The 143,427-nt window shown below is 44.9% G+C and overlaps 2 protein-coding genes across 10 annotated transcripts in view; one reads left to right on the plus strand and one right to left on the minus strand.

Moving 5' to 3' along the window:
• Positions 1–38,292: 38,292 nt before the first annotated feature.
• JADE1 (jade family PHD finger 1) lies at positions 38,293–116,408 on the plus strand. Of its 8 annotated transcripts, XM_074274164.1 has the most exons (12): positions 39,259–39,532; positions 62,507–62,584; positions 77,640–77,725; positions 77,866–77,940; positions 81,089–81,246; positions 85,641–85,828; positions 88,950–89,161; positions 93,787–93,954; positions 95,337–95,453; positions 100,820–101,329; positions 106,817–106,934; positions 112,528–116,408. In XM_074274164.1, exons 1-12 carry the CDS (start codon positions 39,505–39,507, stop codon positions 113,418–113,420), a joined length of 2,631 nt encoding a protein of 876 aa, XP_074130265.1. In that variant the 5' UTR covers positions 39,259–39,504; the 3' UTR covers positions 113,421–116,408. The 8 variants fall into 8 exon arrangements, with proteins under 8 accessions (XP_074130260.1, XP_074130259.1, XP_074130261.1 ...); XM_074274159.1 differs by lacking the exons at positions 39,259–39,532; positions 77,866–77,940 and adding an exon at positions 38,293–38,610; XM_074274158.1 differs by lacking the exons at positions 39,259–39,532; positions 77,866–77,940 and adding an exon at positions 38,728–38,850.
• Positions 116,409–122,555: 6,147 nt separating this feature from the next.
• The window catches only part of SCLT1 (sodium channel and clathrin linker 1), a 183,161-nt gene continuing 162,289 nt past the window's right edge, over positions 122,556–143,427 (minus strand). For both annotated transcript variants that reach the window (XM_074274165.1, XM_074274166.1), the window contains exons 19-21: positions 135,534–135,612; positions 133,671–133,766; positions 122,556–130,136 (exon numbers count right to left, since the gene is read on the minus strand). In XM_074274165.1, coding sequence (XP_074130266.1) covers positions 130,074–130,136; positions 133,671–133,766; positions 135,534–135,612 — 238 coding nt within the window. In that variant the 3' untranslated portion in view covers positions 122,556–130,073. The remainder of the gene's footprint in view (positions 130,137–133,670; positions 133,767–135,533; positions 135,613–143,427) is intronic.

The raw sequence follows: 143,427 nt of genomic DNA on the forward strand, positions 1-143,427 counted from the left end.
GCAGCCCTCCTGTTGTGATGCCAGGGAAACTGAGGCAAGGCAGAGATTAGTTCTTGTAATCTTTTCGATGTGGAGAGTTTAGGCTTGCGGTCAAATGGAACTCATGTTCAAAAATCATTCGACCCTGGGCGACTGAAGCAGGGAACTTGTATAGCTGACTAGGGTTTGCAAAGAGCCTATAGGGGAAACAAAGGCAGATAAGGGCGGCGAGGACACTGGGCGAGTGGACAAGACATAATTCCAGGAAAGGATCCTAACTTAGTCCTGACGGGACAAGGGTCAAGATAAGAAGGGCAGGAGACAGCGAGAGGCAATACACTGAAGTGGAGGGGGAATTATGCTAGCAAAGATCAAGATAACGCACCAGAATTTTATAATATAATGGAATATAAAGTGGCCAGAGCTTCAAGGATTTTCCTGATTCAGTTCTCCCAGTCCGAATGACAAGGAAAAAGGTGAGGCAGGCCATAATAATTTTATTCAGGGTATAGCAATTCAGGGCTTAACACTGTGACTGTTTATTAACCAATCAATCAGTCATCAAGAAACATTTATTAAGAACTTCCCATGTGCCAGGAACTGAGGGGTAAAAGGCATTGAGGCTAAAAAGAAGGCTCTAATGGTGGAAGATGACATAGAAGTTAAAAGGGGGAGGAAAGAGGGCACTGGATGGGCCCTGAGGAAGGAGTCAGGGTGAATCTAGGAGGATAGCCAAGTAGAAAATGATGAAAAGGCTGCCTTGGGCCCCCCCTTCAAGGAGATGTTCTGGGAGGAGTTCTCCACTGTCCACCTCCCTCCGTGAGGGAGGGAGGGGCTCTAGGAACAGGAAGCTCTGAGGGGATGGGAGTTTCAATGCGATTTTGCAGGATAAAGAGATTCTGATGAAGCCCAAGAGTGCAGGTGGGTGGGAATTGCTGAGAAATATTCATTAAAGCGCACACCTGCCATTGTCCTAGGGACTGAAGATGTCATACAAAGAATGACATGTTGCCTACAATAGGACACTGGACTGTAATCCAGGAAGACCTTTACTAGCTGTGTGACAAATGACTTAACTTCTCTGTTCCTCAGTATCCTCATTTCTAAAATGAGGGACTTGGACAAATAAAGATCTTTGACCCCAGGATCTGTCCAAACTACCAGGGGCTGGCCTCCAGCTTGATCTGGCCTGGGTGCCAGGGGAACCACCTGACTTCCTGTCTCTTTATGTGAGCATCTTGTTTCCTGGTAAAAACATCATTTCTTTCATATGTTTCCAACTCATGAGCATCATGCCCTTTTGCTTTGCCTTTCTGGTGATTCTCAACTTCGGTTTATTAGAGACTGGGATATTCTACAAGTCAGAAAAGAGCCCACATTCCTTCTCCTGCTCTAGTCCAGGTCTAACTGAAGCCAGTTTTTTAAATCGTATCTAAGGATGATTGCTATAGGTTTTCCACCCAACTGCATCACAGAATCTGGGCAGAGACAGTGTTCACTCTCTCAGTTTTTTCCCTGTGGATAGGTAGGACATATTCTTCTGAATGACAACCTCAATTAGGAGGCTCTGAAATATTCTGGATCTTAACAAATGTTGTATTTTCCTTCGAGCATTGTAGTGAGTGTATGATAACTTATTCTATATCAGGGCTTCTTAAACTTTCTGCCCTCGAAATCCAGGTATATAAGTATATAAATGGGCATACAAACAATTGTGAGAAATGGATGGGCATTTATTTGGTTTCCACAGTTATGAAAATTAAGTTGGAGAACTGAAACTTAAATTAGAAAATTGGAACCCATGAGGATATCAAGGAATAATCAAGAGGGGAAGTTAATTATCTTCCCCCAAAAGAATGCAAGCTCCTCGTAGGGCAGAGACTGACTTTGATAATCAGGGATGGTGACCTGAGAGTTGAAAGGAACCTTTTATTCTTTGCCCTTAACCCTCCTCACTCACCTTCCCCCTTCTAGAATGGAAGCTCCTTTGGGGCAGGGACTGGCTATGTAATGAGGGGTGGAGATTCATGTCTTGTAACTTTTGTAACATCCAATTAATGGGAATGGAGAGAGGGACTTATGCTTCAGGATAGGACATAAAATGCTTTCCTTTGAAGTTTCAAAGGTGTGTCTACTCACCTAGGCACCCATTCTTGCAAGAATATAAAAGAAATCTTTCCTGTATTCATCAGTGAGTTAGTAGAGTTCTTAGTAAAGTCTTTTGTTTCTTACAAAATATTTACTGATAATAAGTCATAAAGAAATTTCTTTTAAACCAATTCTTCAGTGTGCATATATATAATTTTACTATTTATTAAAGATGAAAGAAAATGTACATACTAATGAGATGAATATAGTTGCTCATTTTTATATAAAGAATTAAATCTTTCACTGTTGCCAAATTTTCCTTGACCTCCATATTTAATTGTGGGACCCTATATCGGGTTATGGCCCATAGTTTAAGAAGCTTTACTCTATATGATGTGTGTGTGTATGTATGTATGTATAATATGAATGCATCCTATTTCTGAAATGTTCTCAAGCAGCAAGGTGCAGTGAAGACTCCTGACTTAAAAATCAGAATCTGTCCATTAATACCTTTGTAACCTTCTCTGGACCTCAGTTTCCTCCTCTGTAAAATGAGGATTCTGGAGCAGATGGCCCGTAAGGTCCCTGCCAGCTTGAAATTTCCGATCCTAAGGTGGATAAAGTACTTCCCTCACCACAGCCTTGGTTCAAAATTCCTGCTATTTGAATTATGATTATGATTAATCACGAGACTTTCTCATTTTTTGAGAGTTTAGGTTTGCATAGTACAAAGGATGCTGGATTTGGAGTCAGGAGGATCTTAAGTTCAAACCTGACGGTAGATAAATGACTTAATTTACCTCATCTGTATAGGGGGTTGATACCTACCACACAATGTAGTTGTGAGGAACGGATGATATAATTAGTGTTAAAAGCTCTGCAAAACTGGAAGCTCTCTGTAAATGTCAGCTCTGATTATTAATGTCATTATCATTCAAATGGCTGCGTTTCTTGTTGTTCATGAATCATTCTGTTTCATAAATTGTTCCAACTTGGGAAAATGCTGAGTAGCCTTTGACTTGCAACATCGCCTTCCCATCTTTTGGCAGATGGCATTTACCCTTTGTTAGTACTTAACTGGATGTTTCAAAGTCTCCGGGATTGAAACTTTTTTCCTGGCGAGTGGAGGAGGCACTGGATCTGTAATTTTGTTGTTGAGGGAAAGGCGATAAGGAAAATCTTTCTGCGGACGCAGATACAGGCCTTTGCCACTGGGAGCTTGGGCCGGACGCTCAGAGGATAGATGACTTGGCCGGGGTCTCTTAGCCAGATGCATCAGAGAAAAGATCAAGTCCAGGTTTCCCTAACTCCCAACCCAGCTGTCTGGTCACCCCATCATTCCGCCTTTGACTAGGCAATGGGGACCTCCTTCCTGGCAAGGTAGCCTTGGTTTCAGTATCATCTTGGGCCCAGAACATGTCTGTTAGGAATGGTTAATGTTTTCCTCCCGGGTAACCTTGAAGCCGGTGAATATTAGCCTTTTTGTGTATGTTTACTTTTTATTAGCTGTAGAACCTTGCCAATTTTCTCTTGCTAATCTCTCAGTCCTATAATTATTACCAAAAAGTACTCTAGCAAATGAACCCCACTTCTCAATGAAGATTTAATAGGAAAGAGAGCTATTTGGAAGGCTCCAGGGATTGTTAGAACAGCTTTGCAAAACACACTGCAGAACACTGACAAATATGCTCTGTCAGAGTCAAAACAACTGCTATTGAAGTCATTAAGGATGGAAATCCCCTTCTCTCCATCAGTCCCTCCCTCCCGGAGCATCACCCATTCACTTCATAATTCCGCTCATACTTTGCCGTAGTGGCTGGCTGTGGGACTGTACCAGTGCTGGGAGTAAGAGATGCAGAGGGGCGAGCCCACCGGGGCTCTGGATTTAACCAGAGGCCCCCAGCTTGACTTCTGGCTCGGCTTCTCTCTCCAGCACCCCAGGGTGGTTCCCTCAGCTGTGGAGAGGAGGAGGAAGAGGGACTTAGGGGCACCGATGCCCTTTGCAGACCTACACCCCAGAGCCTCCCTGTCTCAGAAGTGCCCTCCTCACTCTGAGAAAGCCCTGCTCCTCTCCTGTCCAGCAGGGAGCAGAGACCTTAGCCACCGACTCATCCACCCTCTTTTGTCAGATGGCCCAGCCAGGTGGAATGGGTTACCCAGCATCCCCCGGGCAGAAGCAGCGAAGCCAGAGTCTGAACTTTGTTCTGACTTGCAATCCAGGGCTTTCCCCGGCGTCCCGCCCTCTCTCCACAACTTGGCTGTCTCTGGGGCTCCCTCTAACAGAGAGTCCCTGTATCAGAAGCAATTGATAATTGGGTAGTAGGTTCTGAGAGGCCCGCCGCTCTACTTCTAACAAGGTAGAATCAAAAGGCACTTTTCAAATATTTTGATCACAGAAGCTGGAATAATGGAGGAAACTGTGAAAGCTTATTTCTAAAAATAAGTGCTGCAATATCAATGAAAAGAGAGAATCAGGAAAGAAAAAAAAAATTTAAGGGCCAACTTCCCCAATCTCACAAGCAAAATGATTAACGTGCCTTAATCTGTGGCTTGACATGAGATGGCCATCACAACACAAGGCCTCACACCCTTCAGCTGGATCTGTGGCTACCTCTTTGATCTCTGGGATGTTCTGCCTTAGTTCTCAAGAGAAAGTTACACTGAAATTCTATTAGTGGGGCAGCTAGGTGGTGCAGTGGACAGAGCACCAGCCCTGAATTCAGGAGGACCCGAGTTCAAATCTGGTCTCAGACACTTAACACTTCTAGCTGTGTGACCCTGGGCAAGTCTCTTAACCCTAGCCTCAGAAAAAAAATTCTGTTAGTGTCCTAAGGGTAACTGTTGAAGGACAAAGCACTGTCTTATTTACCACATTAGCTCTTGAAATAAACCCAGTATCTCAGAATAATGATCCAAGTATCTCTTAAATATAACCATTTACCTAGCATAAAGCGAAAGAAATAATAGTAGCCTTATAAGCACTCACCTACAAAAGTAAATGCAGGAATACATTACAAAGCACTCATAAACATGGGTCACCTTCCCACCCAAAATATTCAGATCTGGGGGGGAAAGTGGGCACATACACACATACATACACACATACACACACCCTTAGAGAGACCTGGCAGCGAAACTATGAGGGAGGAAACCCCATGTGCTCAGGGTAGTTCATAACTCTACAACTACCAACTGGCCTAGAGAATAGAGCAGTAGATTTAAAGTAAGGAGACCTGCTTTAGACACTGGCCAGCTGTGTGACCCTGTGAAAATTATTTCATCTCTCTTTACCTTGATTTCCTCATCTGTAAAATGAGAGAGTTGTACTAGATGAACTCTAAAGTCCCTTCTGGCTCCAACACTAAGTTAGTATAATTCAGAGTCCTCTTTTTATCTGAGAAACTGTCCACAAAAGATCCTTGATGAATATAGATTCTATGTTCAATAGGTGCTTGCACTGCTAAGCTTAGTTGATTCATGCTGGGCTTTATCAACATTTCACTAGAAACATCATCTTAACCACACTAGTGGATTTACTGAGTGACCTTTTCAATTCTCTCCTTCAAAACTTTTATTCAGCTCTGCTGTGTCCCTATGAACATGCATTCTCAACGGCAACTGTAAAATCCATCCTTTCTAGCTTTAAGCTTCCTTGATACAGTTTTGAATGGTTGTTTTTTGTTTTTTTTACTGCTCTCTTCTCTTATTTTTCTAGGTTTAGATTCTGTATGCTCTTTGCAAAATGATCTCAGCTTTGTTTACGGTGACAGAACAAATTCTCATCTTCTATCTGTAATCATATAAATCACATTTGTTCAACAATCATTAAGCAGTCTTGATTTTCCTATCACTTCAGCATATGACAACTTGTCACATTCAAAATGAGCAAGAACTATAGCAGAACTCTGATTCAGAGAAATGAGCAGACTTATGCCCTCTTAAAAGTGAATCGTGGTCCTTAAAGGGCTGGTTTCTTACACTGAAAAAGCCACCATTCCAACAACATAGATTGAGAATTGCAAAAGACATTAGAGATCACCTATGCCAAGTTGAAGAATCTAAGATCCAAATAGGTTGAGAGCCACACAAGAAAGAAGTAGATTTGAACTCACCATTAAATAATAGGATCTTAGGCTGAGAGCTATAAGGGACTTGAGAGGCCACCTAGTGCTTTATGGGTGAGGAAACTTGCCCAAGATCATGAAGATGGTAAGTATCAGAGGCAGGATTTGAACCCGGCTCTCTATTCGCCTTGTATTCTGCTCACGCTAAATCTGGGACACTTTATCCTGTGCCAGGCTAGCTCTTAATTTCAGGTCCTGAGCTTTGGGATCAGGGGAGGAGAAAGAGTAACAAACAAATATCATTTGTCCGTGCTTTATAAGTGATTCCTTCGTTCCATTCTTAATGCAACTTGTGGCTGTACTTTTACTATAGAGCTCCAGATCAAGCTCTTGTAGATGAATTGTGGACCAGCACCTTTAAAATAGAAACTCCCTCTCAAGCACATTAGCGGGAACTGGAAGGACTCTTTGTGTAGCATGAGTGTCTCGTGAGATCAACCCTAAAAAGAGACCGAGATAAGGAGAGTTGAGCATTAGGAGCCTCTTTTAACTCCCCCTCAGAAGTTGGCTGGCTTTGCACTTGTATCTGGTGATTCATACCAAAGAGATAGTTCACTTCTTGTCAGATGGATGAAACTGAAAGCTTCCCTGCAGGGTCTGCTTCCTCTCTGAGAGCTTCAAAAACAACTCTCCAGCTCCAGGAGCCTTCTCTTGGACACCGATGCTGAAGAGGAGGGAAATAAGAAAGTGGCAGCCGAGGGTACACTTATTTCTGACCGACTCGGGCCCTGCAAGTCATCTCAAAGAGCAATTAAAGAGCAAGAGATGCCTCCACTCAGCCATAGCCTGGATGGCTTTAAAAGCTCTCTGTTTTCATTGCTGTCAGCTAGGCCATCTTGGACTCTCTGGGAAAGGGACAACTTTGGTTTGCCTTTTTTAGGAGACTTGAGAACGTGAGAGGCAGTGGTAATGGAGGGCTGACCTCAGAATTCAAAAGAACTGGGTTCAAGTTCTGCCTACTTGGATAATCTTGCAGTTGACAGTTAACTTTTCGGTGTCCCCAGACAATCAAGATCATTCAGTTACAAGGAGTGAGACAGAAGAGTTGGGAGCTCCACAAAGTGCTGAAATTACAAGTCTAAACCCCGAATTTGGGCGTTGAGCTAGAGTGCTACAAGAACTCTTCAGTTGATCTCCCTCAGAAAAATAATGTATCTGTAAGTTGAGAAAGATGGAATAGGAATAGACCAAAAGGATCTAGCTCGTTTAAAGCCTTTCACAATCTGGCTCCAACTTAATCTTTCCAGACATTTCACCTCAGTCTCCTTCATGCTCTATACTTTCTAGCCAAACTGGCTTACTTGTTTCCCAAATACGACATCAGTTTCTTGTCTCTATGCTTCTACGGATCTGAGATCCTCACCTCTGCCTCTTCGAGTATTTTGCTTGCTTTAGGGTTCGCCTCAGATTCAGCCTCCTCCTGGAAGGCTTCTCTGAGCCCCTTCTCAACAATTGTCTTGACTTTATGACCCTGTTTATGTATCATAATTCTTTAGGAGATCATAAGCTCCTTGAGGTAGGGGCTATTTATTATCCTTGTCTTCGTATCTCTAGCATCTAGCTCAGTGCCTTGTACATGGTGAGCATTTCGTAAAGACTTGCTGGGTTAAATTGAAATTAATTCAAAAGGATTCCTAGAAGTGAGGTCATCACCGATTGACTCACCCAATAAGAGATGCTATGGATAGGAAGACACATGTGGGCTCAAATCCCCTTCCGCCATTTACTGAGCATCTTACCTTGACCTCTTCTCTTGACCTTAGTTTCGTTGTTAAATATAGAGGTTGGACAAAATGATCATCACAGCTCCTTTCAGCTATAATTATATACCTAGGATAAGAAAACAAACTATCTGTGAATTACTTGCTGTTAAACATATTTTATATTTTTATATCATTTCATACTTTTCCAAGAATTGTCACAAACATGAAAGGACTAAGTATCACTGTTCCGAGTGTACCAAGTTACTATCAAACCTTTCAATCAATCCACAAGGATTTATTATCTGCCTGCTCTGTGCAAGGCTGTTAGTCATTCAAAAAACTTTATTACGTGTTTGCTATGTGCCCGACACCTCGGATACAAAGAAAATCTAAGCAGCCCCTGCCCTCAGGAAGCTTACATTCTAAAGTGACAAAAAATTAAAGTTCAGTCTCTTTCTTCAAGGATCTTACAACCAAGCTGCAGAATCAAACATGGATGCACTACATAACAACGGTAAGCGATATTTCAGTAGTACTATACATCTCTAATCTCATTTTAGCTTCAGAACAACCTTTTGTGGTAAAGTGTTACTTCTCAGTCCCATTTTATAAATGAAGAAATGGAGCTCACTCAGTTTTTCATCAGTAAAATGAGGATAACACTTGCACCATCTGCCTCACAGGGTTGTTAAGAAGAAATTATTTTGTAAACTTTATATCACTATAGAAATAGGTATTAGTATTAAAATTGAAGAAATACTCAAAAAAAACTTGTTTTCAATAAATTAATAAAAACATATCTTCAAAAATGTCATAGTTGAAATGAATTAAATCTCCTTAAGGTTTGCAAAATCACTTTACATCTTATTTAATTACAATCCTTTCTCTCCAGCTCCTGGTGCCTTCTCCTCTAAGGTTACTTTGTATCTGTTTGTGTATATTTTGTATGTGGGTATCTGGGCATCCATCTGTGCATCCGTGCATCCATGTGTTTATGTGTGTATCTGTGCATCCATGTGTGCATCTCTGTGTTTATGTGTGTATCCATGCATCTGTGTGTATATCCGTGCATCCATGTGTGTATCCATGTATCTGTGTGCATCTGTGTGCATCTGTGTGTGCATCCGTGTGTGCATCCGTGCATCCGTTTGTATATCTGTGCATCCGTTTGTGTATCCATGTGTGCATCTGTGCATCCATGTATGTATCCATGCATCCATGTGTGTATCCATGCATCCGTGTGTGCATCCGTGCATCTGTGTGTGCATTCGTGCATCCATTTGTGTATCTGTGCATCCGTTTGTGTATCCATGCATCCGTGTGTGTATCTGTGCATCCGTGTGTGCATCCATGTGTGCATCTGTGTATCCATGTGTGTGTCCGTGCATCTGTGTGTATCCGTGCATCTGCGTGTGCATCTGTGCATCCGTGTGTGCATCCGTGCATCTGTGTGTGCATTCGTGCATCCATTTGTGTATCTGTGCATCCGTGTGTATATCTGTGCATCCGTGTGTGCATCCGTGCATCCGTGTGTGTATCCGTGCATCTGTGTGTGTATGTGTTTGTGTTGTCTCCCCATCAGGGTAATGCATTCCTCTCTCCCTCAGAGTTTTTGTCCCACAGACTCACCACTTAGCAATAACTCCTGCTTGTTGATTAAAGTAGGCATTATTATTATCCCCATTTTACAAATAAGAGAACTGAGACTTTGAGCGGTAAAAAGACTTCCTAAAAGTCGTACAGACAATAAATAACTACAGGCAGTATTTCAAACTTCTTGATGTCAAGTCCATCGTAGCCAGTACATTACACGGCCTCTAAGTGCCAAATGAACAGGTTTTAATGAGCATATTAATACTGATTTATCATGAAATTAAAGAAGAATGAGTGAACACTTATTATTTGGGGAGATTACAGTTCTGAATTCTAAGAAAAATGATTTCAGAAGAGTTTATTATATATGTATATCTTTATACACACATATATGACATTTTTGGAAAATGTTTTTAGGACAACTTCCTTGATACTTAGACATGAATCAAATCTATCCCAGAGTGCCAGAGAATAAAGCCATCTCCATGCTGTCTGTTTCTGATCCAGGTAATGACTATCCTCAGGGTGTCTAAAAAAGTGTTTGGTCTTAACAGCAAAAAATGAGATAAAGGTCCCTAGTGTGTCCAAAGTACCCCCTGGGGTATTTCATCCATAGGAGCATCATTTTACAAATTGCTTTAAAAACTCACAGGCTGATATTGTCTCTACTCTGACAAAACACTCTCTTAGAATAGCAATCTCTAGAGATCTGTGAGAGTGCAGGGAGGGATTAAACCTTTTCTGGAATAAGATATGTAGAAATATAATCTCTTAAAGATGCTTCCTGAAAGATTGGCTCAACCTCCAGAGCAGAGATAAGCTCTAAAATTGCAACGAGTCTGACAGGTTTGGGTATTTTGTTTTTAGTAAGGTTTTACTGAAGCATTTTTAGGGGAAAAAAATCACAGACATGACTTGAAAGAAAATAAGCTTGTGAGTGAATTCTGAAAGCCAAAGGCTTTATCTAAACAATCCCAAATACTGTATGAATGGGCCCCATAGCTGAATTTTCTGGGCTTTATTATGTGTACACACACTGTAAAATAGAATAAGAGAGCCACAAAATGGTTTGTGCCGGTGTATCAGTTTATTCGTCTGTACGATGGGGGTAATAATAGCAGCTCTATGGGCTCTGACACGGTTGTTGTAGGGGGGATGTGTGTAAAGCTTGTTGGAAGGCATGGAGGTCTCTACAGGTATCATCCTGTGCTTTTGTTGTTGCCAGTCTTAGTGTTAGCGTGGCTGGCAGTTCTGTGATGTTTGGCAGACTCTTCTGGAGCATACCTATTCAGTCCTCCAGGCAGCCAGGGAGTTAGTTCCAGGGTTTTTCCCTCTTTGGACTTCCCAAGGAGTCCCTCAAGAATCTTTTAAAAACCCATCTTAAATGATCCTTTTGAGAAATGCCATTGTCCCCAAACCATGTCTGATATACAGGGTGTCCCAAAATTTTTATTTTTTATTATATATATATATATATATATTTTATAATATTATCCCTTGTATTCATTTTTCCAATTTACCCCCCCTCCCTCTATTCCCTCCCCCCGACGACAGGCAATACCATACATTTTACATGTGTTACAATATAGTCTAGGTACAATACAGTGTGCGAATATCACTTTCTTGTTGCACAATAAACATTAGAATCCGAAGGTACATGCAACCTGGGCAGACAGATATTAGTGCTAACAATTTTCATTCCCCTCCCAGTGTTTCTTCTCTGGGTGCAGCTACCTCTGTCCATCATTGATCAACTGGAAGTGAGTTGGATCTTCTTTATGTTGAAGATTTCCACTTCCATCAGAATACATCCTCATACAGCATTGTTGTTGAAGTGTACAGTGATCTTCTGGTTCTGCTCATTTCACTCAGCATCAGTTGATTTAAGTCTCTCCAGGCCTCTCTATATTCCTCCTGCTGGTCATTTCTTACCGAGCAATAATATTCCATAACCTTCATATATCTTGGTGCAGTTTTAAGTAACTAAAGTTCTTCTGGGGAGGGGAGGGGAAAGCAGGCCCAATGAGGAACAGATTGTGGCAGATGTGACCTCCTCTGAGCCACGGAAGTGACTGTTTTACCTTCGCAGAGTCCGAGGAGAGGTATCCATCCGGAAGTGCTTGAGAAGAGACTCAGATGAAAATGGAGGGGGGGGGGGGGGACAGTAGCACCAGGAAGTGGGTTTTAACCTGCGAGGATAACCAGATGAGGACTCCTTAGTGACTGGCTGATGTCAGTGAGAGACAGCAAGGTGGTGCAGTGGTTAGCAGTCTGGAGCGAGGAAGGCCTGAACTCAATCAGGCCTCAGACACTTACTAGCTGGGGGATTTTGGACAAGTCACTTAATATCTGCCTGCCTGTAATAATGTTATTATTATAATAACATTTCGCCCAGGGCTGCTGTGAGGATCAAATAGTATTTGTAAAACCCTTAGTGTAACACATATAGTAGGCACTTAATACATGCCTGTTTCCTTCCTTTAGGAGAGCTTTCCAGGGATCTGTGGCTGTCTTTGATCGAGTGTTACTTAACATTTTAATCTGGGACTTGAACAAAGGCATCATAGGGGGGAGAGGGGGCTTAAAACATCTGAAGTCACAAAACTCGAGTTTTGTTATTGGACGTCAGACTCCAGATCCAAAAAGGTTCTGATCTTCTTCCTTTCTTTTTTTTCCTTCTGCAAGGCAATGGGGGTTAAGCGACCCGCCCAGGGTCATACAGCTAGGAAGGCTTAAGTATCCAGGGCTGCATTTGAATTCAGACCCTCTTGACTCCAGTCTGACCCATCTAGCTGCCCCGATTTTGACTGAGCTTAACAATGGGCCAACTATCACAAAATGAAATTTTATGAATAAAATATTACATTTGGATTCAAAGATATTTATTGCACATTTATGACAGAAGTGCAGCTAGAGATCAGTGGTGTGAGGGTCTGAGTTTAGTGGTCTTTGAGCACAATATGTGCTAGGACTTTGACTTAACTAAGAAGTTACATGTGACCCATTATTAATGGCTAGCGTTCAGATAACTCCTACTGTGTGCCGGGTGAACCGTGCTAAGCACTGTATAAGTTGTGATTTGATCTTCGCCGCTATCCTGGGAGATCGCCACTCTTATTGCCCCATTTTACAGATGAGGAAACTGTCCAAGGACCTGCAGATTTAACCTCATTTCCCTGACTGCAGGACTCTCTCCCCTCCACCACCCAGCTAACCAGCAGTGACATCAGGGAGCCAGGGGCAGCTTTTTGTGGTTGAATGAAAAAGGCCCAGAACGTAGGGAGCCACTCGGGATGCCATTGTTGGTGCCCTCAGCCAACGTCCGGGCTCACGTCTAGCTGCAGGAGCTACATTGTAGTCAGAACAATGGTGGTCTAGGTGAAGGGTCTTCAGAGGAACGTGCCCTGGGATGGCCTCCACCCAAGGCTGTGCCGTAGGAACATTTTGGAAGGAACTGAGAGGCCTGTTGTCAGAAAAGCCCTCTTTATGGATGAAATACAAACGCACCTCCTGCAACTCCTTCCCACTGATCTTATTCCTGACCTTTTGCGGTAACTTGGACGAAGTCAATTCTCTAACTCTTCAGCACAGCAGCTCTTCAAAGACTGGGAAACCCTGACCAATAACGATGCTCCGGCAAGAGCTCCAAGTTTGAGTCCAAGAGGCTTGTGTTCAAATCCTAGCTCTTCCGTGAATCTGTCCTGCGATGCTGCATGAGTGACAATCTCTGCGGGCCTCAGTGTCCCGATTTGTGAGAAATGAGGGGATCGGCTACATGGCCTCGCTTTCTGTAGTCAGATAAACGATCTCATCTCCAGGATAAACATTCCGAATTCCCTTAATTATTCTCCAGGCCTGCCTCCCAGGACCCTAAGTCCATCACTCTGCCCATCCCCTGACTTGCCAATCCCCCAGCGCCCCAAATTGAGCACAGTGCCCCAGGGATGGCCTGAGAAGCACAGAATGAAACTGGAACACTGCTTCCCATGATCTGGGCGGCCCTCACACCCGCTGCTGCAGCTGCAGATTACCCTGGCTCTCCCCTTGCTGTGATCCTGTGGTGAGCTAGGTCTGGGTCCTGGGGCCAGCAGCCACGCAGCCCTCCCCTAAGGAGGGGGAGATCCAGCCAGTGCAGTGGGACAGGGCCCGGTGAGATCCAGGACATCACTGCTGCCTTCTCCCAAGGGCCCGGCCCGGGTGAGATTCTTCAGACACTCCCGTTTGCGGCGACATTGTGCTGATCACACCACGCCTGAGAAACCGAGGCGCGCTCCTCAGTGAGACCCACAGCCACAGGAGAGGTCAGTCTGGCGATCCTCAGAGGGAGACCCACGGCACGGAGGGCGCGCGCCACCCAGAACCCCGCGTGCAGCTGGGCCCAGAACAAACAGGAGAGCAGCTCGGCTTCCATGAAGGACATTTCTCTGCCATCCAGGCTGCTGACTTCAAAATACATCTTTAAAAAAGAACAAAACCACAATAACAGTGCGACACAGCTGCGAGTCTTGGTACATCAAACTGCATCAGGATTACTGATGGCCAAAGGGCGACGGGCAGCTGTTTGGTAGGTGCGTGGTATGCTACCAGTGATGAATTGTGGAAAGAAACAGAATAAAGATACATTGTCAAGAAAACGTATGACTTGAAAAAGAAGTGGGTTGGTCATCTCGTAAATGTAAAGACGTGGAGGCTGCTAGACGGTCTACCCATCAAATGCTGAAAGACTGGCAGGAAGAACTCCCATGTAAGGTCGGTGATGCAAGGAGAGTGCTACAGGTTAACTAGGTTGGAGTGCTTGCTGTCTTGGGAAGGGGAAAGAGAGGAGGAGAGGAAGAAGAACTTGGGGCATAAGACGTAGCAAAGGTGAATGTTGAAAACTATCTTTGCATACGTTTGGAAAATAAAGGAGAGGAAGAAAAAGGAGAAGGAGAAGAAGAAGGAGGAGGAGGAGGAAAAAGAAAGAGGAGGAGGAGAAGGAGAAGAAGGAAAAAGGAGGAGGAGAAGAAGAAGGAGGAGGAGGAGAAGGAGAAGTTAAGGAAAAAGGAGAAGGAGAAGAAGGAGGAGGAGGAGGAGGAGGAGGAAAAAGAAAGAGGAGGAGGAGAAGGAGAAGTTAAGGAAAAAGGAGAAGGAGGAAGAGGAGGACGAAGAAGAAAAAGAGGAGGAGGGGGGAGAAAAGAGGAAGAGGAGGAGGAAGAAGAAGAGAAGAAAAGAAGAATAACAACAACAAAAGAAGAAAAGAACAGTGCTAGGCCTAGAATCAGAGTAGACTGAGTTCAAATGTGATCTCAAATACTTACTACTTATGTGATCTTGAAAAAAACCCACGTAACCTCTCTCTGCCTCCGTTTCTTTGACTGTAAAATGGAAGTAAGAATATCACCTACCAACCAGGGCCGTTGTGAGGATCAAATGAGCTATTTGTAAAATTCCTGGCAAGTAGCATGAACGTTTGTTTCCTCCTTCCTTATGCCGACTACACTACTTCTCACCTGTGTTATTTGGGGGAAGCTGATTAAGCTCTGTGACCCTTAATTTCCTCACCTGTGAAATGAGGGAACTGCTACAAGTCTCTCACCACCGTTTTTGGTGTAATTATAAACATGACGCCTGGGGTTCGGGGGAGATGGTCCTCGGCTCTCAGGGAGCAGCGGTGGAGTCCTGGCTCTGGCGGGTATTGGCAAGCTGCGGAGACTTTGAGTCTGGAGCCCTGGAGGAGATGCCGGGCCCTTTTCCAAGGTCCAGCCTGGTCCCGGTCAGAGAGAGGTTCATCCAGTTGGTGGAGACTGATGGATCATTGCGGCCGCCACAGCTCTTAAAGACCAGCAGCTAAATAGTGGCAGAGTTGCGGTCTGCAGAGCCATGCCTAGGGCGTAAGGTAAAGAATGCTATTTTCCTAGGATGATGCCATTTGGGGGAGGAAGGCTGTGCTCCTGGAGTTGCCTTTCCTTCCTCTATCACCTGCTGCCCCCATATTTCTCACTTCTCTGCTGGTCCATAACCAGCCCAACTGTTTTTGCCTCTGGCGAAAATAAAATAAAATAAATAGATAAAGTCTTTATACTTGTGATGCTGTGTGACAGCAGACAGGGACCCATGCGGAGGAATCACAGGCCATTGAAGCCTTGGAACAAAAATCTTGCTTAGAAAAAAGTAAAAGCTAATCAATACTTGCGATATTTTCATAATAAAAATTCTTTTCTTTTCTTTCTTTTCTTTTTCTTTTTTTCTTTTTTTTGAAGAAAAAGCCCGGGTTAATGGATCATATTATTTGCCTGTTTTTTTTTTTTTCTCAATTCAATACCACAAGTGTTATTTCAACTCCCACTCTGAGAACAGTGTGGGGGCAGAGAGAGAAGGAAAGAGAGCAAGACGAATAAGACACAGTCCTTGCTCTCCAGAAGCTTACAAGTTTAGGGAGGATGAAGCAAGTGGCCAGTAGCTCAGACCTGACCGGAGCAGAACGTGTCAGAGAGAAATGAAATGTGATGGGCACTCGGGGACAGGAGAGAAAGCTGAAGAAGGAGCCATCTGGACCGGTTCTGGAAGAATAGTCGGCCCATTCTGGGCAAGAGGAGCCCGCTGACTCAAAGGTGGACAAATGCAGCTGGCTCGGAGAGCCCCGAGTCGCTGAGCTTAGCTGGGTGTAAGGTCCGCCTGCGGAGGGGAGGAAGATTAGGGTTAAGGACGCGAGGCCTCCGAAGATGAGGCCCAAGAGACGGATGACGAGGAGTCACTGGCAGACATGAGCACAGGGAGCAGAGATGTGATTTGAGAAGATTAAGCTGGCCGGAGCTCGTAGGCGGGTGGAAGGGTGAAGAGACTGGGGGAGGAGGAATCGGTTGGGGTTGGGTAATTCTCCGAGGGAAAGGTGATAAGGCACTGAGGCAGGGTGGTGTGACCCAATGAAGTCAGAAAGCCTACTTCCTGGCTATGGGCGTCCGCCCCAGGACAATGGAATCTTCCCCCTCCGTAAAATCTGCTACCCCTCCCGCTCGCTGTTGAGGAATTAGTTCAGGAAATAGGTGCTGAATACCTCCATGGCCCCCAACTTACCGACGGGAGTGGGATCTGCCTCCTAAGAGCTTTTTAGTTACCTGTATCTCGTTCCAAAAGAGTCAGAATCTTTGTTCCTTCCAAGGTGACCGCTAGCTCGCTGGAGAAAGGAGTCCTTGGTGTTACATTACTGGTAAGACTGAGATTATCAGAGCTTTAGCCCTTACCTTCCCGGTCATATTTTTTAATGAGACAATGTCCCTCCCTCTGCTGTTTAATTCTAAAGACCGACTCTTATGGGAGCTTTCATAGTGCCGCAGAAACATGCAAGATTTGGAGCTGGAAGATGTGGATTTGACTTCCAGCTCTTCCACCTTAGGATCTCGATGACCTTTGTCAAGTTATTTAACTATTGGGGGCCGCTGGGGGGCGCAGTGGATAGAGCACCAGCCCTGAATTCAGGAGGACCCGAGTTCAAATCTGATCTCACACACTGAACACTTCCTAGCTGTGAGACCCTGGGCAAGTCACTGAACCCCAGCCTCAGGGGGAAAAAAAAAGTTATTTAACTATGGGAAGCCTCAGTTCCTTCTTCTGTAAAAACAGACCAGATGCCCTCTAGGATCTTTTCCAGCCGGAGTTTTTTTGGGGGAAAAAGCATGTTAACATGCTGGATAGGCGGGGAAGAATGAGGGGAGACAACCTGGTCCCTGAAACTTCAGTTAAATCCCATCCAATGGGACCCAGAGCACTCCGAGCAGCCCCCAGACTCCCGCCTCTCTTGGCTACGAGAGGCTTTGCACCGGTCTCAAGGGCGGGGAGAGATGGCAAGCCATGGGTCGGGCAGCATGGCTCCCTCCCACTCATACCAGAGTGCCCTCTGGGTGCTATAACCCTATCAGTGCTACACCTGGTCTTAATCCCATTTCACAGCAGGAGCTTTAAGCTTCCCTAAGAAGCTTAACATGACCAGGACCAGGTTTTCCTGATTAACTTGCTCTTTGATTTTTTTCCTAGAGACTTTTTGACTTAGCTTTTGGACTAATTGTGGCTCTATTTCAGTAACACAAGAAAGTACAACCGAAGTTCCCGGGCATAATATTGACCCATTGGACACTTGAAAAAGTTTGAAGTGCTGAGTAGCACTGCATTTCCCGTTTTGCCAGACTGGGGGAATTGAGAGGCAATGGCGGACGGGAAGGGGTCCCGACTTGGAAGTTATAGGGGCTAAGGCAGAGCCCTGAGAGACCCTCTAGTCCAACTCCTCTCATTTGGTTGACAAGTCATGACAAACCAGCCTCATGGGTCGATAAACTATGAGAGAATTCCCAGAGTTAACTTATAATGACCTTTAAAATCTCCCCTTGACTTGAGGGTGTTTCTGTAGCACAAACGGTCCTGAATGTGGCTTGATGAGGGTCTGTAGGGCTCCCCCTCCAGTCTCCACCTGTGAATGATTGATGTGATTCTGCGGCAGTGCCGATGGGAAAGGCAGCAAATCACGCGCTTTGGGGTCTGTTTTTATCATTTTTTATTTAGATTACCGTCGGATTCACTCAGCAGTGCTACGCAGAATGAGACGGTGGTTAAGGCCTGGAACATTGAACTGAGCGTCATTTACATTCAGAGAGGGGAAATGAGCATCCCAGACATAACCTTTCTTAGATGGGAGCGAGGGGCGAGCCTTTAACCTTTGTCTACATGTCTGTGGCCCTTTGGGCCTACCTCTTAGGGCCGTTGGGAGACTTGCAATGTAGACCTTGGTGGAATAAAAGCTCTTTGAGGGTAGTAAGACATTTTCATTTTTGTCTTTGCGGATCTACAGCCTCGTAAAATGAGTGGGATACAGTAGGTACTCCATAAATGCTTGTTGAATTGAACTAGAGTTGGTGGTTAAAGACAGATTGGATTCCAGGTTTTAATGCTTTCTGGCCTTAGGACCCTGGGAAAGCCTCAGTCTCCCGTCTATAAAAGGGGCTGTTCCTCTTTCTGAATTAGCTACTTGAAGGTGCTTTGTTAACACCGTTTTCCATCGATGGCCAGGCCCTTACTTGCAGTGACCTCAAGGAGTTTAGAGTTTAGGAGGCAGGTGCTCAGGGGCACCAGGGTCTCTTTCCTACTTTAAAAGCCTGTTTTACTGTGCTCCCCCCTAGAAGGAGCTGTGGTCTCCCGTTGTGAGCCTCCTTCCCCAGGACAGACTTTGCCACCGTCTCCACTTGGGCTGACCAGTCTCCCCTCAGCCAGCTGGGCCCTGAGCCTGTGGGGCACGCCCGCCCACACCCACGGGCAGGAGGCAAGGGTGGGCCCAGATCCAAAGCTCCTCCCCCAAAGGGCACTCCAAGCCCTGCCCATTCACCAAAAGAGCCTTTAAGAGCCCAGACTCACTTCCCGGCCAGGGAGACGGTGAAAGTCTTAAAAAGGGAGAACCTCAAGCTCAGAATGGAGAGCTGGGAGGGGCTGAAATCCTGCCGGATACTTACTAGTTATGTGACCTTGGGCAAGTCATTTGTAAATGGGAGGCCTTGTTTTTAAATTTATGATCCTATGAACTCCATTCAACTTGGTTCAAACTTTAATTAAAATTGGTGATTGTTTCCTTTTTAAAAAAGTTATTCTTGCAGCACACTGTTAGAAATTAATTTTAAAGATCAACAAATACAATAGAAGAGGAAATTAAGGTTCAGGGAGGAGAGATCACTCACCTAAAATCAGAACTAGACTCGGGAGCTCCCACAGTCCAATGCAGCGATTTTTCCATCGCGTCACCGTGCTGTCCTTTTTCTTGTTTATATGTATGCAGATGGCATTCGGCAATGCCTGAAATGTTGGCTTCTCCTAAAGACTCATTAATGCCTTTAGGATTCTTTTGAATGGGACCATCTCCTGCACAAGGCTGGATACTGGGTAATGATGTTGATTTTTGACCTAAAGAGAGATGATATTACCCACCCGGGGATCTAACGTAAAAGGAAGCCGGCTTACAGACAAAGCGCTGGCAACAGCGACTCCCATAGCCACTAACCGCATCCGTCCCCATGCCCAGGCCCTTCCTATCTCTGGGACCTGTTTCTCCACCTGGGGATCCAAGAGCCCCCCCCTCACAGGGTCACTATGGAATGTAAAGCACTTTGCAAGCTTTAGGGCATTATATGAATGCTAGCTATTATTGATATTGTTGACCTGAACTGACCTGAAGCCCAAATGTGATAAGTACCTGGAGCAATCTGTAAACTTTAGCAAAATGCACCTACTACAGTTGTTGTTGTTGTTGTTGTTATCAGCATTATTTTGTCAGTTTGTCAGGAAGACCTTAGCCCATTCTCCCAAAGAGCCATAAGAAAAGATAGAATTCTTATTGGGGCAGTTTAGGCAATCAGTTCATTAGTCTGGGAGGCTTCCTTCCCCTCTCCAACGGTCGGCCCACTTGAGCCTGGTGGATAAGCCTGGGGAGGGGCCTGAGTCTCAGCCTTCAGGTCCTAGGTGGCCTTAGAAACCCAGCCTTCCTGACTCCAATCTCAGAACTGTGTGCACTTGGCCATGATGCAGAATCAATGTACGGCAAAGAAAAAATGCTCTGAAACCGCATCTAATACCTAGCAGACCACTTGGATTGCAGAATTCTCCCTCGTGCAGAGCTTTTCATATAACGTCATTCGTATTCTTGGCTTTGACTGCCAATTAAAGCTCTCCAGTCCCAAATTGCTTTGTTTGCTTTTAAAGAAATCTGCCCACCTTACAGACCAAGAAGTTAACTAACCTGTGTTTTTGTTCCCAAAGGGCTTCATTCTGTCGAGTTCCTGCCCGCTCTTACCTTTAAATTGAAATAGTCTGAATGTGTGTTTTCAGTTCCTGTGCTTCTAAAACTGAGAATTCATTACTTCTGCCTTTGTGCCAACAGTGTCCCTCTTGTGTTTTTAAAACGAAGACAAATGCTCAGAGCTAGAGCTAGCAATTTTGGCACCTAGGGCAAGCAGCATGCAACAGTATCCTCAGTCAATTTTGGTAGACCCACTCAGGGAGAGGGAAGATGGAGCTCAGAACATAGGGCCCCATGGGAAGAGCCTGGGGGATCTCAAGGTCATTGGTGGAAAGGTCACCTGGGAGAGGGGTTGGGGAGTGAGGTGGGATGGGGTCGGAGGCGAGTTCAGTGGTGCCGACAGAGTTTGTAGAGGAGAGAAAAGTGTGCCAGCTGGTATCTTCCTATTTTATCTGATTATTCTTGCTAACTAGGGGCTAAACTCAGTTGCTTCTATGCTAATGAGGGAATATAAGTGCCATAAACACTTTTTAAACTTTGGTGCCTTAAGGAAAAGTCCTGGTTATTTTATTGAAAAGTCCTGGTTATTTTATCCTCATTATGACTGACTGAATGCTGCAGGGTGAGCTAAAAGATCTGACTCATAATTAAAATCAATAAATCAATCAGCACTTATTAAGTGCTACTGTACCCCAGCACTGGACTACATGCCCAAACAAAAACCATGAAGCTTCCCTTCTACCAGAGAGGAGTCCGAGAATGTCTGCAGCCCCCCCATGGTGGACAGAGGGCCAGGCCTCCTGATCTCCCTCTGGCCGCCGGACCCTGCTCTGGAGGGAAAGTGAGGCAGGGGCCTGGCACAGCCCCCCTCCCTTAGGCCCACTTCACTACCCCTTAAAGTCATAGGAGTCTTCCAAAAAGAACCAAAATAACGCGGTAGACATCCAGGAAGCCCAGGACGTGCTGGCCCAGCAGAGCCCTGGGTCCCCGCGGCATATCTCTTGAGTGAGTCACATTAAACTGACTGAAGGCCTTGGTCAGCCGGCCCAATGGCCGGAGATGGGGCTCTATGGCCCGTAGCTGTCCTTCAAAGCCCCCCTCCCCCATGGACTTCCCAGCCTGGCCAGACCTGCCTTTTGGCCTGTCACTGTCCCTCGGGAGGGCCTTCCCTCTCCACCAGGTCTCACTTCTTGGGATCCCTCACCTTCTGAAAGTGTGAATGCTGCTTAATGAGGACTCCTGTGGAAGGCCCTTCCTCCTCCCTCCCCATCCATGACCTTGAATTTATTTGGATATATTTGTGCTTTCCTTGGCTCCTCTAATAGAAAATAAGTTTCTGGAGGGCAGAAGCAGTTTCATTTTTCTTTCTGTATCCTAAGGGTCTTTTATAGTATATATAAAATATATGTGTGTGTATAAATCTATTAGATATATATTTATTTATAAAAGTATTCGGATTTTTAACCTGTTGTGAGAGATTTCAGAAACTTTTGGCATCCCTCTGGCAATGTGATTAAAATGCTGTTACCATTACAGTATTTAACTCAGTGAAGCTGCTAGTCCCCCAGAACGGGTGATGCTGGCAGTTTAAAACAAAAACAGAGCTGCCCTCCTCGGAAGGACAGAGCGGGTCCCGAGCAGGTTTTGACCCAAGAGGCAAAGCTTTCATTCTGCTGACGAGTCACTTTCCAGTCTCATATCCAGACTTGATAGAAACACTATTCAAAGCTGGGTTAGAAAATGGAAAAACTTTTGACCAGGACAAGGGCTGAATTTAATAGCGAAAGGGAGACAGAGAATCGAAGGTTATTTCCTTATAACTTGTGTCAGAGTTAAGATGAAAGAGTATAAGACTCTTTAAAAATAGAAAAGAAAATAATACGTTCTATTGAATTAGGATATAGACAAAACTGAGTGACTAGGATTAGAAGTACCAGGAAAAGGAAGCTTCCCCAAGAGAAGTATTTATTGTTCCTTCTGCCTACTGGTTACTACCATTAACAAAAATTACTGTTGTAGGCACCGCCCCCCCCCCATAGGCCAATGTAAGAAAAAACATCAGACAGGTAGTCAAAGGAGCTCAGTTTGAACTCCAGCTCAGTTGTTCACTACCTGAGTGATCTTGGATACATTACTTCCTTTCTGCAGATCTCAGCTTTCTCATCTGTGAAATGGGTTGCAATTTAACAAACATTTATTGACCACCTAGTTATGTGCCCAGCACTGTGCAAAAGATAGAGGCCAAATAAACAAAATGGTTTCTCAAAGGTCATACATTCAACAAGGATGTATTAGATGGACACAGATATATAAAGAAAATGGTTAATTTGAAGGAAAAAGGTGCTAGCTCCTAGGGAAATCAGAAAAGGCTACACAAAGAAAGAGGTATTTCAACTCAATTTTAAAGAAAGATAAGAATTGCAGACACTAGGGACAGCGTGTGTGAAGGCAGGGAAGGAGACAGAATTTTGAATTTGGGGTAGTTCCAGTTAGATAGAAGAGTGAATGAATGGGAATATTACAAAATAATGCTGGAAAGGTAGGCCAGAGCCAGATTGTAGGAAGCTTAAAATTGCCAGACTGAGGAATTATTATTTAATCACAGAAGTAATAGGGAGTCACTAAAGATTTTTGAGCAGGAGAGTGACATGCGCAAACCTTAGCTAGTGAACATTATTTTGACAGCTGTGTAGACAATAGATTGGAGAGGAAGAAGGCCAGGAGCTGGGAGACCAATTAGGAAAAACTCAAAATAGTCCAAATGTGGGATGAAAGTTTGAACTGGGGTATTAGCGTGGGAATGGGGAGAAGGGGATAGATGCAAAGAAACATTGTGTGTGTTGGATCAATGAGATTTGGCAAGTAATTTGATAGGGTGGGATTGAGAGCAAGGAGAGAGTCATGGGTAACTGTAAGGCTGGGAAATTGGGAAACTCAGAGCATGGTTTGGTGAGATCAAAAGAACTAGGAAAATTTGGAAGAACAGAGTTAATTTTTTTTGAGGGGGGTAGGAATAATTAGATCCATTTTGGGCTTGTAGAATTAGAGCTGCCTGTAGGACAAATGGGTTGAGATGTCCAGCTGTTGATGTCGTACTGATCTTCAAGAGAGAGATTAAGGTGGACATAAAAATTTTTTGAAATCATCTGCATAAAGATAATTGAACCCATGAGAACTGAAGAAATTAGCAGGAAAAGAAACATAGAGAGAGGAGGGGCCAAGAAAGAGTCTTGGGGGACACCATGCTAAGGGGGTTAAAAACAAATCATTATACAAGAAAGCAAATCCAGAAGGAGCAATCTTAATCTAAGACCGAAGGAGAAAGAATAGAGGAAAACGAGGAGGAAGTAGAACGGAGGAGAAAGAGAACCAAGAGAGAGGCAGTGTCATGGAAACCAAAGGAAGATAGATTAATCAAGAGAAAAGGGTGGGTTAGCATCAAAAACTGGAGAGAAAATATGAGGAGAATGAGGATAAAGAAAGAAAAACAAGACCTTTTTCATATCTGTGGTAATCAATCAGAATAACTTCCTTCATTGTATTTATGTGTGTGTGTGTGTGTATTTTAAAACCTCATTCTGCCACTTAAGTCAGGAGGTGGGTGGTATGCTTCCTCACTGTAATCATGGCTAGTCATTGTGTTCATCTGAAGTTTTTTTTTTTTTTAAATTCAGCAAAGCACTTAGCAAATTTTATTTTTATATATTTTATTTTCCCCTCAATTACATATTAAAACAATTTTAAACTTTTTTTAAAAAAAGTTTTGAGTTTTAAATTCTATCTTTCCTTTCTTCCCCCCTTTCTCTCTCCCTGAGATGTTAAGAAACATGTGCAGTCATATAAAACATTTCCTTATTAGTCATTTATACAAGACCTGAATAAAAAAAGAATGAAAGAGAGAAAGAAAATCAAAAACAACAAGCTTCAGAATGCATTCAGACAGTGTGAGTTCTTTCTCTGGAAACAGGGAGCACACTTCATCATGAGTCCTTTGGATCGTCTCCGATCATTGTATTGATGAGAATAGCTAAGTCATTCACAATTCTTCATTGTACAAGACTGCTATTACTGTGTACAATCGTCTCCTGGTTCTGCTCACTTCATTTGCATCAGTTCATGTCTTTCCAGGTTTTTCTGGAATCATTCTGCTTGTCACTACTTATACTACAATAATATTCCATCAGGACCATATATTACAGCTTGTTTAGCCATTCCTCAATCAATGGACATCCTCTTAATTTCCAATTCTTTACCGCCACAAAAATGGCTGCTATAAATATTTTTGTGCGAATAATGTTGTTTTCCCTTATTCTGATGTTTTTGGGATATCGACCTAGCAATGGTATCGCTGGATCAAAGGATACGCACAATTTTATAGCCCTTGGATACGGTTCCAAATTACTCTCCAAAATGATTGAATAAACTCACAATTCCACCAACAATGCATTAGTTGATCAGAATTCTTCAAGATTTCAAATTGTTTTTACATTGTTATTGTTTTCTGGCTTCTCACTTCACTCTGCATCAGTTTGTCAGTCTTCCTAACTTTTTCTGAAATTGATTAATCACCCCTTTAGTTTTCACTTCTTTACTCCTATGAAAAGAGCTACTATAAACAAACAAACAAACAAATAAATAAGTGTGTGTGTGTGTGTGTGTGTGTGTGTGTGTGTGTGTATTTTACGTAGGGGTTCTTTTTTTTATTTGTATTCTTTGTTGTATAAAGCTATAAATATATATATATATAATATTTATTTATTCTATTTATATATAACATATAATAGAAAACATATTTTTATATATAAATTGTATAAAGTGGTATAAACTACTATTAAATGGTTTTGCTAAGTCAAAATCCATGTGCAATATAGTAATGGTTGGACCATAGCTCCAAATTGCTTTTGAGATGGCTAGACTAATTCACCTCTACTATTAATATATTATTGAGCCTATTTTCTAACATGTGTCAACTTTACCAATAATATTTATGTGAAATAGAACCTCAAAGTTGCTTTGATGTGTATATCTCTAATTATTCATAATATGTTTTCACATGGCTTTGGAAAGCTGAGATTTCTTCTTTAGAAAATAGTCTGTTCATATTCTTTGTCTAATTATCAATTGAAGGAATATAGATTAGAATCAGTTCTTTATATTCCTTTGATATGGGATCTTTATTAGCGAAATTCGATACAAAGTCAGGTTTTCTCCCTCTGTCACTAGTTTCCTTTATAATTTTAGCTGTCTTGATATTATTTGAACAAAAACTTTTTAATGTGATGTAATCAAAATTGTCCATTTTACTTTCTGTGATCCTCTTTATCCTTTGCTTGATAATGAACTATTCCCCCTGTAGAAAGTTAATTTCTTCCACGTTCCTTTGTTTATAATGCTATCCCTAACATCTCAGTTATATATCTATTTGGAGTTTATCTTGGTATATGATGTGAGATGTTGGTTTGTACATACGTAGTTTCTGCCAGACTATTTTTCAATTTACTCAGTAATTTTTGTTGAAACTAAGTTCTTGCCTTCAGGTGGCTTAGTCTTTGTATTTATCAGACAGTAGGCTACTATGTTCATTTGCTTCTGTATGTTGTAAAGCTACTCTGTCCCACAAACAGACCTTCATAATTCTTAGCTAAAATCAAATTATTTTGGTGATTTTTTTGTAGAATAGTTTAAAATCTGGTATTGCTAGGCCTTCATTTCCCCATTTTTTTTTTCACATTTTCTCTTGAGATTCTTGACCTTTTATTTCTTCAGATGAATTTCCTTGTTGTTTTTTCTAGCTCTATAAAGTAATCCTTTGGCAGTTTGATTGGTATGGAATTGAATAAGTAAATTAAAGGCCATCCGATTTAGCAGTAACCTTTAAAAGAGCAATTTCAGTGAAGTGGTGGAGTTAGAATTCAGACTACAAAGGAATGTGTCCTTAAGAACTAGAAGCAATGAGTAAAGAAAAGTCTTTCTAGGAGGTTAGCAGTGAAAAGGGAAAGATATGAAATAATAATTTGAAACAATACCAGGGTAAAAAAAAAAAAAAAAAAAAAGGTGTTTTAAGGCTGGGTGGAATTGTATATATGTGTGGACATTTCCAAAGAAAAATTAAAAGACTGTTGAAAGTAGTAATGAGAAAGAAGGGATGTATCAAGGGCACAATGAAGCAATTTAGCCATAGCAAGGAATTTTATGAGAGAATTGGTTGAAATTATGATCTCTTCAGTTTCTTCTGTTTTGAAATGATATGTGAATATTTCATTCATATATGGAAGTTTGTTCATTCTGCAAGTGGGGGCCTCTTTGAAAGATAATTAAGGTTTTCTGACTTGATGGCAAGCTGTTGGTGGAAAAGTGAGTGTATCAACATCTTTTTTCCCCCTGCTAACTCCTTTCTTCTTCCCAAAAGAAAAAAATCACACACACACACACACACACACACACACACACACACACACACACACACACACATGTATATATCATATTATTCCCCCATTTTCCCTATGTTTTATGGATTCCAGCTCAGCTCATTTAGCTGTTCTTCAGTCTCTTTCTCACACTCACAAATACCTTCTTCAATTGTGCAGGAGACTGCTGATAAAAAGACAGATCATAACCGGATGTCAAAATTTGTATTTCTTTGCAAGGATATTCAGACTCATCCCTAAAATGTCATTGCAGATTATCATTTCTTCTTACAGACGAGGAAAACTAAATCTAAAGTGATTTGCCAAGATTATACCGTATAAGTAGCAGAGTCAGGACTAGAGTTCTGGTGTCTAAGTGACAAGGTTCATGACTTTCACGCTGCACTATTTTTTTTCCCCCCAAGAAAATCCCAGAGCTTCTGTTTGCTACTTCAGGAGCACGCGGTGGTGGTCCCTGTTACCTTTGTGGTCTGCTAATGGGCAGTGTCTTCTCTTATCTGGCTGTGAGTTGGCAGTCAAAAGAATTAATGTGATCTAAGGCTGCGGAATGAGAGACAAAGCGTCCGGGACCAAGTAGGTGACATAACCTCTGCACTCTGCCCTTTGCTCAGGCTACACGAGAGAATAATGTTCATTTTGGGCACCACTTTTTAGGAAGGACATTGATAAGCTGGAGAGTCACCAGAATAGGGAGCTATCCCTAGCTCCTGCCATCCAGAGATTGGTTCAAGGAACTGGGGATATTTGTCAGGAAAAGAGAGGTCTTGGGGAGAAAGAGGGATGGAGATGGGGCAGATTAGCTAGAAGTTTGAAAAGCTGTCATGTTCAAAAGGGATTTTTATTTTTCTGCTTGAATCCAGAGGATGGAACAAGGAGCAGTAAGAACACACAAAGAGGCGAATTGGGGTTCGAAGTAAGGAAATATGTTATAACTCTCCACAGCTAAATAGAGAAGCCTTAGTAGGTTCCCCACCCCTAGAGGCCATTTAGCAAAAATTGGATCACTATTTGTTGGGTGTGTTTTAAAGGAGGTTCTTGTATAGATTTAGTTGGACTAAATGTCCTCTAGGGTCCACTCTGATGCTGAGTTTCTGTGACTTAAATGAAGGCAACAGCATTATTAGTAAACAAAGTAGGTTAAGTTGCCAGGGCTAGGGGAGAAGTGTAACTTTTAGTTCCCTCTTGTCTTTAGAGAGGGAACTTCCCTTCATGTCCAGCTCACCAAGAATGACTGGCAGAGGTTCAAAAATGAAAACAGCATTACATTTTCCCACACTTTGCTCCTTAAGGCCTGCCATTCTCACTTTCTTGGAGATTTATTTCTAGAAATATGATTTCCAAATTCTCATGAAGTCTAGTTCTATCTTTTGTTTGTTAATCACACTTTTCATCTCTCAGAGAGGCAGTGTTCTCCTCCAAATCATGTCTCTACAAGGCTTAAATAATATACGTAGAATTTAGCATCTTTTCTGACCAACAGGATTTTATTGTATTTAAATGGATATCTGAATGGAAAGCAACAAAGAAAAAAATAGCTGCCCACCCAGATAACAGCTAATAAACATTTATTAACTTCTAGTTAGTCAATAAACATTTATTGTTTGCTCTGTGTTAGATACTGTACTAAATACTAGGGTTATAAAGAAAGACAGAAGATAACTCCTGCTCTTGGAGCTAACAGTCTAATGGGGACTAAATGTGGATCATAACATAGTATTTTCACCTTTTGTTGTTGTTATTGTTTGCTTGCTTGTGTTTTTTCTCTCGTGTTTTTCCCTTTTTGATCTGATTTTTCTTGTGCAGCATGATAAATGTGGAAATACATTTAGAAGAATTGCACATGTTTAACTAAATTGGATTACATGCAGTCTAGGGGAGGGAGGGAGAAAAATAAGGAATACAAGTTTTTTAAGAGTAAATGTTGAAAATTATATTTGCCTGTATTTTGAAAAATAAAAAGCTATTATTAAGAAAAACTCAAATATGAGGTGCAAGGCAGAAAGCACATATGAAGAATTCACAAGGGCTTTTCTCTCTGCCAAAAGGGATATTTATTTAAGAAAAGAGGTTACAGACAAAATGAAGAGGTAAAATTAGATTGTAGCTGAAACTTGAAGGGAGCCCGGAAATGGAGGAGAAGAGAGAGACCCTTTCCAACTTGGGGGATGGTCAGGGACACGCTCCCAGTCCTGGAGTTTTTGTTTGAGGAACAGAGAGGAGGCTGGGGTCCCTGGGTCACAAAGTACATGGGGAGGGGTAGGCTAAGGTGTAAGAAGACAAGCTGACAAGATACTATGAATGCAAGTAGAGGAGTTTATATCTGATCCAGGAATGGGGGGAGGGAGAGTGTACAGTGGGGTCCGACCTGCATTTAGGAAGATCCCTTTGACAGACTTGGGGCGGGGAGCCCAGCAGCAGGGTAGCCAGCGGGAAGGGAAGGGACGATGGGTGCTTGTCCTGGACAGTGTCGGAGGAGTAGGGATCGGACACTAGAGAAGGTCCTAAGGTAACGCTGACGGGCCTTACAATAGATTGGATAAAGGGGATGAGAGAAAGTGAGAAGTCAGGCCTGATTTTAGGCCTGCATGTCTGGGAGGATGGGGGTACTGGGAACAGCAACGCAGGGAGGCAGTCGGGCCCAGTTTCAAGGTAGGTTATCACCCCAATCTCACAACATATTATTTGCTTCCATGCTTGGCTCTTCAGACCCCTCTTAAATTTTTTTTTCTACTCCCAAAATAAGGTGGGGCAAGCTAGAGGCAAGGTTGATCCCTCCCTCAACATTTTCTTAGGCCACGTGCCTCCCCAGAGCCATAAAAGTGTGTTTGGCTGCCAAACCACCGCGTGGTTCTTGACTGGCAAAAATATAGCACAAGGGGCCGAGTGGCCCCTCAAAACCTAAAGAAACGACCACCGTACCGACGGACAGTGATCCTCTCAGAATGGTGTTCCCAGCCCACATCCGTCAGCGGCTAGCACAGCCACAGCAGAGCACGGGCATCCCCTGAGATTGTGCCCTAACTTACAACGCAGAACATGTTACAGGCACACCCATCTAGAGCACAACCATAGATCGTAACGCCACAACCGTCAGTGAGCTCTAAAAAAGGGACCATGGTTAGCCCATGTTCACGCCCAGCGTCGTCCAGGAATAAGTCACCGACAGGCAAGTGTTGGAACAGCTTTAGCACAGCCTAACACGAGACTGCAGCCGCGCAGGGCACGAGTGGGTGCGTGGGTGATTGCGCCCGGAACGTTTGGATCAGTCTTGCCCTGGTCATCACCCTGCAGCATTTCCATGCTTTCATTTCATGGTTTTCATCCAACCTCAGTTTGAGCTGGACACCATCGGGGGAGGTTTAATTCTGTGCCCGACTGATTGATCTGTCCCTGGACATGAACATGGTATGGACTTAGCGTAATTCACATGCTGTATTCCTAAAATGACGTGTGAAAAGTCCAGGGGGTCTAGGACTCTTCTGAGACCCCCCCAAGTGTCTCTTTACCCCAAGGTCCCAATGCTAAGATTCTAGGCAGACAAGCCGCCGCATTTGCCATTCCCCTTGCTGGAAGTGGGCCTTGGCAAGGCTGTTGGGTTAGAATGTGCACTGTCTTCTCCCCTGGAAATGTCACTCTCTGAGTCAGTGTCTGGTTTAGACAGTCTTTGTACAAGCAGTGGGTTGTCTCTTATACTTAGATGCCAGTCACAGATCTCCACCTGCTCACCGGAGGCCCGCCGACAGACTCTCTTACGGTCAATAAGTGGTGATGGTGAGTTATTGGGTCACTGAGGGTGTTCTAGCGTTGCTCAGGCTGTTTAGTTAGGTGTGAAGTAGTTTTCCCCAGATCTGCTTACTTGTGTTTCCCTTGAATAGAAACGTTTCTTAGCAGACTGATGATGGCATTTTGTTGAAGGTCTTGAAAATGAACTTAGACATCATACTCTTGATTCTAGCAGAGCCCTTCTGAGCTTCTCTCTCTCTCTCTCTCTCTCTCTCTCTCTCTCTCTCTCTCTCTCTCTCTCTCTCTCTCTCTTCTCTCTCTCTCTCTCTCTCTCTCTCTCTCTCTCTCTCTCTCTCTCTCTCTCTCCTCTCTATATATATATATATATATATATATATATATATATATATATTTTTTTTTTTTTTTTTCCCCCAGCCTTTCTTGGGCAAGACACACACAGGTTTGGAAGAATTTGTCTCTTTCCCATTCTCTGAGGCTCCAAAATCATTAGGTAGGCCTACGTAGTTCTGTACCTTCTGTAACATCCAGAAATTTGATGTAAGGTTCATAGCTTCATTCCTGATGGACTGTTACACTTACAGTAGAAAATGTTGTTGACTCCACCAAGATTTTTATTTCAGTCTCACATGCAACAGGCGGTGGATTTCCTTGGGTCCGTCGGTCAAGTAGCCTTTATTAAACACTAAGTGCCAAATATTGGGCTGAGCTCTGGGAATACAGATATAAGTAGAGAGACAAAGTCAGCTCTCAAGGAGCTTCTTGAAATATAGCTCTGAAAAACCAGGCTTTGTTAAAGCCCATTGTGATTCAAATGGAGCTACTTGACCATGCCTTTAAATCCAAATCACTCTGGCTTCCACTGATTGGCCAGTAACAGGTTCCAGCCCAAGTCTCCTTGTTCTTTGTTTGGGTTTTGAGGGCTCTGAGTGAGTGTAAATAGCAATTGTTTCTGTTCTGGACGGAAACTGAGGGTCTTCCCTTCCCAGACTGATTTTTTCATGAAAGGAAACTAGGCCATCTTTTGCCCCAATTCTTACCTGGCCTTCCTTTACTTAAGAGGCATTGCCTTTTGCCTCAGACAGATCGAGAACGGGAAAAGACTTAGTTTTAAAAAGTTAAGGTCTTCCACTGCATCTGGGGCCTTCTTTAATCTCCTAGACCTGTGTCCTGCTTTGAGTCTGATAACCTTGCACTGCTCTGCCTTACTCAAATCCAGTTCACTTGTAACAGCTCAAGATATCACCCTCCTGAGGTCATAGGTCCTCTGGAAGAACAACATGCTAATGGGGGATAAGAAGTATGGTTCTAAACCTCCAGAATGCCGCTCAAAGCCATCAGGTCCTTAAGTAGCTTGCTCTCCAGTCTCTCCCTTCTTAGCAGGTAATCCATGTGCTTCGGAATACTCCTACCATACCAGTTTAGCAACCATGGATGTTTTCTTGGTTCCTGCTCTGGCAAGCATGTCCTACATTGGGAAATGGCCAGTTACCACAGTAGATGACTGGAGATCCTGAAATCTCCTTCCAGAGAGAAAACGCCAATCAGAAACCTGTCAGACATTTCCTAGGGCTTCTCTTCTCCAATATGCTGAGGGTTAAACACACTGAAATCAAGGCATAGGTAGTGAGTCTCTACTGATGTCATCTGGGATGGGGGTTTGTCCCCAGAAGCTGGGGTTCGGCCATGAGGAGAAGTCACAATGGCCGTTCTCTGGCAAAAGGTAGATTTATTTAGGGGAAGAGTCACAGGCAAAAGGAAGGGATATATAGGCACCGGGAAGGTAAATATGAAATAGAGTGGGAGAGCATAGGAAAGACAAGTTCTCAGGGGAACTCCCAGTTACCCAGTAGAAAGGGAGCCCCCCCCATGAGGTTGGGCGTGTCCTTAGTTGTTGGGCTAAATCCTGAAAGGGCTGAGCACCCCAAAAGTTTAGTCAGCTGTAAGGAGGAGAAGTGGGGTTGGGAAGCACAGGGGGTTAGGGGAGAGATCACATTGGCAAGGGAAGGGGAAGGGCACCAGGAGGCAGAGCGCCAGGGAAGCCAGCAGCCAAGGGATGGCCCACTAGTAGCTGGTATAAGGAAAATTTAACCTGGGGACATGCCCGGGAATTCTTCAGAGGAGGGTCTCAGGAGTTTGACATGTGTGGTACGGCAATGGTGAGGGGTCACCATTTAATAAAGAAGCTGGAGAGAGCTCTAGAGTAAAGCAAAGTTTAATGTACCTTCTTGCTACCTTGGAGCAGACAGTCGAAGAGAGGAAGCGCCTCCTGTGGGCAGGACAGCGCGAACACCCCCTCCCCCCACTGACCCTCCTCCTCATTGGCTGAGAGTCTTACATTCTAAACTCAGATCTACCCACGAAATTGAACTTGACCAATAAGTACAGAGTTGCCCATATTTGACTGAAATTGGGAGGAGATTGTGTCATGGGAGGAGAGCAGGAAGGGGACTCAAGTATGCCCTTGAATCAATGCTCAAAGTCCTTCAGGCCTACTCCAACTCTGAAGCAGATGAAGCCTTACTCGATTTTCACCACTGTCTTGAAAGATCTCACCTCATCTCATTCAGACATAAGTTGGGTTTCAGACTGGACCACATCCCCGAAGGGCAGGACCATGGGGCCAAAGGGCCTTCTGCCTGCTTGCCTCAGGATCAGTTCTTCAGTTTCTCCCGGTCCAAAACACCATTCAGGACCTGGTCTTCTCCTGTGTACCAAGCAATGGGACAGGCCCTCAGCATACAGAGTGATGGAATAGTTCCTGCCCTCACGAGCTTCCTTCTACCAGGGAGCCCCCACATACCCGTATCCCTGTACACATGTCTGCTTTGTAACATCTGTTGCTGTCTTCAGCCAGGAAACTCGGTTCCTTATTAGCTGCAGGCTGTTCTGGCACTGCTAGACAGAGAGTGCTGAAGTATTTGAGGTTCAGCCCCGGTAATGAGACTCTCCTCAGAGAGCAGTTGGCACTAAATGCTGGGGTTCACTCCGCGAGAATTCAGTGGCTTCTCTCTTTGGAAAAGTAGAAATTTGTTGACTGACCTATTGATTGATTAATAAGTGCTTGTTGATTGGAATTGGCCCATCTCCAGAATGCTAGAAGACTTGGTGGTTCTCTGCGGGACACAAAATCCCAGAGGGCTTTGTTTAATTTTATTCTTCATCTGCCATTTATGAGAAGGGGAACAAAATGAAGAGGTGCAGTAGGCACCAGGAGTGGTAATGGTAAAATAGATTTGGGAGAGCATAGAGTTAGCAAGGAAAGGGGTTTAACAGTTAACAATGGAAAAGACAAGTTCCCTGGTGGAACTTACAGTTCACCAGAAGAGAGGTAGGCGTGTACACCATTGACTGCAAGGCTAAATACTAAAAAGGATTTAGCACCCTAAAAGGGTTAGTTAGATACCTTGAGGCAGGGTGGGGGATGAGAAGAAAGAGCCATGAGTTATGGGGGAGGGAGGAGGAGAAAGACACCACAAGCAGGACAGCTTGGCCAGCGGGCCCCAAAGCAGTGATGGACCAGGGGCAGATTTGTAGGGGAAATGCAACCTCCGGGTTTGACATCTGAGTGGGTAATAAGGAGGGGTTACCCAGGACCCCACAGGCGTGGGCCTGGAAGGCTGAGCTGATCCCATCCCTGCCCTCTCCTGCTGGCCCCAAGCAGTGATCTTATCAGTACCACAGGCTCTCTCTGCCAACCAGGACCAGGACTGGGACCAGGACCTCCTCAGGACAACAGGGTTAATTAAGACCTGTATTACAATGACTGAAAAAGTCATTTAGTTATTCTGAGCCTAAATTATCTGTAAAATGTGGATGCTGTTAGGCAGATTTCTCTGAAACTCTTATTTTGTCATCTCTAACAGCATATTGACTATAGCTAAATGGCTTAGAGGATAAAATTCCAAGATCAGAGTCAGAAAGACTGAACTTTCTGGTTTCAAATCAGGTCTCCCTGCTGTGTGACCCTGGACAAGTCACTGTTTACCTCAGTTTCCTCCTCTGTAAAAATTAAGCTAGAAAATTAGGTCTTTGTCAAGAAAACCCCATATGGGGTTATAAAGCCAGGACTGAACAATCAGAACCTTTTGGAATTGACAAATTTGCTTTCTATGCCATATTTCTGGATAGTCTTTGTTACATGATTGACCAAATATTTCTTTTCCAAAGGCAAGCTTCGAAAGAAAAAAATAAAACAACTAAAGAACTGTTATAGCTAGTCATTCAGTGACTGTCTATCTCTTTTTAGGGCACTATCTATTCTCAGTTTCAAGACACTCCTCTGTTATTATTTTTTTTTTGTCACCCTCCATTTCTTTGAATTATAGCCATTAGTAAGGTTTCTTTGGGCATTGAAATCCTGCATCATCTCAATCCTCATTGCCTACCACAGGATTTAGTACTTAGTAGGTGGTTTAAGAGAAAGCATGAGAATGATGTCTAATTAATGAGTTATTATTTGTCCCACAAATGATTTCCATCACTTATCCAGTTTGTTAAAATACTTAGCACACTGGCTCAACTCTACCTTTGTAGCTTCATTATATTATTCTCCACACACACTCCAATCAAATCAAATTGGCTTTCTTACTGATCCACATATATCACAATACTATTTCTTTGCTGTCTTCCATGGCTGAAATGTGCCCTTTCCTCACTTCACTCTCTTACAAATCTCTCATTTCATTCAAAACTCAACTCTTTATATGAGCCCCTTGATGATTTCTCCTAAATAATTGCATCCTCCTTATACTGAAATTACTTTGCATATATTCTATATTCACTACAGGTATACATACTGTCTCTCCCAATAGAATAGAAGTTCTTGGAGGGCAGGGAATATTTCATTTTTATTTTTCTATCTCCTGTGCCCATCATAGTTCCCAGTATTTAGGAGCATATATTTGTTGACTGCCCTATTGATTGATTAATAAATGTTCATTGAATTGAATTGACCCATCCCCAGAAGGCTAGAACACGTTCCTATTTATCCATAGGACACAGAATCCAGATGAATGTGAGGGCTTTGTTTGATTTTATTCTTCATCTGCCATCTGTCAAACAGGAATAATGCTGTTTACTTTTCCAGGCTGATTGTAGAATTAATGGTCATTTGTTCTTTGCTTTTTTTCTTTCTTTGGAGTGTTTGTGTGGGTATGGGAACAGGTAGAGGGGGGAGGTGTAAAGGTAGAAAGGAAAGTTGCTCAGTGATAAAAGAGGAATTTTAGGAAAAATTGAGCCCAAAGGAGTTTTCTTCTGGAATCAGATAAGGGATGGCCCCACATATCCTACACTTGTACTTGGTTCTGCCAAAGCAGGAGACTTCCAGATTTCAGATTTATCGGGGACAAGAAGGGAACTAGAGATAATTAACTTGACCGCCCAGGGAGCAGTGGAAAGAGAATCACAGTCTCTGGTTTGAATTTAGCCACTGCTGTTTTAGGATGGTAGATCTGTAACTGAAAAAGACCTTAGATCATTCAATGTGATCTCCTCATTTTAAAGCCTAAGCTGAAAGAAAGAGAAGAAGCAAGTGATAGAATTAGGCAGTGAATTTAGGTCCTCTGACTTCAATCCAGCATCTTTCTGTTGCATTCCACTAACTCTGGGTAGATCACTTCTATGCTTTAGGCCTCATTTTCTCATCTGTAAAATGGACTAGATATCTTCTGAGGTCCCTTGCAGGTCTAGATGCTAAGGGAGTATCTATGTAGGATTAAAAATGAAAAGGGGACCAGATGTTGGAATAAGTGAATGGTAAACTCAAGGAAGGCTAGGAGTGAATGAGCTATTTATTTATCATCACATTTATTTACATATTATCTATATTAATGTAAACAGCAAAGCACTTTTCTGACTATAACTGAGAATTTTAGTGAGGAAACTTTTTATTCTTTTTTATTGAAAATTTCATTAAATTTGAGATTTTGCATCCCTGTATGTTTTTAGTTTGTCACAAATAAGAAAACAGTTTTTGAACGTCAACAGGTGAGTCAACTTGCTTCCAAGCTATATTTTGTGTCTTTAAATTCCATACATTCAGAACAATCCCTTCCTCTCACAAAAGTCTGCTTTGGTGCACAACAGTACAATAATTCTTCACTGCAATGACTTCTATAAGTTCTTATTCTGCTGGCTTGGCTTTTCATTCCACCAGTGCACTCACAGAAAGTCCCCTCGGGACCCAAGACTGTCATGAACTCTCCTAACGCTTCCGGTTTAAATCCCGTGTCCCTGTGTAGACAGAATACTGGTTAAGAAGTTTTGAGGGACAGTCTTTTTTGTTTCTATGACCATGAGGGAACTTCTGAGCCTCAGTGGCCTCATCTATAAAACAGGGATAATAATACTTATTAGGCTTTTACTCATGGGATTGTTGAGAAGCAAGAACCATATATATGTATTTTATTATTTATTATAAAAAATCTAGATTCATTATACTTAAAAGTCATATTTTGATATAGTTAATTGCTAAAATGCAACTTTAACAAGAAGCCCAAGATCCCAACTCAACTAAAAATAAGAATCATCAACTTACATCTATTAATATATATAAAAATAATTGAAAAAAAATTGAACAGACATTTATAATTATTTAATAATGAGAACTCCTTGAGGGACAAGACCATGATTTTGCCTTTGCATAAGTACCAATTAACACAGTATGTGGTACACAGTAGGTACTTAATAAATGCTTGTTGATTAATTGGTAACAGCTGGTAAGCTCACAGACTTCTTAGAATTGGGCTGGCTCTATATGCATTTTTTGCCCTTTAAATGTCCCGGATTAAAAAGTGAGCTCCCCGAGGAGTCTCTGCTGCTCTGGATCCCTGTGGGTCCGGGGCTCTGCCCTTCCCAGTGCGCTGCGGCCCGTGGGCACCCTCCATCTTGGCCGTGCCGGGGAAGCTCCCGGGACGGGGGCCGATGGCATGGTGTCTGGGGGGAGCAGTGCCCGGTCTGTGGGATGGCATGCTTTCTTTCATTAAATGCCTTTGACTTGGGTTGGAGCTGACGCAGACCCCCAGAGTACCTGGCCGGAGTTGTCTGCTTTGAGGAGTTGGGTGTATGGACTTCCCCATCCCATCACTCCCATACCTGAGCCACGGCTGTACCCGCCGCCATTTGAGAGAAGAGACCGCGTGCTGGGCTTAGAAGAGTGACATAGCCAGGGTCTCAGAGCTAGAACATTCCAGCCCAAGTCTTCGGCTCCCCCTTCCGCTGCTCACAGAGCGGGCTTTCAGGGGGTAATGAGGTGGCCTGCTGGGATACCTCATATGTAGGGCTGGAGGGGCGCTTTCAGTCTTTTCATTTTTTCGGAGGAGGAAACTGAGGCTCTGAGGACTCAAACCCACGTCCTCTAACTTCGACCCGTCGTCTCCTTGCTCCTGTATCATTCTGACTTGCACCCAAAAGCAGCACGTGCCAGGCTGTAACTGTCAACGTCTGGTGGCAAGTGGATCTGTGGGTCGCGCCTTGCGCCTAGTAGGGACTTGTGGGATGGAACTGAGCGAGTTAGAAAAGGACGGAGAGCCGATCCCGGATAAAAGTCCCACAGGGCAGTGTGACCTTGGAGGTCTCCCCGTCCGAAAGGCGTCCTCGCCAGCGCCAAATCTGGGGTCCTGTGCAACACCCAGAACCCGACCTCCCGCGGGGCTCCCGCCTTCCCGCATCTCCCGCCCTAGCTCAGCGCCGTGCGCACAGTAGGCGCTTCCCGATGCCGCCGACTGCCCCTCTCCGGAAGGCGCGCTCCAGCCGGAGGTCCGGCCCCTGTGCAGCCAGGACGCGCAAGGGTTAAAGGAGACAGACAGCTCTGAGTGCGTCTCTCTCTCCCTCGCTTTCCTCTCCTTCCCCACCCTCCTAGTTTTGGCAAGGGATTAAAGTGCTCCCCCCTGTGGCAGCAGTGACCCAGAAATGAGTTTGATTCACGGAGTCCTTCCTCCATAACAAGTAAAACGTCAGTCAGAGAGTGCCTCCGTGTGCGAGTGTGAGAGTGCGTGTGTGTGTGTGTGTTGTGTGTGTGTGTGCGCGCGCCGTGCGAATGTTGTGTATGTGAGTGTGTGTGTGCATGGGTGCAAGTGCAGGAGCCGCTCCCGGCTCGCCTCCCCACCCCGCGGCACCCTGAACTCATGAGGCGCCGGCAGCCGCGCTCGCTCGCCGCGAAACTCCGAGCCCACTGGCGAGCAGCACCATTGCAGCAGCAGCAGGTACCGGGCGTGTGTGTGCGTGTGCGTGTGTGTGTGTGAGAGAGGGTGCGTGTGAGCGCGCGGGGGGAGGGGGCGCGGCGTGTGGGGAGGTGAGCGCGCGGGTGTGTGTGTGCTGCGTGTGGGTCCGGAGCCCGCGGCGGCGTTGGCGGCGGCTGCAGGACGAGCCCGGCCAGGGCCAGCCCAGCCCGGCAGAGCAGAGCAGAGCAGAGCCGAGCAGAGCTGCACAGCCATATTTGATGGGTCTGTTGCTTTGCTCGGGAGTTCTCGGGAGTAATTTAATGCCGAAGGTCGCTGCCTAGTGGAAATAATCTAGTACGTCATTAATATGGCGCCAAAAGATTGGGTTCTGGATATGTAACCAGGAGGGAGGGAGGCAGGCAGCCAGGCGGGCGGGCGGGCGGGTGAGCAGGCAGCAGGCAGGCGGGCGGGCGGGCGGGCAGCGGCTCGCGCTCCTATCCCACCACTAACTTGGCCATTCATGGCGGGGGCCCCGGGGAGCCCGGGAGAAGCCAGCAGCACTGTGTGGGGAGCTTGAGAAATGGTCTAGGGGGATCAGTAAGTTTTTAATTTAAAAAAATGTAAAGACAAATTTTGGAGGGGGAGGGCTGCTGCGGACTTTAAGAAATCCCCCCCCCCTTTTTTTTTTTTTTTTGCATTGGCGAAGACCATGCTGGGTTCAGGTGAATCCTCAGTTAACCGTTCCAAGCCCCCTTGAGGTAGTTGGCCCTCGGGTGGAGGGTTTCCAAACCCGTGTGCATTGGGCTGCCTGGGAACAGAAAAAAGCATAGTAACAACTTGGTAGACAGATGGCAATGGCAGAAGAGCACAGGTCCTTGGCTTTAGGAGTATCCAGTCTGCTCGCGGCAGGGCGATGGGAACGTTCTCCATACGGCCATGTGTACGTCTGTGTCCGTGTGCATAGGTACATCTCGGTGAGGGGGAGCCACGAGCCAGCTCTGACACTAGCCGTCCAAATACTCATTGCATCAATTCCCGAGTACTGGGAAAAAAATTGGGGGAGGGGGAGATTCTTCGAATTGGGGCTCTCTCTAGCGAAGCTTGTTACTTTTCCAGGGATGAGCGGAAAGTACGAACCCCTCATTCTAAGGTGGAATTCGGAAGGAGTCGCTACGGCGTCCCGAGAGGGAGGGAAAGTACCGATTAATCACCAACTTCAGTGAATTGCAAATTGCAACCTTTGGCACCATTTGCAAATTGTGGAGGTGGGGCCATTGACCGTCTGGATCTAGAAATCGGGTGTGTAGCGTACCCCCCCGGGCTGCAAGTTGCCGAGACCGTAGATGCACGTGCTGTGTGTGTGGCGTTTCGGAGTGGGGGTGCAATGGGGCTGTTCCCTCCCCATCAACGTGCTCTTCGGAGCAGTTTTTCCCAGTGGGTTGTTGGGTGCTTGCTTTGCAAATGCAGGGAATAGATGGAATTTGGAATGTTGACCTGGGATTCGAATCCTGTCGGAACGGTCCCATTTGCTGGAGAAATTCGATCCCCGCCACCTCCTTCCCGCCCCCCCCCCATCTCCCCGCCCGCCTTCGGGGTGGGGGGTGGCGGAGAAGAGGCGGGGCCGCCTCAGGCTCTGCTGCAACTGAAAGTGGTGGCGAGAGTAGCAGCAGCAGTAAAAGGCAGGTGCACTAGCTCCATCCTCGGAGGTCTTCCTCAACTTCCCTAGCTGTTTGTCTCAGCAGCCTCCCCCGGCCGTGGGGTTACCTGGGAGGAAGGGAAGCGGGCTGGGGGTGGAGTGGGGATGGAGAGAAATGGATGCTGCTCTCCAGCGGCACGTGGGCAGGTGCAATGTGGCGGAGAGAGGGTGTAACTTTTGCGAGCAGCCTCTTTCCTGCCAGAGGGAGCCGGGGGAGAAGCGGCGTCGGGGGAGGGGGCCCGACTCACCTAACCTGACTGCGGGGTCCATGAACAGGCCGAGTCCCCCGGACCTAGCAGCCTGGTTCTGCCCTTTAGGAACTGGAGCACCGGGTTGGTGCCCTACGCTCCCCCCTCGGCCTCAGTTTCCTTATGTGTAAATGGGGAGCGCTGTGGAGACTGTCAGCCGGGGTCCCCTTCGGCTCCCTGATCTCGGAGGGGGGGATGGAGGGGCTGCCTGGAGTGACGAGCGCGAGGGCCCATGCCCGGGTCACTTGGCCTGGCTAAAACGAAAGAAAGCCCCCGGGGCGTGCACCGTGGCGGCCGCCGCCTCGGGAGTCTGGTCCCGGGAGAGCCGGCGGATCCCCTCGGATCCCCGGCCCCGATCTGGGCGCGGCGGCTGGAGCTCGGGAGAGCAGGGCGGAGGAGAGGCAGAGAGGCCGGCGTTTGTTTATTTGTTTTGCGCCGCCTTTTTGCTAGATGGTTTCCTGTGACAGAGGTGATACACAGTTTCCAGAACTGTCTGGGGAGGTGGGAGGGGAGGCTGGAGAGACGGGAGGTGAAGCTCTTCCTCGCCGCCACCGCCGCAACGGCGCCCCCCCCCCCAAACCGCTCCTCGCGGCGCCCCCCCCCCCGCATGAATGTGCACGCTGCTTCACCCGGTGCGAGCGAATCCGGGAAAGCTGGGGCGCCTCGCCGGGAGGTGGGGGTGGGGGCCGAGTTTGATTTGCTGCCGGGCCCGAGCGGATTGGCGAAGAGGGCCCGGGGGAGCGGGGAGGGCGGAGCCGCGGGCCTGTGGGTGGGGGCTCGAGGCCGCTGGTCACTTTGCAAATGCAGCAGGGCGGCGGCGGCGGCACCAGCTGGGGACGTTTCCTTGAGTGAAGGTGGCATCCCCGCGGGAAGGGCTTCCTGGGGCGGCTGGGCCGCGAGTTACTTTCCGTCGCCCCTCCTCCCCTCCCTCCTCCCCAGCCTCGTTGTTATTTCTGCCCTTTCCGGAAGGGGGGTGGGGATGGGAAGCGGCGGGCACCCTGGCAGCCTCTGCGCGCTGCATTGGCTCGCACTCCTTGCAGATGCAGGCTCCGAACTCGCTCCGCGAGGGGGTGTGTGTGCCCCCGGGCGGCAGCTGGCGAGCCTGGAAGCGCGCCTGCACTTCCCGCTGCCGCAGAGGAGCCGCGCATCCCCGCTCAGCCGGCCCCGCCGCGCCCTTCCTGCCGGAGCCGCCGAGGAGGGCGCCGGGGGCATGCCCGCCGCGGCTCGGGCCTCGGAGCGCGTCCAGCCCGCCGGGGCGGCTGCTCCCGGACTCCCGCACCCCGTTAGAGCCCTGCCGTCCCCCCGGAGGCCCGCAGCCCTAATCGGGAGGGAGGTGCCCGGCCCCGGCGGGAGGGAGACTCGCAGCCCTCAGCCACGCGGGCGAAGCCGGCTTCCTTTAATTATCTCCTGCGATTGTGGCGGCGGCTGTTAGTGCGGGGAGAAGCTGCCTTCCGGGGGGGAGCAGAGAAACTTCCTCCTGCAGGGATGGAATGCACCGGGGGCTTGCTCCTCAGGTGGCAGAGGAAAGCCGGGCAGCTTGCTGGCTGCACGCCGCAGGGCCGGGGTCAGACACCCAGTGACCACTTCTCAGTGTGCCAGGGACTCCCTGCGGGAGCACCACCCTCCAGGTCATGAGAGAAGTAGACTCCCCAACTTGAGGTTTGTTCGCCCTCCTCCATCCAGCTTAGGCCAAGACACCAGACGGTTTCCTCTTGGATCCTAATGGAAAAAAAAAAAAAAAAAGCACAGATTTGGAGGCAGGGACCAGACTTGCCCCTCAATACCGATGTTGCTCCCCAGCTCCACGTGTGGCTTTGATAAGCTGCTGCTTCCTTCCGGGCCTCTGCTCCTTCTGGGAAGTGAAAGGATGGGGCCAGCTGAGCCTCCTCCCACCCACCCCCAGCTCCCAACCCTTTGGTTCATGGTGTACTCGGAAGGTCAAGGCTGCTTTTTTCTGAGGATGGGTGGGCAGAAGGTGAGACTGAGGCACTCTGGGTGGGAAACCTCCTTCCTTCCAGCAGTCCTAGTTCAGCCAGCCACGTAGTTACTCAGTATTCCCAGATAATCTCCAATCTCATCAGGGTCCCTCCTGGGGGGGGCCGGTGCAGTTTGGGGCAGTCCTTTCCTCAGGAAATGAGCCCCAAAGTTTCCTGGGAGAGGCCCAGGATCCCACAGCTGGGGACTGTAGCTTAGAGCTGGACAGATTTCACAGACTATTCTAGAATATCCCCTTATTTTAGAGATGAAGACACCCACAGCCGGAGAAGGTCAGTAACTTAAGTTCATAAGGCAGTCCCAACTGCCTCATGTCCCAACTGAATTGGAATCCAGCCACTCCCAACTCTCACTCTCTCCACCACTTATTCTGTCTGTAAACCATCCTTATTGTCTCTCCTAAACAGGGATTCCAGCCTTCTGAAAAATTCCCTGGGAGGGCAGATCAATCCGATCACTCCCTAGAGGATTCATAAGAAAACATCTCAGAATCTGTCTTTGAGCACATTCTAAGAATATCTACTTTAGTCCGATAACTGATTTTCTGGAAGGAAGCCCAATTAGGAGGCATCTTCCTTCCGCATCTTAATGTGGTCCTTCTAGAGGCTTGTCCAAAAAAAGCCGGGGGTGTGCCGGGCAGGGAGGGGCCGGCAGGGAGGCCTGGGGGTCCGCCTGGGGTGTAGAAGGTTTTGTATGGGGGACCAGAGTCCTGGCCTGGGGGTCAAAGGAGCCGGAGTGGCCCCCGGGAGCCGGGCCTCTGTCCTCGGCCGTCCACTGGAAGGCTTCGGGCTAGACTGTCTCTAGTCCCTTTCAGTCATGTACGTTCTAGAGGCAGTTATCTAGAGGCTTTAAAGTGTCTCCTGGTCAGGGGATCCATTCTACATCCTTCCTCTGATACGGGAGGTCGCTGTTGCTGAATGTGGAGGGGAGAGGGGCAGAGAGACGGGAGCAGGACCCACAGAAAGAGGGAGGGGAGGGGGATTTAGCCTCAGAATTAGGCAGAGATGGCTCCAAGTTGCATCTCTGATACACACCAGCCCTGTGATGTTGGGTAAGTCCTTGAAGCTCTTCCTGCGCTAAGAAGTTCTTTAAGACTCAAATAAAGGGACTTGGCTGCTCCCTTCTCCTTTGTAAGGAGTTTACTCTGCAGGGTGTTCCCAAAGACAGTGAAATCACAGGTCTCCGTCCTATCTCTATTTAAACATTTAAAAGCCTTCCTGCTTCCATTACCTGGTGATTTATTTGCATAAAATTCGAGTTTTCATTCAGATCTCCTTTAAATGGATGCTGTGGAGCCTTGAGTTTGGAGTCAGAGGACACAGTCTGGACTCTGGTTTTGCCATCTTCTGAGCGATGTTGGGCGAATCACTTAACCTAGAAGTCTCCTTCAATAGTAATAATGCCTTCCTTAATTTCCAAGATTGTTTCTTTTCTCTGGCTCCCCCTGCCCGCTTCTCTCCCCGTCTCTGTCTGTTTTGAGCAGGGACTGTCCTTCGTCTTTCTTTGAATCCCTAGTGCTTAGCAGAGTTCCTGGCACATAGTAGGTGGTTAAAAAATAGCAGTTGGCTAACTGACTAGCAAATGTGAGAGCTGCGTTAGGTGTCCTCCCAGGTGGCACTTTGGGCATGGTAACCATAGCTGGCACTTCACATCGTGCTTTATCTGTGTGACTTCACTTGATTCTCCCCACAACCTTGTGAGCTGCGACTGCCCGGGAGAGCTCAGGACCCGGTCTCAGGATCACTTTTGTGTACGTATTTGAGGAGGGATTGTTCTGTCCACCTCCCCTAGCCGCCTGCCTCACCCTACCTGCCTTGTCATTGAGGTCACCTCTCAGGTCACTTTAAACTTTCTGATGCTGGGCTCCAGTGAAAAGACTTCACTGAGGTTGAATCACTTAAAACAAGCCAATTCTGCAGAAAGGGGAAAGCCATAGATTAACAGGACCCTTTGTAATTCTGATAGGAAAAGTTTTATTTTAACCATATGCTTGAATCCATGTGACATAGATTTTAGTGCTTTAGAGGAGTTAGTGGGTTTCCTCCAGGAAATCTTTTTTCCCTCCCATTAGTAATGAACTCCCTCAAATGTCACGTGACTTTTTTTTTCTCTTAAAAACAAAGTAACTAATCATACTATTTTATATTTTTCTGTATAATGATCAAGTGTTGGATAAACTTTGTACACTCAGTGTCTAGCACATTCCTGGGGTAATAGGTCCTTCCTATGTGATTGGTGTCTCAATTTTGGAGTAGAAATGACTTACTAGAGTGAATTCTTGCACCTAGTAGATGCCCAGGAAATGTCAGCCTGATTTCTAAAAATATGTTTTATTGCTGCCTTCTGTCTTTGATGATTATTTCTCACCTTCAACACTGAACCTCTTATGAAAAAATCAACCTCCTGATACTATCTGACCAAATTTTCTTTTGAATGAATCCTGAAATTGGCTTTAACAGAAAACCTAACTGGGGGAAAGGATCTGCAAAAATAAAATTCCACTTGGGTAAAATGAGAGAACATTACTTTCCCCATTACATAAAAACACACAAACTCAGCATACTCACATTAAAAAAAAATACCATTTTAATGTAACTTCACCTTTTTGAGTTTGGAGAGCATGTGTTTATTTTTTTATATAAATTCAAGAAATTGCTTTCCTAATAGACTTACTTGTTGGAAAAGGAACTACCAGATGATCTCTTTGTAATGCTAAAGTTTTGGTGCATTGGACTGTTCAAATTCAGTCTTGTTACTTTGTGCCTTTAATCAATCCTCAATTTCTTCATCTATCAAGTGAGGGAGTTTAGATTAGATCAGGAGTTCCAAAACTTTTGTGTCGTGGATCCCTTTGGCATTCTAGAGAAGCCTGTGGACCCTATAGAAGAATGTTTATTGTCACCTTTCTTGATTGAAGGAAGTACTAAGTTTCACATAGAAATTAGTGAAAATAAAGATGTATCTTTTTCCCCTTCCAAGTTCACGGAGACATTGAAATATCTCTATAGGCCACAGGTTAAGAATCCTTGGAGAAATTGTTAAGGTTTCTAACAACTCAAAGTTTGTAATCCTGTTGAGGTATTTTCCCCATATTTATTATTATTCCATACTATATTATTATTAGGTTATCTTACCCATTTCTTTCCTATTTATCCAGTCCTTTTTTATGATTACCCCAGATGGAGTGAGCTGCTTCCTCCAAGGGAAGAAATGGATTCTTCCTTACTCAAGGTCTTCAGGAAAATCCAAATGCTCACTTGTGGAAAATGTATTAAATTTTCTTCCAACACTGATAATTTTATAATTCTTAGCTTTGATGGTTTCTAGAAGCCTTTTACAGCTTGAGAGGAATTAGGAGGAATATGTAGACATTATAAAGAGGCAAATTAGGTTTGATGTTAGGAACTTTTCTAACAGCTATCCAAAAGAGGAATGGGCAGCTTTGGGACAAGGTAGCTTCCTTTTCATTGGAAGCCTTCAAGCATGGCCTGGTCGGATCACTCATGTCAGTAATATAAGTAGCTGACATATCTATTTGCCAGTCTCAGTTTTGCATAAGTTGCTGAAGGAGTTCCTGTAAGCTAGGAGACCCCTGAGCTAACTGTGACTTAAGATTCCAGGAGTCTCCAGGAGTCTACCTCTAAAGCCTGGAAGGGGAGCCTGGAGGCCAGGAATGGCTAGACATTGAATTAGAGGCAAAGAGAGTTGATATAAAGGGGAGAAAATCAGCATGTTGAAAGCTTTAAGTGGAATGCCTGCCTTGAGAGGGAGTAAGTTCCTTCTCTTTGGAAGCTTTGAACAAAGGCTTTGTGACCCACTTAGGAGGATGTTGGAGAGGGAGTCGCTTGGGAGTCAGACTGAATGGCCTGTGAGGTCCCTTTGGCTCTGCAAGTTGTCATCCCATGTCCTGGCTTCTGGGAAAGCACTCCCCTAAACCAAAACGAGTGTTTGGTGCTCCTTGAAGTTGGGTCAGGATGCAAGGCAACTGGGAAGATGAGGGGATTTGTGCCTCAGCTGGAATTCTATTCCTTTCTCTTATTATCTCTGTAGGTGCTCAGGGGTCTTTAATATTACAGTGGCCCCTGTTGACAAGCATTATAGTTAATGGTCCATCAGAGTTTGCATTAAAAGCCCCAGAGCTGATAGAGTTGCTTTGTGATTGGTGGAGGGAGTGACATTAGGAAAACCTGACTGTGTGCCTCTTGCTCTTTAGGCGGCTTCCTCCTTGAGAGCCAACGCGGAGCACTGACAGGGGCTTTGATCTGGACACCGGGGCCCTGGGCTCTGTCTGCTCTGATAGGGAACTTGTTACTGTGCGGGGGTGGTGAAGACAGATAAATAGGTAACCGTTTCTCCTGATTTTTTAGGAATTTGCATTCTTTGGGGAGAGACCTTCTCTGTACATAAGCCTATAGGGAATAAATGCAAAATATAAATGTAATGTTAGGGAGAGAGGTTGAAGGGATCAGGAAAGACTGCCCTTAGATTATAGGTGTCATATGTGCAAGCCTGCAACAGAATCCCCCTGGAGCCAGATTAAAATGTAATTTGGAAACATTTAACAAAATGAATAAAAATCCAGTAGAACAGAGGTCACGCTAATATGTGATTTTCAAGGTCGCCATATGGCCAAAGCAATCGATATGTACAGTTTAGTGGCCTTTGCATTTGAGTTTGATGCTAAAGCATCTTGAAGGAAGACTAGCTGAGGGACCATGGGCAAGGCTACTCTGTGTGACTGATGGCTCCCATAGGGTTGTGAATCTGGGCGAAATGCAGGAACTGTTCCTTCTGAGTGGTGAGATCATGGACTTAGATCTGGGAAGCGACCCCAGGGAAGGAAGGAAAATGGACGAGACACATTTCACGGAAGAAGGAACCCGAACCCAAGAGAGGCAAAAATGACCAGTCCAAGCTCCTACAAGGATTTGGATAGATCTTTTGAGTCCAGATTCAGTTGCACCATGCTGCTGTATTTGGCAGGAAGAAATCATTATGACATCAAGTTAAGTCTGATTTTAAAGTTAGAATCACTTTCAAACCTTGCTGGCTAGCCTGTCCATTGTGGGTCATATTAATTATAAGAGATTCAACAGTTTCAGCTTTTTAAAGAACCTGTTTCCACAGGAGGGAACCTCGCTAAAATTCCAGCAGACTATCATTCTTTACTTGACCTGTCAGGAATTCCATTTCTGTTTGCCCATTTGAAATACTGTTCTCCTTTTTCAAGCTTGCCTCCCTAGTTAAGGCCTAGAGTGTTCAAAGGAAAGACATGAAAAATCTAAAAGTCTTTTTTTACAGTTAGTAGATCAGTTGATACAATGGCTGTTCCTCGTAGCTTTTAGAGTATTTAGAAAATACTGTCTTGAAGAAAACAGCTCAGATTTAACTGAGCAAGCCATTGCCCGATTGCCTGCTGGTGCTGACTTGAGCTAAGTAAGAGGTAGCTATGGACCTTCGGTCTCTAGGGTATTTTTGGAGTTTTTTTTTTTTTTTTTTTACAGTGTTGGTGACCCAGGAGGCAGCTATTGTGTAGTAAAAAGAGTGCTGGACCTGAAGGGAGAATCAAATCCAGCTTTGTGGCTTCCTGCTGTTGTGTTGTGGGGCAGGCTCTGGGCCCCTCTGTAAGGGATTTGGACTCAGTGGTCTTTGGGTTAGGGACCAGGCCAAAATCCTGTGCAGCAGTGATGCACTGTTGCAAAAGAGGGCATAAGTTAAGACTCTGTGGCTGGGATCCCTTCCCTTGGCTTCTTTACCAGCCAGAGGCACTCTGTGATATCTGAGAGTTGAGCAGAATTGTCATCTCTGACTCAACCTGTCACCAACTAATGCTTTGGAGCCACAACTCCCTGCCCCCTTCCTCCAAAAAGAAATAAACCAGACCATATAATCAAGCCCGGCTTGAAAATAGGGTTTAAGTCCGTGGGGAGAAGGGGTGTAGGTAGCCTCTGAGATGATAAATGTCTTGCAGGCAACAGGATTTTGAGTTTGAAAGAAGCCACCCTCTTCCTTTTCCTCATGTAGAAACTGAGGCCCCAAGAGTCTTATAGTCTTTTATTAAGCCTCATTAATTCTCTGTGCTTGGCAACTTTCAAATGACCTCCAGATTATCCTCAAAACCTGTTGGGTCTGGCCAAATCCCAAGGAAGCCACAGTTGTAGTTTTAACTCGCAGTGCCGTCTTTAAAAGGGTTATGGAATCCATTCTAGGTCAAAGCATCTTTCTTTGAAATACCACCAGTATTTGTCTTTTAAACGTGGTTCATGTGGAATATGAATAGAGGGAGTGCTGTTCAGTCGAGAATTCCTAAAAAAGTTCCAAATTTTTGCAGCAAGATTATATTTATCTGAGTTTGTGGTTCCACGATCCCTGCCAGAGAATTAGGAAAGTGCAATATTGCCCTTCACTTAGAGTTCTGTTAACTATTGGGTGGAGAGGAGGCCAGGACTGAGGCTGTTTTCATGCTGAGCTTTGGGGAACACTAAATCTCAGCTATCCAGAATACTCTAGGAATGAGTTGGTTTGAATAGGAGACAGTGGAAAGAAAGGGCACTGGATTTGAGAGATAGGAGATGAATTTTAAATCGTGCTTTTGGCATTGATTAGCTGGATTACCTCTTTTGAGGTCGTTTCCACATCTATAAAACAGGGATGAGGTGGTCAGTATCTTGAGGATCCCTTCAAACTCCCCAAACCCACTCAGTTTACAAGGGAGTTACCCCTTTAGGGCGCTAAATTCAAAAAATGTATTTTCATTGGGCCTTTTTGTGCCTTCTTACAGAGCATATTTGGGGGTAGTTTAACTTTGTCGATTTAACAGTGACTGGCTGTTCAGTTCTTCCTGATGTTTGTTTCCTTTCCTCTATCCTCCCAACTTCTAATTTGTTGTGTCTTTGATTAGAAACCAGATGATCCAATCTTTTAGAATTCTATTGTGAATTAAGAATAAATAGGCTCCTAGTGAGGATTTTAGGGGAGAAAAACACATGAACTTTGTTACAATTCTTATGGTCCCTCTCTTCTTTTTGTTCATTTAAGATGATTCAGATAGCTGAGTTCCAGATAGGCGTATTGTTATTCTACCTTGGAGGGTTCCTCTAAGATGAGGATCTACGCTTCAGGTTTAGCAATTTTATAATCATAGGAAGCAGTAAGTTCAATGTAGCATTTTAAGGTTTGCAAAATACTCATTTATGAGTCCTATTAACACTCACAATAACCCTACAATGTAGGTCATTTAAAATTTCCATTTTGCAGATGAGGAAATTGAGATTGAAATAGTTAAGTTATTGACCCAGGGTAACACAGGTAATGTGTGCCCAAGGTGGGATTTGAAGTCATGTCATCTATGTACTGTCCCTTCTAGCTGTCTTTGTGTTGTTATCAGTTCATTTAGAATGGATAAAAGTCAAGTTATTTTCCCATTAGCCAAACTAATGGGAGACTGATTTGAGAATCAGAATATTGATTTATTAATTTATGGCGAGCAATAAAATTGCAAGTTAGACTGAATATTTGTAACTGTTGATCAGTGCATTTTCTGTCATACAGGGAACTGTACTTGAGAAACAGAAATAAGGTCAGAATGCTGCTTGGTAAATATGGAAACATGTGAAGGGGAATTGGATGAGCTTAAGGGAAATTCACATTAATACATGCTGTAGTAGCTTGTTTGGGGTAGGAAGGAAGGCGACTGACCTCGCCTTATGGTGTAGAAACTAGATTTGGATTGAGTAGACCTGGCCTCCGGTTTTGGCTCTTCCAATTTTCTAGAAGTGTGACCTTGAGGAAGTTATTTAACTCAGGATCTGAGTTTTTCCATCTGTAAAATGATTACATTGAAACGGATGTCCTCTCAAGACATTTCTAGGTATATAGACCTGGGATGCTATAATCCTCCATTATAGGGATGCAATATCTTCAAAATGGGTTGGACATTGATTTATAATCCCAGAATCCCCACAGATCAAGAAGGCCGGGCCATAACTCAGCATGAATCCTCTCTATGACGCTAAAATTGCTGTATGTCCTAGCTACTTCTGGAGTTTTTTGTGGTGTCAAGCCTAAATTTCTTTCCTTGGAGCCGGGGAAGGGAGAGAAGAAGGCACCAAACCAAACTAAACACGGCTAGCCAGTCTCTTCAAAGCAGCCGCCCTGCAAGCGCTTGAATCCAGGCGGCCCGGCTCCCTCTGCCCTCCCCAGCCCAGCTTTCCCTTCTCTGGCGCTGGCCCCTGCCCTGTACCCTGGACAGCGACCCTTCTAGGTTTTCGGCTTGAGACTTGGTACTTTTTCACTTGTCCCTGATGCACTGCTCCTAGGTTACAGTTTCCAAGTTCACATGTTATTTTTCATTGATTGCATTTAGCTATCTCCTGAGGAACATAGGGATAAAAAGCACCTTGATCTGTTTAGTTGCATTCTCTAAATCACCTTGGAGGGTGATTAGTTTCTGGGAAGGCTTCTTTTGGATAATCTCGTTAGCTTTAATCTCAGAGGGTGACTCCTCATGACCCAGGATCTGGGGTTCATTAACTGTGGCCATCTATTCACTCACTGTGATGCAGTGAACTAGGTGGAAAGTACTGAATTTGGAACCAGAGGAGCTGGGTTCACATTGTGATTTAGCCCTGTCCTATTGCTCTGGCCTAAAGTTTTCTGCTCTGTACAATGAAAGAATTGGATTAAGACCATTTTTTTTACCTGATAGTTGCTTAAACAGATGTAAAAAGTTCTTTTCATAATAGCTGAATATAGAATTGCTCGACAGGTATTTATTAAGTGCTTATTAGTTGCTAGGAACTGTGGTAAGTACTAGTTATAGGAAGACAAAAGCCAAAGAGTCTCTGCCCACCAAGAGCTTACTCTGGTCTAAGGAGAGAGTCAATTTGTATATTGCCAGATTCATAGCTATGGAGTAGCCACGTTGTAAGTTTAGAGGAGATGGCATTGGGAAAACCCAAAGAAAGTGGCTTGACCTGAGAAAGAACTCAGGAATTCCAAGGAGTTGAGGTGAGGAGGGAGAATATTCAGACCTGGGAGACATCACCAAGTCAGGGAGACAGATGACAGAATGTGACAGATGGGACTATGCAGTGCATGGAATGAATGGGTAAGATACTTGGTAAAGACCTTTGAAAACAAAAGTATTTGTTTTTGGTCTTAAAGATAAAGGCGAGCCGCTGGAGTTTGTTGAAGATTTTTTATCTATTCAGATTTCAGTTTTGTCATTTTTAAAATGAAGGATTAAGATGATGTCTGAGGTCTCTTCCAACTCCTAATCGGGGTCCCTTCCGCCTCTCAATCGGCCACCATCCCCCTTCCTACCTGTTATTAGTTTGGGTTCCCTTTGAGGCAGAATGCTTGTCTGTGTAATACTGGAGCCTGGACTCGGGCCCTGAGTGGTTTGGGGCATGTCCTTTCTCTCTGGGCCTCGGCGTCTTGCCGTGCACAATCACAGTGGTGGGGTTGATTTCTGAGGCCCTTTGGAGTTCTGGATCCCTGTACCTAGTGGTGCTTCAGGCCAGGAATTACCTGTAAGTACCCATGTCTTCCAGAGGACATGAGATGTGAAGTGGTCACCATTTAGGACTGAACATGTGTTTGCTGGCTGGCTGGTCATTGTCCTGAGGCAGCAGGGAGCCGGTCTCTGCTTCCTTCACCCCATCTGAACCCAGATGCTTGCACTTAACCAATTGAGTTGCCTGATAGTGGGAAGCAGTTGTGGGACCCTTCAAATTCGGTGAAAGGACCGGCTTTGAACTTCACCTCCGACGCTCACAAGTTGTGTGACACATGATAGCATCTCAGAACTTTGCTGAATAACGAGAGGAAACTTGAGTTCCAAGACTTGGACACAGGGAGCGAGTGGTTAGACTTGGTTTTGAATCCAGGGCCCCTCACTTCACATGGAGCCTATTTCTGGGGGAACTAGATTCAATTGGACATAACCCTTGTATTTCTGCTTCATTTGAAGTTAGATTTTAAAAAAAAAAAAAAAAAAAAAAAAGGAATTTAGATAAAGCTCTAGTTTCAAAATACATTTCATTAGATTGGAGAACTGATGTCAAGGTGAATTTTTACCAGAAGTGAATCAAGTTAAAACCAAGAACTTCACCTCTGTCCCATCTGTAAAAATGCCCTGTCTTTCAGCATTCTTGTGCTTTGCAAACCTTGGAGTGCTCATTTTAATAATAATAATAATGTCCATTATTATTATTACTTAGATTTTTATAGAATCACAAAATGTGAAAGTTGGAAAGGGCCTCGGAGGCCATCTCCTACACGATCTCACTAGCACATGCTTCTCTGGTGGTCATCCTGCCTCCATTGAAAACTTCCCAGAAGGGGGAAACCCCCTCCCCGCACAAAGCATTCCTCTTCTGCGGAGCTCAGTGAAGAAGCTTTTCCTGTTGTCAAGCCTGACTTTGCCCCTTTACAACTTCTACCCATTGCTCCTAGCTCTCCCCTCCAGGGCTTCAGAAAACAAATCTAATTAATCTCTTCAGCACATGGCAGCCAGCCCTTCAGATACTTGGAGACATCTATCCCATTCCCCGCTAATCATTTCTTCTCCAGCTAAATATGCCTCCTTCCTTCAGCGGATCCTCGTATGTCTACATGTTATTACTACCACTAATTAGGTTATATAAATGACAGCTGGACAATAATAAATACTTATTAAGCATCTACTGTGTACTGGACATAGTCGCTGTTTTTGTTATGATTATAATGAAGAAGTTTGAATACAAGAGGCATTTATTATGTGCCTACTGTGTGCCAGGTGTAGTTATCGTACCTGAAATATTATATAAATGCCACCTATCTTATTTAACTCATTTTGCAAAACACTTTCATGGGTTTTTTTTTGGGGGGGAGAGGGAGTTCCCCCATCTTTCAGCAGTTATTCTTTTTATATATCATTTCTCTCTGGGTCTTTCCACATTTGTAAAATGAGAAGATTTGGATGTTTTAAGATTTCACCCTTAAAAAAGAGTGAGTTGGCTTGGCTCATTGTTCTCTCCCCTTTCTTCTGGGTCAAAGGCTGTACAGGGATGGTGAAGAACTTTAATGTATTAGCATCAGTGTAATTATGTAGTGCTTGTTCCTTTTACCCATGGCCATACCACTGACCTTGGTTTTTATGGTTTAGCCAACTAAAAGTGAATTCATTTGTCCTCAGAGAGCTTATGTTCAATAGAGAAAACATATAGACCTATAAGTATAGAAGAAATTTATTATTGAATATATGATGAATGTAATGAATGTAAGAAATATATCAAAATATGTGCAAGACTAGTAGCTGAGGGAATCAGAAAATGTCTTAGGCCCTTTGATCTATCTTAGTTTGGAGAAAATGAGGAATTTCAGCAGTCGTGCTCCTGGAAAGCCAGGGCAAAAAAGCTTAGAGGTTTGAGGAGAGCCAGCTGACCTACCTACAATAAGGAAGAACTCAACTCCATCTTCCTGAGTTTAAATCTGGAAGCCACTTGGCTCTGTTTGCCTCAGTTTCCCTATCTATAAAATGAGCTGGAGTAGGAAAAGGCAAACACTAGTTTGCTACAGTAGTATCTGTGCCAAGAGAAGCTTAAATGGGGACACGATGAGCCTTTACACAACTGAAATATGACTAAATGACAACAGCAACAAATCTTGTGAAGTCCAGTTAGGCTGGATTGGGTAGAGTAGAAAGGTAGGTTGTCATCAAGGTGTGTGGGGCTTTAGTGCTTTAGGCTTCGAGCTTTGGGTTGTTTGTACCAGAGCAGCCTGGGTGATTGCGAGCTGACCACGGACAACCACACTGACCGAAGCCCTTTGTAGACTTCAGAACAGAAAGGAAATTTAAAGACTGTCTCATGGACCTGGTGCCTTGAGCTGGGCTGCATGCAAGTAGGTTGGGAGATAGGACCTTTCTGTATCCCAAGGTGGTAGAGATTCAGGTGTCTTGCTCTTAATTGAAATTTGACAACTGGATCAGGTTTTTGGATTGAAACAAATGAGCTTTGAAAAGAAGACATTTAGACCACATGAGTTCATTTCCTCGGGGCATATTTTGATAAGATCCCTGGCAGGGGGAGAGATCATGAAGATATTGAGTGCCCTGAATGGATGAATTGGGCGCGTCTGTATGAGTTAACTGGAGAGAGAATAGTGCTTTGGAAAGAAAGCTAGATGGAACTGACTTGGCTACTAATTTTCTTTGTGACTAGAGGCTGTACTTTCCATGACTTTTTTGGACCTCAGTTTATTCATCTGTAAAATGAGGAATTTGGACAAAGTGACCTTGAAGAACTCTTCTAGTTCTAGATCCAAATTATGGTTATATTCAAATAAAACCAATAAATATGTAGTGAGTTTTTTAAACAGTTAAAAAAAATAATCCTTAAGCTGAAGTAACAGCCATTCTAAAGGTAACAGATCAAAAATCCTGCTGATTAAAAAAAAAAAAAAAAAAAAAAAGCAAATCTATTCTTCACTGAATTGTTTTTGACCTCTTGGTTTCTGGATTTAAGAGATGAGTTTTTAATTAACTTCCTTGTCTAAATCCCTGAATCAAGTTTTTCTTTGTGTGGGAGTGGCTCTGTTTATGCACTTGGGTTGTAGGTAGATACTGATCTTTCAGCATTCCTTGTTATCTCTTCTTTTGCTCTGTCTGTAGCTGAAATAATCACTTTTCCTTTTTATCTGGGAAGCTTTCCTTTTGCCCTTTTTCAGAAGTGAATACTTTAGGAAAATCAGTGGAAAATTTCCTTCGGCCATTTTTCTGATGGACAGTAAGAACAAAATGCTTGTTTTATTTTTGTTTTTATGTCTATTTTCTTGCTTTTATAAACTGCTGACAAGAGATTGAAGTACTGAACATTGGAAGGCATTTTGGAGATAATTTCATTTAGTTTTTCCTCATTGTGAAAGAACATGGTTAAAGGTATGCACTTGGTATCAGTAAGGCAGTTAGGTGGCCAGAGTGCTGGACCTGTAGTCAGACTCTTCCTGAGTTCAAATCTGACCTCAGACACCTAGCCGGGCGACCCTGGCCAAGTCACTTTAACTTGTTTGTTAACCTCAGTTTAGTCATCTGTAAAATGAGTTGGATAGAAATGGCTCACCCATCCTGGCCAAGAAAACCCAGGTGAGGTCGCAAAGAGTCCGCCATGACTGAGAAACGGTGGCACAAACCTGGCCTCCTTGTGTTCCTCTTCTGCCCGAGACCCATTGTCAGGTCTTGGGACAAATGTGTCAGTTTCCTTATCTGTAAAATGAGCTGGAGAAGGAAAAAGCAAACGCTCAGTTTGCCTCACCTAGTTGTTGTAAGACTCCAGTGAAGTCATAGGCTGAGAGCTAGAAGGAATTGCAGGGGTCAGCTACAACCTAAAGAGATTAACTTGAGTCTTTGGGACTCAGTTTCCCCTTCTGTAGAATGAAGCAGGGTCAGTGACACTAAATAACTGCTTTTGACTGAAGCTGAATTCCTGCCGATGGAATTTCTTTTGTGGAGAGACAAGCCGTCAGTGCAGAGATAGTGCTGGGTGTGGATCAGGAAGACCTGAATTCAGCTCTCACGCTTACTAGCTCTGTGACTCTGTTTGCTTCAGTTTTTTCAACTTTAAAATGGGGTTGCTAAGAGCAGGGGTGCTGTAAAGATCAGATGCGTCCAGATTAAAGCACTGCATAGATGGGCGCCGTTACCGTGTTAGGGTGCCCAGTCAACGGACACTTAGCGCCTTGCTGTCCTGAAGCCCTATCCCAGCATCAGTTTTTATTGTTATTTTCCTAATGTGGAAATTAAACGTTTCAGATACAAGACAGCAGGGGAGAGACCCCTTTGGTCAGGGGAAGCCTCATGGGATGGCGGCTTGGGGAGAACTTGGATTTGGACGCTGTCCTTGAGTGGGACTCCCCCCAGGGGACTGTCGCTTCTCCCCGGAGCTGTTTTCTCTCACTTACAGTGAGGAGTTAGAACTAGATGACCTTGAAGATGACATCTGGCTCCAATCCCTGACTTTATAAATTAAGAAAGGTAGTCTTTTGAAACAGCCCTTGGAATAAGCCTTTGAAAACACTGCTCGGAAGTGGAAGGAGCACGCAGAGCATGGCTGCAGCCCTTCAGAACCTTCCTGGTTCTTGTCCGTGCCCTGCTCCGAAGCGGAGTGCGGTCTCGTGTATATTAGGGAGGTCATTCACCACGGGGTAAGGGGTTTAGGCCCAAAAGTGCTGTGACAGGCCACCTGCCTGGTCCAGAAGGGTCCCAAATTCAAGCACCTGAGAGACGTGTCCAAGGCCGCCCAGGGAGTGAATCAGGAGGTGGAAATGGAACCTCTGTCCCCATCCCCGTGGTTCCTCCCTGGGCATTCTGCACTAGGGCTGCTGTCTGTGAGTAAGATTGTAGGCAAACCAATGGACAACAGGGAAAGGGACAGAACAAGAGGAACGGTGAACTGCTGGAGCTCTTGCCAATAAAGGTCAAGCAGAACTAATAGAAAGGAGAAAGTGTCGAACAGGACCGTGATTCTTGGGTTTGGACCCAGAGGCAGAGGGGTGGGTACTCCAGTGTGCGTTCCCTCAGTGGAGGATGGCCATGGGCAGAGGAGAGAGTGCTCATTGGAGGCCTTCCAGGGGAGGCTCTTGTTCACTACTTGGCTCCCAGAATTCCTTCCTTTCATTTGTAGAAAATCAGTCTTGAGTACTAAGTACTATGCTAAGTAGCCTATCGTGATAGCACATCTAGAAGGGACCTTATACATCGTCTAACTCCATCCCCTTATTTTATGGAGGGGGAAACTGGAAAAGGGAGTGACTCCAGCAGTGGGGCATCTCTTGAGTGCTTTACCCGGTCCCTGAGGAGGGTCAGGGAGCCGAGATGGGAGACTGAGGTGCAGGGTCCAGGTAAGGTCAAACAGAGGCTAGAGATTGTCCCTGAAGTGAGAGGATTTTAAATTAAGTGGCTTAGGGAGCTTTGAGACCATGTAGTCCAAGTCCCACATTTTACAGATGAGTAAACTGAATTTAAGAGAGGCAAATTGACTTGCCCAGACACGTGAGGAGTAAGTGTGATCGATGGAGAATCGGGCCTCAGGAAGACTCATTTAAATCTGGCCTCAGACAGTTTGACTAGCTGTGTAACACTGGGCAAATCACTTTACCTGTCTCAGAGACCATTTCCACTGGATAACAGCCTAGTAACAGTTTTTCCTGCAGCCTCAGTTTCTTCATTTGTAAATGGGGTCACAACAGCACCTTCTGCACACAGCTGTGGTAACGCTCAAATGAGATGATTTTTGGGAAGCACTTCCATGCGGCTTGGTGCAGAGCGGACACTACATAAATGCATATTCCCTTTCCTTCCCTGCTAGACGGAGCTGGGATTTGAATGCAGGACATTCTGGTCCCAAATCCAGCCTTTCCCACTCCCTTCTGCATCCCACATCACCCTTCTGAGTCCACAGGGATGGGTTCAAGGGACTGCGAGTCAGGAGATCCTGGGCCTGGGCTAGGCTGGACCAGGTGAAGGATGCTAAGGGCCCTTTCAGCTCCTTTTTTTCCTATATTTTGTGGACTGACTGAGAAAGGGGGAGAGGTTTGAAGTTGGGGTGCCGGCTTGAGGAGCTTGGACCCTCTCTTGTTGGCCCTAGGAATTCCCTTCACTTTGTTTTCTTTCATTTGTTTAGTAAGTGAATGTCTCCTTTGTGCTAGGTACTGAGGATGCCCTAAAGTAACTCATTCAATTCTACTACTACAAGGGGAATAGGGAGTTATTAAAGGCTTTTGAAGGGAGGAGTAACTTAGATGAAGTGTTTTAGAACTCTCGATTTGGGAAAGGAATTAGAAGAAAGAGATTGTATTTCTGGAGATAAGTTAGTTGGGCTGTTACTAGATAGTCAGGCAGTAGGATTAGAAAATAAGTGATTTTCAGTCAGCCTTCCAACAAATTAGGTAAACATTTATTAAGTGCCTGCTGTATGCAAGGCAGAGGAAGTTGGGGTGGATGACAAATAGACAAAAAAGGTTCCTGCCCTAAATCAGGTTATCATTCTACTGAAGGAATCCTTTCTCAGTTCTTCTTAGTTCTAGTGTTTTCCCTCTTTAAATTATTTCTTCTTTATCCTGCCTTATATGTGTGCATGTGTATCTGCATATACATGTGTACCTGTAGATGCACATCTAGATATATATATACATGTATGTGTATATGTACATGTCTGTACACACATGTACATGTTTAAAGTGCTTTAATAAACTTTAAAGCTCTAGAGAAGAATTAGCTACTTGTTATTATTAGTCCCATTTTATGGATGAGGAGCTCAGAGAGAGTATTCCAGATGGGGAGTCAGTGTTGGAGGCAGGATCCAGAGCCTTCCTTTCCTAAGTTTGTTCGGTACTACTTACATTGCATAATTGAACAGTCAGAATTCCCAAGCGAGCTTGCATAAGCCGGACAGAGGAACATTGTAGGAGAGAGCCCTAACTTTTCAGATCTTCTGACTCCAGTAAGGTACACTGGGTGACTCCCTCTCCACCCAGGGCCCAGCTCCCAAGGACCTCTGCCTTCTGTGGGACCCTTATTGGCGACAATCCCTTAAGCTCTTACGTGGCAGAGGATGGTTACTTAGCTCTTGAACTGAAGTAATTAGGAGGGAGAATTGGACTACAATTTCTCACTAGCTCCTAATGGCCAGATGTTGAGAGCCTGAAACCCTAGGACTATCCATCTGGGAGGCAGTAACATCCGATCTGATTCCTTGATATAGTAAAGAAACTTTGAGGGAGATAAATCAGCCTTTTGTCAAGGCTTAAGTACATCAGAGCTGCGGAGGGGGAAATTCAGTACTGTACAACCCCCATTACAGCCCTGGGGTCCCTGGAGAAATCTTCTCAACCTTCATTACTCGTGAGCTTTCAGTGTGGCTAAAAATGGAATTCATTAGAAGGGGGAAAACTATTTTCATCTCCTTTCACTTGCATAATTTTGCTTAAGAGAGTATTCGAATGCTTTCTGGAGCGTCCTGCTGTGTTGGCCACCATTTGCATTTTCTTTTCCAGTCTATGCATTCTCTTCAGCCTGGAGCTTGTTGGAAAGCTAGGAGGGCAATTTGCTTTATGAGGAATTGGACCAGTCTGGAGCAGTGAAGATGCAGTAATTGGGTTTCCCTGTTGCTAGACCTGTATGCGGCACATAGTAGGTGCTTAATATAAGCTTATGGGATTGGGTTGTGGGATGATGGCAGCTTGACCTTGACAGATTTAGGAGAGGATACTCTGATTCCATGGGGTGAGGCAAACAAGACGGTTTCTGAGGGAATCTTTTCCCATAGAAGGTTGTGTCACGCTGTCACTAGTGGAAAGAAGGCTGGGTTTGGGGGTCAGAGGACCTGGGTACGCCTCCCTTTGTGCTTGTCTCCGCTGGCCTCGCTTTCCTTATTTCTAAAGTAAAGCAGTCGGAATAATTGACCTCGAGGGTCCTTTCTAAGTCTGTCGTGTCCTAGGATTGTCACCTTTCTTTCTGCATTGTCCTACATATATTTTTGAAAAAAGTGCATTGTCTTAGACATTCTGCAGCACCAGAGATAGCGATATTGAAACCTCTGTGAGGATGGATGGTGGGTGGTATTTCCCCTTTTGCAAAAAATAGGCCGTTCTCCTCCTTCCACTGTAGTCGCAGTCTGTCCCCTTTTCTGAGTAGAGAGGTGAGTTGTTCTGCCCTTCCCTTCTCACCTTTTCTCAGCCAATCAGTCAATAAGCAGGTATTAACAATTTCTATTTATGTGCCAGGTACTTAGTGATTAGGCCAGAAGCAGACTGCCCCCCAAAAAGAGCAGGATTTGGCGGAAAGAACGCCCGATTGGGTACCAGAATCTGCTCCAACTCTTGTGACCTTTGAGGGTTAATTCCCCTTGTGCCTCGGTTTCCTCATGTGTTCAGTGAGCGAGTTGGTTCAGAACAAGGGTTCTTGACCCGTTCTTGTCCCATGGATCCCTTTGGCAGTCGTGGTGAAGCCCCTGCGGAGCCCTCTCAGTGTTTTTAAATACAGGATTTAAAAGGAAACCAATTATAACATAGGGTTGTTGGCATATATGTTTTGTAAAATGTTCATGGGTTCCAAGTGAGGTCCCTTCCAGTTCTAAGTCCTGCCATGTCCTGCTTGTTTGTCACATCCCAAGACAAAGCTATGGTGGGAGACCCCCAGGGATGTCTCGGCGAGCATAAGCCCCCTGTGGCCTGTGTGAGAGTGGGCCTGAGAGGGGCCTTTAAGTGGGCACGGAGTTCTGGGGGCGAGGGGTAGAGGCTGTGAGGGAGACACACCTGCAGGACTTTGAAGTGTCTGGATAAGTACAATCGATTGGGGGAGAAGGGGCCCCTCTTTGGGTGATGGACGGTGCCCCTTTGTCCTGTTGGTCTGGAGGCTGGAGCTGTGGGGCCCTCCTAGGCCCTGCTCCTAGTCCTGGTACCTTAAGGGGCTGTTTTTCTACAAGAGCTCCATGCAGCCAAGAAGTCAGATATGTGTGAATGCCTATTTTATAGGGGGTGTGAACTTGAGGTTTAGGGGGGCCGGGATTCAAATCAGGTCTCTGCCTTGTCCCCAGGACAGCCTCCTCTGTGTGTTTCACTGGGAAGAATGAAGTCTGTTGGCCTTAACCATTCAGCAAGAATTTACTTCTAATAAGTAATAAAATAAGGAAAGAGCAGCGGGAGAGGGAAATGGGAAGTATACCAAGTCGTCCAGAAAGGTCTGATCTAGCTCTGGATCCACGCTCTCTCTGCTTTTCTGCTGCCTCATTTGTCTGTGTCTGTTTAACAGTATCAGTTTCTAAAGAACAGGAACCGGTTCCTTTGACACTGTGGCTGTGCCATTAGTAGGGCTTGGGAGCACAGGCCTTGTACATAGTAGGTGTGCCTGATTGGATGGAAAGCTCTTGTGTTTAATAAATAGTAGCTGTTGATGGCTGACATTGGGTACCTCTTTCCTCAGCATCTGCTGATGTACAGGAGCGGTTCTTGCCAGCTCCTGAGGACCAGCTGTTACATTTTCACCATTAGCACTTAGCCCTCAGAAATCAGCAAACGCTACAAATCAGAACTTATCTTTTGTTCTGTGGATTGCCTGTTAATAAAACGGGGTCAGCTCTGACAGTGGGACTCGTATAGGGGGGTTTGGGGAAAGCCACCCGGGAGCATTTTTTGCTTGTCCCTATGTGGACAGTGAGGGGCCGGCTCTGATTGTGGCCTTCCTTCAGTGAGAAGCTGGGATAGGGCAGTGGGATGCCCACTGGGCTTGAAGAGCTGGGCTGGGCTCCCCGAAGCTCTCGCCGCCTCAGGGCTCCATCTGTAAGGTGAGTCGCAAAGGGCTCTCCCAGCTCTAGTGCGATGATTTAGGGGCTCCTGGCCTTGAATCCCAGGCTTCTTGAGGGAGGAAATGATTCCCTGATAAGGAAGGCTGGGCCCACCATTCTGCTTCTGCCTGCCGGTTGGGGATTGGGGGAAGGGGCTCCCCACACTGGCTCTCACCCTCAGGATAATGCTGCTGTCCCCCCGATGTGCCCTTCCCAGGACAAGGATGCTGTTGCTCTGGGCAGCTGAGGGTGTGGAGGTGGCAAGGGCAGAGATTTGCATCCCTGTTGCCCAGGCCGTGCTTTTCCTGACATCCCAGTGGTGGGTGGGGGCCCTTGGGCCACCCGAGCAGGATGCTTTCCAGAGCACAGAATTTGCCTAAAGAGCTTCCTTGTCTCTCCTCTGTATACCCAGACCTGCTGGGAGCAGTGTCAGCATGCACAGGCCTTCCTTACTCAGGCGCGGGGGAGTCTGAATGGGCCTGTAGGTATCACGCTGGCCTTGCTCACCTGGTCTCTGAACGGCTTTCCACACAGGCCCGGGAGCCCCCCGGAGTGTCCGGAGCCGGGCAGGGCCCTCCCGGGGCCCCTCCTGGCAGCTGTGCGTGTGTGTGGGTCTGCCCGCAGTCCTCCGGGCTGTGTCATTACCCAGGGTGAAGGGCTGTCTCCTTGCCTTGCAGGCCGCTCGCTGTTTCCCGGGGAGATCATGAAACGAGGCCGGCTCCCTAGCAGCAGCGAAGACTCTGATGACAACGGCAGTAAGTGGGGTTTGGTGGTGCTCGGGTTGGTGTGAAAATGTGCTTCTAACAGGACCTGGCGGGCGGTCCTGGGGGGCATCTGAGGGCTTGGGGGAGTTCTTCCGGGGCCTTCTGAGGGCTTGGTGGGCAGCTCTGGGGGCTCTTTGGGGCCTGGCAGGTGGCTTGGGAGCGTCCTCCCGGGGCCCTCTGAGGGCTTGGCGGGCAGCTCTGGGGGGGTGTCCTCCCGGGGCCCTCTGAGGGCTTGGTAGGCAGCTCTGGGGGGGGGTGTCCTCCTGGGGGCTCTCTGAGGGCCTGGTGGGTGGCTCCAGGGTGTCTTCCCAGGGCTTTCTGAGGGCTTGGCGGGCAGCTCTGGGGGGGGGGGTGTCCTGTCGGGGCCCTCTGAGGGCTTGGCGGGCAGCTCTGGGGGGGGGGTGTCCTCCCGGGGCCCTCTGAGGGCTTGGCGGGCAGCTCTGGGGGGGGGGGGGGTGTCCTCCCGGGGCCCTCTGAGGGCTTGGCGGGCAGCTCTGGGGGGGGGGTGTCCTCCCGGGGCCCTCTGAGGGCTTGGCGGGCAGCTCTGGGGGGGGGTGTCCTCCCGGGGCCCTCTGAGGGCTTGGCGGGCAGCTCTTGGGGGGGGTGTCCTCCCGGGGCCCTCTGAGGGCTTGGCGGGCAGCTCTGGGGGGGGGTGTCCTCCCGGGGCCCTCTGAGGGCTTGGCGGGCAGCTCTGGGGGGGTGTCCTGTCGGGGCCCTCTGAGGGCCTGGTGGGTGGCTCCAGGGTGTCTTCCCAGGGCTTTCTGAGGGCCTGGTGGGCAGCTGTGGGGGGGAGAGGTCCTCCCAGGATCCTCTTGATGGGCTTGGTGGGCAGCCCTGGGGAGCTCTCTGAGGGCCTGTTAGGTGGCTGGCAGAGGGTCCTCCAGGGGCCTTCTGAGGATCCTCTTGATGGGCTTGGTGGACAGCTCTGGGGACCGAGGCACAATGTCCCACAGAGAGTATGGCCCAGTTAGGCGATAAGGCCCGGGCACGTGGGAAAGGCCAGGTGGGAGAGTGGGGAGGTCGGGCTGTGCACTTTCAGTCAGTGACGGCCTGTGTTAGCTCGGTGCCGTGTTGGACTGGGAGCGAGGAGGCGCTCTGCCCTGATCTGTTCTCTGATTCTGAACAAGTGAGCGAACCTCCGTTTCCCTCTAACCTCTAACCATCCTGCTGCGGGCCCCAGAGCCGTGGGCCCGGTTTCTGAGCCCTCTCGTTCTCTGAGAACCTTGTGTGCGTGCTCCTGTGGTCGTCCCAGTAGCAGCGCTCACTCCCCTCTGCAGGACCTTCCTTTGTAACCACCCTTTGGGTGCTGGGAAGGGCCCCCCCCGCCGGTCATCATCGGCGGGACTGTTTTCCCCTGACTTCAGCACGGTCACGTCCCAGCTCTTTGGGAGGCAGCCAAGGGCCAGGAGCCAGCGAGGTCTGGGGCGGAGGCGTGCTGGTCTCCAGAGCCTGGAGCTTCTTGCAGGCAAACCCCAGATTCCCTCTCAGAAGCTACTTACTTTTACTTTACAAACAGTTCTAAAGACTCCATTTGTAGAGCATGAAGTCAATGTGTTTTCCATCCTTTTAGTGGGATTTCAGGCTCTTGGAAAATAGGCAGCAGCAGCTTAAATGGGGGGGAGGTGGCAGAAGGTTGGAATTGCTACGGGCAGGCACATTGATGGCCATTGAGAAGTAAAGCTGGCTCGGCCCACCTTCAAGGAAGGAGATAAGAAAAGTATAAAAAGCAGACACAGAAATTTAAAGAAAATGAAAGCAAAACAAAACAGCATTCCCGGCCATTGAATGAATGTAGGGGGAAACACCTCTGGGCCCCTCTAGGGCAGTAGCGGCCTCTGAGTCGGTAATGGCTGACACTCCCCGTGGCACGTTGAAGCTTACAAAATGTGTGTTATTTTGGAGGAGCCTCCCAGGAAGTGAAGTAGGTGGTGCCGGTGTCCCTGGAATTTGAAGTCAAACCACATTCACATGCATCTTCTGAAATTTTCACTGGCTCCCAAATCCTCAAGTTCGAACCCGTCTGCCAGACGTGGCCAGCCATCGCCTCTCATTGCTCCCTAGCAGACCCCTCTGTCTGTGTCTCCTCTGGGAATTTTCTGTCCTCTCTCCACTGACGCTCAGACCCGCCCGCCCTGCAGGCCTGAGCTTCTGAAGTCCCCTTCTCCCCGGAAGTCTCCCCGAACCGTGGTCTTTAACTTTGTCTGCTGTTTGGCTTGAGCGCAGCTGCAAAGGCCAGGATCGTTGCTTCTGCTGTGGCCGGGCACTGAAGCGCAGTCGTTTCCCCCTGTCCTTTATGCCCTGCGCGGGACGCTTCATCATGGCCTGGAGGTGGGAGACTCCCAGCAAGGGGTCCCTTAGAAAGTCCGCTGCAGACTGTGGGCCTTTGGGCTGATGGCACAAAAGAGAAGCCTCTGCGGCCCTGCCGGAGGGGACGCTTTCAGATCCAGGCCTAGAGATCATAAACTGAGAATTAGAAGGTCAGGCCCGACCCTCTGAGGCTCACAGGGCACGAACTTCCCCCGAGGTGCACAGATAATAATAATAGCTTCACCTCAATAACATCTTAAGGTTTGCAAAGCTCTCTACGTGTGTTATCTCATTCATGACCACTCTGTGAGGTAGGAGCTACGGCTGTTCCCATTTCCCAGCTCCCAGAAGCCACTGTCAGCATTGCTCACAGAATCTTGTCCGAGGTAAGGCTGCTTATCCGCCCAAGCACCAAGCGTCTTGGGCCTGGGTGTGTACTCTGAGAGCCGGCATAGCCCAGCTCTTGGCTGGGGACCAGCGTCCGAATCCGTGGGCCTCGGGCCCCGGTGGCCGGCCTGCACTGCCTGGGGAAAGCGGAAGGCTGGCAGTGGGAATCAGCACCTAGTGGGCAGCTTCAGCCACAGCGGCCCCGGAGCAGAAACGGGACCCGGGGTGTGTCGGGGCCAGGGAGCCACGCCGTTTCCTAGAACTTTGCGCCCAGCTCTTGTGTCGATGGTCACTCGGAGCCCCTCCAGACCAGCTGATAAGAGTCTCCTCTACATGCATCCAACAACTAGAGCTTCCGCCTTTTTTGGAGATCTCCCATGAAGGGGAACGTATCACCTCCTGACACTGCCCATTTCATTCTGAGTTTATTACTATGATTATTATTAATTATTGCTATTGATAATTAGGAGGTTTTCCCCTGTGCTGTGCTTCTGGTTTATTTTCCAGGTCCCAGCAGGGCCCATTTAATCCTTCACATATTTGAAGACAACTCTTCTGTGGCCCTTCCATTCATCTGTAGCTTAATATTAAGTTCCCAGTTTCTTCAACTGGTTCTTGATGCCGTGTTCCTGAAAATATCCCAGCCATCTTTCTTTGTGAACTCTGGATTCTTTCCAACTTAGAGGAGTGTTTCCTAAAATGTGATGGCCAGAACTGACCCGAATACCTTTCTGAGTAGTCTGGCATGGGCTCTCCCATGGAGGCAGGATCCAAACTGAGTTGGCCACATAAACCTTAGGAAATGTTGCAATAGTCATCAATCAGATAGTGAGCCTCTTAAATTCTTTGAATTCACATTATCGTTAGCAAAGTTTTTCATTTCCTACATGGTACTCAGCACAGTTCCAAACTGGTGGGGTCTCTGGAGAGTTTAGTTATATTGCACAGTACAGGTGGGATGGAGAGGATCTTCAGACAGAGGGATCCTTTTTCACATCTTTAAGGGGCAATTTATTTATTTATTTTATTTAGTTTTTTATTTTATAATTATAATTTTTTTTGACAGTATATATGTATGAGTAATTTTTTTTAATAACATTATCCCTTGTATTCATTTTTCCAAATTATCCCCTCCCTCCCTCCACTCGCTCCCCCCGATGACAGGCAATCCCATACATTTTACATGTGTTACAGTATAACCTAGATACAATATATGTGTGTAAATACCATTTTCTTGTTGCACGTTAAGTATTAGATTCCGAAGGTATAAGTAACCTGGGTAGATAGAGAGTAGTGCTAACAATTTACATTCACTTCCCAGTGTTCCTTCTCTGGGTGTAGCTACCTCTGTCCATCATTGATCAACTGGAAGTGAGTTGGATCTTCTTTATGTTGAAGATTTCCACTTCCATCAGAATACATCTTCATACAGCATTGTTGTTGAAGTGTACAGTGATCTTCTGGTTCTGCTCATTTCACTCAGCAACAGTTGATGTAAGTCTCTCCAAGCCTCTCTGTATTCCTCCTGCTGGTCATTTCTTACCGAGCAATAATATTCCATAACCTTCATCTACCATAATTTACCCAACCATTCTCCAACTGATGGACATCCATTCATTTTCCAGTTTGTCGCCACTACAAAAAGAACTGCCACAAACATTTTGGCACATACAGGTCTTTAAGGGGCAATTTTAAAAATGCGTATTTAAATCAGACTTGTTACTCTACTGTATTTTAGCTATTGTTAAGCAGCAGGCATCTAGCTACATTAATCCTTACATGTGCCTGGACATTATCTAAATTTTTACAATCACCAAAATAAGTATCTTCGGCTCTTTGGCACTTCTAGGGAAACAAGTCCGACGTGATTTACTTTCTTGGGAAAGTACAGAAAAATGAAAGTGAGGGGACAGCCTGTGATCTCCATTGGTATCCCGGAGATTTAGGGGAAGGCCCTCAGTGTGCCAAGTAGACTCCCTGTGGAGCACTTACAGGAGCAGAGTGAGTCCAGGGATGGAAGCCCGCCTGGGTGGATGTTCAGCTCAGCGATGGGTCACAGGATCAGAAAGGTGACTTGTAAAGCACCGCACTCCGGCTTCCGGCCTCCCTGGCGAATGTTTGCATCCGTGCGGGGAGCACAAACCCACATGTACGGCAGCACGTGGAAAAGCCACTGAGTGAGCATCGCTTTGAGTAGACTCCAAGCGCTGCATCCATTCTGGGACACAATCCATTGAGTTAAGTCCTGCAGAGTGGTTAGTTGTAGCTCACTTAGCTCTCCCTTCATCTGCTCCTCAAGTCACCCAGAGGATTTGCATGTTTCATTCTGAAACGGCCGCTTAGCAGTCGGTATCCTCGTTCTGTTCCTTCAGTTAGGGAAACAAGCCCTTTGTGGTTTATTTTCTTAGAAAACAACATTTGGTTGTTCTCAAATTTCCTAGGGGAGAGCTTGGTAGGTATGCTGCTTTAAAGGGAGGGATGCTTTTTTTTTCTTAAAGCTATTGCATGTAGTTTGTTCATAGCTTTATTATTTTTTAAACATTGGGATGATGTTCACAATATATTCACAATGATTTTCACATATAGCCATATCTCCTATGACTCCTACATTGGAAAAGAAAAAAAATGATGAGCAAAACTCGGAGTATAATGATGGAACACATGATCCAGCCAACATTGCACACCTGTGGTCCTTCTCGGAGGAGGAGTGGGTCGGTGCCTTCTGTTTCCTATTCTGGGACGCAAAACAGGAGAAACAATGTAGAGAGATGCCCTTGGCTTGGAGAATAGCTAAATTCATTGTGGTAGCAAGTCTGATTTAAATGTACATTTTAGAAATTGCCCCTAAAAGATGTAAAAAAGGATCCCTCTGTGTTAGGCTGGCATCAGGGCCGAGCAGTAGGGTTGTGCTGCCTTTGGAGAGGTGGCCATTTCTACACCTAAAGCTCCTTGTTTGTTTGCTGAGAATTTGAGCTTTCTCAGAAGCTCTCCTTAATTAAATTTAAATTAATTAAAATGGTTTACTTTGGTGAACTGCTGGCTGTGAAAGGGAGAGGAGAAGCCTCTCCAGCCAGTCGGGTTTGTGACTCCAGGTGGCTGGAAGGGAGAAAGGGGAAGGGGGAACCGCAGGGCTAGCTGGGGAGTTTGGGGATTACCCATGCTGCCTCTTGTGTGGGGACCTTTGGGTCTAGAACATTTTAGGGTAGCCAGCGTTCTTTTTTTTTCCCCCTACCTAGGATCCTACTTAAAGCCAACATTTAGATTTCTTGTAAGCAATTTTATCTGTTTTATGGACTTCTTTGTCATTGGAATAGTTCTAGGTACCATCTGGTCTGGCCCCTTTAGGCTATTAATCCTTAAACCCCTGCAATGGGAGTGTCTAATTCTTAGGATTTTCTTCCCTTTCTTTTTACTTTTCCTCTCTCAGATAAACAGATCTCTGCTACGATTCTGGGCTCAAAGATTTTGAGTTGAGGGCCTTAGTCCTAACCCCCTCCTTTTATGGAGGAGGAAATAGATGATTTAGAATGACTTAATGCAAAGTCTTGTGGGCAAGCAGGCAGTAGGATTGGGATTCGTACCCAGTCGCTATTCTTCTATAAAATAAATCCACTCCCAGTTCTTCTTTCAGAATAAAGCCATTGTGGTTGATTAAAATAAACTTTGGCATGGTTGAGGGTTTTGACTCATTTCCCTCCTCCCTTTTGCATTGATCCACAGATGGTACAATTTCTCAAATGGAATCTCTTTGAAGGCAGGTTCCTTTTCCCCTTCTCCCCTTCTCCCATTCTTGGATTTCCCTGAGTCCTCAGCCTGGTGTTTGTTCTTAAAGATGTCTAATACATGTGGCCAGAATTCAGTTTCACACACACAATTGTAATTTGTGATCTGCCAGTTTTGTACGCGTTAGTAGAACTCCTTGCCCTGTGCTGTCTCCCTGTAAGGAGTCAGTGCCTTCCACAAGCAGGAATCCTCTTTGCTTTGGGCCCCCAAACCTGGGTTCACATCCCCCCATGGTGGTTGACTCCAGGCAAGTTATTCTTTGTCTTCCTTTTCTCTGGAACCTCTCCCTACTTAGATCGTAGGTCCTTCCCAGATTGCAGCATTTTGTCTCCAGAGACAGAAATATTCATTCCTTCCATTTATGTCCCCTTGCCCCAAGGCCAGGATAGGGGTCTTCAGTACTTGGGGTTTAGGCAGCCACAGTAACTCTGCCTTTGGTTTTTCCTGATACTGCCCCCATTGTACCCTCTCTGCCCTCAGCTGTTGACATCAATTCCCTTGCCTCCCCTTGCCCAGCAGGAGCCAATCAGGAAGCCCCCACTGTGGGCCAGGCACTGGGAATTCAAAGACAAAAACCATGAAAATGGTCCCTGCCCTTGGAGAGCCTGCCTGCTGTGTATGGCCGTGTGCCTCTGGGCATATATAAAATGAGTCCAGGGATGGTGCGAGCAGATGATCAGGAGAAACTGGCAGTGGAGGTGAACTTTGGAGAGAAGTAGCAGGACTAAGGGGGGGAGGGGAGCCTGCCCAACCTGAACCTCTGAAGTCTCGGCTGTTGGCGAGGAAGAGGAAGGAGAAGGTGGCCTGAGAAGTGGAGCGTCCTTCGAAGTCATTTACTTCAGTCTGCTTAATTTATAGATCTCATTTGCCTCAGTTTCCTCATCCATAAAGTGAGCTGGAGAAGAAAATAACAAACCACTTCAGTGTCTTTGCTGAGAAAACCCCAAATGGGGCGATACAGAGTGAGACAAGACTGAAATAACTGAACAACGGCACCTATAAACTGAGGGAATTGTGGTGACTTATTACAGGTCACGGGGAGCTGAGGTCCTGTGACTCGAGGACTCTGTGGTAACCTCCCTGATACTCTTCCCTGTCCTCTCTGAGAATGCTGGGTGAAGGAAATCCCAGGCAGCCGCTTCCTGGAGTCTTGGCTACTGTGAGGGATTTGTTCTGGAGGCTTGTGCGGGCTCAGGAAGGCCAACAGTACGTGTGGCTGCTCGGTGCCATGGAGCCACGGAGGAGGGCCCAGCCCCAAGATTGTTTGCCACCAGACCAGTCGGGCAGCTTCAGTTTGGCCGTGGAAGCTTGTGCCTTCCTGTGCTCTCGCTATTTCTGGCACAGACATGACAGCGTCCATGAACTCATTTCCCAACATGAAAAGCCTGTGGTGTTAACTGCCATGAACTAGGGCCTCTGCACCTGAAGAATGGAGGCTGAGCTGCTGGAAGGATTTTAAAACATTCTCACTTCTTGTCTTTTCTTGGAATCCATCTTTTTTTTTTTTTTTTTTTTTTTTTTTTTTTTTTTTTTTTGCTTTAGTTATTAGTTGTTGTTTTTAAACTTTTAGGGTTTTCTTTTTTTATAGCTTTTTATTTTCAAAATACATACATAAGTAAGATAACTGTATAAATATGTATACATATGTTGGATTTAACATATATTAATATATTTAACATGTATGGGACTACCTGCCATCTAGGGGAGGGGGTGAGGGGAAGGAGGGGATAATTTGCAACAGGAAGCATTGCAAAGGTCAATGTTGAAAAATTACCCATGCATATGTTTTGTAAATAAAAAGCTTTAAGTAAAAAAATCTATATGCATATAGATTTTGCAACATTCATACCTGTAAAACTTTGTGTTCTAGATTTTTTTCTCCCTCCCTTTCCCCTACTCCTTCACTTAGATGGCAAGTAATCTGATTTATGTTAAATATGTGCCACTCTTCTATATATATTTCCACAATTATGCTTCACAAGAAAAATCAGATCAAAAAGGAAAAAGAAAAAACAAAAAGCAAGTGAACATCAACAGAGAGAGTGGTCCACACTCAGTTCCCACAGCCCTCTCTCTAGGTGTAGATAGTTGTCTTTATCACAAGATCATTGGAATTGTTCTGAATCATCTCATTCACATCCATCAGAATTGATCATTGTCTTCTTGTTGCCATGTACAAGTCTTCTGGAACTGCTCCTTTCACTCAGCATCAGTTCATGAAAGTCTCTCCAGGCCTCCCTGAAATCATCCTGCTGGTCATTTCTTACAGCACAATGATATTTGGAATCCATTTCTTATTTAAGATTCCGTGGATCTGAGCCCCTCAGTGGGGTCTGCGCTCCACTCATAGCAGTCTCAACCCCATCCTTGTCTGCCCATTCTTAGGCATCTCATCTTTCTTAGGCCTTTGTTTAAAAAAAAAAAAGTATTGGAAAGTAGAGGTGAATTGACACTGTTGAACTAAAATATCTGAGCTTTTCCATATGGGGAACACCATGGGTGCTAGAGTTAGTAGAGGGGTTCACATCTCACCTCCAGTTACTTAACCTCCCCGATGCTAAGTGCCCTCATGTTACACGTGAGGGGGACTGGGCTAGATGCCCCTCTGGTCACTTCAGTGCCAGATCTCTGATCCTCCCACATCCCGGCCAGCAGTGGCTGTGGACTGTGTTGGGTTACTCTTGGCATCAATCGTGATAACAACAATCATTTTAGTTTTCTATGTCTTTTCCTTGGAGTAGTTCTTAAAGCGGGCTGGGGGAGAGCGAGTTTGGACAGTGCTATGTGGTTGTATGACATTTAGAAAGGAACAGCATCTCTGGGTCTGTTTCTTTGTATGAAAAATAAAGCAGTTGGCTCAGAGGATCTTTACTTTTGGCTCTCACCTTCCAGTCCGCAGGCGTTTATTAAAGTACATATACACAAAGACCACACCAAGAGCATCCTTACCTTAAGGAGCTTATATGCTGCCCTAATAGAATGGTCTGTGGGGCTATAAGTAGGAAATAACTAGAATGGTGATGACATATTGTCCTGTAATTTGAAAGCACTTACGTGATTGTGACATCCAGCCTTATGGGAGTAGATATTACAGAGCGATTGATGCTGATTTTACAGGCTTGTGGGCCATTGAGGTCACGTAGCCAGAAATTGTCAAGGATTGGATTTGAACTCGGGCTTCCCTTGATTGCAAGTGTAGCACTCTCTCCCCTGTGCCAGAGGTGCCAGACTTGTGGTCACCCACAGGCGACATTCTGCCAGCCAAAGTCAACCCTGGCCTGGACCAGATTAAATGTAATTGGGAAAATAAATAAAAATACCTTGCAACCTAGACAATGCTAATTTGTAGTTGTCTGAGCCAAGGGCCCTTTCTGTTTGCTTTTGACACTATGGCCGTAATTATGCTGCCTAAATGTTCTTTCTTTCCGAATGGCATCTTAATGTTGCATTGCCCCCTTCACGGGGGAGAGGTTCCAAAGAGACCACGTCCAGGCTCTCCTCTTTAGTCTGAGCGCTCACAGTGAGTCACGTTGGGCCGGATTGTTTCTGGTCCCAAACTCACTTGCTTGGGGATGGGTGGGCGTAAGGGAGAAGGGTCCTTTGCCAGGTACTCGTCAGTGTGACCTCCCTCGGGTTAGCCCCTTCCTTTCTCTGGGCTTCACGTTGGGTGATCTCTAAGGGGTCTTCCAACTTGAAATCTTGCAGTTCTGTGAACTTGACTCCTTACAGGTCGCTTGCACTCTCATTGACTGAATAGACCAATTTCCCCCGAGTTGTAGTTTCCTACAAGAGCCTCCCAAACAGCCCGGGGAATGCATGTAGAGGCGCTCCTGGGTCTGGGAACCAGCTCACGCTGGGGACGTCAGGCTCGTAGACTAAAGGCAGGAAAGCTTCCAGACCGCAGACTGGCCTGCCTGGGGAGGCTCTGAGGTGCAGATGCCCGACACGGAGTCTTCATCTCCCAGGGGGCATGTCCCTGTGGTGCCTCCCCCAGCAGCGCCCATGGAGGTGAAGGGAAGGAAGACCAGACTTTTCTGCAGACGCCTCCCGGGCCCTTGAGCCTGAACAGAAGAAGTCGGGATCTCTCTTGCGAGAGCCGGCTCAGGAAGCTGCTGTCAGTGCCACGTGCCTTTGGAAGCTGCCAGGCTCTGAATCTGTTTAAATTTGTCCTTGGAACTTAGAGCTAGACCAGCCCCTCGCCAGCCTGCCACAAACAGCTGATAGCATAGTTCAGACATCTGCACCCAACTTTCCGAGTCTCACCCCACTCCTGGCAGCAGATCGAAAGCGAAGCGAGACCTGGTTCTCGTGTCGTTCTCCTAATTCACTTTGTCACCGTGGAGTGTCTGCTCCCCCCAGGCAGAGCCAGGACTCGGAGCCAGCCCTGCTTCACCACTTTGGCCTGGGATTTAGAAGGAGCGAGTGCCCGGTGAAGGGCCCGAGGCCCCGGGGAGATGGAGCGCCCCAGTTCGTCTGATCTCCCGACGGGGCCGTAACGGGGCGCTCCGAGGCCCGTGGCCGTGTTGTGATGGTGTGTTTTCAGTTCCAGCAAATCAGCATTAATTTTGTGTTGAAAATGTTTTGAGAATTTCATGACAGCCTGTAAGATAATTAGAGGCGCTGTGGCAGCCGCGGTGCCGGGAAGCACCGGGGAGCGTGAGCTGCGCAGAGCAGCTTGTTCCTGTGGCGCGAGCGCGCGCGTGCGTGTGGGCACGCGTCCGCTCTGTGGTTTTCCTGCACTCATCGGCGTGTCCGAGTGTATCCCTCTTGGCTCTCTCTGCGCCCCAGCCTCGCTTCCCCATACCTTGTTCTCAGGCTACAGTGGCACTGAGTGACAGAACACAGCTCGCCCTCGCCTCTTAAATAAGTGACTTTTGGGGGCAAAGCTGGTAACTGGCCCGTGAGGATAGTGCCAGTCATCTTCTCTCCTCCGTCTGTGCTCCTCCGGCGGCCTCTGGCCCCAAACATCCGCCTGCACTCGGCTCCCTCTGTTACTTCTTCCTCCTCTTCTATTGCCTGCGGTCAGACTCGCAGAGGAGCTCGCTTTCACGCGTGGGAGCCCTGGATTGTCTACCTGTGGCTTCACCCTGAGCGTGCGTGGTGTGCTTTAGATGTCACCTGGGCCCGTCATTTTATCCAGGAGGAAACCGAGGCCCCGAGAATGACCTGTCCCCCTGCGTCCCCAAACAGCGGTAGTGGGGAGGAGAGGGGAACGGAGGGCACTTAATTCGGTCTTGTTTACCGCGTTCTTTCCCCCATGCTAGTTTCTATCTCTTTCAAAGAAGGAACACAAATAGACTTTTCTAAGAACTTAGGAAGACCGTGATCTGGCAGGGAATGATTGAGAAATGAAACAATAACTGCCTCTCAGTCGTACTAGAGCAAACCTTAGATTCCCATCAGACAGAAAAGGCCCCTGAAACGGCCACCAAATGTTTGATGATCGCCTCCAGGTGGATGGAGCCAAGAAGGGATAGGACAGTCTCTACCCACTGAATGCCGCTGGGGCGCTGAGGACGCCTTTGAAACTCTCCTGTGTGGCTCCACCCGGCAGGAGCAAGAGAATCTCTAAAATTTCATGATTTTTTCCTAGTTCCTTAGATACTTTGTTCTTCCATATCCTGGTCCCTGGATCCCAAGTAGTAAAAATGATTTTTTGTTTTGAGCGTCTTATTGGCAGAGTGGTTTTATCAGTTTATTTTGTGTTGGGCTAAATCCACTCAGGATTTCTGTCCCCTTTTTTACATCCACCTTTTGGGAAAACACAAATGACTGCTATGTCAGTGATTAAGGAAACGGGGGTAGAGTCAGTTATGGGGAAGGTTGCTGTGTGAACAAGCTGGTCACCCCTTACTTTTCCCCTAGGTAGAGGGTCTCAGGATAGTCAAAAAGATTACTTACCCCCAATTTCCTCACCACCACCCCTCCAAAAAATTGTAAGCTCCTTAAGTAATCTTTTAGAAGGGGACACTCGTTTAATGTCACACATACTGTTAGCTGACATTTATATAGTGTGTTATGGTTTGCAGAGTGCTTTACAAATATTATCTCATTTAATCTCTACTGCAACCCTGTAAATTAGGTGCTGTTATTATCCCCATTTTACAGATGCAGATACTAAGGCCGAGACAGACCAGTAATTTGGCCAGAAGTATATAGTTCTGAATTCTGCTCAGGTCCTGTTCTCAATCCACTGCACCGCTTTGTTGACAGAAACCTTTTCCTGCAAGACTTGTGTCTTTCCTGGCCTCCTGGCTTTGCAGAGGCTAATGCTCAGACCCTTTGGAGTTGTTGTTTCATTCCTGAGATTCATCATTTCATTCATGATTCTGCTCACATCCCCTCTGGTTCTGTCCTCCCCAGTCTCCAGACCTCCCTGCACCTTCACCTGGGGGCTTCTCGGCCAGGCCTTCGGACAGAGGGCTTTCTCCGAGGGCGTCGTCCAGTCTCAGAGGCTCCGTGCTTACCTCTCGTTGTCTTGGTCGGGGAACTGCCGGGGAGGTGGGCTCGAATCTGTGATCCTGCCGTTATCAGAAGGAGGTTGCCCTAGAATAAAAAAAGGGGAGGAAAAAAGGGGTCCTGGTCTAAAGGCCAACTGGGGGTCCTAGTGGGAGAAAAGCAGAGAAAGGGATTTAGAAGGCCACAGTCCAAAAAGGTGGCTGCTTATTATATTCCAAGCTTTACGGAGGCTCCTGGAATGGCTCTGCGGTGGCCTGTTCTAGCGAAAGCCAGTGTTTATTTTTATTCTGTTTGGATTTTATATTTTAAGGATAGGTTGGGGATAATAATTCTTGGTACAACCGCTCATAGTGATATAATGCACTTAAAAAGCTTTCCTCCAAGCCAAATAAAATGTTTTTTTCCCTCCTCACTAAGTGAAATGGAGCCATTAACTGACGAATAGCATAGAACGTAGTGGGAGGGGTGCTGGAGCTGACCTGGAGTCCCAGGCCTGGGCTGTCACTCTCCCCTTTGCAGTTTGCCAGCAAGCGCCGAGGCTCTTGGGCTCAGGGACTTGCGAGGCTCTGCGCCCTACGTGGATGCCTTCTGTCCCGGGAGAGGTCCGCTCCCGGAGGGCGAGACTCTCTTGTGATTGTTCCACTCGCTTCTTGCCCCTGCCCTCTGGGATGCATTGCCCAGGCCTTTCTTTTGACCTTTGGTAAGTGACTTGGTTTGACTTCCCACCATTTAATGCTCAGCCGGCTGTTGCTTGGAGAGAGGTAACGTCTGTATGGAGGGAGGAGAGCCACCTGGTGGGAAGTGCAGGGGTAATAAATGCACTGGCAGCTGCCCTTCCCTGTCTGCCTCGGGAGCAGGCAGGTCTGGCAGAATACCCAGTCCGCTGGTCGGGGAGCCGCGCTGGGAGAAGGGTAAGTCACAGGGGAAGTCAAGGGGCCCCCAGGGGAGGGACAGAAGGGCCGCTTGCCTTCTGCCCCTGGCCAGGTCGGGGACCCCTGCTGTGTCTGGGCGTAGGGCTCCCCTCATCCCCGATAGTCTCTGAGGGGCCTTGTGGCCCGGCTGCTCTGATCCTGGGATCTCACGCTACAGTGCCCGACAGGTGGGCAGGTTTGTGCCCACGTGGACCCACAAACACATCCATGCACGTGTACGTACGTGGTCCCTGAATCCAGCTGTGTCCTGGGAGACTTCTCCTGTATCGTATGTATATACACACACATAACCTGTATACAATACATAATGTGTACACACACACACACACGTGTAATGTATATAGATAGATACAGACATACGTATATATGGAGTGTACCTTGTATCCCACACTAGGTCTTATGCTCTATGCACATTATATACAGACACTCTACTCTGTATATGTAGATGTGTATATAAGTATATGTACACACACAAATTGGGCAGAGTAAAGCTTTGAACATTAAGACTTTGGGGGCATCCTGCATATACTTGTTGAATTGAACTGTATCCTAAGAGACCCCTTTCTCATAAATATGTATGCCTGTGTTTATGTCTATACACGCATGTAGATATACACATACCTAGATAATTATACTATGTAGTATATACTTTGTAACATACTAGATCTTATGCTATATACATATTATATACATATGCACACATATATATGTGTATGTGTGTGTGTGTGTGTGTGTGTGTGTGTGTGTGTACATAGTACGTAGATGTACAGACACAAGTTGGACAGATAAGGTTTTACCCTACATTAAGACTTGGGGCATCCTGACCCCCTTGTTGAATTGAACTGTATCCTGGGAAACCTGTTTTGGAAATATAAACAGAGTTCACTTCGGAAGGTCCTGGTCTCAAGTATGTCCTAGGCCCTCCTCTCCGAGTTACCTACATGAGGAAACTCCAGACTGCGGCTAATTGTTGACAGAAGGAGGCTCTTGCTCGGCCTGATGGAGGGGCGTGTTTGAGGAGCGGGCCTGGCCGCGGGGTGGGGGGGAGTGGAGTGGGCCGGAAAGGCACCAGGAATTTCAGGCCAGAAAAGGTGACTTGATCCTGCAGAGGGGCTCTGTGTCTGATGAGCAGTCGGTACCGTTTTTCATTGCTCCCGTTTGGATTTTTATACCTTCAGGCCTATCTACGACCTGGTCCCAGCAGTCCAGATCACGACACAGGAGAAACTCATGCTCCAGACATGAAGACCGAAAGCCCTCTGAGGTATTTCCTGAATTGCATCAGATTTTGCAGGCTCTGGGAAGTAAACACACGTCGGTGCAAACACACGGACACACACACACCTGGTTGATGAGTGCATTTCTTCCTAATTCTATTCTCTTTCCTTTCCTGCTCCGTCTCAGCTGGCACCCAACAACTTTCCCTCTGGCCAGGAGATCAGGGATTTCAGCAGCTGCTACAGTCACTGCCAGCCTCAAGTTAGTTTTAGCCCTGACTTTTTGGCTTCTTTGGCACCAACCCAATGTCATTTTGAACAGTTTTTGTTTGGGAATTGTTTTCGAGGTTCTCTCTCTCCCCCTTCCCATCCTCATCCCCCCGTTTCCCCCATGTCCTCTCTTCCCGGATCCCTACTCCTCCTTCCTTCCCTTTTGGTAAATACTGGTTTGTAGGCGCATCCCATAGCCCCTCACTGCTGCTGGCCTTGATGTTTGCTCAGGACTTACCTGTCCATCTAGCGATCTGCTCCTTTGCAGTGCTTTGAGGAATGTGAATCAAGGAAGGAAACGGGCCTTGATCTTTGGCATTTTTCAGTGAGCCTCTCTGTGCCAGGGGGACGTGGGGGCCAAATCCTTGAGAAGTCTTTCAGTTTTCTCTGAACAGAACAGACTCAAAGACAACAGTAATCATTGTGGGGAGGGGAAGGCAGAGTTCTCAGAGGGATGTCTAGTTTAATTCCAGCCTGCCCTCTCGCTCCAGGGACTTGCGTGGGAAATTCCAGGGAAACTTGGTGGGTTGGTTTGTCGAGACCATGAGTTCAGCGAGTTCTCCTAGAGAACGATGATCTCCTTCCTTTAGAATTATGGGAAAACGTGGGAGCAGCTGGGCCCTCAGCAGGGCAATCTGAGGAGTATTAAGCCTTCCTTTACTGATATTGGCCCCTTGGTTCTGGGGTGGCCCTCCGGGGTCCCTTTCCTTCCTCTTGTTCTGAACCCTTTTGAGTGCTTATGTTTGTGTTTCTTTCCCCCACTCCCCTCCTTCCTTCCTTCGTTCTCCTTTTCCTTAACTATTGCACCAGACCTCACTCCTCCTGTCTGTTTTATTTCACTGGAAAAGAAGGGGGAATGAATGAGTTAGCTTTTGATGGATTGAAGCTCCACTGCCCCAGGGACCACGACCTTAGGAAATGGCACTGCTCCTCTGCCAGAGGGCCCGGAAGAATGTGCTGGGGGGCTCCTGGGTCAAGCACGTGGCAGTGGGCCTGAGGCACTTGGGCAGAAACCTTCTCCATGGGTAACTTCTTAGGCAGAGTCCAGTATTTAATGTTTCTGGTTCCTTCCCAGCGAAGTCCTTATCTTAAATCATTGCCCACCTAAGATATTGAGGGTGGGGAACAGCCCTTCTCTTTCCTGATTGCCACCTTCCCATCCTACCCCTTTGGGGGTAAGGGGAATGTACTGATAGAAGCGGTCTCCTTCATCCTTCTCTCCTTCATTATCTCATTTGGTTTCCTTCCTCCCTTTAGCCAAACTCCTCCATAGTTTTCTCTCCTTCAACTTGGTTGGGGGATCTGTAGTGAGGACTTCCCTGCCCTGTAATTTCTGCCTGCGGATGGATGGAGACGGGAGTTGGGAAACTGCCCAGGAGCTGCTGGGTGGGGGCTGGGGCACTGCTTCCCTTCCCCGTTGTCCCTCTGTGATGCTTGTATAGACAGCTGCTGGCTGCTCCCCACTTTGATGTTGGCATCTGGGAGTGAGTGCTAGGCCCGGGCTGGGGCTGGGGGAGACATTGTTCTGTGGAATGCTGTCTTAAACCTTTATTCTGGGAGTCCCTGGAAAGGGCCGGCTCTGGGGCTATTAGCATGGGCCTGCTGTGGAGCTTCCTGAACCAGCAGAGCCCGGCCCTGGCCTCGGGACCTGCGGACACCGGGCTTTCAGACGCATGGCTTCTTGGGAGCCAGACCTGGCTTCTGGCCAGTCTCGTTGCCAAGGTCAGAGCTTCTGCACAGGCCCTTGGCAGCCCAGCACCCACAGGGGTCGTTGGGGGGGAGCTTCTGCCCTCCTGCCGTGCTGTGGCCCTTTGCCCGGGTCAGGGGGCCTCCCCTGGTGGATGGGCCTGCACGGGAGCCGTGGCTCCCTTCCGTTGGCAGGAAGTGCAGGAGCTCTCCCGGCAGGGGGGCACCCTCGCTGCTCATGCTTGTGTTTTGCTTTGGCCAAATATTTAATTCCCGGGGCTCGGGAGGTGCTTTTGTGGTGCATTCCCAGCCTCCCAGAGAGGAAGTCAGCAAGGGAAAGGTGACTGGCCCAGCAGGGGCCCATGCTGTCCCTGATTTAACGTGGCAGTGCCCGGACGAGCTCTGGCTCTAGGTGCTGCAGAGACGGCATCTCCATTCTGCTTCGGGGCAGAATTTCCAGAGCTAGAGTCCCTCCTCGTCTCAGCCGACGCTAACTTTTGCCTGACCATTCACCCTGGGATGGCTGGGGGGCCGGTCAGGTCTGCAGAGCACCTTGCAGGTGGGCTGCCATTTGATCCTGACAAGTATTTTGTGAGTGAGGTGCTATTATTGCCCCCATTTTACAGAAAGGAAGGGAGGACATCGATCGTCCATGTGTACAGTGCTGTTAAGTGTCTGAGGCTAGATGGACGAGTAGCTAGTGGATGGAGACAGACAGCTAACATGGACGGTTGGCGTGGTAGGCGAGTGGAGAAATGGAGAGTAGACAGAGAAAATAGATGCTTTGATATGAAGGTGGGTAGAGAGAGACACAGATGGGAGGTGGGTGCTTGGATAGGTAGAAACAAGCGGATGGATGGTTAGAAAGGTAGGCAGGTAGCTAGATGGATGGGGAAGAGGACAGACAGACTGATAGAGGGAGACGGACGAGCAGGTGACTGGCAGAAGGCAGACAGGGGCAGGCCCTGGCTCCTTGGCAGGCAGGCAGAGGCTGGAGTCCTCCCCCCTGGGTTCAGTGACTAGTGGAAGAGTAGAGGCCGAGGTTCTGGGAGGCACTCGGGACGCCCGGGGTTTGGAAAGGGATCACTTAGAGCTCAGCAGTGAATTTTAGTTTTGAAAATGTTGGCCCGGAGAATATCCGTGACGTCGGATTGCCAGTCGCATGATTTCCCGCCTCCGTCAGGGCAGTGTGGGGCTGCTTTGGGGACTGTGGCTGCTGGTGTGTGTGCGCGGGGGAGGCTGGGGCAGGAGGAGGGCCCAGGCAGGGTCAGTGAGCTCTGAGCACGGGCGCCAGGCTTCCCCCTTCCCCTCCCGGCCGGCCTGAGCAGAGGGCGTCCAGCTCAAAGTCTCTTTCGGAAGAGCTCAGATGGTTTTCAGCCTTGTCACTTGCATGGTCTCCTGGGAACAGCAGGTATCACTATCAGGTGTCAGCGTCCCTTTCTCTCCCTTTGCAGGTGTTCAGGACAGACCTGATCACAGCCATGAAGCTTCATGACTCCTACCAGCTGAACCCGGATGAATACTACGTGCTGGCAGATCCTTGGAGGCAGGAATGGGAGAAGGGGGTCCAGGTGCCCGTGAGCCCGGGGACCATCCCAGAGCCGGTGGCCAGGTAGAAGCACGCTCCCTCCCCGACTTATCCACGGGGGAGCTCCGGGTCCGAGAACTTGTGGAGCAGAGAAAGGAAAGAGGTTCACGGCAGGCACACACTCAGGCTAGGGGGCCTCCTCCCCAGGTTCTGCCTGTCCAGGGTTTTGGTCTTCTAAGAACCTTATTTATTTATTTTTTTGTTAAAGGAACTTGTTGCAAAGGTTTTTTTCCTTCATTTATCTGCTTTGAGGATCTAAAAGTTCCTTAGGCTCCAAGAGGGAAATAGGGAGACTACCAGGTGCTTCTTCATCTTCACTTTGATGAAATTAAAACCCTTTATGTGGCAGACAGGAGGTGTAGCAGCCAGTGAAGTGGGATCCTGAACAAGGCAATCCCTCAAGCTCTGGGCACATCTCTGAGACGTCTGGGGTGATCCTGATGGGTGGAGGGAGCCCATACCAATCCCTGCCCTCAGGGAAAATGCGTTCTTTCAGTTGCTTTTATGAAGTGTCCACATCACAGCTAGTAATCTCTGTAGAGAAACCAGGCGCTCGCAGCTGAGGGACAGTGATCCTAAGGAGGGAATCGGACACTGGCATTCAAGGGACCGAGCGCCCTCAGTCCGGAGACAGGACCTGGGTTTGAGTCCGTGCTCCGCCTCCTTCCTACCTGTGTGACTTTGGGCAAACCATTCGGGCCTTAGTCCATCATTAAAGGAAGGGACTGTCCTCTCCAGTTATGTTCCGATATTCCAATGCCGATTCTCAGGCGGGGGGGGGGGGGAACAATGAAGGTCCTGGGCAGGGAGGAAATTTCAGGAATGGAGGAGACTCTGGTTTGATCTGTGATGTGGGAGATCCCTTTGGTTGGTGGTTTGCCCCCACCTTTTGAGGTAGGCAGGTGTGAGGGAGCCCGAGGGATTGGCGTGGGAGGAGAGAACCTGGCTGTGAAAGAAAAGTTATTTGTTTAGTTCATCTATTAATGATAATAACAAGGTAAAATCTTAGCACACTGGTTCTTTCTCCTGGCTGACTTATTCATGCCTGATCAGCCATTTAAGTGCAGATCCAAACTCTCTCTGACTCACTCTCCAAGGAGTGATAGTACCAAGTTACTCTTGGTGTGTTCTCACAGTTTTGGTCTGGGAGAAGATAAGTCATAGATTGAAGGGTGAAAAGAGCCTGAGAGTCCATGGAACCGACCCCCTCCTCTTGTTACCCCCGAGGAAATGCATTCAGAGGTGAAGTGACTCGTTCAAAGGGGCAGAGCAGAAGTTTGCCCCTGGATGGAGCCCAAGGTTCTTTCCTTAGTTCCCCACTGTCCCTGGTGAGGGAAGGAGCTCTCTCCCCTTTTAGCACTCGCTCTCCCTCCTGACTTGGGATGTGGAGACTTCATTCTGCCTTAACCTCAGAGCTCCCGCTGCCTTCCCGGGACCTTCTCAACAGCAGTGGCCCTCGGATGGCACACCTGAGACTGGCCCGCTCTAAGGGATGGCTCTGGAGGCTTTCCTTCTCCCTTGCACCGTGCTTTCTTACATAGAGTTTCTTCAATTCCCCTTGAGTTCATAAAAACCTTGAGAAGGAAGACTCGTGTGTATGATGTCAGGGCCTTAAGGAATATTTCTTAACCACCCATCCAGGTTCTCTCTCCACAGACCCTCACTTCCCACCCCTCCTGCTAACACAATATTTCTGCCACCTGGAGAGAAGGGTTTTGATCTTGGCTTACTTGGGCTCAACATGGTTAGAGTTGGATGGGTTGCAATTAAGCCCCCTTGAGGTGATGTGCACATCTCTAAGGCCACAGAGATGCCAGAGCAGATCTCATTACCCTCTGTGAGCGGAAAGCCATTTAAATGGCTGGCCAGGAAGATTGGGTCCTTTCTGAGGGGCTTACGTGTAGGATCCTAAGAAAGCAAAGCTTTCGATGATCACTCATTATTCTGGTGTATGCATCATAAAGCTCTCACCTGAACAGGTGCCTAGCCAGGGGTTCTGTGCTGAACCAGTGACCAAGGGCTTTTACCATTTAATTTAATTAAACAAACTGTTTGTTTGGTTATAACCTAATTTTGAGTGAGGGTCTGCAAAAAGAGCATCATGGCAGGTGGGAATGCTAGACTGAGTGTTTATCTACAGTTTTAGTTGTAGTTTTCTCCTGGCTCCAGAGGGCAGAACCAAGAGCAGTGAATGGCAGCTGAAAAAGAAATAAATATCAGTTCTGTATCAGGCAAAATATTGCAATGATTAGTGCTGTGTGAAGAAAGAATGAGCACAGGCAGAGGCTGAATGACCACTGGGTGCATGGCTTGTAGCAGGGATTCTTTTTCTTGTGGAGGTCAGGCTATGTGGTCTCTGAGGTCTATTTCAGCAGCAAATTTCTGTCATTCTGTGTTTTTGAAATCTGTCCCTTTAGTTTAGCCATCTCACGGTATGAGGTGGATAGAGCCTCCAGCTCCATGAACCTTGGGTATTCTCTAGCATTGCTAGAAATACTTTTGTGGATGCTTTGGGCAACTTGGAGGCACGTGTCCAAACTGCTAAAAGTCGATCAGCCTAGCATCATCCATCTGGAGCTTCAAGAGAAGGTCCCTCACCCCCGGCCCCCCACGCCCTTGGAACAGAGGAGAACATTGAGGGTGTGGAAGAAAGTGCTCCTGCTTCCCACTGGTGAAAGTCTCCTGAGTTTTCCACAGTTTATTTATCTGTAAAATGGCGGCAGTCTGGGATCTCTGGTCTTGGCCTGCTCAGAACTGGGCACATTCAGAGACTTGGACTTTTGTCTGGACTCCAGTTGGAGATAGCTCCTCCCTTCCCTGTCTCTGGTCGGAAGGCTCAGGAGTCCTTTGTGCCCACTGCTGAGATCTGTCCTCTTTTCCAACAGGCTTATTAGGAATCGGGGGGGGGGGGGGGCAGGGGAGCTTTGATGCAGCAAGATGAGCCCGCTGCTGGCCTGGCTTCCCAGATGAGATCTTGCCATCTCTGGTACAGGATGAAGCTCGCCCGTGTCATGTGGCAAGCACGGAGGACCGGCAGTGTCCTGCCTTGTTTCCTTTTTCCCCTCAGAGATGCTGGTCTCTCATCATGTTCCCAGCTTCTCCCATGTCTTTGTAGCTTTTGTCCTTGGGACTCCTTGCTCGTGCCCGGCTTCTGCAGCTTTTTACACTGCTTCCCCAAAATCTGGAGTCCTACTTAGCAAGGCAGACTTGTTCCAGTGGGTCCTGACAGGGACAGGCAGAATTAATAAGAGTTCATTTGGAGGTTCCCTCTGATCTCTGGAAATTCAGGTTTCAATGTTTCTCCAAAGATGTGGTGGAGGGGGGTGGTGAAGGTGGTAGTGGTAGTAGTAGTAGTAGTAGTAGTAGTAGTAGTAGTAGTAGTAGTAGTAGTAGTAGTAGTAGTAGTAGTAGTAGTAGTAGTAGTAGTAGTAGTAGTAGTAGTAGTAGTGAGAGTGGTGTTTCTAGTAATAAGGTAGTAGTAGTAATAGGAGTTGCAGCAGCATTAGGAGTAGCAGCAAGCATTCACATTGTCTTTAAAAAATCACCAGCGGTCTTTAAAAAAAACTTGCTAAACATTTTAGGTCCATTTTCTGATTAAACTCCTTAACTTCTCTGTGGAGGAATGCTATGTTATTTTATCTACATAATAAAAGGGGGAGCAGACTCAGAAGCCACTTGGCCAACATTACATAGCTAATAACTTTTTCAGGAGGGGCTCACAACCAGGTTTTCCTCATTTCAGTTCTGTTCCATCTCTGCTTCTGCTGTGGAAACTCCCTCATTTGATGAAGATCAGCAATCACCTACAGTTACAGTGTTAATGGAATTGCTGGCAGCCCTTAGAGGTTCTGGAACTTTTCTGAACCCTGATTTACTCAGTTAGCCTTCTAGCACCTATAGCACGTTAAAACTCATTTGTGCTCGTAGGTGTTGGAGACTAGCATGAGAAAGGGAGACAAGGACAAAGAGTTTTGGCAACTTTTGTGGTACTGGAGTGTGGGCTTCAGTGACTTGAGGATAGAGGAGTCTTTAATGCCATAGAACTCAGCTTCTTTTTTTTTTTTTTTTAAGCTATTTATTTTTATATATTTTCCAAATATATGCAAAGATAGTTTTCAAATTCACCCTTGCAAAACCAATTGGCTTCTTAAACTGGTTCATGACCCCATATGAAGATCTTGTAACTAAATATCATGAAATTATAATATATTATCAATAAATTTTTTTTTTTTTTACACTTATTTTATATACCTGGAATCACGCAAAATGTTCTCAGGCAAGAAAGGCTTGCAAGTGGAAATAGAAAAGAAGTCCTGTCCTTCAGGAGTAACTCCTTTGTTTTCCAGGCTGGATCGTGAAGGAGCTGCAGCAGGTAACTGCTTCCTTAGCCACGAGTTAATTTTCTCTCTGTTTCTCAGGGTCATGTCTGAGGAGAAAGCCCTCATGTTCATCAGGCCAAGGAAATACATCCTCTCCTCGGGCTCGGAGCCTCCGGAGCTGGGCTACGTAGACATCCGCACATTGGCAGACAGTGTGTGTCGCTATGACCTCAATGACATGGACACTGCGTGGCTGGAAGTGACCAATGAGGAGTTCAAGGAGATGGGTGAGAAATTCTAGGACACTGCCCCCCATCCCCCTACTCACCCCCACAGGTTTTCTCTTGACTGAAGACAGTGGGGGAACCCTTACTCTAAGAGGGGAAGGGAGAGAAAAAAATTCTCATTGCCCATCAAATGAAGTTCAACGTCTTTAACTTGGCAGTTGAAACACAGGATAATCTGGTTCCAATCTTTCTTTGGCCTTATTGTTATGCTTCTATTTGAGATAATAGGATCAGAGAATTATAGCTGGACTAATGATAAAACCTTATTCATGTAGGGCTTGAGGCTTTGCTGAGCATTTCACTTACCACAGCTCTGTAAGGTGGGCAATACAAGTGTTCTGTCCAATTTGCAGATGGAGAAACTGAGGCTCAGAGAGCTTGTCCATGCTTATTAGAAAGTGTCAAAGGTAGTATTTGAAACTAGGTCTTCCTGGCTCAAGTTTCTAGACTTGTTAGAGACTTTCTCTTCCAAAGTCTTCATTTTATAGATGAGGAAAGCTGGAACCCAGGCTCACAAGGTTGCTGGGTAATATGGCGGAGCTGGGATTTCAAATTGACTGCTCCTGTCCAATGAAAATCCCACCGTGATAGGAACAGGCTGTACTTGAAACATATATAAATTATCAATAGCTACATGAAAAATCTGTGACAATCAGAGAAATGCTAATTAAAAACCTCTGTGAGGTTTTCCCTTGATACCCATCAAATTGGCAAAGATAATGAAAGGCAACAGAAAAGTGCAGTACCACAGACCCGCTTGTGGGCACCGGCTGTTTGGAGCCTTCAGTCCCTGAAAGTTTGGGTCTTTTGCCTGCTCCACTTCTGCTCCTCCTCTGGGTCCCCCCATTCCTTCTACAAGTGGGTCTCTCTCCAGTCACCCCAGAGCCTTCAGCCCCCGGGGCAGGGTCTGGGGCCAGTGACCCCAGGGTCAGAGCCCCCGCAGACAGACTGTGAGCAGGTCAGTCCTGGGGTCTCTCCCAGTCATAAATCTTGGGATCCTTTAATTCTCGCCGTCCCAGACAGGGACACGGAGGTTGCAGGTGGTCTGGGAGACCTGGGGCACGCTCTATCTGTGACAGGCCAGCTTTGGTGGAGATCCACTAAGGGTGCCCAGAGGCCCCCCCGGTATCTCTGGGGAGGGCCCGCAGAACACAGAGGAAGGCTCTTTGTGCTTTGTGAGTGACTCTAAAATGACTGCATGAGCTCATGGGCCTTAAGCACACTGCTGAGTGTTCTGGCAGCCACCCCCTGCGCACTGACCACACATGCCTGAGAGACTTTGTCTTCACTGTGTTATTAGTCTGGGTTGTAAATATTAATTACAGGGAGGAGGTTTGTGCTTTCAAAGCCAAATGCCTTGAGAACTCCGAGGGAGAACTTGGTCTGAGTGCCCTTCCCATGCGGAAGCGGGGCGTGAGAAGATGGACAGGGCCAGAGGCTCTGGGACCACGAGCTCCCGGAGAGTCTGAGGCTCAGGGGGCTTCTCATTCCCTCCCACCTCCGAGCCCCGGGAGGCAGGGGAGGTCCCCGGGACGGCAGTAGCCCTGACTTGGACACATGGTCGGCGCCCGTCTGGGGAGGCTCTGCCGAGACCAACCCTGGGCTTTTTGCTTTTCAAAGCACTAAAATGCCAGTAATCTAGTGTCCGAGCCTGGGATGTTTGCTTCTGGAGCTGTTTGTTGGGGGATTTGCGAGCTTATGCTACAGACCAGTTGGAGTCCTCCTTCTCTTAAAAGTAGTTGGGATTCACATCTCGACAGCACTCTGAGGGGCGTACCTCAGCATCCCTGTGAGATAGTATTTGTAAGTGTCATCGTACCCATCCTGGAGATAAAGGAGCAGGGGGCATTTAGGATTCCTTCCGAGAGGGAATGGGACTGACTAACTGTAACACGGTGGGCATGAACTCGGGCCAATTCAAGCACCTACTGTAGGGGAGGCATTTTGCTAACATGCCCTGATAATAACTGTCCTGTTTTCAAAGAGCTCACGGGGAAGTGTTCAAACAACTATGTACAAACAAACTCTGTGCAGCGTAGGCTGGAGGTGACAGACAGAGGGAAGGGGAAGGGAAAGAACCTGTAAAAGGTGGGATTTTGAGAGAACTTTTGAGTTTTCTTTAGGATGCAGCTGGCATTTTCCATCCCATGTCTGTTGGAATAGTCTTGGGTCACCGCATTGTTGAGAAGAGCTGTCTGTCATTGTTGATCTATGATGGACTTTCCTTTTTTTAATAATAGCCTTTTATTTTCAATATATTCAAATATATGCAGATGGTTTTTATCATTCACTCTTGCAAAACCTTGTGTTCCCATTTTTCTCCCTCCCTCTCCCCTTAGATAGAAAGGAATCCAGTACAGTGATAGGTACTTCTATATGTCGGGATGGACTTTAAAAGCCAATCACAGCGTTTGAGATTTGGTCCTGGGGTGATAGGGAGCCACAGCATTCTTTCAGCTCCCCATGATCCCTGCTGTGGGGCCACGCGTCTGGAGTTGGAAAGAACTGCCTCGGTCCTGCCTCTGGTGACATGAGACGCCCGGGAGGCACTTGGCTGCTTGAAGTGCTCCGGGACTGCTCGCCGTTCTTGTGGTCCGGAGCAAGTCACCTTAACCCCGGGCTGCCGGAGCACTGCCCCTGACACGGGAGCTGAAGCAGTGCCCGGGTGGCTGCTCTCGGGACCTCTTGCTTAAGTGCTCTTAGTTTCTCTGCCTGTGAAATGGGCTAACTCCTCTGCAGGGTTGTTGTGAGGGCCAAGGGAGATGTTAGCGCAGTGCCTGGTGCACAGAAGGAGCTCTAGCGGCTCCAGCTGTCACCTCATGGTTATTGCAAGCCAACCATTAGCATTAGAAGGTGCCCAGAGCCGCCGGGAGCTGGGGGGGCCCGGGGCGCGACTCCAGAATCCCGCTGGGGCAGAGGTTCTGAGGCCCCGGTACAGGGGACCAAACGTGGCCGAGGACTCGAGTTCCTCCCTCCCCCCACAATGGCTGCCGGTGCGGAGAGAGGGCCCAGAGGCCTGCAGGGCTGCAAGGATGGGCGTGGCCGGGCTGCCCCGCCCCTTGCGGCCCTCCTGGCTTGGCGGCTCGAGGGGCTCACGCGGGGTCTCCCCTCTCTCCCCCAGGCATGCCGGAGCTGGACGAGTACACCATGGAGAGGGTCCTGGAGGAGTTTGAGCAGCGCTGCTACGACAACATGAACCACGCCATCGAGACCGAGGAAGGGCTGGGGATCGAGTACGACGAGGACGTCGTCTGCGACGTCTGCCAGTCTCCGGATGGAGAAGACGGCAACGAGATGGTTTTCTGCGATAAATGCAACATCTGCGTGCACCAGGTGCGGAGCTGGGGGGGGCGTCTGTGCCCCTCCCTTCCTCAGAGCGGGGCCCAGGTGTCCCCCAGTCATTCCTCTTCGAGAGCTTCCCGGCTCTGACCCCTTCTGCCCTGCAGGGGGCGCTGCTTCTGCTCTGCCTCCCCCCCTCCCCCCCATTGTTCAGCTTCCAGTAGGCCTCTGCCCCAGGGAGCGCTGCTCCTTGGGATGGGGGAGGGAGTGAGGTGCTGCTTCTGCCCCGAGGGGGCGCACTGCTTTGTTCCATTTCCTGTAGGCTTCTGCCCTGCAGGGGGCACTATTTCTGCCCGGAAAGGAGGGGGCGTGCTGCACTGCATTGTTCAGCTTCCAGTTGGCCTTTGCCCCAGGGGGCGCTGCTCCTTGGGATGGGGGGAGGGAGTGAGGTGCTGCTTCTGCCCCAGGGCCTTGGGATGGGGGGAGGGAATGAGGTGCTGCTTCTGCCCCGAGGGGGCGCACTGCTTTGGTTAGCTTCCTTTCTGCCTGTGCCCCGCAGGGGGCGCTGTTTCTGCCCATGGGGCGTACTGCTTTGGTCAGCTTTCTGTCGGCTTCTGCCCGGTGGGGGACACCCCCCCCCATTGGGGCACAGCATTTGACCTCACGGTAGCACCAGGTTTTCCTAAAGCAAAAACCCGGGGATGGGCCGACCTCTCGGAGCTGGGCGCCCTGAAAAGTTCTTTTGGTGGGCTGCCCGGTCTCTTTAATGCCCCGTGGAGGACATGGCAGCCAGCTCCGTTTCCGCCCCAGCCCCCACGGTCCACAGGCTCCTGGAGAGCAGAGATAACGTCGTCCTGTCTGCTCTTTAGCATCCGTGCACGTGTGCATCCAGCGGATGCACAATCATAGTGCACCTGCTGTATGCAGAGCTCTCTTAGTCACAGCTCTTAGTCAGTGGAGGTCCCTGCCCGCAGAGGCTGCGCCTTCTGTGACCTCCATGGGGAGAAGCTGCTGGGCGGGGCCGGACCGCTCCCATCGGGCTGAGGGCTCCGAGCGCTCCAGAGCCGGGGCGGCTGCGCGGCTCCCTGCTGCAGCAGGCGGAGGCACCGAGGCCGGGTTTGCTCTTCCACCCCGGGGGCTTGGTCTCTGCGGCGCAGACACTGCTTTGTGCGGAGAGGGGGTAAAACTGCAGACGGGAACCCAGGCGGGTGGGGGACTTGAGGGAAGGGAGCGCTTCCTCCGGGCCTGAGAAAAGCAAGAGCCCGGAGAGACGCGCGGCGGGGCCTCGGCTCCAAGGCAGCCAGAAAGGCCTGGTGGCTGCTCACCTGAGGAACAGAAAGGGCACTTCTGCTGATGAAGGCCGGGGGCCCTGTGCTACAACGGGCACGTGCTCAAGGCTCGGGGCGCTTGAGGGCTGCGAACTGTTCGCGGCTTCCCTCAGCCCTAGGATCCAGCAGTCATCCCTGCTCCCCTCCCCCCCCTCTGTCTCTGTCTCCCTCCCTCCTTCCCCCTCCCCCCACGGTTTATCTCCCTTGAAAATTAGTTTTCTTTTCTTCCTCTTTCTGAACACGCCCACGGGCGGGAGGGAGCCGAGTGGAAACGTGCCCCGGCTACCCCTCGCACCCCGTGGCAGGACCTCCCCGTGGGAAGTCTGAGTTTGGCGGGCCCTGCGGAAAGGCGCCCAGCCTGGGGATCCTCGGTGGGAAGTGAATCGCAGGGAAGAAAAATAAGCTCCAGCCCCTGCTCTACAGGGTTTGACTTTCCAGCTTGGGGGAAGGAGAGAGATTCCATCCCTGTGGGGACCTCTTGCTCTGGAAACTTTCCCCATTGATTCAGATCAGCAGAGATGTCTCCTTATCAGGGATGTTTATTGCTTTAACTTAACCTCTGACCTTGACCCTTTAACTAATTAAGTCTGCCTTTTGATCTTGACCAAAGCGGGACTCTGAGTTTTTCTTTCTGTGCTACTGCCTGTTCAAGGGGGGGGGGGGGGGGGGCGGGGGCCGGGGGCCGGGTCATTTTGCGGAGGAAGAAGCAGATTCCCGGAGGGGGCCAGGCTAGCCCCTGGTGCAAGTCCGGGGGTGCTCACTGCTTCAGGTCCGATCTCCAGCGAGGAGGCCCGGCCAGATCCCACCGGGCGCCAGAGCTCGGAGAGGGAACGGACTCCAGAAGGGCCCGTACTGTCCTGGGGCCACGGCCGGCCTCCACTTTTGTAAAAGGAGGGCTGGACTCTGCTTTCTGGGGCACCTGCAGCCCAGGCTCCTCCTCAGAGTTCCTGCCCACCCTGTTGCTCCTCTCAGGGGCTTTTGGGGCTCAGTCTGCGTAGACGTCCTTTCTCTGCCCCGGCTGGCTTCCGGCCTTTCAGAGTTCCTTCAAACTGGATGAGATCACGAGACAGCGTCTTGTCTGGCCCTTCCTAATAGCAGAGGGAACCCCTAGTCCGCGGGGGTCTTAGCGCCTCAAAGCCCCAGTGAGGGAGGCCGCGCGGCAGAGGGGAGGCCTGGCTCTGAGACAGGAGTCATCACTTGCTAAGGTTCCTTCCAGCTCGGTCCGAGGCCAACGGGTCGTCCTCCGGCCTCCCCGCTGTTCTTGGCCAGCGTTCCGCACGTAGGTCTCGCCTCCTCCTGACGTGCTTTCCGGGTAAAGTTCCAATCAGACCCCCAAGAGTCTCCCGCTCTCTTCTCCCCTGGGCCGCGTGATTTTCTTGGCCTGGCCTTTATCCTTTCACCACGTCTTTATTAATTTAACCTTTAACATCTGCAGTTTCTGTGATTTTTTTTTTTTTTAACCCCTTGTCCATCACTTGTTTTTGAATCCTAGAAAAAGAGCTCACGTTTTCTCTGTGTCTATAGGTTCTCCCTTTTGGGGTCCTTTCCACCCCACAGTAGTTTAGGATTGGCGTTGTAAGGTTACATAGACGTATTTTAGAACTTTTCCATCATTTCCTATAACACAATAACATTCTATTTATTTCTTTACTGTGGTCTGTTAAGCCATTCCCCAGCCGACAGGCGCTCCACTTTGCTTCCAGCTCTTTGCTACAACAAAAAATGCTCTTTACGCAGCAGGTATTTGAGTGCCTCCTGTGGCCAGATGCTGTGTGTAGTTCCTGTCCTCGAGGAACATTCTTTTGTGGGTCTAGGACACAGGTACGTGTATATCTGAGATACAAACACACACACTGAGGAGGAAGAAGAGGTCGTCTGCATTCTTCTCCTGGGAGTGGAGAGGAAGATTCCTGGGGGCCACCGAGGAAGAAGGGCCGCCAGCCTGTAGGGAGGGAGTTCTGGGGCTCCACAAGCAGGCTGTCGGTATGACGGGAGCGTGCTAGTTAATGTTTAACAAGCAGCTCTCTCCCAGATCCTCCAGGGAAGTTTTTCTTTTCTGTCCTGAGCTTAGAGAATATTGTGAGTTTCTGTTGCCAAAAGTGAGGTCAGTGGGGGGGGGGGGTTATCTAAGCCCAGGGGTGGCCCAGCCTAATCCTGGTCCTTACTAGCTCTCGTTCCCATCTCCAGGTCTGGAAGTGCAGTGTTCAGGAAAGGCGTCTTTCACCCAGAGGCGGGCTCTGCTGGCATTCAAAGGGAAAATTTCTTTCTTTTCTTTTTTTCCTTTTTTATCCTGAACTTAACTAATATCAATAAAAGTGAACAAAATTCCTTTTGCAAAAAATGGAATGCACATGAAACCACAGACCTATAAGCTACAGCTTGGTTTTGTAAAAAAAACAATATATTGAAAAGTGTAAAATCTATTTTAAAGTACACATTAAACATTAACAAAAACGTGTGAATGTTTAAGTTAGTAGTAGGACCATTGGCCTCTTGTCTGGGCCCCTTCTGGTTTATACTCCGGTGTCTGCCTTTTTCAGAGGCTATCACCAGTGCCGTGCCTCCCTTCCCACCCATAACTAGTCTGTAAAAACCCCATTGGCTTTGCTTGTAGATGTGCACCTCTACTCTGTCAGCCATCAGGAAGTGGATTGCATGCTTCGTCATTGACCTTCTGGATTTGTAACTGGTCATTGCGTTGATCATTGTTCTTGAGTCTTTCAAAGAAATGTTTTTTCTTTCCAATACTGTTGTCATCGCAGAAGCCATAGGCATTGTAACCGCTGCTCTGCCCAGGATACAGATGTTTTAGGTATCTCTGAGTCTGTCTTTTCCTTTATTTTCTGTGGAACAATAATATTCTTTTTTTTTTTTTTTTTTTTTTTAATTACAATGTTTAGCCATTCTCCCCAGATGAACACTGACTTAGTTTCCAGGTCTTTGCTATGACAAAAAACGTTCTTCTCTACATATTTCTGCGGGGATTGTTCTTTTCCATCTGCCGTTCACTCCTTGGGATGAGCAGACGCTGAGCAGTAGCATTGCTAAGTTGTGATACTTTTTTTCATAAAAGGATGGAAGGGAGAGTGTCTCCCCCCTCCCAGGTCACCTTCCAGTCTGATTAAGGGAGTTTGCTCAAGTTCTGTTTTCTGATCGCTTCTGCTGGAAACACGTTCATTGTTCTGAATACTTGAGGTGCCACATTGTGGGGTTCCCTCTGAAGATGGGGGAGTCCATAAAAGGGGGAAGAGTGGAGGTTGGAGGCTTTTTGTAGGGTTTATACCCATCCCAGGGGCAGGAGTACACAGAAGGCTCACGCTCGCCCTTTCTTTGTCTCATTGGGGAACGCAGGCGTGTTACGGGATCCTGAAGGTGCCCGAGGGGAGCTGGCTCTGCAGGACCTGCGCTCTGGGAGTGCAGCCAAAATGTCTGCTCTGTCCGAAGAAGGGCGGCGCCATGAAGCCCACCCGCAGCGGAACCAAGTGGGTCCACGTCAGCTGCGCACTCTGGATACCGGAGGTAGGCAGGGCCTGTGGAAATCCTCCCATGAAGGCCATGATGGCGAGCTGCCCCGGTGCAGCCTGAGGCGGCTGCAGATAGATACAGAGACAGCTCATCTCATGTCCTTTTTTCTTTTTCTTCTTTCCTTCCCTCTCTCCCTTCCTTCTTTCTTACTCATTTTCCACATCTTATCTTGTCATAACCTCTGACTCTTGTGAGTAACAGCAGCCCAGAAATACTGTCAGGGCTGAACAGGACCTGCTTTATGATTTTATTTATATTTTTATAACTCTAATATTTTTTCTCAGGTCTGATGTAATTGATTTCAGGTATTGAACTTGGGACAACTTAATGTACTGACTTTGAGTTTGGTCTCTGTGATTTAGGATGTTTCGGGGGATTTTATTGAAGGAAGGTTTAGGGGGATGACAGAGAGTGATGTTGAAAAACCAAAGTGAGTTTTTTATTCTCATTGACCCTAGAGACAGATTAGACTGGCTTAAATAGAGATATTATTTGACCCACACAGAGGACAATGACTGCTACGTGGATTTTTTTTTTTTTTTTTAGAAAAACATTCTTATAAGTCTGTTTCATTAGTTTATAACTGGTTTCACCTAAGGGCAAGTATAATTGGTTTCCTTTGTAAATTGTGTATTTTGTTTATATGATTTATAAATAAAAATCTAAAAGGAATTAGCCAGTCAGTTCAAGGTGTTCCATGACACAAGAGTTTCAAAGCATCTCTTTCTCAGAGTTTTCTGTACTCCTCTCAGTGTCTGACACGATGCTTCATACCTAGCAGGAGTTGGACAGATGTTTGTTGAGTAAAATAATGGAAGTTAATTTAATTGGTGAAACAGATATTAAACAATACAGTTTCATCATAGATCTCATTCCTAGAAAAGTTTTAGAAACAGTCATAGATGACAGTTATTAATGTGAAGTCAGGGGCTGGTCCCCATTTTATTTGGATCAGAAGCAGCTCACTGCTGATGTTAGATGTCTGGGTATTTCCGAATATCTGGATGTTTGTCATCACATTGACAGAATGTTTCAGTGTTTTGATTTTTTCAACTTTTATTGGGTGTTTGGGACAGTGGGCACGAAGTTGCCGTGGTGGCCCTGGGGGCCGGTCACTCCCTGAGTGCTGGTCATTCCCTGCACATGGGGTCGGGCGGCCCTGGGTGCTGGTCACTCCCTGGATGTGAGGCGGGGAGGTCCTGGGGCAGTCACTCCCTGGGCGCGGGGTGGGGAGGCCCTGGGATGTTGTGCTCCCTCCTGCCCACCCTCAGGAGCAGGGCCTTCACTTTGCACACTCGTGCCTGTGACGGGCTGGAGGGCGCAGAGGAGGACTCCGTGATTTCTCACACATCTGCCCTCTCTCCTCTGGTCATTAGGTGAGCATCGGCAGCCCGGAGAAGATGGAGCCCATCACCAAGGTGTCTCACATCCCCAGCAGTCGATGGGCGCTGATCTGCAGTCTCTGCAACGAGAAGATTGGGGCCTCCATCCAGGTAGTCAGCCCTTGGCAGCCGCCTGCACATGGTGGAGGAAAGGCTGATGGGCAGGGATGGGCCTTCGGGCCAGGGCTGAGACCCCCTCCCCCAGGGCTAGCCGAAGGGTGCCAGCTGTAGGCTTAACCTCTGCCCATAGTGAGTGGCTGGGGTCGTGCCGCCTTCCCCCAGGCAGCGCACCAGCATTTGTGAAGTCCTCACGGTGAGACAGGGAGGGATTAGCCTGGAACCGGCTCCAGAACAGCCTCCTGCCTCTGTGACTTTGTCACCAGGGCTGATCACAGATGTAGAGCTGCAGAGGCCGTTAGAGGCCCCAGGCCTTTCCTTTGTAGAGGAGGAGTCAAAATCCAAGAGAGCAGAGGCAGAGCCAAGCCCAGCTCAGCTGCCCCAGATTAAAGCGTCCAGACGTCGCTTAGTGTCTGGGCCAGGGGCATTGGGCACAGAGTGTTCGGTGGCTGGAAGAGGGAAGACAGTGTGATGGCTTCTCTGCACAGGCCTGGCCTGGGGACCCCCAGCCTTCCCCTCCTACAAGGAGGTTGGCCACCATTCCTTGAGAGTCAGGAGGCAGCCTTGGATTCTGTTGCTGCTTGAAGCAATCTTCCGCTATCTCTGCATAGGGAAGGAGTCAGAGTGCCTGGAAAGCAGATATTTTGAACTCAGTGGTGTTTGGCTCTAGAACGTGGTTGAGATCTGGGAAACGGTCGATAGCATCAGCCACTCCAGGGCTCTCCAGGGACGATGATAAGCTGGCGGGCTTTGGGGAGGGCCATCCAGTGTAATCCAGTGAGTACCTCTCTAGTGGCCAGAATCAACAGCGTCTTCCAGGACAAGAGCCTAGGCGGCCTTAGCTCCGTCCTGTCAAGGGCACTTAGCATCATTGGCCCTGTCAGGGCCGGAACTTAAGGCAGGTTAGTTAATAACTGGATGAGAGCAATAATTTCAAATCTTATCTGGCAAGAAGGCACTTCCTTGCAGGCTTCTTTGCCTTACGATATATCTGAGTTAGATAAATTCCCATTATTATCATGTTCATATTTTATAAATGTTAAAGAGCCTCCAAATTCTGCAGCCCCGGGGAAATTCAGTGTTCTGGAATTTGGAAACGGAAGCCATAAGTTCAATTGGAGCAAGAAATTTCTAATCCAGTTAAATCCAACAAATATTCATTGGGTGCCTACCACCCACAAGGCCTTCTACTTGGGGCTGGTGATATAAAAGCAAAACGGTTTTGCCTATGAGAAGTTTATACTCTATCCCTGTCTGCATAGCATAGGGTGATCACGGCCAGTGACTGAGCTGTCACATTGAGGGTAATTTCTAAGTCGGCCCAGTACATGCTTTTCTGCAGCCAGTTCCCACCAAAACTGGTCCTGGCCAATATGTCTCCTCACCCTTTGGCTGCTGCAGTCCGGGCTCTACCTGCCCACCTCAGAGTTTGGGCCTTCTCAGGGCTGTGAAGAGGGATGTGTGTCTTTGGAACTCACCTGTAAAAACATGACCGTTTTTACTTCTGGTGTCAGGCAGAAATGCACAGGTCTAGGGGTGTATGAGATGGTCGGGCTGGTGCTGGAGTCTAGTTCTGAATTTCTCTTTCCTGATGGTTCCGTGAAAATTAGCATAGTGACAACCATTAGTATATATAAATACCATTTCTTCTTCAGTTTGTTCCAAATCATTCTAGGCAATTAATCTATTCCTACTAGTAATTATTCTTTCTAGGAAACCTCACTGTCATGAGTTAATAATCAATTATTTGATAAAAGAATTAGCCATTTATTTCAAGTCTCTCAATGGCTAATTTTGTTGTGGGAGATAAATGGTTGGTTTGCAGTTTAGATAAACTATAAGGAACCTAGATTTAGATCTGGGAAGGATCTTAGAAAGGAGCTTGTCTGACTACTCATTTTATGGAGGAAGAAATGGAGACTCATTTAGATGAAAGATGACTAGGTCATGCAGTGCTGGAGTTTGAGGCCTGGTGTTCTGAGAAAAGAATCAGATTCATTATCTTGAAAGACTGGTGCTGCCTCCTTACAGATAAATTTATAGATGTTGAGTCATAGGAGGAGAGGCCACAGGGCACAGGGAAGTCAGGAGGAACTTCGGACACTGACCCTTGCTGTGGGACACACAAAGTCTCTGTGCTCCCTGAGATGGTGGAGTGGGCTCCCCCACTGTTGGAATGGGGCACACTTTCATATGCTGCCCATTGGTCAGAGGGTGAGAGCTCATGTCATTATTTCTCTGTCACCATAATTCTAACTTCTTTAACAATGGGAACATTAACAAGCTGTAAGCACAGCATGGACTCCTCACCTCACAAACATGTAAATTGATTACAGATTTCTTCTATTAATTGGGGCTCTATCCATGATTGGATGATAGATCTAGAACATTGAGGCTTGGTTGAAAGAACTGAGGAGATTAGCTTGGATTGGGATGGTAGGGAGAGAGAAAGAAGGTTGGAAAGCTCACTTCAGCTACTTGGAGGGCTGGCTTGTGAAGAGGGATTAGTCTTGGTGTGCTCTGGTCGTTGAAGGAAGAACTAGCAGCAGGATGAAATTTCTGAGACGTAGGTTTAGATTTAATATAAGAAAAAACTTAGATAACAATTGAGACCATCCAAGTTTGATGGCTGCCTCAACAGGTATTCCCTGTCACTGTTCTTCAAGGGAAGACTGGGTGTCCGTTTGTTGGCTGGTCGTGGAGGAGTTTGTTAAGGGAAGTCTTCAAGAAAGAAAGATTGAGTGTGACGTAGACAGCCATCTAGGTAAACGTGGAAGGAGAAAAGAGACACAGTCCAGAAGTGGTCTTTAGATATTCGCCATATTTAAAGTCACCCATACTGTGTATAGATCAGTTAAGTTTGCATGCATGTATGTGAGTATATGCACCTCTGCATCTGAGAATGTATTTAATTTTGCAGGGGGAGAAGGGGAGAAGCACTGTTAAAATATGGAAAAGAAAGATATTTTCTACAGAGATCAGCAAGTTTCTTTCTGAGAGGTCTTTTTTTTTTTTTTTTTTTTTTTTTTTTTGACTTTCAGTAAATCATTCCCTAGTCTATAACGTTAACTTAGAGGAGATAGTTTTATGAATTTTTTCCCTCACAATTTCTCTTCCCTTATAAAGAAGATCTGATGCTTTTTTGGAGGGTTTGGGAGGGAGGGATTGTTGTTGATGTTGATTTCTTTTCTTTCTCTTCCAGTTTTCTCCTGGGGGTTGGGCTGGGGAGAACATTAATTTGGAGGAGAAGAGAGAGAGAAGTTTTGATGGTTTTTCACATCCTTTCATATTAGATTGATTTTATTTAAAAAAAAAAGATTTGTCTCCGAAACACTTGCAGCTGGAAAAGCTGTACTGTACGTTTATGTGACATCTGGATGCTGAGTCAACCTGAACAGGAAAACCCCAAGGAAAGCTCTTTGGTTTCTTTACAGAGTTTTGTATAAATATCCGGGTGCAATTCATTTTTATTTTTTTATTTTTTATTTTTTTGGAAGGTTAGAGTACTTCAGTGCATAGTTTTAAATCAGATATAGATAAATGCCAAATCCATTTATTTCCACCTTTATTTCTTGTTTGGCTGAGTCCTAAACAGGGGAGGGGAAGTTTTTTTTTTTAAATTATTATAAAGTTCTTTAATGGTGCTGGCTTGGCTAGGTGTGTGAATGCTTCCATTGAAGCTGATTCAGCCCATTTCTTGGAACTGAGATTAATTGTACAGAAAGTTAGATTTATTTTAGGACACCTGCTTCAGCTTCTTGTGAACTGGGAGTAGCCAAGTATGGATTTTTGCTTCCTTTCTCCTGGGAAAAAGGAAAAAAACATTATAATCACTTCAGGAATCATGACTGGGTTTGAATCATTTCCTAAACTTTAAAATGTTGGGGTGGGGGGGCGATGGGGGTGGTGCTGGAGGAAGTACCCAACTCTGAGCACTGCTGTGTGCTGTGATGCAATTCAGGATCTCTGAATGAGCTTAATTAAGGCTTTCTTCTGGCGCAGGGCCATTGGATCCCGTTCTCTTCCCTATGGGCCTGGCAGGCTCCAGGGATAACGTGGCCTCCCATAATACAGTGCTGCTTGTAAGGGCCTGGCTGCAGTCACCACAAGCTGCCTTCTTTCAGGGACTTTTTTCTTTATTGAGTAGCAGGGATTTTCCCTCCATCGGGACTGGGCTGGGAAGAAAGTAATCATTTCTCTTCTGCTAATTGTTTCTCTTGTTGATTATTGCCTGGACTAAAAAGCTGCTTGTAAGCCTGCCTAGGCTCCCCAGGTGGGGATGGAGGGAAAGGAGAGGAGGCTGGCTCTGTTTTGTTTTTGGCCAAATGGGGGGTTTCGAGGGCTGGCCTCCCTGCCCTTGGCAGCCAGAAGTGCCCGGAGCGGGGTCCAGTGCGGAGTGCTGCTGCCCAGGCGGGCTGGCCGGCGGCTCCGGCCTCCTGCAGGCCCTCTGAGCGCTTTGCCCCTTATCTGATCATCTCTTTCCTCCTCTTCTGCCTTCAGTGGGTGCAGTGCTTTGGCGGCCTTGGCGGCTGCGTGATCCTGGCCCAGCCATATCATCTTTTCCGAGAATTCATTTTCCTTATTGCAGAATGGGGATAATAATAGCACTTGGTCATCGCATTGTTCTGTCAGGTGGGATGGGTATCTGAGGTGCTTTGTAGCTTTTGAAAAGCTGTTAACATCAGTGACTTTGCTAGGTAGGCCGTCTTTTACTGTCCCCTTGCTCTCCCTTCCCAGCTTCTGACTCAATCCTCTGTCCACTTTCTTCCCTTCTGCAAGGACATATGTCTTGAATGTCACCAGCTCTAGACTCGACCCTAGTGTCTTACTTAGGGAACTGTCAGGAAGCGCTTCCTGTTCCCTTCAGAGCACAACAAGGCCTTGTCCTTCCCTGGGGCATATGGCAGGGGCTGAGGAGCTGTCTGCTGGGGGGCACACTGAGTCAGGGGCCTGGAAGCCCGGGTGCCAGTCTTGGGCCTCACACCCTGATGAGCTGGGAGGGTAGGAGCCTTCTGCATGGCCTGGCGTGCAGGGAGCTGCGAGCTGCTCTAGAGTTCTCAGCAGCAGTGGCAGTCCGGACCCTGCGGGGTTTGGTCATGTCTGCTTCCGGAGGCTCATTTAAGGGAGGCCCAAACTCCCAAGGTAGGAATAGAAGCTTCAGCTTCTGGAGGCCCATACTCCACAGTAGAAAAAACCCCTCTAAGAAATGGAGATTTTGTCCTTACGAATGTCCCCAGCCAGGTCATAGCTCCCTCGGGCAAGACCCTCAGTGAGCTCCCCTCATTTTTGCCCCCTCCGGTGTCCCCCTGCAGTGTCCAGTCACTCAGTTACCCTTTGTTGTTCCCTTCCTCCCCATTCAGTGCTCCGTGAAGAATTGCCGCACGGCCTTCCACGTGACCTGCGCTTTCGACCGCGGCCTGGAGATGAAGACGATCCTGGCGGAGAATGACGAAGTCAAGTTCAAGTCGTACTGCCCCAAGCACAGCTCCGGCAAGAAGCCGGAGGAGGAGGGCACCGCCGAGGGCGCCGCGGCCGCCAGCTCGCCCCTGGGCCACCTGCAGCCCTTCGAGGGGCTGGCGCAGAACCAGGCTGAGGCGCACCGCGTCAGCCTGCGCAAGCAGAAGCTGCAGCAGCTGGAGGACGAGTTCTACACCTTTGTCAACCTGCTGGACGTGGCGCGGGCCGTGCGGCTGCCCGAGGAGGTGGTGGACTTCCTGTACCAGTACTGGAAGCTGAAGAGGAAGGTGAACTTCAACAAGCCGCTCATCACCCCGAAGAGGGACGAGGAGGACAATCTGGCCAAACGGGAGCAGGATGTCTTGTTTAGGAGGCTGCAGCTTTTCACCCACCTCCGGCAGGACTTGGAGAGGGTAATAATTGACACCGATACCCTGTAGGGAGCGGCCTAGCCGGCCTCTGCAGTCGTCCCTCGTGCAGAGGGAGCTAGTTTCATTTCTTTTCACACCTGCATCCATTTTGTGTGGGGGGGGTTTCGGGATGAGCTGGGGACTGAGGGTGTGTCCACGATTGCCCTAGAGGGAAAGTAGGAGCCCCTGCGCCCCTTGGACCTTTCCTGGCCTCTCCCCCTCCAGTCCCTTTCCAGAGAGAGGATGGAGCCCGGGGGATGACCAGGGGTCTCCTCAGAGTTTTTCCTTACACTACAGTGGGAGCCAAGGCACATGTCCGGCTGGGAAGTCTGCCAGACACAGCCATGGGGCCGCACAGGGGCACGCTTATGTTCTTTCCCCTGCTGTGGCCGGCTCCGCTTCTTGGCTGCCCAGAAGGAGGGAGAGGGTCCCGGGCAGCGAGTGAGGTGAGGACAGGTGGCCTGGGGCTGGTGAGGAGTTGGGAACCCCCTTAATGCTTAGTGTCATTATAAACAGGATTCACCCACTGCATGCGTGGATGTTTGAATGCTACACATAGCGGCTAGCCCCTCACCTGCAATGGGCACCCCTCCTAGGGCCAAGGGTGGCCCGGGCCCAATGGTCGCTCTCCCCGCCACTTCTCTTGGGCTCTGAGTGAGGGGGGAGAGCTGGGCCAGGCGGGTTGCATGAAGAGGCCGAGCTGGGCCGGGGGGGCAGGCCCACCCCCTCGGTGCCAGAGTGGCCGGCCTCCTGTTTTAAGGGCCAGCTGGGGTTCTTGGGAGGCTCAGGCAGCAGAAAGGACTGCGCTTAAGAGAAAGGTGACCCGAGAGTTAGAGTGAGTCGTAGGGGCGGCGAGCCCCCAGCTGAGGCTCTGGTCTCAGAATGGCCCCCATGCCATCCGGGATGGCTCCTGAGGCTGGGGCCAGCTCCTGTCAGCTTGGGGGACCTGTCTCTGAGTCAGCGCAGGGGAGGGGGGGAAGGGAGCCAGTGTTTGTTCACCTGTGCCCCCGGGAGCAGCGCCTGGACCTCTCCGGCATGATCCTGAGAGGCAAGGAGGGATGTTAGTGTGAGATGCGGGAAGCCGCCAGGCCAGGACCCCGGGCTGTAGTCTGGGAACATGAGCCACTCACTGTCAGCTAATCCTTGGGAGGAGAAGGAGGTGAGAACCCCACTGTTTGGCTTGTATCTGTCTTACAATCACCACAAAATAAAATTACAGAAAATGCTTGTGGTGTATTGCCTTCTTCCTGTTCCTGAGTTACTCAGCAGGTGAACACTCATATATGATTAAATTCTGAACACTCTCATTTGGAGTCTTCGATGTTACTTTTTAAAGTGGAATGACACCAAGGATAACCGACCAATCAGGCCCACAATGAGATCAGGGCTCATCTTGAATTTCTGGCGGTTTGCATATTTACGGGATTAAAGACCCTATGAGACTTTAGGGACTTGAGGCTGACTGTTGTACATCAGTTGATCAGAATGAAAAAAACAGAGTTTTCCCATATCAGTCCCAGAGCAAATTAGAATGGAAGCTTTTCAAAATGTGAAAACCAAGCACTAACGGCCCAAGCCACGCGCGTCCCTAGTCATTACAAACAGTAGAGCTGTCATCTGTCTGCTAAAAACGGGAGGTTAACTCCTAAGGATGGAGCTTGTTAGGCAAACCTTTGTGGTGTTTTTTTTCAGTTAGAAGCTCTATATTTAATGGTAGCCCAAGTTAAATGTGTTTAAACACCCAGAGTCCATTTGGGTGTGACACCTGGTGTTTCATGCCGCTCGGCAAGGCCTGCGCCTGTGGATGTCCGCGTGGGGGGTTGGCCGACACGGTCACCTTCCACACCACCAGCGAGAACAGGGCTGGGTTCCCCTTGTGATGGCCCTTGCCGCAGCTCACACTCCGGATAGCCACGCGCAGGCCCTTTTGACTAGTAGTTTCATGATGGGGTTGCCCTGTGGAAGAGTGGTTTTTTTTAAGGAGACGCAGACATTAAGTAGGAGGCCACGGTGTATTTTCACACAGTGAGCGGCGAGTGGCGACTGGAAAGAGGCTTTCTCTGGATCTGTCACTTACCAAGTAGACGATCTCACTGTTTGATGATTCTTTTTTCCGGCTGAGAGATGGCTTCTCATAGACCAGAGTGCTCGCTCAGCAAGCCTGGGATGCCTTCACCCCGCGCTCGCTCAGTGCTGGAGCTTGGGCTCCAGGCTGGCTGACCGAGGGCCAAGCTGGGGCTCCCCTGCAGAGTCTCGCCTGTCCCTTCCTCCATAGTCTTCTAGTTTACTGGGGACACTTGTGTATGAGGACGGAGAGGGAAAGTGGAGACGGGGAGGGGAAGATGGGCAGTCAGGGAGAGACTCAGGGCAAGTTGGGAAAAGCAAGAGAGGGGTCCGGCGAGCCAGCTCTGGGAGGTCTTGTGGGAAGGATGGAGAGCTAAGGCCCTCCCCACCAGCACACAAACAGAAATCTAATTTCCTGCCTATGTACGGCACCGTTCCAGGTGCTCGTAGGGGCGAGCAGAGAGAAAAAGGATGAACTCGTGGTTTCTGCCCCGAGAAGCTTGTAGTTTAGAATAGGATGGAATATTGACAGTTAGCAATACTCCATCACACGGATAATTAGGGAGCACGTGATGAGCGCCTTCGAGTGAGAGACTAAGTTTGGTGACATAGGAAGGTTATTGGAAGCTTCCTGGAGCACGCAGCATGTGAAAAGGATGAGGAGGGAAACTCCAAACCCAGGGATCAGAGATGTGAGGGCGCAGCTTATGTTTGGAAATAGAAACTTGCTGAGTTTCTGAAGATTTTGATGGATTATGGTAGTAAAGCTCAGGGCAAATGTTAGGTAGAGGCACATTAAACTCCGTCAGAGTTCATTGTTATTCTTGAAAATTACATAGGCCCTTCTCTTCTGGCCACTTTCTGTAGTCTGGCTTGTCACAGGGTAATAAGCATGGGAATAAAGGAGAGGGAAGATTTATAGCAACTTCAAATTTAGCAGCTGAGTTCTTCACGGTTGCTGGGGGCTGGAGAGAAGAGGGGACTGGATATTGTAAAGATTAACAAAAAGGAAAAATTCTGGCTAAGAGGATTGTGTTCATCTGCATTCTCCATAGCTACCATTTTCTATGGTAATTTCCAGAAATATAGCTACTTATATAGGATCTCACTAACTACGCACAGAATTTAAATGTGATAACCTTTACAGAGCATCTCAAGTCAGTGAACTTGTGTATATAGCCTGTCTCTTAAGCAAAAGGTGTCTTCTCCTGATCCCATTTACATTTATGCTTCTCTTCCTCAAAGGGCTTTGATTCCTACTGCTTCTTAAGCTTCATTCCCAAATCTCACGTATATTTTTACAGGGCTTATAAACCTTTTACATTTATCTTCTGAGACTCTTAATATTTACTAGGATTTTTTTTTTTTTTTTTTTTTACAAAGAACTTTAAATTATTATCTTTACCTAGAATTATGGTTGTGACAGAAGAAACATACTTTTAATCAAGGCTAGTTACACTTAAGAGATAGAACTCGTTTTTTACTGGTGAGACTGATTCTTCTAGCTCTTTGTATTTACACACGTATATATGCATATATACACTTATGTATGTTTATATACACGTATGTATGTATATATACACACACATCCTCTCAATAGATTTATATGTGTGTATACACACATACATATATACATATGTATACACAGACACAGATGTGTCTGTATATTTAATTAAGAGGATTCCCTAAAAGTAACTTGAGGCAGGGTTAGGGGAAAAGCCATTATTTATTTGATTTTTTAAGGTCCTGACAGTCTGTGAGAAGATAATTTGCTGGAGATCAGGAAATCACACAATAACTGAAACATGAAAAACAGTCCTCTCCTTTCTCTCCGTGATGCACTCATGTGAACTTGATACTAAGAAGTCCTTGGCCCAAGTTCAGAGAATTCTAAGTAGAATAACAAAGGGGCTGAATGATCTGATTATTGGTCATGGGCCATGACATAATGACTCAACATTATCACTTCAGATAAGCTTTAGGAGAAGTGCCTACATACTACAGAGAGTCCCAGATGAATATTTTTATGCAGTTTACATTAGCATCGGTAGGACCGAATGGCAAGGTCTGTAACCTTTGAGTTACTCTGATCATTTAAATCAAGTAGTTTGAGGAAGTCGTTTCCAGAGTCAGATGAGCAGCCTTATGGGCGCACGAGCGAGAAAAGTGACGAGGATGGGCACAGGATTGCCTTGTCTTGTACCCGCTGCTGATACAGGCTTACTGAGGGGCCAGGGCTGGTGTGACGGAGATTGTAGCGGAGGAAGGCCTTTGGGACTTTTTCCCCTGAAAGGTTCAATGTCAGTGACTGTGCTGCAGGTTCTTACAGAACTTAGGGAGCAGTATGTTAAACTTGGAATGGTTTTTAAATCAACCAATTCTCCCAGTCACAAAGTGAGTGTCGCTAGCCAAGGTCTGCTCCTTTTCCACTTGTAGCTCTAAAGGGCCACCAGAGGCAAGGGTTTAAAAGCTGGGGGAGCAGTCCTGGGGTGTGCAGTGCTGCAAGGCTGAGGAAGTCCAGTGAGGTGTGATTTGGAACCAGACATCGGTAGGGGGAATTTGATTTGTGACCGAGCCCAATGGCTGAGCCCAGTAACTGGGGGGGCTTCTCCTAATTAGACTCATGGCACTTGGATGTGCTTCTCAGTGGCTAACAAAGGAACCAGGAGGAGAACAAGATAGCATTATCTCCTCCATTGCCCAAGTTGAAGTGCTTGGACACACAGAGCTGGACTGTCTCGTGTGGCAAATTGCTGGCAAAGTTGGAGGTAAGACCCCCTGTGTTCTGACCCGTAATGGTGTGCAAGCACGCCGGCAGTCTCACACCTGTAAGCATTGCTTAGATCCCTGGCACTTAATGGAGAATCCAGCAGGCGATGCACAGGAGCATCTCGATTGTGGGTTCTTTCTCAGCCACCCCCAACCCTGTAAATGTCTCAGTCTCGGTGGGTCTCGGCGTGCTGGCCAAGCAGACATCGGGTGTCTCAGTGCTAGATTTTTAGCTTTGAAACTTTTAGAGAGCTCTGAAAATGAAGATGGCAGGAAAGGGAAAAGAGTCCTTTGGCAATTGGAGGGTGGTCCCGATGTACTAACCTTCAAGGTTCCATGTCCTGTATCTGAAGTTTTTCCAAGTGTAGTGATGGCCTGGGATGGGGGACGGTAGGAGGCAGGACACGTACTCACTAGTGTTCTGAGGGCCCTTTCCACAGTTTAGCTCCCCTCCCCAGCCGTGTTCTGCTGCCTGAGCAGAGAGAAATGAGGGGGACCCGGTGCCAGCAGCCCAGGAGGGCTTTTCCAGAGTGATTAGAGCGCCTTTTAAAAATGTAACGCCTTCAGTGTCACCCCTTTGTTCTGGCAGGCAATCTTGCAATCCTCGTTACTGCTGCAGGAAAGTGTTCCTGATAGTCTGTTCTGTCTGCATTCTAGGTTCGGAATCTCACGTACATGGTGACTCGCAGGGAAAAGATTAAACGGTCTGTGTGCAAGGTCCAAGAGCAGATATTCAATCTTTACACTAAGCTTTTGGAACAAGAAAGAGTTTCAGGTATGTATGAAAGCCCTCAGAGGTCCAGAAGCCTGCCTGATAGAAATTGCCCCTTTCGTTGGGTTTTCTCTGTCCTGTGGTCCTAGAACTGAGACTTTATATTTAAAGATTTTGGTATGGGAAGGTGATCAAAATTGACAAAATTTTTTAAAAAAATTTAACTTTTGGGGTTTTAATCTTTAATGGATATAGTCTATATATATTGTTGTTGTTCTTATCTAGATTTCAGGAATCCCATAAACTTTGATGGAAAAGTTTATTTCAGTATAATTGGGTTCTTTGGTAATCTTAAGTTTTATTTTATGCATTGAAAACATTGTGAGTAAGAGTCCACAGATTTTGCTAGATTGTCAGAGGGGTCCATAACATGAAAAGAATTGAGAACTCCTGTTCTAAAGGTTTCTGTTCTTTTCTTCATCCTCCTATAGATAAGTCAGAGGTAAATTTACACCAGCATTTATTTGAATAAGCCTGGCTTACTGACACATTTTAAAACTGAAGTCCAAACTGTGACTAATGCCAACATTACTACACAGCAAAACGTGCCTAATGGTGATCTAAGTGTTTCTCTTCTACCCCACTCCCCGGGGGAAAAGAGACATATTAATTGGATTAATAGTGTTGTCACCCATACCCTCAAAGTATTGGCATTCAGTAGTATTAATTTAATAGAAAATTTTGACTTTTCTTCCCCAAAATTAACACCTTGTAGATATTTCTGGCTATTGTTAATATTAGCAAAGGATGCATTGCAGCAGTAAAACTTAAAAGTGACATTCTTTTAACTAGGGTAGCTTATCCTTTTTTTTTTTTTTTTCCTGAGGCTGGGGTTAAGTGACTTGCCCAGGGTCACACAGCTAGGAAGTGTTAAGTGTCTGAGGCCACATTTGAACTCGGGTTCTCCTGAATTCAGGGCTGGTGCTCTATCCACTGCGCCACCTAGCTGCCCCAAAGTAGCTTATATAAAAAGGGGTCTGTCGTGGCTGTATAACCTTATGCTCCATTGCTGTATATAGAATATCATGCCAGGTTCTGAGGGAAAGGGAGGTCCAGATAAGATATTGTCCCTGTCTTCTAGTAGGTGATAAGTAATAGATAATTTTAATACATGTTTTAGGATGCTTGCATTAGAGAGTTGCAAAACAAAGTGATGATTCAGATACTAGAAGAGTTTTAATGAGGGGAGCTAAAAGGTGTGGGGGTGGTGGTAAGGTATTTGAATTCAGCTGTAAAGGATGAATAAGAATTAACTGGCAAAGAAGGAAAGGAAAAGACTTCAGGCATAGGGAAGAGCATCCACGGAATCATAGAGGCAGGAAAACTCAAGTAAATCTGGGGAATGAGATTAGTTGTTTGATTGGAGTATAGAACCCAGGTTCTACATGACACAGATTCGACAAGTAACATGGCACCAGACTGTGAAAGGCCAAGCAATAAGCAAAGATATTTGGATTTTAGGAAGCTGTCAGTCAGTGGGAAGCCATTAAACCTTTCTGAAAAGAATGAGTGACCTGACAAGATCTGAGCCCAAGAAAAATTATTTCTTTGATGTATGAAGAATATATAGTGATCCCTTTCACACTAGGGGGGTTAGAGTTGTAGTGCCTCTGCTATTTGGAAAACCTACATCAAATTTTGTGGCCTTCTCTCTGGACTAGAGAAAAAGTCTGAAATTTCTTTTTCTTTTGTGGGATATTTACAGTATTTTACTATAAATTTGGGGTTGATTACACAATCTATATTTTGGGCATCTCTGAATTTCTAAACTGGCCTTTGTGTGCTGTCTGTGGCTTCTGCAAAATTCCTTCCAAATTTCCTATTCACTGTCTTATGAGAACTCGCTGTATATCAAAACTGTGATGGGGAAAGTCATGCTGTGGAAGGAATAACTGTATTGGAAGAAAGAAAGTGGAGGTAGAGAAGATTTAGAATGTCCCTTAGACAGTATCTAATCCATCTCCCTCATTTGATGAGAAAACAGGTCCAGAAAGATTAAATTATTTTCATGAGATAAATAGCAAGTTAATAATAGAATCTGAAGTAGATCCCTGAAGTAGATCCCAAATCGTAAACTCCTAGGCCAAAGGTACTTTTCATCATACCACACTTCTCCCATTGGGTTAAAAAGACTCATTGTTTTGGGCAAAGCAAGTGATTAACAGCTAGATTGTAGGTAACACAAATGGATCCACTGACATATAACAAAATTTTAGTATATTTGATTCTTTTGATTTGGGAGAAATTAATTTTAATAGCTTAATAGTGAAGGAAGCCAGATTGTGTATTATGTTAGGGAAAGGATGGGAAGTCAGGAAGTGGAGGTATTGGGTATAGATGACAAAAAGTTTAGTAGTAAAGGTGAAAATGATAAGAAAGAAGGAATAGATGGGTAAAAGGAAAGCTTTTTTAAGACTGAAAAGACTTGACCAGAGTTGGAGGATAATGATTAGGAGCCATTGGAGATTGGGATGAAAGAACCCATAGGAAGGAAAGGGATTCGCCTGAGTGAATGGAGAGCTATCTTGTGACCAGAGGAAAGGAGAAGAGATGGGTGATGATATTGAAGAGTTCTAAGTAGAAGAGAATTTGAGCTAAGTTGGTAAGAGGATGGTCTCAATCTTGAGTGAAATTAGAGATGAAGGATGAGGATTCGCAAGTTGGAAATGACTTGTCAGAGGAGCAAAGGATCCTAGTGTTGTAAGTAATAACAAATGAAACGTTGGATTTAAGGATGAGTATGGAGGTAAGTGAGACTAGAGTTAGGAGAGAGGCTCTGGGAGAAGAGAGACGAGACAGATCCTAGAAATCCACAGTTAGGAATTAAGTATAGAAATTGGAGATTGTGGTCAAAGTAGAATTTAAAAATTTTGGATCTTGGAGGTAGTATTGTTCTAAAGTAAGTTGAGGTCGAAAATATACTAGTAGTATGGAGAGATTGTATGATCAGGTTCTTAGAGGAGTTGTTAACGTGAATATTAAAGTCCACAGGGATGCTGACTGGGAAAGGATAGAGAAGAAAACTACAAAATATGCTTTAAAACTACTCATAAAACACTGAATATTGGTGAGGTAAAGGCCACTAGAGTAGGGAATGAGATTATAACAGGAATTATATCAAACGTTGGTTATTGGTAAAAGAGTGACATTGGGGCACCATTGGGAAGCAAGAAATACGCCAATCCCTTCTCTTGGCTGAGAGTTGGAAAGAGGAGGAGGATGGCCTCCAGTGGAAAAAATTGTAAGGAAGGTGGCGTTCCGAAGATAGTCTTCTTTTGGTTGAAGCTAAAAGGATTATGAGTTGGAAAATCTCAGGTGGTTTGTTGAGATTAAAGCAAAATTTTCCAAGTATAGAATGGAATGGGCTACGCAGTAGACAAAGTGAACTAGAGTGAGTTTTGTTGAAATAATAAATATAATTTTATTTTATATTTTGCTCTTGTATTCCTATGTAAATAACCCTCATATAAGAGTCTGATTTAAAGAATACTCCTTTTACTCCAGCAGATACTTAGCTGCCCCAATTGTCCCTTAGCATTTGTATTAGTAGAGGGCTTTTTGTCACTATTGTTAAGGATTAAAAGAGTGAGTGATTGCCTATTAAAAAAACACTTGTAAAATACATTTTCATCTGATTTCACTTAAGAGTCATTTTTCATGGCTATTGTAGGCAGCTTTTCACATTTCATAGCTTGGGTTATTAATAGGGCAAGGGAGGCTTATAACTAGATTAGTATGTATTTTCAAACAGTCTTGCAATATAGTTGTCTGTATTCAGGAGTGCTTCAATATATTATACATTGAAGAAGAGGAAAACACATTTTTACTTCACTCTGAGGTAAAAACCCATGCTGGTTATGTTTGAAAAATAGATTACCTCTAGTCTAGGATACTGCAGAGAGTGAAGTGTAAATGCTTCTGGACACTTTTTTCCCCCCCATTTTTCACATCTTTCGTCTTCTAGGTATATATAATTAAAGGAAAACAAAAGAAAAAGTGCCCAGACTCCCAAGGAAATCAAGAACCAGGACTTTTTAGTGCAGAGATTTCTTAACCTTTTTTGTTTGATGGAACCCTTTGACAGTTTTGTAAAACCTGCAAAACTTCTGGAAATGCTTCAAAGTTCCTATGAGAGTTCAAAAAAAGTCAATTATAGGAAAACAGAGGTATAAACCTCCCCCCCCCAAAAAAACCAAACCAAACCAAACCAAAACCAACTAAGTTCATTGACCTCAAGTTAAAACTCATAGACCAAAAACAAAGCAGCTGGTCCACTACTTGGGCTTTACTCAGGGAGCCTGATGAAAGCTGGGACTGTGTTAGGCAGAATCAGTCTGCTGAACAGGCAAGGAACCTTCAAAGCAGACCACAGTGCTTCATTAGCAGGGTGAGGAGCTCGAGAGGCCGTGGAAGGCGGTCCCTGGAACCAGCTGCCCTTGCCTTCTGGGTCACTATGTCCCGACACTCCCAGAAGACTGGAGCCAGGGTCCCTCTGCGTTGATCACATTAGGAGAGGGGGCTTCCCGAGGAGGAGACAGTTTGTTGTACCGGTGAAATCCAGCCAGCCAAAATAGATCGGACTTCTCCCCCGGTGGCTGGGACGTCTGATTTAAGATGTTTCTCTTTTCCTAGATGATAGTTCAGTTAAGGAAACATTTGGCAGAGTTCAGCTGGTTGGTTGTAGAGTTATAATCCAGTAATCACCAAGATTTGGTCCTGGGAGAGAACAGACATGTCCAGAATGAACAGCTCTGACCCAGCACTGTGAGTTGGGTCCTAACTGCAGAATCAGCCAGGGTAGGGTGCTGCTCTTATCAAGCTACCTTCTCCCCCGAGTAAGGCAGCCCTTGGAGCAGGTGAGGAGAGCGGCAGGTGCGTCTTGGACGCGGAGGTGGGTGACGGGACACCAAGGGCTCTGTGGCTAGGCGAGGATGAACTTTATCCCATTGAGGGGAGAACAGAAGGACAACCAGGGGCGAGCAATTGGGTATTATTGAGGACTCTGTGATTAGCTCTGTTCTGCTTTGTTCAATTCCCCTTCTGCCCCACCCCCTACCCCCATTTTTCCTATTTGTTCACATGCCTTATGAAGATGGATTTGTGTCAAAGCCTGCAAGATTGATGCAGAGATAAATCTTACAATCTTAATAATGTAACCCAAGTGGAGCAGTTACGATTGAACACATCTTCAAAGTCTGTCGCTTGGATCACCTATGAGTGTCTAAAAGGATGCTCCTTACCTTACAAAATCAAGTTAAATTACTATTATGTGTGAGGGGAAAAAATGACAGTGTTTATCCCTTGAGAAGGTAGTTGTTTCATGCGAGCTTGTCTGAATTGCAGCTATTATAGAAAATGGGGTAGAGCCATGCTTTTATGCAAATTAAACTTGAGAATCTGAAGGTAGGTCAGCTTCTCTCTTGTGCTATGAAAAATTTTTTTTTTTTTTTTTAATTTTAAAAAATAGTCATGGGCTTTCCGTCTGCTCGACAAAAGTGAGTGGAAGAGTTGTAATATAGGCATTTGTTGCTAAGTCTGGGGTTTTTTTCTTCTGGACCGGCTTCTGATTTAATCTTTTGCCATTTCTTGTTTTTAGGTGTGCCTTCTTCCTCTTGCTCCTCCTCCTCACTGGAAAACATGGTTTTATTTAATAGTCCTTCTCTGGGTCCTGACGCCCCCAAGATCGAGGACCTCAAATGGCACTCGGCTTTCTTCAGGAAGCAGATGGGCCCCTCCTTGGTCCGCTCCCTGAAGAAGCCGCCCAAGCGCCCGCCGGGGGGCCCCGAGAGTGAGGGCCAGTCCCTGATACAGGAGGCCGACCTCAGCTGCAGACAGGAAGGGGGCGACGTTCCCGAGGCCTTCTTGGACTTTGAAAAGACCTTTGCGGAAGCCCAGCAGAAGAACGGCCTGGTGCTGTCGGACCACCAGAAGAGGAGGGACAATCGCTCCCCGTGCGAGCTCATGAAGGGGGACCTCAAACCTCCCAGACAGACCCCCAAGCCTCTGAGGCCTGCAGACCCGACTCAGAGGCCGGCCGAGAACAAGAAGGCCGCGAACTCCCCCGGGATGGGGCCCTCAGCCCCAGGCACGCGGAAGGACTTAGTGCCTAAATGCAACGGGTCTCTGGTCAGAATTAGCTGTAACCGGACCGCAGCCAAAGTGCCTACCACGCCTGCCAGCCCAGGGAAGAACTGGGGGGGGTTCCGAATTCCAAAGAAGGGGGAGAAGCAGCAGCAGGGGGAGGCCCCCGAGGAGGTCTGCCACCCGCGCCCCGCCTGCCCCTACTTGGGGGTGGCCAGGGCTGCCCCCAAGGAAAGGGCCCGCAGCAAGCTAAAGATGGACAGTGAGAATGACGGGTACCTCCCCGACGCAGAGATGAGCGACTCGGAGAGCGAGGCGTCCGACAAATGCCGGCAGCAGCGGCTCGGCGCCAACGGCACCATCCCCCGCAGGACGGACATCATCAGGAGGAGCATCCTCGCCTCCTGATGCGGGGATGGTCCGAAACACGGGGGCAACAGGGTCGCCGCCGCCGCCCGCCGAGGACGCCCACGGGCCGGCGGCCGGTGTGGGAGAGGGGGCGTCCTCCTGGCCCACGCGCGGGGTCGGGGGCGTCCGGAGCTGTACAAACATGTTTACTTGCACTGGGGACAACAGGTTTTGTTTTGTTTTTTCTTCAAAGTCATTTATAACTCATTGTTGTGAGAAGTTTAAATGTTCTTTTTTCCAACTCGTTGAGGAAACATGAGAGTAGATTTCGTCCGAGACGCTGCTAGAGCCGGAACCCTGAGTCAAACACTAAGAATGAAATAGGTGAGAGAAGGGCCAGGTTCTCGGCGGTCCCGCTCAGCCCCGCTCGCCTGCCCCGATTCACCCAAAGCACAAACTTTTGATTCCCTGTGTGTACAGAGTCAGAACATAGTCCTTGAAAAACTGTCACGCGCCACGGCGTCACCCATTAAACTACTTTTCCTGGATGAGTAGCCCTCGCGGTCCTGTTTGTGCTCTGGTCCAGAGCCGCGCTGCGGGACGCGGCCGCTCCGGGGCAGCTGGCGGGTGCCGGCCTCGCTGGGGGGGTGCCCGCGCCCAGGGCTCCGGACGGCTGCCCTCGAGGGTGCGCGCCCCCGTCAGGGCAGTTTTGTGTAGGGGTAGAAGGGCACTCGAGGCCCCGTTGGCTCATCGTCCTCCCGACATTCCACCTTCCCCCCATCGTCCCCCAGCCGGGTCGGAGCTCCCGTGGCAGTTGAGCTTCCTGCAGGACTGGTGCTAAGATCTGGCAGGAGTGGTGAACTCTAAAAGGCCTGGCAATCAGGTTTGCACTAATGGTTTGTGTTGGGGAATCCAGGCTTCCAACACTAAAGGATTCCTTTGAAAATAATAATTATAATAATAAAAGGACCTAGATAAATAGGTTAAATATACATATCTATATTTTTGAAAACAAAAAAAATAAAATAAAAATAAAAAGGCAATAAGTTGCAGTTAGCTCTTCATTCAGACCTATGCAGGAAAGAGACTGCATTCTGTCCTGAAATAGATTTTGTAGCTGACAAGAGCTGATACTAATTCATAAGTTGGACTTTGTAATTGCAAATGGCAATAACTAGTAAGTAAATTATCAGCAATAATAATAAATTTAGCATTTCATTTGAGTAATGTTTTCTTTTTTGCACTCGGTACAGTGCATATGTAACAAGACAGTGGGTAGTGTTAGGGTCATGTAAATTTTCTTTGGAATTCAGTGTACTCGTAAGTCAAATTCAGAGAAGGAAAGTTTAAATAGCAACAAGGCTTAGAAATTATGGGCATTTGGAACAAGCCTTGCTTTCTCCCCGCCCCCAATCCCAGCCACTTACCCTGAGACTGCTCCTGACGCTATCAATCTCAGTATTCACATTTTTAATTCATGTACACATCTGCCTCCATTGGGCAGGATGCAAAACTCTGATATTTTAAATGATTAAATTCTGCAGTTAACTTCTAAGTCTTCCAGATGGTTGTCAACAAAAAAGGCATATTGAATTACATCTTGCTATGCAAGTTATCAAATGCATCCCCATTGTGTTACATTTTCAGACTGTCTTAACTTTCCAAGTATATTTTAATAGATAATTGGGGAAGGGGGGGGAGCTGGATAGCCTAAATTTAGATTGACTTGAATTGTTCTTGAAATACAGGGGTGAGGGGTGGGGGTGGGAGAAGCTTCCTTTTAACAAACTCATGTATTGATAAGCATGTTGTTGCAGATTTCAGAGGGTTTTGGTGAATTGGAATTTTCTGTTCACTCTTAGGGTGAGTGACTTAAAGCAGGTTTTCTTTTGCATATGAACATAAACCCTTTCCTGGAAAAAGGAGAAGGTAGATTCTATAGTTGACTTAACTTTTGACTACAGCAACATCTCTGGGTGAAGGCTGAATAATATAGAGGGATAATTTGAAAAGCCATAGAAAGAAAACCTAAATTTGATGCTAGTAATGACCTCTCACCATTTTAAGAGGTACCAGATTCATTTGCACTATTATGAATGCTAGTTTTGTGCAGAAATAATGCCTTATCTGTTTTATTCCCCATGTTTAGGTTGAAAAGCTTTCAAATGTTCCCAAGTTATGCTGAACCAAAAAAACAAAAAAAGACAAAAAACAAAAACAAAAAACAAAAAAAAAAAAGGGAAAAAAAAAAAAGGAAAGAAAAAGAAAAACCACAAAAAGCTACCCCATGCTTTAAAAAAAAATTCCTGCCCCAAACTGCAAAATGGTATAGAGCACGAATTTATAGCAGTATAAGCTGTGCAAGTTAGTTTCATGCCATGCTGGGTGTACTCGATTGAGGAAGAATTCCCAAATATGGCAGTGGCTAACCCAAATCACCCTTCATGCATTCTGTTGGTATAAAAACCATTTAACAAGAAGGCCCCATCCTTCCCCTCAGTTTTACCTTTCCTCGTGCATACTGACCAAGAAATATCTTTCATTATGATCAGTGTATTACGTCAAATGTAGGCTAGTTAAACTTTTGTAAAGTTGCCTGGAATGTCATTTGTTAGGTTATAAACAAAAACAGAAATCTAAATGAAGGGTTATATATGTCATGTACAAAACTTATTTTAAAATGGACAAATCTGTCATTACATTTGTAATCCTTGTACAGAAAATTTTTCACTATGTGCCTAGCTTGGTGTCCATTCAGCTAAAATTTACAAAATAAAAAAAAGGTGCATGAAGAGAAAATCAGAAATTAAAGTATATGTAGAGATGACTATTTTATATTACATGGCCCAATCCTGTATTTATTATTTCTCTTCCCCTCCTCCTTCCTCCTTTCCCTTTTGGAAGTATTTATAAAACTAGTTGAAAAACAGCTGTATTTTTTTTTTCTTGTTGTTGTTGTTGAAATATTTAGTAGAATTGTGCCTTTTTGTCTGTATGTGAATAAATGCTGTACATTTTGCAATACATTTGAAGTGTTCCACTTGGAAATTTGCCTTTGTTGTATCTTGATGGGGGTTTATTGCTTAGCAACCTTGAATCAGAATTGCATTGTCTGTGGCCTTTTCTAATCAGCGCAATGACTATCTCCCAAGTAAGACTGGGTAAGATATGGAAATAAATGCTTGAAATATCTCAGGGAATTTACTTATTAGCATAGTTGGGTAATACCTTCCACAGCCTGAATTTCTGGCTCTTGTCTCAGAACAAGGACAGAGATTTACCTTGTATCTTTTCATTTGGAGTCGTCGATGCTGCCGGGTCTCTGAGTCAGAGCAGCTTCTCTCTTTCAGCACAACAAATAGGAACCTGAAAATGATTTTGCTGGATTCTGACACAGGGAAAAAACCACAAGGAGATTTTTGCCATTCATTTGGCCTTCCTCTGAATGGTGACACTTTCTGAAAGCTGTGAAATTAATTCCTGGAAGAGCTAGGACTAGGATTCAACCTTAGGACTCCTGGGCCAGGGAGCTTCTTCTCCGCCATAGTACTCTGACGACCATAGCCCACGAGATGGATCTGCAATAAAAACATATCCATTCTCTGTCTTTTGTTGTGAGAGCAGCAAAATTCCTCCCACACATGTAGACTCACAACTAAGAACTGTGTTAAGCTAAAAATAACCTAGTAATAGAATGATAGAAGAGTGGAAACAGTCCTTAAAAGAGAATTTTGTCCATCATTTTACAGATGAAGACATTAAAGACAGAAAGGTAAAATGACTTTCTTTCAAAATAATTAGTAATAGAATCCAGCCGCCTTGATTCCTCCTTCAGTTGGCTTTCCAGTACACTGTTCTGTTTTCCTATTTTGTTTGCAGTAACTATAAAAATGGCACAAACTAGTTTGCCTTCAGTTTCTTTCTTCAAATCCGAGATGATTCATTTGGGGGGAGAATCATTTTTTCCTTGCCCCATTAGTGGCTGGTTTCTTCAAATTTTCTATCTCCCCGTAGGGCTCCTGGGAGACATAGCCAGGAATCTTCCCACAAGGCTTTGAAAGCTGAAGCACCATAACACTTCCCTAGAGACATGAAGTGCCTGTGAGCAAGAGGAAGGGATTGTCATGGTTAATTTTGCATAAGATGGAGAATGGAGCTCCAGAGAATTGCTGTCACTTTTTGCTCTAAGTCACTTGGAAAATTGGCTCGATCCCACCTCTAAGCCTTAAGCCTTCTTTCTATAGACATCTTATCACTATTAACTTCAAGGTTGAAATCTTTAACGTTTTCCTTTGATGCTGAAAACATTACATTAAGGGTTCAGTTTGAAGGTAGAACACAGATTACTTGGTCAGGAAAAGAGTGAAAACCAATCTTAGGAGACCAAATAAAACTCTTTAAAAATTTTTATGTAAGATGATGATGAAATCATGGAGAGTTATAGGGCTATAAACGGAGGGAGGTTAAAAATATGACTCCAGTTTCTAAGAAGAATAAAACAGAAAATGGCCATCTGGTAAATCAACTATTGATAATCTTTGAAAATGAAATGTTTAAATAAAGGAACACTAAAAAAAAAAGGGAAAAAAAATGGAAACAAAGCATGGAACTAGTTAAGGGTGCCAGAATTCTGGTTTGCATGGAACAGAATGTGCTGTTGCGCCTGTGAACTTTAGAAAATACATTAAGATACAGAATTAAATTGACTAATTAATCTCAGAGAAAGGCCTCAGAGCACAAAGTACGCCCTGTGAGGAATCCCTTTTCCGTAACATCTCTTAATAAGTGTGGAGGATATCCTAAGGCAGCCCGTTCTGCTGCTCAATCCTTACACTTGTTAGTGTATTTTTCCTCATGTTGAACTCAGTAGTGTTCCGGGACTTTGAGACACTGTTTTCAGTTTCTGTCCCCGAGTTAAGTCATCCCTTGAGGAGCCAGTCCTGCAGCCAGAAGAAAGCCATCCTGTGCCCTCTGAAGGGTCCCACGGCATTTAACCGGTTAGGACGTGGGTATGGCCTGGACACGAGGCTTCCAGGCCTGTCGGTTTATTCGGCTCCTTGACCTCCCTCCCGGGGACTCTGGCCTGGCGCTCCGGCCATCCCAGGCCGACTTCCCGCTTCAGCAGCTCGGACGTCTGACGCCGACTGGGCGGTCTGTGGGGTCACAGTCGGTACCTTAAGCTTCCACACCACCTTTGGGTACTGGGCCTGGGAGGCCAGTACCATCGGCTCGTGACAGTCTTGGTCGCCCTCCTCTGGGAGCACTTCTTTTATCCCTGTCACGTGTCAGACATCAGGATCTGTCCTGGTCAAGGGGCGTTCTGATAGCTTTGGGGGGTGGGCTGGCGGTAGGTGCCGGGCTGCCCTGTTAGCTCATACTTACACTGGCCCTCAGCAGCCCGCCTTGTTCCTACGAAATAGTGAACTCCCGTTCTTACTAAAGTTGCCCAGATTGTTCTATATTTGCTCAGACTGTTCTTACCTCTTGAGATAATTTCAGATCTTGATCCTCGTTCAGTGTACTAGCTATCCCTCCTCCTCTGAAAATCTTCCTTCTCAGGCAGACAACTGGAGAGGTGCATTCTTAAGGCTCTCCACTACAGACTCCCCCCCCCCCCTTAAAGATCCATTAATTGTGAGCATTAGGGCTGCAAAAGCAGCCCCGTCTCTCCCAAGGGCTATCATTCACAGTGAAAATGTGGCAGGTGCTGGACTCCAGCTAGATCTACGGATTCAGCATCAGTCAAAACCTTTATGAAACCTCTTAGATCCCTCCTTCTTTCACTTGGAAATGTTCTGAAGGTAATCTGTTAGTGATCCGTTTTTTGAGTCAAACCCTCTAGACAAGATTATTCTGTTTTATTTTGGGAAAATTGGAAAGCTCAGGTCTGTCCCCCATGGGTTTTCAAAGATCATGTAGCGATTCTTAGTAATAACACCCAACAGTGGCTGCGAGCTTGTGGCGTTGGGGGTGTCCAGTTACTGCTACCGTGTCTACTCCGAGGTTAGATTTAGACTTCCCGAACATTCACTACACCATTCCGAGCCCACGGATCATTCTTCCTGAGAAGCAAGGCATGTTCTTTCATTTTGAGCAGGCCTGCTCTTTATGCCTCATTTTCCCCGGAGCTTTCAATATCCTTTCTATTTTTCCCCCAACTAATCTAAATCTACATAAAAAACCCAAACCCAAGCCTCTTTCTTCAGCACTCATTGCCAGCTCACTCGTTGGTCTTTGACCATTCTCACATACTCTTTGGTATCAATACTAAGCAACCTTGCTTCCAAACCTTTGGCAAGAGTTCTGGACTCGGAGGAAAACTCTGCAATTTACAGTATTACTGGGGGCCAGGGGCACCAAAACTTAAATGACTTGCCCAGAGCCCCTAACCAGTATGTATCAGAAGGGAGATGGACTTGGGTTTCTTCCTTAACTAAAGGCAGCTCTGAAGCCAGCACTTTGAACTCCTAACTAGAAGGCTGTGAAGTTCCTGCTTAATTCCCACCAACCTTTTTATACATTTTTTTTTTTTCCCATCAGAATTGTGTTGTCTGAATTCCGTTCTTACGACTTCTCCACTTTTCTTGGTCCAAATTCTCTTGAAGAATTTCAGCGAATAGAATTCCAACTATTTTTCTCGCCTCCCCTAAGCCCATTCTCTAGACCCTACGTATATGTCAGACTACATCTGGCTTCCTTCTTTTCCATCTAGAATTTTTGAGGTGGACTAGTCATTTCTTCTTAAGATTGCCAAAATTTCTACTTCAGTATGCAGCTCCTTGTGGTGAGAATCAAATCCGAAATAACATTTTGCTTTCATATAAAAATCAATTTATCATTAAGATACCTCGGTTTACAACTTTGTTTTTTTTTTTTTTTACAATGATGCTACCGACTAGTAGGGAGGATTAATATATCTATTTTATAGGTGAGGAAGATGCAGCTGAAATGGGCAAATGACAGAGCATGGTCTCACCGGAATCAGAGTCAGGATTGGAACTCAAGTATTCCTGACTCCAAAGGCAGTGCCACTTCCAGCACACCACATGCCTTTTGGAAGTGACTTTCCAGCTGCCCTGTGTATAATGAGGACCCTCAGAGGTCCTGAGCATACAAGTCTATTCCAGGTGATTACTCCTCTGCCCCCTCCCCTGCTCCCCAACTCGGCCTTTCTCCTTTCACTGGGCAGCTTGTAGGAGGGTAGACAACATTTCCTGCTGTGTTCCACTGTTCCTCACTCAGTTTGTCTCCACCCTGCTTCTCCCCTCTGGTTTATCCACATACTTAGCGTCTGACACGGATATGAGCACACGCACAGACACGGATCCCTTGCCTTCTCCTGACCTCCTCCAGGGACCCCAGACCCCTCCAGGGCCGCAGCCCTTCCTGTCACCGGGGCGGATGGGCAGGGAAACCTATTGCTCGTTTTTTGATGAACCCGGAGCCTTCCTCCAACTACAGACATTACAGGGAGACTTTCCCACTCTCTCCCACTGTATCCCTTGAAGCTTTAGATCTTACCATTTGCCGGTCCATTATACCCTTCAGCACCGGTCTGCCCTAATACTTTGGGCCTTGCCATCAGCCTTGCTGGTGACCTCCTAGGACTTCTGGTCCTTTCATTCGCATGGAACTGAAGTTTTTGTATGTGTTCCCTCCCTCATTACAGGCTAACTCCTCCAAGGAGGGACTCTACTTTTTCTCTCTCCTGTACGGAGCCAGGGCTTAGTATGTCATGCTCCTTCATTCCCATCTGTCTATAATAACTCATAAATTCACTAGTTTTATATTTTGGAAGGGAGGTTGCCTTCCCACTGCCACTTGTGTCACCACATCCCAGGTCTCAGAGACAACTTTTCTGCATTAAGGTCCCTGGGTCATCCCATTTGTTTAGGGTGCCTGAGGCCTTTACTGCTGGATATTACTTTTTGAAATTCAGCGGTCTTCTCCCTTATTAATTTAAAATTCCTCCTGGAATCCCCCGCCCCCCAGATCTCATCAGATACAGCTCATCTCTGGTCAAGAATCCATCATTCCTATTTCTTGAACCTCAGCCCCCAAGCCCAAATCTTAAGATACCATTTTCTTAAGGAGCCGTACTTTTCAAATCTGTCTCCTTTCCGAGGCTCCTGCCTTCAATAACAACAATTTCTGCTTCTAAGGTCTGCAGTTTCTTGTCCAGGACTTCACAATTCCTGGCACTGCTTCTAAGTTCATTGTGGCAATAAGTAACTTTTGTCCTCCATTAATTAAGGGAACAGAGAACTTGAAAAATTTTAGGAGTGGCTTTGATATGCCCCAGATATATGCCTTGAGGAAAGAACTTCCACTGTTCATGTCAAGTATCCCCACAGCAGGGAATCACCAGCCACTGATATTTGTTCCTTATGCCCATTATTGGATGGCCTTTGTCCTCATGGCACCTTTCTTATCATTCCTTAGAGAATGAAAAACTGCCTTCCAGAGGGTCCAGTGGCAAGTTCTGTAGGGAAAGCTTCAAACCAATATTACAGAACTTCCAAGGCAATGAATCTATGTCCATAATATAATGATTAAATCTGCTTGGAGTCAGTGGTGTCCCCTTCCCATTCATCTATTAATCTTCTAGAAAATGGAATAAATGAGTAAATATCAATTATTTATACATACAGAAAATGTTATTCCTTCTAAGTAGTTCAAAGCATTTATCTAATTCTATTTTATACTGCTTTAGAGAGTGTGATGGTGTTATGTAAACTACATAGAGAAAGTAAAATGTCCAAGATGCCCCAGGTTCTTCTTAATAGTACTAGTTATTACTTCATATTTTCGCTCTTAGTCACGTATGCTAATTCAGAAGTTTTCAAGAATTCTCCATGCGGCTATTTTTGTATCCACCACCAGTTGTCATCCTGATTCCATGTGGGAACCATTTCCAAATCTGAACCTCCCAAATCTGATGGAGAATGGTTTATGCAGGAAAAATCCTATCCAGGCACTCCCTGGATACAATTTCACTACAATGTCAGACTCATTACAATCTGAAGATATTTATTAAATACCCATCTGTGAACAGCTAAAGCTAAGTATGCCCTAGTCCTCTGAGAGGCAGTGATCTAAGACAAACACTGAGGATGGAAACAAAGGATACACAAAGCATGACATCAACACTGAACATGTACATAAATAAATGAGGCATTTAAATCAAGGGATAACTTTGAGCCAATGAATATTTATAGCAAAACAAAGGAGTAGATCCATACACAATTCACAATTATTTCAGAGAATTTAAGAAGGCTTCATGGGAGGAATGGGATGAGATTTTGGTTGAATAAATGAGTTCAGTATTCTGAGAAACAGTAGTATTAAAAATTGCAAGTAGTATTAGAGATAGGATTTGATAGGGAAGGGTATTTGAAACAATTCAAGCAAAAAGGTATCACAATTTGATCTAAACTCATAGTTGTAAAAATGGAGAAGGGCAGATTTAAATATGGCAAAAAAAATTTAATATCTGGCATCCAACCAGAAAAGTGAAAATAATGATGCATCCAAAAAATAGTCTTAAGTTTCTTATTAGTGATTGTGAATATAATGCCAGGTAGAAAAATTGAAAACATGTGGCTAGATGTTTAATTATTCTTTTCATAAGAATAGTTACAAGTCTTTGATTAAGAATCACTATATTCTTATTTTATACCTCTTACATCTTGTAATAACGGGACCAATTAGATTCTGTATATGAAAAGATAAGACATATTAACAGTTGTAGCGGGGAGTACTGGAAATAGATGTTCATAAGTCTTCTTTTCTCATATCTAATACTGTGTTAGAAAATTTTCCTCAACCATCAATCATCAACAATTTTTGCTGCATTTGAAAACATTTTTATGCTTTTAAAAAGATGTTACAAATATCATTAGATCACAAAAACAATTCTGAGGGAAGTAAGATTTTTCTATGATGCCAATTAGTATTCAAATGTATTTCTGACCTCGTATATTTGATGATCATCAATGAGGCAAAGCCTAACTCATCAATGTTTGCCTGTCCTGTGAGACTTTTCATCTTACAAGTTTGCTGCAGAGAAAAATCACAATTAGTGACATTCCTGATATTTCGAGGATATCAGAGGTATATTAAGGTTGCTGACTTCTCATTTTTGGTTAACTAGCCCCCCTTTTTTTCCTATTTATTTCCCTGATGATAATTCTTTACACTAGTTCTTCTTTGAAGTTCTGTATTTGTTATAAAGTTCAGGTTACTCATCTCCATTATGAACATCTCCATTAGCCACTGTTTGATACTCATTTTCAATTATTTGGAGACTGCATTGTTCCAAGATTCATCATCACATTATTATGTAGAATATTTGTATTAAAATATGGATTTTTGTTTTATGATGAATTGGGGGGAGGATCATAAATGGAGCTTTGTCATTTCCTGAAAGCAATTCCGACCACTCTCAATTCTGGGTCCAATTCATCTTTGCCTTCATACTACTTGTCCCGGAGCTTATGGTGATGGATGAGTTTCTCAGGTTGCTCATCTATTTTCATATCATTTAAAGAACAGAAATAATTTATTTATACCCTGTGAGGGTGATTGGGCTATGCTCTTCTAAGTGGCTAAAGATGTCTTCCAAGAAGCTCTCCAATATTCTGGGGTTTGATGCAACCAGCACTATGCTATCCCTGAGCAACACCTTTGTAATTGCTTCTAGAACAAATCTTTTATATACCTTTGGTCTAATCCAGATTCTCTTCATGTCTTTGTTTATTTAGCAACAGTTGTACATATTCTAGGTACTTGGATGTTGAAGTCTAAATGCTATGGCTCTTTATCCTTGGTAGTGAAAAAAAGTTTGTTGTAAGTCTTGGCAGCTTTTTTCTTCTTTTCTTTTTAGGGTCTTCCAATTTTCATCTTCAAATTCCCTTTGGATTACTTCACTTGGAGGATTTCTTCACTTAGTGAGGTTTTCCCTAAGCTTTCTTTAAATCAATTTTAATCTTCATTACTTTTCTGGTTTATGAGGCAATACTGTTTCATTTTTGTCTTTGTATTCTTAGGACCTACCTGGGCCCAAAGTAGGCACTAAACAAATGTTTGTTAACTGGTGATCATCCATAAGATTTTAAAATATGTTCTTATATCAAAATCCAGTGTTTGACAAGACAGAAAATATAAATTACCTAAGAGAAAATGTCCTATTTGATAAAAACTACTGGGAAAATTGGAAATCAAATCTGGCAGAAATTAGGTTTAGACTAACACCTTACACCACATTCACAATATAGTCTAAATGGATACATGACCTTACTTTTAAGGATTATATAAAAAAATTTGAAGAAAAATATCAGATTCTTTTCTCAGATATGGGTAGAAGATATATTTTGCCTTGTATGAGGATATCTCTTCATCCATCCATCCAATTATTTATCTATCTACTTTCTCAATATGTAAATATTCAAACGATATGAATATGGTATGAGAAAAGATATGAGAAAGAGTTCTCAAAAAAAACTGCAGTGTTCACAACCACATCAAAAATGGTGAAACTTATTAATAATAAAACAAATGAAAATCAAATCAACCCTGAGGTTTCACTTCACACCAGCGATTTTTTGGGGCGGAAAAACAACCAACAAAATGGAGGAGTTTGTGGAAGGAAAACCATAGAAATATATATTGTTGGTGGAATTATAAAATGGCACAATCCTTTTGGAAAGCAATTTGGAATAATGCAAATAAAGTGATTACAATGTTTATATAATACCATTTGAGCTGGAGATTCCATTACTGGATTCATTCTCAAAAAGGATCCATTGACAAGAACAAAGTCCCTATATATTCTAAAATATTTATAGTAGCACTTTTTCGTGCTAGCTAAGAATTGGAAACAAAATAAATATCCACCAATTGAGAAATGGCTAAATAAATGATGGTACATTAATACAGTGGAATATCGGTGTGCTGTGGGAAAATGATGTGTGTAATAAATACAGAAAAGCATGGAAAGAGCTACATGAACTGATGCCAAGTGAAGTTGAGCCAACAAAACATTAAACTTAGCAGCTACAAAATATAAATGGAAAGAGCAACTAAACATCATAAAATCAAAAGCAATGTCACAAAATGATAACGATCAAACAGGATTTGAATAAAGATATATAAGAAGTCACCGCCAACCTACTTTATGTAGGAAGAAGGTCCACAGGCATTCCATTGAATGTTTTTGAATTTTTTCAATGTATTGTCAGTTGTGCTAATTTTTTTTTCTCTTTAAAAAAATTTAATTGCATATAGTTCAGCTCTCAGGGAGGGATAGGAAAAGGAACATTTGGGATAACTATGGTAATATAGGGAATAGAAAACATCAAAAACATTTCATGAAAATATTTACTCTGGTTAAACTTAGCAAAGCAGTTTTAAGAAAATGAGTGTACGCTACACTGAGACCAGGATGAGTCACGAAACTTCTCAGTGTCGCAGGCAACTTTCTTATAAGTTGTAGAAGAATTGATGATCTGCGTGGTGGAAGGGATTTACTCAACCAGCACTGAAATCACAGGTTAGACTGAACTTTAATCTCTCCCTTCCTACCTTAAACAGAACAAATTATGAGGCAGTACATTCCACAACTCTATCCTTTCTTCCACCTGTATATTTTTCATCATAAAAATCTGAATAAAATAGGATCAGTTCTTTCTATTGCACATGAATACTCTCATTTTCATCCTGATTTTGTATTGATTTTGGTCTTTCCTCTAACCCACCCTGATGGCTTAATCAGACAGAGACAATTCACTATTATTTCTACCTAAGTAATAAACTGTTTCCCGACTATTAGAAGATAATTTAATTCTTTGTGGTGTTGCTAGGAGCTCATCATAACTACTTCCGTTCCTTTTTAAAAAGAGACTGTCAGGGACGTGAGGTTTCTGTATATTCTAGTCTTTTGGCTATGTTATATATGCTATGCTTCTCCTATTTCTTACTACTACACACAGGAGAACAATTGCCTTCAGTCAGCAGATACCAAATTATTTTTATTTAATTTGGAGCGTCTTATCAAGTTCTTGGAGGAATTTCTTTACTTCCTCGTCCTCTGCCGATGGAAGATGTGTGAGCGGCAGTCATTTTCACCCACACTCCCCACGGTCCGCGCGCTACATCGCGGCGGGGCGTTTCCGGTGGCCTTTGGAAAGGACCAGGCTAAATTCGCCGTCTGCCTCTCTCCCAGACGGCACGCGCCGTCCTTCCATTCTGCTGTAACTTGTTTCTCCTGTTTCATCTGCAGCGACAATGTCACACCACCTCGAATTTCTTCCTGCGCGTGCCCTTTGTAAGTAGTTCATTCGGGTGGAAGGGCGGACGGCTGCTCGTGAGATGACCACAGCGGTGCTGATGGGTGGGCGGTGGGGACCTTTAGGACCACGTACCGGCCACGAAATATGGCCGAGTAGTAGTAGTTGTTATTAGTGTTAGGAGGAGTGAGAGTTCACTCTCACTCGGGCGATCCCGCCAGTTCCCGGACGTAATTCTGGCAGGAGGCCGGGGAGGGCCCTAGAAGCGCCATTTCCAACTGCGTGGATGAAAAGGCATTTATTAGGCGCCCAGCATCAGCACGGTACCGAGCCCGGGACGCAGACGTGGCGACGGGCGGAGGTTCGGTTGCCGGGCCGGGAAGTCCTTGCGGACAGACTGCAGGCCGGGAGCGCGCTTCTCCCGGAGGCTGAGCCCGGGGAGCCTCCTCGGGGCCAGCTCGTTCCCGGACCGACCTTCCCAGGCGCGCCCCTCCTCGGGCCGTCCGCAGCACCGCGTGCTGGAGGAGCGGCCCGGTGGCCCGAGCAGGCTTCGCCATCCTCCCATCCCGCGCCAGCTCCCTCCTCCGTCAGGGCGAGGGCCGGCCGGGCTTCGATCGGCTTTTCCGCGCTCTTTCCGCTTCCGTGCAGGGGTCTTCCCCCCCAGAGGGCGGACGCCTTCCGCGCTTCATGGAGCGCTTCGCGGGGCTCGGGCACCGAGTGTTCTCTGCCTGCGCCGCCCTCCCGGGCCCGCGGCCCTTCCTTTCGGGCCCCTCTCGGCCCCGGGGGTCAGTAAGCCGGCTGACCTCTCCCGCAGGGTTTGCTTCCTGGAAGGGGCTCCGAGAAGAGGTGTTGTGGGGGGAGGGGGTGCAGAGAAGAGCTTTCCGGGACTTCCCGGCACGAAGCGACTCATCTAGGAGCTTCCGCTCGCCAAGCGCGCGCACGTGCCGGGAGCCGGGCCCGGCCGCTCGGGAGCATCCCCTGGAACCTGTGGGGCGGGGCTGGGAGCGCCTCTGGCGGGGCATCTGACGTAATCTTTTAAAATGGCCTGAGAGGGCGATAAGACCGACGCCCGCTAGCCAGGCAGCCGGTTAGCTCGCTCGCCGGCGGCCAGCGCCGAGAGGGCGCGAAGAGCAGTGGTTCCCCGTGCCGAGCCGCCGGTGAGACGGGGGCCGCGCTGGCAGCGGGGAATGGCCGCGGAATGTACAACTGCTGCCAACTGGGGACGGCTGCCAGGTAAATAAGGTGTGTGGCACTTGGTGGGGAGGGAGCCTTATCATGTGGCTTCAGAAGGGAGACTCTTCCGAAGTCTGGGGGTCTCTGATTTGGATATTCATCTACAGAGGAAAAGGAGGTGATCCTAGCGTCTTTCTTCATTCAGAGACACAATAAAGAAACACGAATAAGTAAAATGCGTTATGTGTGTGACTCCATTTCATTTCCTTTTGCTCTCTCCTGTTAGTCTCCTCAACGTCTCCTCTTTCTGAAAGGAGTATACAAAATAAATGTTATTGTGAGAAAAAAAGCAGAATTTATGATTAAAAAAGGGCTTCTTAGAAACATCACATAATCTTCACATAATAATGGACTTTGGGGAAATAAAAGTAGCTATTAATAGTCAGATTTTGTTGTTAGTACTGGCACAAACTTGATCCAAACCTTCACCACCAAAAAGGCATGTTCTTAGTATAGATTATTCTGGCCCACCCCTGGAGAACCCGTTAAACCAGGGTAGGAGAAGCCATTCCCATCTCTGTGCACATGGAAAGCAAATGAATCCGGAGGGAAATCCCAAAGAGTCTTAAGGAGGGGAAATCTTGGGAGTCCAGGAGAAAAAGAGGAAGGGAAAGGGAGGGAGGAAGAAAGAGGAGGGCGGGGAGAGAGAATGTGCATGTTTTTAGAAGATGGAGCAAGTGTTACTCGGGAGCAGTGAGCAGAGTTTTACATCCCTAGATTTAGACCCCTAAGGGGACACAGAGCTGAGGACCAGAGAAGTTACAGGCTTTGTCCGTGATCTTGGAGCAAGTGACGGAGGTCAGATTTAGTCAGATTATTCTGACTCCAAGTCCTCCATGAGAAGACACATTTTACTTTGAATTGTCTTTGAATTCACAATTATAGAAAATAATTGGCTTTAAGGACAGAAATAAAAAACACTCTCAAAAATCAAAATAATCAAAGAGGATAAGTATGTAATTAATTATACATTTACATGCATATATATACTTTTTTTTTTTTTGCTTTCAAGGTACTTTAGAAATAAAAATATTGGGAATAATAGCATTCTTTTCATCAACAAGGAAAACAGGTATCAGAAAGGTGAAAGCTAAGAATAAAAGGAAGATGGTACTTCTGGATTTAGATGTCAGGTTTCATGTTGGTTTAGACATGTTCTTTCTGTTACATAAAGTAGGCAATCCAATTTATCTTATGACATTTTAGGCCAATCCATTTTCAGAGTATTTGTAAGGCCCAAATGATTGATCTGATGAATTCAGAATGCTTAATTTTGTTTAGATCCTACATTCTATAAAAACGGTAGCGGCAATATCAACTCTGGTGACTCACTGTCTAACTCGTAATGTTACCAATTTGCAAATAAAACTTTCAGAAATATAGTAACCCGGAAGTACTTTGATAAAAAGAGAATCCTAGAAGAATTACAAATAAGTAAATAGAATAAGAAATTCAAAGATTTAAAATATCAACAGAACAAATTTTAAATGCTTAACTGATTTTAGACCATGAGCACAACTGATCCCTATTCCTTTGGAGAATAGACACAAAGCCTAAAAATCCTTAGACAGCAAGTCCTAGAAATACTGGAAATGAGTCAGAATTATTACAAAACTACATATATATATGTGTGTGTGTGTGTGTGTGTGTGTGTGTGTGTGTATGTGTACATATATATATATCAAGATGTATGACAGCATCATTTTCAAAAAAGGAAAATTTATTACAATTTGAAGAGTTCACTGTAGAAAATGGACATTTAGGAAATACGAAAAAATTGTTTGGAAGTTATGATCAGTTGTAAAAGTCCACAAATTCTTGAAGGTAGAAAAATTAAAATTCTAGCATTTTTAAAAAATGTCTTTTTTCATGATTAGGATTATAATAAACACTTTAGCTTTTTAGAGGAGGGAAAAGGTAAGTAAACAAATATACAGTTTCATGAGGGGAATGAACTCTTCTTAGATGACTTTATTCTCCACTGAAGTTCATTAGGGGACTATATTTTTGTAGTCTATTTCCTTTACTTACTGTGAAGATGTCACTGTTTGGCTTTCCCATCCCCCCAAACAGGAAACTGCTTATGCACAATGACACAAGCCTAAGCATATGCTTCAGGCTTTACCATTCCAATATACAGCTACTCTGACAGCTTTCCCAACTCTAAAGGGATGTGAATGAACGATGCATATTTTTAAATTTTTTCCAGATCCATCATGGAGGCTGCTTTTCTTCTCTGTATTGTAATCACACTGAGCTGCAATTAAAACAAACAATCAGTAAGGTGTTCTTTTTCCCATGGAAAGTTTCAGTTTAGCAGAATAAAAGAAAAGAAAATGGACCAAAATTTTACAATCAATATTTATTAAGGTCTTCTTTTGTTGGGATATCTTATCATAGTTTTAGAATGTGAATGTTTAATAAATGAGAGAAATTCTTTTCAAAGTAAGAAGATATTTAATAGCGAAGGGTAATATACCAAGAAGTACTTAGAAAAGAGACTACAACAAATGACCTACACTGCTTAGACTACAAACTAAATATGAGTAAAAAAAAATGCAGTATAAAAAACTACTATGATTATGTGCTCTGCCACTAAGACCCAGGATGTTAAACAATCCTTCAAACTTTTCAATCTATCAACTGTAAATTCTTTATTCAGGATATTATGTCTAATATAACATAACTAGAATTGAATATTTGAAAAAAAATCACATGTATATGTATATATATATATATATATATATACACATATACATGTGGTTTTTTTCAAATATATAAGTGTTAGAGAAAAGTAATATAAAAATGAAAGGACCTAGAATAATGTAAAAAAAAAGATTTAATTGATTTGTTTTCAAGGGAGCATTTAGAATATTATTATAAAGATGATATGGATGAACAACTTTTTATCCTTATTAATAAGCTTTTGCTGTTGAGTTGCAAGAAAAACTTACTTTCACAGACTAGGGCTTTGATAAAACAGTATTAAAGACTCCCACAAAGAAAATGTTGAAATTTTTAGCTTAAGACATAACAAATAACTGTACTGCCATAGGGCAGGAAATAAAATATGATCACTTCTATAAGAGGCAGAGTAGGGTAATGGAAAGAACACTTGACTTTGAATCACAAGACCTGAATTTGAATTCAAATTCTAGAACATAGTGACTATGGGTAATTCACTTAATTTCAATGTAACATTTTTCTCATTTGTAAAACTAGGACAATAACTTCTGTACTCCCACACACTTAAAAGAGTTATTCCAAAGGAAAAAAATACATAAACATGAGTTATTACAATGACTCTTCTAGTAAATCCTTTTCCCCATAGAATTTAAGATAACAATGCTAAATAGGTTATCTCTTTCAACACAGTCTTTAGACGCATAAAATCTCAGAACTGGAATCAGTCACATGGGTCACACCATCTCAGATAAAGAGTCTGCACTAGACCATACCAGATAAGTAGTCATCCAATCTTTGCTGGAAATGGGGGAAGTTAGAATAGTAACAAAGGTACTAACCTTTACTGAAAACCACTCCATAATGAAAGTAAATGAGCATTTAAATTGTAGGAAATTTCATGATGGGACAAAGATGACAGAGAACAACTTCTACTTCATATAAGAAACAGTCCAAGAAAAGGAACCCAGAGGAATTACTGACAATTTCTAAGATATGGATTTGCATCTTTTTCAATGAACTAGTTCAAATTAGAAAATATGTAATTTAATTTTTGAAACTTATTACTTTTGACTACTGTATTCCATCACATCCTGATAATTACTGAATTTATGCAACAAACTCTAACACCGAAGCTATTAATTTATTAAGGAGCAGTTGTTAAGAGCTAAGTGCCAAAATGATACAAAGAAAGAAAAAATATCTAACTCTGAAAAGTTTGCATTCTGATATCAGGGACAATGTAAAAAATTAGGTACATATACCTCCTATAATTTGAGAAGAGAAGGCATTAGCAGCTAGAGGAAAAAAGAAAGACCTCTTTCAGAAGGTGGAATTTTAGTTGGATCTTGAGGGGAGTCAGGAAAAGTCAGAGACATAAGAGGCTAAAAGTTCCAGTCATGGAGAACAACTGATACAAGGCAAAGTGATGGAATATGGAGTCATAATACTCACAAATAGGCCAGAGTGGCTGGATCATAAACTATGTGATGAGATTTAAAGGATAAGATGGTAAAGGAAGAAACCAAGCATGAAGAAAACCTTTAAATGTCAATAAGACTCCATAATTGATACTGGAGGTTACAGGGAGCCACTGGAGTTTGCTGAGCAAAGGGATGACTGAAAGAGAAATACATTTTAGAAAAATAATCTGAACAGCTAAGTGGAGGATAGATTAGAATGAGAAGACACTTGAGACTCCAGGCGAGAAGTAAAGGGGACCCGAGCTAGGGTGGTGGTTGTGTGAGTGCCTCAAAGGAGACATACATGAGTTATGCTGTGAAGACAGAAACAACAAATTCTGGCAATAAATTGAACATGTGTGGTGAGTAAGAGTGAAAAGATGAGTATGACATCAAAACTGCAAACTGGCTGCTAAGGAAGATGTGCCTTCAATAATGAGATGAAAGTTTAGAAGAGGGAAAAGGTAAGGAGTTCTGCTTTGGACATGCTAATTTTGAAATGTCTACAGGATATCAAGTTATAAATGTAAAAACCACAATTGCTGATGCATGAAGGAGACTCAGAAAAGACTTGAACCTATGAAAGCTGCTGAGATGACAAACTGAAATAGAATCAAGGGAAGTTAGAAGAGGGAGCCTAGGAGCCTTTGGCTCCTAGAACTAATGACCTAGACTTATTGAGCATGGCTTGAACGAACAAAGGAATAGAAAAAGGAGTAGTTGGACAGATAGCAGAATTAGGAGGAAGTCACAAAAACCATGATAGCCAAGAGTGTCCCAGATGAGAAAATATCAAAGGTGTCAAATGTAAAGAAATCAAGAAAGATGAAGCCTGAAATGAGACCATTAGATTTGGCTATTAAGAGATCTGTGGTGCCTTTGGAGAGAATAATTTCAGTTAAATGATAAGTCTAGAAGCTAGACTGGGAAGTTTTAGAAAAGAGGGGATAGGAAATGAAGTCAGATGTCTCAAAGAGATTAGCTGTGAAGATGAGGATACATATATCAGATGAGAGTTAGCTCATGATAATGATAGTATCAGATTAAAAAAATTTGAAATTAATTCCTAAAAACCTAGGACCTATTCATCACAGGGGAATGTCACAGATAACTACTGAAAAAGAAACGTAGATGAAATTACTTAATATGTAATGATCTCTGAGGTTTCCTATTCATGATTTTATCATCTCAGTGATTATTTAAGTGAATTTATTTACCAGGAACAAATGAGGTTGCCCTTCTGAAGGTCAACTTTTTTTTCTACTTAAAAAAGTACAAACACAACAAAAATTAACATAATGCTGTTGATATTTTTAAAAAACTGTCTAATCTTAAGTATAAAGATGTGATAGTCTCACACCTTCACATCAGAAGATATTCTAGTTCTCTCTTCTGAAGAAAATTAATACCATCTATTAAGAGTGTGTATTTGGGCCAATTAATCTCAGACGTTCCAAAATTCTTCAGTTCTCTGAGTTTGTTAGTTTTCAATGTCAAATTAAGGTTCCTAATTTTAATTGCTTTAATTTGTTTACTTAAAGTAAACAAAACCCAGTTATTCTCTAGGAATTTTTAAAATATTTTTCTTATTCTTGTCCCACTTAGACTTATTTTTTTCATCTAGCAGTAGTGAACTTTTTCTCTACCTGCTGAGTGGCTGAAGCTGCTCTCTGTTCTGCCTGACTCAGGCGTCTCTGAAGTCTGTTGGTTTTTTCTTGATGTTCCATAATTATCTTTTCATTCTGTTTTAAGGAAATAATGTCATAGAAACATAGGCTTTTGTTAATACATTCTAATGTAAAGTGGAGAAGCCTTAAAGGAGAGAGTTTGAGTGGTGCTGCATTTGGACACTGCACTATTTGCAAAAAAGCAAAAAGATGACATAATATAGTTTTCATACAATAGGATCAGTTTTTAAATTAGATTTCACATTCTCACTGCAAAATTCTTTTTTCTGTACAAAACAACCTTCCAAGAAAACAAGTTATTAATATTAAAAGCAAATTGGTAATAAGTGTAATTCAAAAGGTGACAAGAAAATTATTTTTAATTCTTGTTTTGTTAACTTTGACATGTGTGCTTTTAAAAAAATTGGTAAAAAAAAAAAAAAGACTTCACTATTATTTACATGCAATAGAAAGAACATATTATCCTAGAGGATCCTTTCTGAAATATTCAACCTTTTCTTACATGAATAATGATCAAACTAAGAATGAGAGAGAGCAAGCTCCCTGCCTTACAAGATATGGGGCAGAGGGATAAGATTTGGAAGTCAAGTCCTTGTGTAGTCTTTACTACTTACTAGCCACAATGATTATATTTTAAGGTCAATAAAGCCATTTGGCAAAATAGTTTCAAATGACTCATGGAATACTATATTGTTGATCAGTTTAAAGAATCTACCGAGTTGTTTTACATTAACTCTTATAATTAGGAATGATATACTGATGATAGTAAGTGCTTGCTGCCTGAAGCAGCATTAATAAAATATGAAGATAAATCATTCTAACAATTCTTCCTGTATCTGATGGATTTTAGGTTTGACTTAATAATTTTGTGCCAAGTTGGATTAATCCTGTATTGCATCTATTGCCTTATAGTTATATTTTAAAAAATTAAATGTCTTTTTTTTTTTAATGAATCACTTAGATCTTACTGAGCAGAATTGTATTCTTTAATTTTAGTTTCCAAATAGAAGGGAATTAGGAAGGGGTTAGATCCTAAGGAATTTGGAGTTTAAATCTGCTTACTTTTATTAATCAAAAAAAGAAAAAGACATTTGACGAACTAATAACAATTTATATCACTAGTAAGAATGAATGTCATGTCTACTACATCAAAATTTGAGCATTCAAGTTTTAAAAGAACATATGTCCTAAATAAAGTCATTACATTTCTATTACTGCTTCTGTACATTTCTCTGACTTACTTTGCTCCAAAATAAGAACATTAAAAGAAGCACTAAAATACCTTAAAGCATTTTAGATAGCCTTAATTATCAACCAGAAATTGACTATTTCAATTTTGTACCATTCAGATATACTCTCAGATAAGTAAGATTCCATACCAGCCTGAAATATTAAAAAAAATACATTTTATTCAAAACTTTTTACATCCATGGATAAGTATATTTTAATAAATCACAAATTCTATTCTTTCACTGTTGTCATGGAATAAAATAAAATTTTGAAGAGCCACTAAAAATTAATTTTAGGCATGCAAGAGAGGGCTAAATGCTCTTCACAATGTTCTCTAAATCATGGATAAATCAAAATGCTTAATTTTATCATTTATATTTCAAGAATAAATTTAAATTTAATAGATATATATTCTAGCAAATGCAAATAAGATGGTAGACTTTTCAAATTCCAGTTCTTTCCTACAATAAGCATTTTTAGCTTTATGGGCAATTATAAGCAAATAATTCATTTGAACTTAGCTCAAGTAAAACTTTATAACACAAATATTAAGCTACAAAAAAAGTTCTCTCACTAGAGTCATTATCTTACCTCTACTACCTTTTCCTTTGCTGCTTCCAGCTGAGAAAGCAATTCTTGGGTATGAAGTTTCTGTTGATTCAGTTCAATTCTATCAATCAAAAGAAATAAAGAAATTTTATTAATATAGTGATTCAATACACAAAGACATTGACTATTATAATAAATCACCTGTAGGTAAAAACTGCTCATCACAATAAATTTCTTATAACACCAAATTTAAAAAATTAAATATATGTGTGTGTGTGTATACATATATATATATGTATACACTTACATACCATATACATACATTTACGTGTATGTATACATATACACAGTATGTCTGTGTTATTTTTAAGGTGGAAAAGTCTGAACTTTTTTGTCAATATTTTCCTCCTAGAAGATTACCAATATTTCTTTTCATCATTGTTTCAATTGTAAGTATATTTAAAATGCTTCCTTAGACCAAATGTTTGTTAGGAAATTATATTCTTTATTAATTTTGAATATTAGGTCACAATTTGATTAGGGTATCCTTTAGTCCAAAGCAGATATTTAGAGCTATATAATATCTATCTATCTCTATCTCTATCTCTATAGATATCTCTCTCTCTAGATATATATATATATATATATCTATATATCTATCTACATACATATAATATATATATATATCAATACATACAATACATTCACACAAATATGCACACATATAAATGGAATATTTAGAATAATCATCAAAATGGCAAAAATGGGTTTATAGTTTTTAGTGTTAAAATAAGCATCATATGAAAATTGTTTCTGTAAAAGACATCTTCAGATCAATATGTCACATCATTTTAACTATAGCTGTAAATTACTTACTGGCCAGCAGGGACATATATGTAACTTTTAATATCTGTTTATACTAGCCTTTTTAAATTTTATTTTATTTTATTTTTTTAAATTACCATCTTTAACTGAAATAAAGGCTTGCTTTACAAACTACTAGAAAAATTTCTATCTAAAGTGTTTAGCCAGTCAGGAAAAGTATTTTGACTGAAGATCACACTGAAGATAAAACATATACTTAACTTGAAAAATGACCTATGAATCTTTGGTGATAGAATAAAGACAAAAAATGGACTTCTGTACTTATAAACTCAGTTGTTCCTCTTCAGTGATTTGACATAGCAAGATGAACAAACATTTTTTGGAAAGTTCAGGGGAAACTATAAGAGATCACCTAATTCTATATCTTCAATTTTAAAGATAAAGAACCTGATTCCTGGAGAAGTTAAGTAATTTATTCAAAGTCACAGCAATTCTCTAAACCAACGTAAACTCATATTAGAAGCATTACAACCATACTATCAGCTTAATAAAGGAGAGAGATTTTATGAGAAGCAACTGAATGGAAAGACTATTTGACCAGATCACTTTTAATTATGGCATTAAAGATGAAATTAGATCCAAGACATGACTTTGTATAATTCTTTGTTCAACAGTAATCACATGTGTTAGGAAACTAGAAAACTTATTCTAATTTTGACAGTGTTATGAAGCTGTTGGAACAAAATAAATGGATGACTATTTGTTAGTTCAATGGATCTCTGAATTCACTGGTATCAAAACTCTACAGGTATAGATGACAACCCAGTACCTTTCCATTTCGTAAAATTCTTTTTTTTTATGTCCTTAAATTTTTCATGGAAAATTTGTTCAATATGCTTATGGTTATCTTTTATGGTCTTTTACTGCTTTGTTGATACCAGCGTAACACTAGGTTGGTCTATCTGCTAGTGCTCATATTTGTAATATGGCTGACCTACCTCATTTATTCAGCACACATGTGCTTGTTAATATCTTTTTCTATTTTTCAAAAAATACTAAATATAATTTTTAAAAATCAACAAAAAATGAATTTTATTTCCCCTCTCATTTCCCCTATCCCTAACAAATACATAAAATATATTTGCAAGCAAAACAAATCCCTGCAGTGACTATTCTCAGAAATATATAAACTCATTTTGTGCTTTAAATATAGCATTTCTCTGCCAGAAAGTGACTAGTAAGGCACAGTGGATCTGTGCTCTGGAGTCAGGAAGATCCAAATTCAAACCTGAACTCAGACACTTACTAGCTATGTGACTCTGGCCAAGCCACTTAAGCCTGATTGTCTTTCCAAAAAAAAAAAAAAAAAAAAAAGTGACTAGCATAATTTATATTTAGTCTTCTGGGATTATGGCTGGCCTTTGTATTGGTGAGATTTCTTAAGCCTTTCAAAGGTTATTATTATTATTTTTTTTAGTGCTATTTTTATTGTAAACATGCACATCGTTTTCCTGGTTCAATTCACATTAGTCTGACTCTTTTATAAAAGTCTTCTCAGATTTCTCTGAGACTATAACTTTCATGATTTCTTATGGCACTATAACAATTTTATTATATGCATAAATTGTAACTTGTTTAGCCATTCCCCAAGTGATAAGCACCCTATAAGAAGAGCTACAATTATAAAGATTTATAAATTTTTTTTTTGTATATATGAGTCCCTTTTCTTTTTCTATAATCTCTTGGAGTATGGGCCTGCTAATGAATACCATTAGCATTAACTGGATCAAAGATGTGCATAGTTTAGTGACTTTTTAGGTATGGCTCTATACTGCTTTCCAGAGTGGCTGGACCAATTCAAAGCTGCATCAACTGTAAAAGTGTTTCTGTCTTCCCAAAGCTCTTTCAAGAATTATCATTTTCATTTTTTGTTATCTTTGCCAATCTGATGGTGTAAGGTAGAACCTCAGAGTTTTTTTAAAGTGCATTTTCTAGTTATTAGTGATTTGGATTATTTTCATATGGTTCCTAATAGTTTTGATTTCTTCCTTTGGGAAATTGACTTTTCATATGTTTTGACCATTTATCAAATGGGAACTAGTTTTTATTTTTATAGATTTGAATCCGTTTCTCATATATCTCAGAATGAGACCATTATCAGAGAAACTTGCTGCAAAGATTTTTTTCAGGATGTATCCCTGCTAATTTTAGCTATATTGGTTTGGTGTGGGTTTGTGCAAAAATACAATTTTATATATTTGAAGTTGTCCATTTAATTTTCTGAAATCCTGTCATTTTAATTCCTCTACCCAAATATCTGAAAAGCATTTTATTTCTTGCTATTCTAATTTGCTTATGATGTCACCCTTTATTTCCAAGTTGTATAATAACCTATAGTAACATCACCTATATAATACTTTAAAGTTTATAAAGCTCTTGGGGATATTATCTCATTAGATAGTCATAAAAACTGGGAGGTAGATGCTATTATTATTATTATAATTTCCAGTTTATATACCAGGGAACTATGGCAGATAGAGGTTAAATGACCAGCCCCAGGATTATGTGCTAAGGTAGAATTTAAATTCAGGTCTTACTTCCAATACAGCATTCTCTCTACTGCACCCCCTACTTGCTTAGTTGGTACATCAAATTTGAGCTTATTTTAGCATATAGGGGTAAGGTTTTGTTATAAATTTAGTAACTATCAAATTGTTTTCTAATTTCCCCAGTAGACTTTTTTTTTTTTTTCTGAGTATGCATCCTTATCTCAGTAGTCTCAGAGGTCTGAGGGTTTATCAACACCGGATTTCTGTATTCATTTACTTATGTATGTTGTTTAATAAGTTTCAATGATTGACATCTCTATTTTTTAACTAGTACTGAGTCATTTTGATGATTGTTTAACTTGTAGTGTAACTTACAGTTTTGATACTACCAAACTCTTTTTCCCCCACTTTTTTTTTTTTTAATTTCCCTTAAGTATTTTGACTTCTTGTTCCTCAAGATGCATTTCATTATTTCTTTTTCTAGCTCTGTAAGTTTTGACTAAAGAACTTAAGAACTGAATAAACGAATTGATTTAGGCAGTAATGGTATTTTTATTATATTTGAATTACTTGCCTTTGAGTATTTATCCAACATTTGTTTAATGACCTGGGTCTATCTTTATTATTATAAAGAATGTTTAGTAATTGCACTTAATATAGTTCCTTTGTTTATGTGATGGAAGACTTGACTACCAAATATTTATTGTTTTCCCCATTGGACTGTCAGTTCCCTAAGGGCAGGGAATGTTGTCTATTTTGATACCCCCCAGTGCTTGACACAGTACCTAGCATATAGTAGGTACTTACTGTTTATTTCTTGTTCTTATTTTATAGTTATTTTCAATGGAATTTCTATTGCTATATCTTCCTGTTGTAATCATTTTACAGAGAAATGCTGAAAATTTGTGTGGATTTATTTTATATCCTGCAAGGTTCTTCAAGATAAGAGTTTCAATCAATTTTTAGTTGACCCTCTAGAATACTTTAAGTAAAGCATATATTTAAAAAAGTATTTTTTCCCCTCTTGCCTGTACTTATTAATTTTTTCTTATTGTTATAATTAACATTTCTAGAATTGTATCAAGAGGCAGTGGTAATAATAACATATTGTAATGCCAGAGAAACTGAGACAGGATAGAGATTAGAGAATATTTAATTTATTTGAAAGGGATCCATGGTTTGGTCCCAGGGCTGAATGAGACTATCGTTTCCAAGAATCCAGCACATAATGTGAGTTCTCAATGACATATAGACACATGGCTTAGACTCAAGGAGGGCAGACTGAAGCAGAGGCAGAGTCAGGATGCTGAGAGCAGCAAGGGAACTCTGACAATCTGATTCTGACAGGGTGAGGGGAGGCATGGGGGACATTTGATAACTGGGATTATGGGGAGAGGCACCCAACATTCTAATGATGTCTAAAATAGAAGGTCTTTCTCCTTATCTGGATCATCATGATTAGGAGGGAGGGGTGATGTTGCAGGATTGAGCAGAACAATTCAGGGAAACAAAGGCAGGACAATTTAGGGAAAATGAGTCAGGACAATTAGGGAAACTGAGTCAGGATGATAAAAGAGAACTGTGGCACAACAGTATCACATCTTTGCTTTACTCCTGATCTTATTGAAAAGATCTTTAGTTCATCCCTATATAATGCTTGTTCTTAATTATACACACACACACATATGCACATGTATCTTATCATGTTAAGGTTGATTTATTTTTATGTTTTTGATGGACAAGTATATTTTATTTTGTCCCAAAGCACTTTTCCCTCTATCTATTAATATAATCACAGGATTTCTGATGTTGTTAACATAATAATCTTTTATTTTGACAAGTTTTCCTAATATTGAACCAACCTTGTATTCATGGTAGAAATCCAATCTGATCATAGTATATGATCTTTGTGATATGTTGATGTATATATCTATGTATGTGTGTTCACATATATGTATACATACACATGCATATTTATGTGTATATATATATATATATATATATATATATATATATATATATATATATATATATATATATATATATATATACTTATATCTGTCTATAAGAAATCTCTCTGGTAACATTTCATTTCTGTATCATTAGTCATTACAGATATTGGCCTACAGTGTTTTTTTCCTTTCTCTGTTTTGATTCACTGTTTTAGGTATGAATTTGTGGCAGGATCCCCTTTTTCCCTAATAGTTTATGTAATATTGGATTTAATTGCTGCTTATGAACATACATCTGATAACAGATTTTTTTTCCCCAAGGGAGTTTATTTATGGCTTGTTCAATTTCTTTTTCTGAGACTAAGTTATTTAAATCTCCCATTTTTTGTTCTGCCAACCTGAGAATTTTATGGTTTTGAACATATTCATCCAATTAATTTTTCAGTTTTATTGGCATATAGCTGGGTAAAAGTTGTGAATAATTTATTTTATTTTTTCATTTATTATGAAATATTATTTAAAAATTTTTGATATTAGTTTGACTTTCTTTTAAAATCAAATTATGTAATGATTTACATACTTTAATGGACTAAAACATGTCTTCATTTATTTATTAACTCAGGTTTTGTTTTTTTTTTGCTTTCAATTTTTTTCTGAATTTCTATTTTAATGTTCAATTACTTTAACTTTTCTAAAATTGTTTGTTTTTAACTTCTTTTGTCAGATTTGTCAAAATTCAAAGTTGGAATACTGGCACCCTTACTATCAAGAGTTTTACTCTCTATTTCTCCCTGTAATTTATTTAGCTTTCCTTTAAATATGTAGATGTTATGTCATTCAATGAATATGTTAAATATTGATATGCAGATCAAAGATACTTTTTATTTTTCTTGAACTTTTTTTTTTGTGTTTTCTTTCATAGAATGACTTAAATGGACATGTGTTTTGCATGATTACATATATTAGCATAACCTATGTCAATGCTTGCCTTCTCAATTTTGGGGGATAGGGAGAAAATTCGGAACTCAAAATAAAAATGAAAGTTAAAATTGTTTTTACTTGTAATTAGGAAAAAATATAAAGGTTAAAATCTTGACTTTTTTGACAAGGAATCACTTGAGCTCATTTTAAATGCTATATAATTCCCCAGATATATTGAAGCTCCCTTCTATCCTCAAATTTTAGTTTCTGTTCCCTAGGGTTTTCTTCAGTGTCCATCCAAAACATATAATGATAAATTAATTCAATGTGCTATCTGCCCAACTGCATTTCATAATTTGGGGCTTATGCATTGTTCATCTACTTAGTTTTTCCAGTGTAGACTACAAAAATCCTTGTGGGCAGGGATCCTTGTATCCCAGAGTATAGGACTGTTTCTGGCATACAGTAATTACTTAATATGTGTTTGTTGATTGAATGATTAGGTAATACATATATGCAAAAAATTTTTTGAAGTGGTTATGAATAAATGATGAAACCTTGCAATAGGGCACGATACAATTAGAAAAACGTTTTATCTTCAAGCAACTGGAGTACAGACCATTCTTATGATGATTTTATAAGGAAGAGAAAGTACATAGATATAAGGGTTGGCAGTTAATGATATTTTGATATTCTGTTTTAAAAATACAGTTTGCAATTTAAAAAATTTTTTCCATCTTTGAAATAGGTTGAAAACTAATTGTAAAGAAGTTTTAAAAAACACCAGGATGAATTTCCTGTACCTGGTAAGGTTCTTAACTTCATTCAAGAGCTATTTCTTTTCACCATTTCCTATTTTCCTTTCAGTTTTCCTTTCAATTTCATCTATAAGCGATCCCTGAATAATCTTGAGTTGGGTTTCATGTAAAAGTTTATTTATGATTATTTTCCTGCCACTGCTTTTTGCTGTTTTGAGAAAGAATATTAAAAAATATAACTCAGGGAAACAAAAGCTCAAGAATTTCAAGGGAATTAATGGAAAAAAAAATCAAATGAAGATGGCCTAGCTGTACCAGATCTAAAATTATATTATAAAGCAGCAGTTACCAAAACCATTTGGTATTGGCTAAGAAATAGACTAGTTAGTTGATCAGTGGAATAGGTTAGGTCCACAGGACAAAATGATCAATAACTTTAATAATCTAGTATTTGACGAACCCAAGGACCCCAGCTTTTGGGATAAGAACTCAATGTTTGACAAAAATTGCTGGGAAAATTGGAAATTAATATGGCAGAAACTAGGCATTGGCCCACACTTAACACCGTACACCAAAATCAGATCAAAATGGGTTCATGACCGAGGCATAAAGAATGAAATTATAAATAAATTAGAGGAACATAAGATAGTTTACCTCTCAGACCTGTGGAGGAGGAAGGAATTTGTGACCAAAGAAGAACTAGAGATCATTAGGATCACAAAGTAGAAAACTTTGATTATATCAAATTGAAAAGTTTTTGTACAAACAAAACTAATGCAGATGAGATTAGAAGGGAAACAATAAACTGGGAAAACATTTTTACAGTCAAAGGTTCCAATAAAGGCCTCATTTCCAAAATATATAGAGAATTGACTCTAATAAGAAATCAAGCCATTTTCCAATTGATAATGGTCAAAGGATATGAACAGAC

This window comes from Sminthopsis crassicaudata, chromosome 6, assembly GCF_048593235.1.
Source record: "Sminthopsis crassicaudata isolate SCR6 chromosome 6, ASM4859323v1, whole genome shotgun sequence".
Lineage (NCBI taxonomy): Eukaryota > Metazoa > Chordata > Mammalia > Dasyuromorphia > Dasyuridae > Sminthopsis > Sminthopsis crassicaudata.

What these genes read in the sequence shown, in the direction of transcription:
- JADE1 (XM_074274164.1), top strand. Translation starts at nt 39,505, where the DNA reads ATGTGTACGTCTGTGTCCGTGTGCATAG. An exon ending in AAGACCGAAAGCCCTCTGAG is followed by an intron (nt 77,726 to 77,865) that starts GTATTTCCTGAA and finishes GCTCCGTCTCAG; the next exon opens with CTGGCACCCAACAACTTTCC. An exon ending in ACAGTCACTGCCAGCCTCAA is followed by an intron (nt 77,941 to 81,088) that starts GTTAGTTTTAGC and finishes CTCCCTTTGCAG; the next exon opens with GTGTTCAGGACAGACCTGAT.